This window comes from Tachypleus tridentatus, chromosome 13 (genome assembly GCF_004210375.1).
Source record: "Tachypleus tridentatus isolate NWPU-2018 chromosome 13, ASM421037v1, whole genome shotgun sequence".
Taxonomy (NCBI): Eukaryota; Metazoa; Arthropoda; class Merostomata; order Xiphosura; family Limulidae; genus Tachypleus; species Tachypleus tridentatus.
The window spans coordinates 30,406,635-30,547,736 of NC_134837.1; the positions used below are offsets into that span (position 1 = coordinate 30,406,635).

At 34.4% G+C, this 141,102-nt stretch overlaps 1 protein-coding gene and 1 long non-coding RNA gene across 5 annotated transcripts; one reads left to right on the top strand and one right to left on the bottom strand.

Moving 5' to 3' along the window:
- Positions 1 to 31,303: 31,303 nt before the first annotated feature.
- LOC143238624 (lachesin-like) lies at positions 31,304 to 115,315 on the top strand. Of its 3 annotated transcripts, none has more exons than XM_076479010.1 (10): positions 31,304 to 31,551; positions 76,843 to 76,949; positions 85,561 to 85,768; positions 87,768 to 87,938; positions 91,875 to 92,018; positions 101,365 to 101,652; positions 104,726 to 104,782; positions 106,647 to 106,724; positions 106,848 to 106,916; positions 110,414 to 115,315. In XM_076479010.1, exons 1-10 carry the CDS (start codon positions 31,452 to 31,454, stop codon positions 110,482 to 110,484), a joined length of 1,293 nt encoding a protein of 430 aa, XP_076335125.1. In that variant the 5' UTR covers positions 31,304 to 31,451; the 3' UTR covers positions 110,485 to 115,315. The 3 variants fall into 3 exon arrangements, with proteins under 3 accessions (XP_076335125.1, XP_076335126.1, XP_076335123.1); XM_076479011.1 differs by lacking the exon at positions 31,304 to 31,551 and adding an exon at positions 76,249 to 76,626 and having other exon boundaries at positions 91,890 to 92,018; XM_076479008.1 differs by lacking the exon at positions 31,304 to 31,551 and adding an exon at positions 76,250 to 76,626.
- Positions 59,201 to 119,256, bottom strand: LOC143238625 (uncharacterized). 2 transcript variants are annotated; one of them, XR_013020675.1, is made up of 3 exons: positions 119,109 to 119,256; positions 64,341 to 64,424; positions 59,201 to 60,084 (listed from the first exon to the last, which is right to left on the bottom strand). It is a non-coding gene; the product is annotated as an uncharacterized LOC143238625 (long non-coding RNA). The 2 variants fall into 2 exon arrangements; XR_013020674.1 differs by lacking the exon at positions 119,109 to 119,256 and adding an exon at positions 74,452 to 74,603.
- Positions 119,257 to 141,102: the final 21,846 nt, after the last annotated feature.

Sequence of the window (141,102 nt, forward strand, 5' to 3'; positions counted from 1 at the left end):
ACATACGGCCCCAAAGGATGGCGCACGTTCTTGTAGTACCAGGGTAGAAATTTCTAACTCTCGAGGTCACAGTCTGAACACTGTGCCAAAGTCACAATGATAAATACTTCCACATAAAAATCTAGAAACTAATTTGATTTTGCTTTTTACGTAGTCAAGAGTCCTTACTCCAATTCAACAGCACTATGTGTATATTTTCTCTTCGAGTCCACATACGTATATGAAAATATGACTTCGTATGAAACATAACTTTATTTCATAAAGGAGCAATGATATTCAGGTTTATAATAAAGGGAAAAAATCCCGTTTTTTAGACTCCTTTTTAGCGAATAATGCTATTTTCATATAATGTATGGTAATAGAATGGATGATACACGGTCTAGGATCATCAGATATGAAAAGTGGTCTCGTGATCTATTAGAGTGACTAGCAACTGATGAATCTGTAATTGGCAAATATGGATGCTCTCATTAAGCACGTGAAATCCATTAGGGCGCACACCTTCTCAGGAGGTGAAGCAGAAACTAGCAAGCTGACTTAAATATAGGTCGATAAAATTGCGCTTATTCAGGAAGTGTGGCCATTAATGGACGAGGGAACTAAACGAATAAGCTAGCGTGAGTTAAGCTGAGAAACAAGGTGACCCACCTAGACTTCTATTGTGCGTTATGGTCGGCTCATTACGAGATCTATTTTATACTATGAGTTGGATTATATCCCATATAGAGACTTAAATTAGAACATGCACGCGAAATTGAATAATCTAACGCATCTATTTGATTTCTGGGATGATTGAGATAAAGGAAAAAAAAACGAACGTGTGTTAAATGCCTATGGCAGCTTACATCCAGCATGGAAAGAAGAACAAAGACGCGATTAAACGAATTATCTGAAGTGCTTGACGCAAATCATAAATCAATATTTAATTGTGACACACTGTTCTACGTTTCTCAAGAACGATGTGATTGCGGTGTCGCACTGATTGCACATAGCGAAGTTAAAATCCTCATAAAGCTTACAAGCTTGAGTGTCGGATTGTAAATTCGAGGGTCCGACATTCGTGTCCCGTCGACGAGAAAGCTTATTATATCCCAATAATTTGTGATTAATACAGCTGACTAAATGCTTTCCTTCTAATCTATCAGTTTAAAATTAAGGACGGATATTTCCTAAGTAAATTTAAACGGGTGGTTAAAAAAACCGCTTGAGGTTTCTAGTGTAACAGAATCTAAGAGACAAGTCTTGGTAAGCATAATATATAGATTTCAAGTTTTAAGGGTGATAAACATGCCTCTATGAAGTTATGAACTGAGTTCTGGAATACCGTTACAGGTTCAAACTTATAAATCTTACGTGCACGGGTGGGTGTCAACGTATGCATACCCCGAACTTCCACAGAGTGTCTTTTAATGTGGTATTGTGTATCTGATGTTAAAGTTATTACCTCGAACTTCTACAGAGTATCTTTTAATGTGGTATTGTGTATCTACTGTTAAAGTTATTACTCCGAACTTCTACATGGTACCTTTTAATGTGGTATTGTGTACCTGATGTTAAAGTTATTACCTCGAACTTCTACAGAGTATCTTTTAATGTGGTATTGTGTATTTGCTGTTAAAGTTATTACTCCGAACTTCTATATGGTACCTTTTAATGTGGTATTGTGTATCTGCTGTTAAAGTTATTACTCCGAACTTCTACATGGTACCTTTTAATGTGGTATTGTGTATCTGCTGTTAAAGTTATTACTCCGAACTTCTACATGGTACCTTTTAATGTGGTATTGTGTATCTGCTGTTAAAGTTATTACTCCGAACTTCTATATGGTACCTTTTAATGTGGTATTGTGTATCTGATGTTAAAGTTATTACCTCGAACTTCTACAGAGTATCTTTTAATGTGGTATTGTGTATCTACTGTTAAAGTTATTACTTTCTAAATGTGGTATTGTGTATCTGATGTTAAAGTTATTACCTCGAACTTCTACAGAGTATCTTTTAATGTGGTATTGTGTATTTGCTGTTAAAGTTATTACTCCGAACTTCTATATGGTACCTTTTAATGTGGTATTGTGTATCTGCTGTTAAAGTTATTACTCCGAACTTCTACATGGTACCTTTTAATGTGGTATTGTGTATCTGCTGTTAAAGTTATTACTCCGAACTTCTACATGGTACCTTTTAATGTGGTATTGTGTATCTGCTGTTAAAGTTATTACTCCGAACTTCTATATGGTACCTTTTAATGTGGTATTGTGTATCTGATGTTACAGTTATTACCTCGAACTTCTACATGGTACCTTTTAATGTGGTATTGTGTATCTGATGTTAAAGTTATTACCTTTGTATTTAATATTTCAAAACAGTTTGTATTTTTGAGTTTTTGATGATAAGTGTAAAATAATTCCTGAAATAACTATTGTACAATATTGTGCAAGAATAATAGTTTATATTGGTAATCTTCTACACATTCACACACAACATGTAGAGAAAACATCCATTGAATATGCACGAGGTCGGTACATTTGACCTACCGTGTACTGGATAAGTAATGCTGAATGCAATTCCGAACTTATGAAGTATATTTTCACGAAATGTGGCAAGCATCCAGTCAACAGTGCAAGTCTGTTGAAATACTAGAGGTGTTAGTAAAGATTTTTGCACTAAAATATATATGTGTGAAATGCCGAATTACGTAACAATTACATTTCTATTTAATTCTTTTTGAGTGAAGAAGGAAGAGAAATCCATATCTTGAATAAATATTTTATATACAGAGTGTTGGTAACATTAGTTATAGACTTATTCATCCTGCAATAAATTTTCGTTTTGACAGTTATAGCTCGCTGTGATTAATAATAAAATGACTTTTTTTTCGTGTTAATTTGATTTGTAGAACTTACAACATTATTATACTTTAATATCTCTCGCTGATAAGCTTTGAATAGTACGAAGAATTGAAAACAAAATTCTCGTGAACTTTGTAATACAGCAGTAAGCAGTCTTGTACAAAGTTTCTGGTCTGGTTTCGAGTTATCAATCAATCTATGAGAAACTGTAAAGAAGGTGGCAACTGGATAAAATTAAGTAACACGGAAAGAGGCTTATAACTAAAAACTTGAATCGTGAACACGTGGGACTAAAAACGAACGTTGTTGTCCAACTATGTGCATGAAAGTTAAATAAAATATATTACAAAATCTGATAAGCTTCCCCTCTCCACTTTCAAGAAAGAAATTCTAATTTCTCTCATCATTTCGCGTGTAACAAGATATAAAGTCAGCTTTCATAAATTACTGACAAGTGAAGATTAGTTTCGTTAATTAAGGTATCTTTGTGTTACGTAGTGGTTAAGTTGATAAGGGCGTATTTAATACACGAGTGAGCGATTTGCCCTAGCAATTTAACAAAATAAAAATATAAAGTTCTCTGATTTAAATAATCTAAATATTTCAACTGGGTCACCCAGATGCAACGTTTACAAAATAAATCGGTTTTATTTTATTCAGATAATCTAAACATTAATAAGGAAGAAAGTCGCTAAACAATGGCTAGTTTTGTTTGTTTGTTACTAGGTCTATTGTTTACACATAGTTACAACTGTTGTTATATCGAATAGATTATATAAAAAGGCTACAGACCATTACAGTGTTTGTTGTATTCCAACAAATCTAAAGAGCACTGCATTGAGCGAAACGCGTTGCCACCAAATAGTATGACAAATGTAACGTAGTTTGAATTTTTTTGTTTTGAATTTCGCGAAAAGCTACTCAAAGGCTATCTGTGCTAGCCTTTCCTAATTTAGCAGTGTAAGACTAGAGGGAAGGCAACTAGTCATCACCACCCACCGCCAACTCTTCGGCTACTGTCACATTATACCGATGCAAAGGCTGAAAGGGCGAGCATGTTTTGTGTGACGGGAATTCGAATCCTCGGATTGCGAGTCGAGTACCTTAACCACCTGGCCATGCCAGGCCATGAATACTTGCTTTAAAAACTATTATTAATATTATAAGTTTAGCTACCACTTTGGCCACCAATTTTGACTTCATACCTCTAAGTTGTACAATTCATCCTTTTTAGACGCACATTTTTCACATTTATGGTGTTTTAGAAAAGATAAAAATTAATTGATGGCACACGTTTATTTTACCTTCAACTTTTTATGTATAATATTATTTACGCAATTTTCTATAAGGAATAACCTATATTTATTAAATATTTAAGGTAAAAATAAGGGAAGTTTTTCAAGAAAATAGCCTTTATTTACTATAGCTTTAAAATATGAAAAAACTCGGGAACTTTTTCAAAAATAACCATTATTTATTAAAGCTTTAAAGTATGAAAAACACAAAAAAGTTTTTCCCATTAATTAGGAAGTTTTTCAGAAAGTATATACTCTTGGACAATAGGAAACCATTATTTGTGGTTTTATGCTTTCATTCTATTTGCTGTGAATTATTTGTAATAATTAGTTTTACAATATTTTAAACAATCTAAATATGTTCACTGTGCTTAAAAGTAAGTTAGGCGACAACGAAAATAATCTAGAAAAGCTATAATACTTGTTGCAGATCTATTTGCGTCAACAGAAAATGTGATTTCCGTCTTGTATCTTCTGTTTTTTAGTTTTGTTCGAACTGCACCTTTAAGAGTGACTCTTAAAGGTTAATTAAGATTTCTTATTTATTTTATGTGTCGTTTTCAGGCACATTTGTAAATTGAATTTGAATCGCAGTAACTGAAGCGTAGATATTTAGTTGAATGATCTTATTACTGAAAAGTTTCGGCTAATGGATAAGTAAAGTGAAATTTTCCACCATCAAAACAAAATACGCTTGTCTGATAAAGTTCTAGCATCTTTAATAAATTACACTTCGCTGATATAGTTCCACCATCAAAACAAAATACATTTGTGTGATATAATTCTAGCATCTTTTGCTTAAACTCATCAAATTATATCTATTGATCACTGTTATAACTTCTTATTACGTTAAACAGATACTGTTTAAGACCTTTAAATATAAAAAAAAGTTCCTTATTAAATGTTTGTAAACACTTGTGAAGTAGAATTTGGGTAAAAGTTATCCTATGTAAAATTTAAACAATTATTTTCAATGAAACAGAGAAAGCATCTTATCTGGTTCAATTGCTATTTTTTTATTTCCAGTGAGCGTTTGGTGTAAAGTACTTCTGTTCCATGTTAATTACCAGGATGAATATTATCCTTTGTTTATTTATTTATTTAGGTCCTCCATTACCAGGTGGTTAGGGAGCTCGGCTCGTAGTCTGTCGGTCGTGGTTTCGAATCCCACTTTCCAAACATTGTCGCCCTTTCAGTTTTGAGGCGTTATAATGTTATGGTCAATCCCACTATTCGTTAGTGAAAGAGTAGCTCAAGAGTGGACGGGGGGGGTGATGTTGACCAGCTGCCTTATCTCTAGTCTTTCAGTGCTATATTAAGGGCGGCTGGTGTTGATAGCCCTCCCGTAGCTTTGCGCGAAATTTAAATTAAACAAATAAATTTTCAGGTCTCATTGAACTTTTCCCAGTCAACTTAAATAACTATCAAATCAACAACACAAAGGAATGCACAAAGTTAACAAACACAATTTCCTCACAAGAACTCATAGAAGGAATAAGTAACAAAAAAAAATAAATCTGCAGGAGAAGATGGTATACAAGTCATCATTCTTAAAAAAAGACACTCCGAAATTATTTGAACATCTCACAGCAATTTTTAATTTATCATTATACACTGGTTATATTCCAGTTTCTTGGAAGCACGTAAGTGTATTAATGTTCCATAAAGAAGGAAAGCCAGTTAATAACCCAAGCAGCTACCGACCAATCAGCCTGACCAGCTGTGTAGACAAAATTCTTGAGAGAATAATTAGTAACAGACTCTCCACATTCCTGGAGATAACATCAAAATTACCAGAAGAACAAAATGGATTCAGAAAATTCAGACAAACTACAGACTCTTTACTTAGATTAACCTAAGCAATTCTTTATAGTGTTAATAGACGAGAATGCACTGTCGCTTGCTTTCTCGATATTGAGAAGGCATTCGATACCGTTATGGCAAAACGGTCTCCGGTTCCGAATGCAAAAAATGGAACTACTGCGGGGAACTATTCGCTGGCTATCTAAGTTTCTGGAAAACAGAACATGTAGAGCTAATGTTGAAGGAACCTCAAGGAGTGGTGGTTAGCCCTATCCTATTCATTATGTACGTGAATAATATGCCTCTGAAAGACCTAATCCTGGATACTCCTCACAGTTCACAAACGATGTAGCACTCTGGAAAAGTTCACCAACACCAGCAATAGCAGCTACAAACATACAACCACAATTAAATAGAATAAGTGAATATTGTCAAAAATATAAAATCAAAATAAACACAACTGGTAGTATTCGCAAAGTTAACTGAACATAAAAAAGCACAACCTCAGATTTATATGAATGGAGAACTCCTTCAGACTGCTGCATCTGCAAAATTTCTAGGACTTACATTTGACTCAAAACTAACGTGAATAAACCACATATATAATATTATAACAAAAAATTTGACGAAGAACAAACTATGCTATGGGTCAAACTGGCAAAAATAGTGGAGCAACAGCAGATAACATCATAAAAATATATAAAACTTACATTAGACCCATCATTGACTATGCAGCCCCTGCATGGATAAACGCAAGTAAAAAACTACTTCAAACAAAACTACAAAAAATATAAAAAATACACTACTCACAATAACTTATAAAGTACCCAGAACAACACTATCAGAATTCATGCATAAATACGCACACATAGAAACAATAGCAGATAGACTCCAACATAGCACAATAAATTATTTTGACAAAAATTGGAGAAAAAATGAACTAGTAAGCGAACTTGACAGGTACTGTATACATGATGAGGACAGTCCTAAACCCATTTCCCCAGTGAATATATATTTTCTAAATAAATGAATTAAAAAAGGCCACCTATAAACTAGATTCCACATTGGTATAGAGGTTAATTACTTAACATTGAAAGGTTGTTTTTATGTAAATGTTTTATAATTAATACATAACTAACAAAAGTGCAAATAATTATGTAACTATCAAGAGAAATGATTTATGTGCACTAAGTGTATGTGTAGATAATGCATGGACATTTCCCTGAAAGGGGCCTGAGTAAGTGCGTGTTACTCTGGCCCTCGTGTGCAATATATAAATACACTTGACAGTTGCAAGACAACAATTTAAAAGAAGGAGGAAGAGGTCGACGAAACCTGACCCTCCTGGGTATATAAACATCAATACCCAAATACCCATAAAGAGAGAGAGAGAATCTCATTGAACTGGGTTTCTCATTTGTTGACTTAAAGATGTCTTCCAATAATAGGCGCTGGTTGGGTACCATTATTCTTTGATAGCTGTTGATTGGTTACTGTTATATGTTCATCAGTTAAAGTTTGATCATTCCTTTTTTAACGCCCCCTAGTAGCACAGCGGAATGTCGATGGACGCACATCTCCAGATATCCGTGGTGGTCAGAGCAAAGATAGCCCAATGTGTAGCTTTGTGCTTAATTATAAACAGTCAGTCATGTTTTAATAATTGTATTACCTATGAATATTTTAAAGTAAATTATTTTCGCCAAATTTAAGTTCTATATATGTTTAGAATATTAAAATATATTGTGCTGAGTTCGCAGAAATGATCAAATGCAATAAATTATCTTCTATACAACTTACTCATAACGTCTACGATTAAAGAATATATTTTTTTTACTTGCACTTTCTAGGATTGTAGTTAGATTTAATAATCTTGCAATACTTATAAACCTTCATTTAGTGTTTTTTTATTTTCGTTACATAAAAATACATTAAAAAGCATAATAAACAGGTACTTCTTCTGGTAATAAAACTACTTTAGTTTTTTATAACAAACTCCACAGTAATCATTGAAGGAAAGAATGAAATATTGTGCAATGTGTTATTTGTGTTTCATAATTTATGGTAATGTGGTTAGGGCGCTTAAACCACAGTCTGTAGTGCGCGGGTTTGAATCTCCGTCTTATCAGATATGCTTGCTGTTTCAGCCGTGGGAACGTTATTATATGACAGTTAATCCCACTATTCGTTGGTTAAAGAGTAGCCAAAGAATAGTTGTTGGGTGATGGCCACTAGTTGTTTTCCCTGCTAAATTAGGAACGGCTAACGCAGATAGTCCTCGTGTTGCTTTACACGAAATTCAAAACATACAAAGTTTCATAATTGTCCTTGTCTTGTGATTACAAGCTGGTTGTGGCCTAGTGATTAGCGTCCTTGGACTGTGAATGCGGAGGTTCGAAGGTCATGGACAGATTACACAAAAATGCATTGTACTTTGTGGGCGTGGGTGAGCTATAAGAATGTAATTCTTATATCAAATCCTGCTATTTAGTTAGAGAAGAATAGTCCAAAATTTAAAGATAGGTCCTATTGTGCATCAGTTAAATATCAGAGCCAATTATAAGAAAAAAAAATTGACCATACACAGGGAGGTCACGTAAGAAATTTAAAGAAAAAATAGTGTAAAGGACTTTAGAATGAGCCTGTAATAAAATCTGTATACATTTCCTACGTATGATAACTAATACTAACAAAACTGTTGTAGTTATATACGGTTTATAAGGTAATAATAATAAAGGAAATCCGTTACGCCTAATATTATATACTCCGAAATGTTGGTAATATAGAATACAAAATTATCTAAACTTTGAAAAAAAATTATTGATTTCTTACGTAATACACAGACCATTTCATCAGTAGTTATAACGTTAAAAACAGGACTCAGATACCAGTGGTGAGCACGACGCAGACAGCCGACTGTGTAGTTTCGTGTTTAACAGAGTCTACAGTAACATATATATACTAACTTATTACTTTTCTAATGGCTTAGTTTCCCTTAATCACGAATATATGAATTATAAATCTTATTTATAGAAAGTTGTCGGTAAAGTGTACCCTCGATTGCAGAAGTAATAGGATCACACATTATCAGTGGATGTTTGTCACTTGGATGTTCCAGAAAGAATGAGTAAAAGTGATGATGAAACGACCAGCGAATAACACGACTATTCAGTGCTATATCTGGTTCATCTAAATTCTTTGAGGCTATTGGAAAGGATGCTTCAGGAATCTACTATCTTCTTGAACATTTAACGATTTTCTTAATAATTCCGGTGTTTGTAGTGCAGCGACAATAGGAGGTAATCCAAGAATCCTGATGGGTGATTTACTTTCTACGAATGGGAAGAGAGCAACGGACTGCATGCGAGATAGAAGGTAAGCGCACGAAACAAATACTTGGTCTTCAATACACTTGACGGCATGAGCAGTTGTAATTGAACCAGGCATTTCTTGTATTACAACAAGAGGATTGGTGTTACTGTATAGCCTTCATTCAATGTGATTCATTATTCTGGTTAATAATATCTTTGTCTCACTGGTACGTTAGTGTAGAGATGTGGCTTTGGGAAGAAACAGGATATTATAAAAATTAGGTATTGGAGTCTAAATAAAATATTTTTCTGTCCCTCTGTTTTTAAAAACAGTTTATTAGTTTAAGTTGTATATTATTTCTTCAGGTTTAATCGGCTATCTGATGCATTGTTTTTAACCATGATGTTGCTTTTACCGTAGCCAATACAAATGTAATTGTGATTTAATTTGGTTTATTTTGAATTTCGTGCAAAGCTACACGAAAGCTATCTGTGCTAGCCGTCCCTAATTTAGTAGTCTAAGACTAGAGGGAAGGCAGCTAGTCATCACCACCCACCGCTAACTCTTGGGCTACTCTTTTACCAACGAATAGTGGGATTGGCCTTTACATTATAACGCCTCCACGGCTGAAAGAGCGAGCATGTTTGGTGTGACTGGTTTTAGAACCCGCGACCCTCGGATTACAAGTCGAGTGCCTTAACCACCTGACCATACCAGGGCCCATAATTGTGGACTTAAGAATAAGACAGTATATTATTGAGAATATAATAAAGATAAATATTCAGTGATGTCAAGAAAACCCACTTGTAGAAAAGATATATATGTAAAAACGAGCCGTTTTTAAAGATAAATAATGTATAAAATCTGATTAATGAATGCATTAAAATGTTTTTGATTACATTTAATAATTATATGTTAACGATATAATAGGTACACCTATCAAAATTAGTGGTATAATTAAAACGGTTAATAAAAGGTGTTATATTTCTAGCTGAATATATTGACAACTAACATTGATTTTATTGTTTAACTATTTTTAACACGTTAATTGCTAGTAATAGAAGATTGGTGTTGTTAGTCTTATATCGTATTCTACATAGATTTAAAGCCACTTCAACTTTTATTAAATCTTTAAGAGCTGGTTAAAAACAATAGAAAACAAACGGACTCTCTGTATTATGTCCCCGACGGAGTTCGAATCTGAAACTTCACATCCTCAAACTTACTGATGAATTATCTCGTGGGTGTAGGGGCACGTTTAATGAAGTAATTAAATTATACAAGATAATCATACTTAATATTTCCAAAGAAAAAGACACCAGGTTTCATTACCCGTGGTGTTCCGAGCTCAAATAAATCATTGTGTAGCTTTGAGCTTAATCTACAATCGCAAAGTCGATACTATATTTCTTGTATCATAGTTACTTGCATTAGCAAGATTTAAGTAAAAAATTCATCGTTTAATTTAACATTTTAATGGCGACTGCAAGCAACTCAAACGTGCACACAGATTCTTCAGGCCCAGGTGGGTTAAAGCGTTCGACTAGTAATCTGAGGGTCGTGGGTTTGAATCCCCGTCACACCAAACATACTCGCTCTTTCAGCCGTGGGGAGCGTCATAATGTGACGGTCAATCCCACTATTCGTTGGTAAAAGAGTAACCGAAGAGTTGGCGGTGGGTGGCGATGACTAGCTGCTTTCCCTCTAGTCTTACACTACTTAATTAGGGACGGCTAGCACAGATATAGCCCTCGTGTAGCTTTGCGCTAAATTCAAAAATAAATAAACAGATTCTTCAGGGCACAAACTGATCAAATATCGAAAAAAACACACTTTAAAATTTCTTGCCTGAAACAATAAGTCGTATTTATTGCTATCGGCCCCTAGTAAGAGAAATTACTCAAACGCGTTTTAATTAGTGGTAACTTGAATTAACACAGAAAAATACGCTATTAGAGTATGAAACGGTTCATTTAAACTGATTATAAATTGAATAAGTTTCGATTTTCAATATTTTGTACACGCTTAAGAATCTAAACTTTGACTAAGCTCTATTCATTTACTCTATAATTTTTAGAATAAATCTAACGGCCTAACCAACAACACATAGAACAGCATCAGACATCAGGGGACTGCTTGAGGCAAGTTTCTAGTTTTAATTATAACCTGTAGATTGGATCTAAAGCAATAATAGGGAATGGCCCTCATAGCTATTCCAGGATGCTAAGTAGTTTAAAAACATAAGATAGAGAAATAGAAATATACAGATAAAAGATATTTTACGAGTTGACATCGATACCAACTATAATAACCGAAAGGAATAATGTGATAAAATAGTTTAAGAATTAAATTAGTTTCTCTAGATAAAATATGATTGGACTTGTAACACTTAAAGGAATTTCTAATTGAAAGTTTTATTACGTTTTAACATAGTATATTCCAAAACACGAAACAAGAATAGAGTGTAAACTATTAAGGTATCAATCGTTCAGAGTTAATTTTCAACAGTTAAATAATGACTAAGTGTATGAAACTACGATATAATGTAAAAATGACACAGTGCTATGGATAAGGGTTATAAAACTCATTTAACTTCAATAGCACTTTATTAGGAGACTTATCTTTTTTGTTTATTTCGTGTTTTAACCACTTTTTTGTGGGATCAAAGAAGCTAAGCAATTATTTAGTCAGTGTAGAAAATTAGTCACAGATGTTTCCTTACAGAAGGCAGTCATCCACCTAACCACTATAGAAAACTAGCCACGAATGCTTGCTGACAGAAGGCAGACGTTTACCTAACCACTATAGAAAACTAGCCACGAATGCTTGCTGACAGAAGGCAGACGTTTACCTAACCACTATAGAAAACTTTTGTTTTATTTAACTAGAGAATGTCAAGAAGTCAAGCACTTACTTAACTAGTATAGAAAGCTGGTCACAAATAATTAGTTCAAAGAAGGAAAGTATCTACTTAATCAGTATAGAAAGTTCCAAATCGTATTTCATAATTTAATTAACGGAGATTCTCAAATTTGTGAACTTCGTTAAGCCACCAACTTCGACGTTTCTGGTAGCTCTTGTAGACATTCTGCTTTGATTAGTTTTACACATTCGTTTCAATGATGTTCCAGCAAACATATATCATAATAACTTGTGAGTTTCATAACGGAGGTCTCGAACACAGAACAGATTGGTACTGACCAAGTAACATGTGAGATAGTACCACCTGCGTGAAACGCGACGTTGTCTGTAGTACAACTGAATGTGCCCAAATCAGTTTGTGCTACGTAGTTCGTATGTGACCAATACAATGGTACACGTTTAAATAACTGGTCTCTTTAACATTCCAAACCTGAACCTCTACTTTCACGTAAGAAAGACAGGAATATTAATGTATCAGTTTTTATATCCAATAGTCTTCTTAAAGCAATGAACAATCAATAGACGAAGGGAAAAGTGAAATGGTCTTGGAAAACAACATCCTCCATTATTTAGTGATGGAAGACGCCATCCCGTGTAAATTAGCTAGAAAATTTCATCCCACGTAAGTTAGCTATAAAAGACGCCATCCTGCAAAACTTAACGATAGAAGATCCCATCTGGCGTAAATTATTAGTGACAGAAGATACCATTTCGCATAAGTTAACGACCGAAAATGTTATCCGGCGTAAATTAGCAACCGAAAATTCCATTTGGCGTAAGTTAGCTACAAAAGATGCTACACGGCATGCTTTAACAACTCTTGAATATTGAATTACCGAATGTGATAACTATGTGTTTATTTTAGAACTTATTAAACTTAAACTTCAGTCATTGAAGAGTTTTGATTTAAAACTATTTAATAAAAACAGTTTAAACTCCATAAAGAAGTGTGTATGTATATCAATATTAAGCAATTGATATTGTATAGTTTTATTACTGAAATTAGTCACTAGTTTACGTACATTCTTCCTACTGACATTATTCAATAGTTCAATTGTAACTAATATCAGTCAGTACTCGAAGAACATTTTACGATACGGCATAAATTCTTAAATCAGTCAGTATTTTAAATACTTTATACAGTACAGTATTAATTGTTAGATCAATCAGTAGTTTAAGCACATTGTATGGTACAGTACTGATGTTTAGATCTGTCAGTAGTTTAAACACCTTGTACAGAACAGTATTAATGTTTATATCAGTCAGTAGTTTGAACATCTTATACAGTGAAATAGTAATTCTTGGATCAGTCAGTTGTTTAAACATCTTTTACAGTAAAATAGTTATTCTTAGATTAATCAGTAGTTTAAACACCTTGTATAGTACAGTACTACTTCTTAGATCAGTCAGTTGTTTAAACACCTTGCATAGTACAGTACTAATTCTTGGATTAGTCAGTTGTTTCAACACTTTGTAACAGTAAAATAGTAATTTTTAGATCAGTCAGTAGTTTAAACACCTTGTAGAGCAAAATAGTAACTATTAGATGCGACAGTAGTTTAAATACCTTGTACAGTACAGTATTAATTGTTAGATCAGTCAGTATCTTAAGCACTTTGAACAATACAATATTAATTGCTAGATCAGTCAGTAAACACCTTGTACTGTATGGTATTAATTCTTAGATTAGACAGTAGTTTAAACACCTTGTATAGTACAGTATTAATGTTTAGATCTGTCAGTAGTTTAAACACCTTGTACAGAACAGTATTGATTCTTAGATCGGTCAGTAGTTTAGACACCTTGTACAGTAAAATAGTAATTCTTAGTCAGTCAGTAGTTTAGCCACCTTGTATAGTAAAATAGTAATTTTTAGTCAGTCAGTAGTTTAGACACCTTGTATAGTAAAATAGTAATTCTTAGATCAGTCAGTAGTTTAGACACCTTGTATAGTAAAATAGTAATTCTTAGTCAGTCAGTAGTTTAGACACCTTGTACAGTAAAATAGTAATTCTTAGTCAGTCAGTAGTTTAGACACCTTGTATAGTAAAATAGTAATTTTTAGATCAGTCAGTAGTTTAGACACCTTGTATAGTAAAGTAGTAATTCTTTTGTTTGTTTTGGAATTTCGCACAAAGCTACTCGAGGACTATCTGTGCTAGCCGTCCCTAATTTAGTAGTGTAAGACAAGAGGGAAGGCAGCTAGTCATCACCACCCACCGCCAACTCTTGGGCTACTCTTTTATCAACGAATAGTGGGATTGACCGTCACATTATACACCCCCACAGCTGGGAGGGCGAGCATGTTTAGCGACTCGGATTACGAGTCGCACGCCTTACGCGCTTGGCCATGCCAGGCCGGTAGTAATTCTTAGATCAGTCAGTAGTTTAGACATCTTGTACAGTAAAATAGTAATTCTTAGATCAGTCAGTAGTTTAATCACCTTTTTTGTTTTGAATTTTGCGCAAAGCTACACGAGAGCTATCTGCGTAAGCCGTCCATAACACTGTAACACAAAATTTGTTCCTGGATAATGTGTTGTTTCTTAATTGCTTATGTTGTAAGTGTACAGAAAATGGCCATTATTCCCTTCAAGTTTTGCTTTTGTGACGTGGATAATGAAATTTAGAAATTAACCTATTTTCTATGTAAAAACGGGCAAATTTACATATTTTCATCAACATAAGATCTGAATTAAACAACATATGAATCAAGATTTACATACATTTTACTGAAGTTATTAAAAAATGTCGATGACGCTACCTCTGACTTGCGACTTGCACACTTTCGTCTAACAAATCCCACTTTTCGATCCTAGATGTCAAAAGCTCGATATTCGACTTTGTTGGACCAAAATTTCTGATAAAGTCATTGAGGTTTCTTTGGTGGAGGTAGTATGGGTTTCTCTCACCAGCTGCATCTCTGAAACTGTAATCTGGATCTTCAACGCCTACCTTCTCTTCTGATTTGCTGCTCTCTTCTGAGAATAGCTGCTTTCTTTCTGGTGGAGTGGGTACAGGGAGCTCAGGGTAGTGTGGCACTGGGGTGATGGATGATGGAAGGTCTGGATACATGATAGCAGATGCATTCTTGCCAGCTCGACGTTTGGAAGGGTCCACCATGCAGAAGTAGCAATTGCTAGAGTGGTCAGTGGGTTCATGCCAAATTCTTGAAATAACGAACTTCATGGCTCTCTTTTCCCCTCTGTACCATCCTGCAGAAGAGCAAAATAAAATTGTTATTATGAAGAATAAATTTATTTCATCCACAGCTAATGGGTAAGAGGTTCATGCAAGACATTTTATATGTTATATTTTGTTTTTACTATTGGAAATTTAAAAAAAAAATAAGTTAAAAGATATTTAAATTTTAAAAAGTCTAAAATTTGTATAATATAAAATCTTACTATTGAAGCAAGCAAAAATCGTCCGTCTTACCTTCTAGAGTTTTTTTTCAGTGCCCGAAGGTAAAACGAGGTGCTCAGGGTTTGTCTTGATCCCCGATAAGCATGCCGAAATATGTCTTGTAGGTTTCACATATTTTAGAAGATGCTGTTACAGAGTACGTTTTCGCTCTTCTCTTGATAAAATGACCACATACATAGCAGAATGCGTTTGGAGAATGCTTGTAGCTTTTTGATGCCATCTCTGATAAAATTAGATAAGTCTATGTGTTCACTTAGGCAGTTAGAACTAAATTGAAGTGGTGAGTGGTGAGCCTCTGTATATATATATTACTATGGAAAGTTCTAGAAAATTCTTGTAAGTTCTAGAAAATTTTCTATCAGCTATTCAGCACTGAATCTAGCTGGAATGTTCTAGAAAATGGGTATATTTGAAAATTTCATTACCCAGGTCACAAAAGCAAAGTTTTGAGAGAAAAATATGTGTTTTCCATTTACTTTAGGCGTAAGCAATTGGGATATAACACTTTCTGTTTAGGAAGAAGAAAAAGTTAATATTTGTTACATAGTGTAATCTAGCAGTGTTAGATTAGAAGGAAGGCAGCTCGTCATCACTACCCACCGCCATCTCTTGGGCTAATCTTTTACCAACGAATAGTGGGATTGACCGCACATTATAATGTCCCCACTACTGAAAAAGGGCGAGCATGGTTGGTGTAACGGGGATTTGAACCCACGATCCTCAGATCACAAGTCAAGTGCATTAACCACCTGGCCATGTAGGGCGTAAACAGGTTGTTCCGTATAGTATTAATTCTTAGGGCAGCCACTAGTTTAAACACTTTATACAATAAAATAGCAATTATTTGTCAGCAGTTGATATGAGTACTTATAGGGTTTTATTAGAATAATAGTAGAAATATCATTCTGGCATTGCGGAGTTGTATCATATACAACTTTTATATTTTTTGCTGTTTTCGGTTAAAGAGCTTTTAACTGGCATTCAGTGAATTGTATATACGTAACTGTATGTGGGGGTATTATATCTCGAAGAACATTTTCAACTTTTACCGAATCTTTTGTCCCAAATTCCCCTTTACCTTAATATAAAAGATTAGATCTTTTCAAGTATACAGCAACTAGATGAAATTCACAATGAATTTATGAACAATCTCATTAACTGGCTCAACACACTCACTTCATATTATTCTCTGATTAAAATGTCAGCATGATAAAAGGATATGTTAATTTGTAGCGGAAAGCTAAACTTGAAAATGGATTTGAGGTAACATTTCATGAGCGAGTTAAAAAGCAGCTAAGAGCGATGTGACATTCCGCTAGTTTATTGATCTATTAAATCACACCGTTCCATGGAAGTCGACTTGAATCGTCCCAGTTCACAGAATCATTATCAGTTGTTTTACTGATATATCTTTATATAGAGCCCTGAACTATGGGGGTTACGCCTTTCCATTTGGCAAACCGCAAACTGAGTTACGATAGTTTCAACACAACTGAAATGAAAACTAGGGATCTTATAGAACGTAAAACCCGAAAGCCACCTGCACGTCAGATAATAGATGACTCTATTCCAATGTTTATGTCAAATAAAAACAATTTAGTCACCATTTTAGGATTATCTTTCACTAGTCTAGTAGCGAATACTTTATATACTTAATTTGGTTTTAAGTTCTATTACAACATCTTCTCAGACTTTACAGATCTGAATGAAGAAATGAGTAAGTCGAGCTCCTGATAGTTCAATATCCCATTTTAACCTTGTGTTTCACACGTCAACAACTTAACAAGAATTAGGTCTTTTCAGATATTTAGGTGTAATCTTATAAATTTGTGATAAATTGCGAAATGTAAGTTGTAGAAGAGAACTCACCGAAAAAAAAATCACTTGTTCCAAATTCTAGAAAAATAAAAGTTGAGCTGCATCTAATTTCAACTCTCAATCACATAATTTGTTTATGTCAAAGTGAATTACTTTTAAAACTATTTGTTGGAAGGAACCTACACTAAACCAGAAGTTTGACTTGTGAAGCCTGAATAATTATACTTGAATCCTAGTATGTTTATCTTCCAGTTATTAACTGGATGTCTTGAAATCATTAACAAACACGCGTTAATTTTTAAAACTCTTTACTACTAGTACAGAGTTATCGGCAAACCAGAGAACCGAACTACGAAAACAATTCTGCCAATTAGTTTTTTTTACCGAGGTTAATATATGTTTATAATGACACTTCTTATGGTTTCTCTAATTTAAAACGTCTGCTGCAGGTATAAAGGGTTGATTGAGTAGGTTATATTAAAACGACTTTTAATCAACACTTCTCACTTCATTACAGCCTATCTTGACACGTCTGGTAGTTCTCTGTCTAACGATTGTACTTCTCGACAGTGGTCCTGTTCCGTCGTTTCCATCGCGGAGTGTATCCGTCGTAAGCATGTCATGTTCAAAGCATATCATACTTTTCGTAATAAATTTAATATATGATAACGAGGGCTATCCAGCACTTGTTTCAAGAATTCTATCTCGAGGGGCACCTCACCTTCCGACTTGACCGGCATGTCTTCTTATGGTATACCATTATTATGAGGTTAGGTTAAAGTAACATGGGCTAAAGTTGATAGAGTGGGAATAAGAGGCCTGTCTTTGGTCAGTTACTATCACAATAATCTAAGTTATTATAAAATGATCTGGAATTAGCGGGTATAGCGAATAGCTTTACATCTTTAGCTGGTATGGCTATGAAAGGTTAATATCCAATATTCAGAAAACAAATGCAAGGTTAGATAGAAAAATGCCTTTTCGGCATGGGTTTCGAAAAGAGGACAAATAAACAGAGAGAGGCAGATAATTGGTTTGGTTTGTTTTAAATATCGCGCAAAGCTGAACGAGGGCTATCTGCACTAGTCGTCCCTAATTTTGCAGTTTTAGACTAGAGGGAAGACAACTAGCCATCACCACCAACCGCCAACTCTTGGGCTACTCTTTTACCAACGAATAGTGGGATTGATCGTAACATTATAACGCCCCCACGGCTGAAAGGGCGAGCATATTTGGTGTGACGAGGATTCGAAATCACAACCCTCGAATTACTAGTCGAGTACCTTAACCATCTGGCCATGCCGAACCAGAGGCGAATGAAGAAATTAATTCGCTGCCAGTAAGAAATAAACCTATCTATATGTTTGTGTAATAGATTACCAATAGTAAACAGCAGAGTTTATTGTGTTTACATTCATATTAGTCAATTCCATTTAGGAAAAAGTAAAATCTAAATAAAATTGATGAACATGCAGAGAAACGAAAAGTAGAATGGAATATGGCATGATCTTAACAAGTATGAATACTCATTTCATTTCTTTAGCTATGTTTGAATGCTATATCAAGGACAAACTTACGTAAATCTAACTTATGTTACTTTTCCAAACGTAAATCGTTTGTAATTATGTTTCGCGGGGTTGCCTGTACACGTGGATGGCATTTGCCACTGATAATTATGTTAGTAGATTATAATTTGTTATAAGGCATCACATTTTGTGTACCACAGCGGAGATACGTTTTGTTACAGGTCTGTTTATGGATGGTCCTGTTATCCCAAATTGATTCGTACATTTTAGCTTTCCAGTGCCATTAAATTCAAATAATACCTCCTGGCAAGCGTAGAGAAATTGTAATTGAAAAACTTAATAACTTGATAACAGCTCATGAGAAATGTAAATTTTCTGCAATTTTTTTAAATATGTGACATGTTCAGTCCTATTATGAGGAAGAAAAACTCCTTAAAAGAACTAGAGCCCAAGAAACCCGTACCCAAAATCTGAAAAAAACATGCAGATTGATCTGACTTAGTTACTTTCCAACAAAACCCAGCCTACTAAAAATTTCAACTTAACTCGATTTTACTCTGTACATAAACCATTTAGAATAACTGATAATGATCATTCGGTTTGTCACTGTTACCAAGGCAACTGTGACTGAAGATGGTGAGGTCAGTATGAACGAATATTTTCGGGCACAAATGCTGATGTTGTGCTGATGTTCACAAAAGAGTTGGAAACTTAAATACAAGACCATTTTTTGTTCCATGCACATTATGCGAAACTGTTGTTGAAGGATGAAGCAATTATTGCTACATGTCTTCCTATTAGCTGTAAAATCCTTGGCTGAAGGAAAATGGGCAAAGAGAATTGGTGCGCTTTGTGCACTCGAAACCAATTAGCACAAATCTATGATAACGTGGTTTCCATTCCAGAGAGCAAAATAATTGTTGGAAATAGTACAAGAAGCCGAAGTTCCAAAGCAAATTCTGTCACAATCACATTTCTGATATGTTCAGAGCTGTTTCACAACTTTAAAAAATATATAACATTCCTTCAATAAATCCTTTAATGGAGGGAGATTTTATAAAGGCATTGTTGGTTGTCATGGAACTTGCAGAACTTATTAGATTTCTTGCTAAGTCATGATTAACGGCACTTAATTCACAACAGAACTTCGTATCTAAAATGTAAATAAAACTGTTGATGAGGGCATTGAAGTCGTGAAAGGAGTGTTTCAGTTTCTATGGAGTGTTACTGGCTGGTTGAAACAGTGCATGAATATTAGGCTCGGATTGGCCAGGTGATTAAGGCAATCGACTTGCAATCTGAGGGTCGCGGGTTCGAATCCCTGTTACACCAAATATGTTTGCTCTTTTAGCCGTGGAAGCGTTATAATGTGACGGTCAATCTCACTATCGTTGGTAAAAGAGTAGCCCAAGAGTTGGCGGTGAGTGGTGATGATTAGCTGCCTTCCTCTAGTATTACACTGAAAAATTAGGAACGGCTAGCGCAGATAGCCCTCGAGTAGCTTTGCGCGAAATTCCAAACAAATAAACAAAGCATGAATATTATAACTTATCAAAATCAGATAGCAACTGATATCAGTGCAACAAAACTGTTTGTCAAGTTTCGGAACCACTACAAAAACTGCTTGCACAATCAGTGAAATCAACTAATGACTGTTTGATTTCACGACGTATCGTGTATGAAAGTTGGTTCTTCACAACAAATTATCGTTGTTTCATTTCATCCTTCAAAAATTGTCTTATTTCCTTCCACTGCTCTTCCAGAGTCACAACAATATGTCTACGGACATACAACGTTAGTATACGGATTTCGATACCCACGGTGTACATAGCACAGAAAGTCCATTGTGTTACTTTGTGTTTAAATTCAAACAAACCCAGCAGTGTAGATGGTCTCTTTTCTATTTTTAAAGAAAGTTAATTTGTCTTATTTAATATTTTCATGTTAACTTTAGTATTGTTTAGCTAATATGTAAACATTCTATACATTTATTAGTAAGTAAAATACATTAATTTCAAATTCATTTTTAGACAATCCATTTATTATTTTTAGACTATTTATTGTCCAAAGTATTGAGTCTACTTCTCGTTATTGTACCAGTTTATGTAACTCTTCACCCATGCGTTAATAGGATCACAAAACTATTCACCCATGCGTTAATAGGATCACAAACTCTAATTAGCTACGAATTCTCACTTAAAATTTGGCTGCAACTTAAATAAAAATATTCGAACCGTAGAGAAATAAATAATGACCACTGCCTGTATTTTCTATGTTCATCACTGATTAATTCCAGAACGGTTTTTCTAAATTTGATCCTTCTTCGCCCAATACAAAAAGTTTATCGCTGTTCTAATATGAAAACTACCAAGAGCTTTTGTTATGACGGATGTTTATTCTACCCTACGCTAATCGCTAAGATTAAATACGTCATTAATCCTTTACGAACAGAACGGAATGTTGCAGGTTAATTCTCAGTAAGAGATGAATAGTTCAATGAATTCGACGAAATCGCAATATTACACAATTTCAGTATGGACTGAAAGGGTCTTAAACGTTCTATCAAAATGTCTGACATTTTTCATACAAGTTAACAAGTTCCCCGGTGGGTCAGCGATAGGTTTACTGACTTACAACACTAAAATCTAGGGCTCGATTTCACGCGATGGATGGACGGCGCGTATTCGACTATGTAGTTTTGTGCTCACACACAACAACCGTTAATTACAAACATACTTTAATAACAAAATATAACACGAGTAAAGTGAATATGATAACTAGAACGTATCGTTAAGAAAAATTAAAGAAATACGCTTAGGAGAAATAAAACACGAAGAAATTTCCACTAAAAACAAATTACATTCCTACGTAACAGGAATCTCAGAAACTTCCCAGAGCTAAAGACTCCATGACAAATGACGAGATTTTTAGTCAGATATAAACATGCTCGCCCTTTCAGCTGTTTCGGCATTATAACGTTGCAGTTAATTCCACTATTCGTTGGTAAAAGAGTGGCCGAAAAATTGGCGGTGGATGATAATGACTACTTTTTCATTGCTAAATTAGAGACGGCTAGCGCAGATAGCCTTCGTTAGCTTTGCGCGAAATTTAAAACAAAGCAATCAAACGCTGTTCTGTAGGGAGAGATAACAGACAGGAAAAAAAACATAAAAATGGCTGAAAGATTTAGAGACAGTAAATGTGTTGCTAACTATGTTAGTTGTAGAGTTGTGTATGATAATTGGAGGTGCATACATACATACAAACTAGAAACGGAATTAATATTGCATACAAACTTACACAATTGTAAGTAACGAACGTGTAATTCAGGTACGTCATCTCAGAGGGTCGCGGGTTCGAGTCCCCATCACGCCAAACATGCTCGCCCCTTTCAGCCGTGAGGGCGTTATAATGTGACGGTCAATCCCACTATTCGTTGGTAAAAGAGTATCCCAAGAGTTGGCGGTGGGTGGTGATGACTAGCTGCCTTCCCTCTAGTCTTACACTGCTAAATTAGGGACGGCGCACAGATAGCCCTCGAGTAGCTTTGTGCGAAATTCCAAAATAAACAAGTAAACAAACATACGTCATCTCAGTGTTTTGTTTTCGAAGCACGTTTTTCAATATTGGTCGTTAGAGTTTTTATTGTACATTAAGTAGAAAAGAAAGATGAATGATACTGAAATACAAAATTTGATTTTAGCTGGAACTTTTACGATGTTTTGTTATGTTAAATGTTGTTCTAATAATATGAATTAGTTATCAATGTTATCTGTTCCCGGTCTCCATAGAACAGAGTAAAATTACAGAGATGTCATGTTTTGAAGTGTGTGTGAGTGATTCCATTACTTATGATTGTAATCAAACTCTACCGACCCAGTACGGCCAGGTGGTTAGAGCGCTCGTCTCCCAGTTTGAATGTCGCTGGTTTGAATGCCCGTCCCACCAAACATGCTTGCCCTTTCAGCTTTGTGAGCGTTATAATGTTACAGGTGATCCCACTATTCATTGGAAAAGTGCAGCTCAAGAACTGGCGGTGAGTAGTGATGACTAGCCACCTTGCCACTAGTCTTTGTCTGTTAAATTAGCTTTGCGCGAAATTCAAACCCAAATAATATAAACTCTTCTAAAATAACCACAGCTTGCCTTTCATGTTGAAATCGTAGAGCAGGCTAAAGCTATTTCTCAAATATCTCAGATATTTTACCTTTCTGCACTTACTGGTTAGAAATAACGTGGGGTAGCCGACATATAAACATTGAAATATTTGAGCCTATTCTGTTCGTATTAGTGAAGATAACTTATAAAATATATCTCCACCAGGCAGCGTTGATCATACTTGGCTCTTAAAAAATACGAAAACCTGTCTGTATGTCCACCGTTATTAACGGACACGTACTTTTTAGGCAGCACAATGAAGAATAATATTCTGCATAAGTCCACCAAAATTCACCAGATCCGATCATTTTTGACTGAGTTATAGATAAAAAAACAATATGAAAAATCGGACCCCAAATTAACAAATAGAAATTTGTCATTACCTTGTTGTGACTTTGGCCTTCGCGTCGACCCTCTGAAACTTATAACTTCTAAGTTGGGTCGTAGGCAAAATGTATACCAACATACCTCCACATTCATTCAGCCCTTTTCAAGAAATCTCATTGACAAACACACTCACATACATACAGGAGTGAAAACAATATCCTTTGTCCACCTTCAATAGGAAAGATAATAAACATGTTTCAGGTTACGTGCTGTCTTCTGAGCTACAGTAGAAGGTGGCGAGGCTAATCTTAGACCACAAACTTCCTAGTGACTCTCCTCTCCTATGTACTTGGATGTCAGTTTCCAGTACCACGTTTTAGCATACCAAAAGCAGAATTGTCTGTTGGAGCTGCAGTTATGTGGTCAAGTATGCTACTGTGATGTCAGTTTCTAGACCATCTTTTCCGTGAATATAAAGTTGATTTCGAAGTGTGATTGGAAACTTGTGGACGTTTGGTTTGTAAAGTTTCGTTATTTTCAAGTGCTTGTTTAATAGTTTGTTGTATGCCCAGAACCTTCATTGCAGGTCAAAGATTCGCAAGTTTGAACCGTGATATCAATAATCAAGCTCTAAACCTCCTTTCAGCTGTTAACACGTTAAGTGACAGTCAGTCCCAGTTTTCGGTTCAGTGAACTGTGTAAAGCTATTGTGGCGGCGGATACTTCTGACTCGCTTCCGTCATCTGTTCTTCGAAGCTAAGGAGGCAACACCTAAGCCTCAGGAACCTCAAAACTTGCCGCTCTGAAGAAGGTAAAAAAATTCAAATTAGATAATGTACGAACTTTTGTATTTCTCTGCACTCAGTTATTGATATTATAAGTAAAAACTGCTTCTTAGAAAAACACTAAACTTAAGGAAATATGACTGTTATGTTAACATGAACCTATTGATACTGATGTGTGCTTTCAATGACAAAATACTTGTAGGAACTAGGAAACCCTTTACTTTGATAAAATATATGAAAGTGCTTGAGCATCCGCAGAAATCAAACAAGTGTGAAATTGTGAATTAAATTAGAAATTCATATTCATAAGCTGAATGAGAAAGAACTGTGTTTCTAGTTTTCTAGCGAACGCCATACAAAAGTGACATAATGACATTCTTGAAACGTTTCTGGAGTTGAAAGGCACGCTGAGAAGTCCTTTCCCGTAACACATATATACAATGTAATGTAGAAGACTTTGTGATGGTTATTGAATATGTAAAACTCATTTTAATTTAAATGGCCTATTCGGTTTAGAACAATAATGTTGTATTGTTCAGTGGTGCTATGTTTTTTATAGTGTTTTCGTGCTCGTGGCACAACTTAGTCTTGTCGACTAATTCACTGATGATCTTACTGACTTGATGAAGCTATTCTAGTGTTAATACAGATATAAAACACTTTCTAAATGCTGTAATATGACATTCCATTCCACCGTCCCTAATAAATTCAAAGGAATTCTCGTATTATTCTCTTTAAATCATTATATGACTCAAAAGTCATGATACGTTACAAGAAATACTCATATTATTCTTTCTACATTATTATCTAACACAAAAATCATGATATATTACAAAAAATACACGTATTATTCTTTCTACACTACATTATTATCTAACACAAAAGTCATGATATATTACTAGAAATACTATTATTATTCTTTCTACACTACATTATTATCTAACACAAAAGTCATGATATATTACAAGAAATACACGTATTATTCTTTCTACATCATTATCTAACGCAAAAGTCATGATATATTACAAGAAATACTCGTATTATTCTTTCTACACTACATTATTATCTAACACAAAAGTCATGATATATTACTAGAAATACACGTATTATTCTTTCTACATTATTATCTAACACAAAAGTCATGATATATTACTAGAAATACACGTATTATTCTTTCTACATCATTATCTAACACAAAAGTCATGATATATTACAAGAAATACTCGTATTATTCTTTTTATATTATTATCTAACACAAAAGTCATGATATATTACTAGAAATACACGTATTATTCTTTCTACATCATTATCTAACGCAAAAGTCATGATATATTACTAGAAATACTCGTATTATTCTTTCTACACTACATTATTATCTAACACAAAAGTCATGATATATTACTAGAAATACACGTATTATTCTTTCTACACTACATTATTATCTAACACAAAAGTCATGATATATTACTAGAAATACACGTATTATTCTTTCTACATCATTATCTAACGCAAAAGTCATGATATATTACAAGAAATACACGTATTATTCTTTCTACATCATTATCTAACGCAAAAGTCATGATATATTACAAGAAATACACGTATTATTCTTTCTACATTATTATCTAACACAGAAGTCATGATATATTACTAGAAATACTCGTATTATTCTTTCTACACTACATTATTATCTAACACAAAAGTCATGATATATTACTAGAAATACACGTATTATTCTTTCTACACTACATTATTATCTAACGCAAAAGTCATGATATATTACTAGAAATACACGTATTATTCTTTCTACACTACATTATTATCTAACGCAAAAGTCATGATATATTACTAGAAATACTCGTATTATTCTTTCTACACTACATTATTATCTAACACAAAAGTCATGATATATTACTAGAAATACACGTATTATTCTTTCTACACTACATTATTATCTAACACAAAAGTCATGATATATTACTAGAAATACACGTATTATTCTTTCTACACTACATTATTATCTAACGCAAAAGTCATGATATATTACTAGAAATACTCGTATTATTCTTTTTATATTATTATCTAACACAAAAGTCATGATATATTACTAGAAATACACGTATTATTCTTTTTATATTATTATCTAACACAAAAGTCATGATATATTACTAGAAATACTCGTATTATTCTTTTACACTACATTATTATCTAACACAAAAGTCATGATATATTACTAGAAATACACGTATTATTCTTTCTACATTACATTATTATCTAACACAAAAGTCATGATATATTACTAGAAATACACGTATTATTCTTTTTATATTATTATCTAACACAAAAGTCATGATATATTACTAGAAATACACGTATTATTCTTTTTACATCATTATCTAACACAAAAGTCATGATATATTACTAGAAATACACGTATTATTCTTTCTACATTATTATCTAACACAGAAGTCATGATATATTACTAGAAATACTCGTATTATTCTTTCTACACTACATTATTATCTAACACAAAAGTCATGATATATTACTAGAAATACACGTATTATTCTTTCTACACTACATTATTATCTAACGCAAAAGTCATGATATATTACTAGAAATACTCGTATTATTCTTTCTATATTATTATCTAACACAAAAATCATGATATATTACTAGAAATACTCGTATTATTCTTTTTACATTATTATCTAACACAAAAGTCATGATATATTACAATAAATACTCGTATTATTCTTTTTACATTATTATCTAACACAAAAGTCATGATATATTACAATAAATACTCGTATTATTCTTTTTACATCATTATCTAACACAAAAGTCATGATATATTACAAGAAATACTCGTATTATTCTTTCTACATTATTATCTAACACAAAAGTCATGATATATTACAATAAATACTCGTATTATTCTTTTTACATCATTATGTAACACAAAAGTCATGATATATTACAATAAATACTCGTATTATTCTTTTTACATCATTATCTAACACAAAAGTCATGATATATTACAAGAAATACTCGTATTATTCTTTCTACATTATTATCTAACACAAAAGTCATGATATATTACAATAAATACTCGTATTATTCTTTTTACATCATTATGTAACACAAAAGTCATGATATATTACTAAAAATAGTGTTATTAATCTCTTTACATCATTGATTTCTAACTTGTAGAAATCATAAATCATTATTCACAATAAATCATCATGTGTCATTACGTACTACTGGAATAAAAATGTTATGATATAACGAGGTGGTTCTTAACCTGGAGTCGTTTGAAGTTTCTTGGGGTCACGGAAGGCTTGGGAATTATTGGGAAAATCACGGAGCAGTTTGTAGTTTTTGTAACTGCCCACCAATGAGAAACACGCTGAAGTGCGGCAGTTGAACCTCGTCGAGATGCTTGTTGCGCAACCACCTGTCTAATTTTGAGTAAAAATTTTCATATATTACAACGTTTTGAATTGCCTAAATTTTTTAACTATATAATATTAATACATCGAACTTAAAATTTAAATATCAAAGTTTTCATCGTATTTAGTATATTTTCTCATTATATATATCAACCTTCACACTGAGTGAATATGTTGGTTTTGTATGATGTTCAGTTATTCCATGGATTTTGTATTTGTTTAGCACTTGTAGCATTTCTCAAGGTCATTTATTTGTAACATTTTCAATAAATTAGGATCTTTATATGGTTTTGTTTTATTCTACCTTCACGCAAAGTTCATCATTACAAAATTATTATAGGGTTCACGGTAATACCCTGAAAAGTCTCAGTGGGTAAGACGATGAAAAAGGTTAAGAAACACTGAATTATAACGTATAGGCATTAGTAAAAGCTATATTGCCATTCTGAATGTTTTTAGTACAACATTTAATTATATATACAGAATAAACGTTACGTCCAGAACAACTGTTGTTATATAATACCCAAATTTCGATATTACCACGTAATAGTTTATTTGTTTCTTTCAGAGTAAAGCCACAGTCGGCCATCTGTTGTGTGTAAATCGCGAGAAATCGAACCACTCGGGCCGAAGCTATCGTTTAATACTCAGTAAGCACAAATTATTATCAGCTATTGACCATCTAAAAATCTATCATTTGTTTGTTGAATTTCGCACAAAGTTACGTGAGGGCTATCTGCACGAGGCGTTCCTAATTTAGGGGTAATAGGCTGAAGGGATTTGTTCGTTGTAGTTAAGCACAAATAGATAATCAGTGCTCTGCTTACCTTGGGTATCGAAACTCGGTTTGTAGCATTGTAAGTCCACAAATATATCACTGTGCCACTGATGGAGAGACTGAAAGGTAGGCAACTACTTCAGTACCATACAGCTGCAAGCTCTTGGGCTGCTCTTTACCAAAGAATTATACATATTATTAGACTAGTTGTTAAATACCATCTTTGGAGAATTTCATTCCTCATCAGTAACCCTGATGCTAACCAAAGATAGATAAACTGACCTATACCACAGTGTTGGTGTGAACGTGTTTTGTAGTCATTATGAGAAATACCCAATGAGGAATGGAATTCTCCCAAACTGGTATAATCCTATAACACACGTTGATCAAAGCGTAGATTGAACTGAACCTCTTTTGAAATTAGACTTCGAAGATAAAATATTTTTGAAATACTAAATTTAGTTATTATGTCTGCTATTATGCGGCGACGTAATGTGAAAAACTGAATCACTAGTGGCCAATGGTACGTTTTTTTTCACTTTGCCTGACCAATGTGTAAGCTTTTCTTATAGTGACTACAAAGTACGTTCGGACCAACAATATGTTTGATTGATTTAACCTGTTTATATTGACTGACAAATCATTATTCGGCACCTCAAGGTATCACAAATAACAAGCTTTGTTTTAAAGGCTGATCTTCTTTATATTATTAATAAAGTTGAGGATACACATAAAATGGGTGACGCAGTGAGACATGTAAGTTGAGTTTCTCACAATGTAAGAAATAAATCCTATAAATAGTTTTTTGCAGATGTTTTCAAGCAGTCTCACTTTTCAGTGATCTTATTAACCGAATAAATAATTTAAATTTGATATTGGAAACTATTTTCACAAACTATAAATCATTGTTAATTATGGTTTTAAGTCTGTAAGCCTAGAACAAAGGTTCAAATCTGTTAATTATAGTGGTAAGTTAGTAAGCCCAGAACAAAGGTTCAAATATGTTAATTATAGTGGTAAGTCAGTAAGTCCAAAACGATAAAATCAATTCTAATAGTTTAATAAAGAAAGATAGATGACTATTAATCATGGTTTGAAGTCAGAAAGCTCAAAACAGAAGGTTCAGTTCTAGTAATTTATATCCCATCATTCTCATGGAGCAGTAACATGGTGAGTCAGCGGTACGTTTATGTATAAAACGTAAATATCCAGGCTTTGATAATACACCTTATAGAGCACTCCAAGTCTCAAAGAGCAAGGACCGTTTTCATAACATGAACGGATTCACAGTCCGAACAAGAGAAAGTCAAAGTGTGATTCCTATTGCAAGAACTCTTAACGTAACAATGGTGCGATATTTTCGGTGCTAGAATGCGACCATTCTTACATTATAATTTATCAATATTTTCACTAAACTGTATTCCGCTAAAAATACAGTAGCCTATTAATAAAATGTTGAGGAAATCAACCTTATCTTATTTATGGAGAGCTTTCGAGCTTTTGTATCTTACTTTATAAGTGCGTTATAATTTATATATATTAGAGGATTTAACGTATCAGAAATAAATCTTACAACATTGATGGACAATACATTCATGAAACTTGAAGAATTAGTCTCTAACATGATTATTCACATTTTTTAGTCGAAAATTTGAAATATCCAGTTTTCTACAGATCTGAAACACATGCGATGTACGTACACACAGTTTTAAAGTTGTGTTTCATCTACATTATTATCACTGTTTCAAACCAGTCATGCCAAATACCTGACTCAATGATAGTTAATCTACACTTTGCACAATGACGTCAAGTCTGTCATGTCAGGTCGCTGATTGGTAGTTGATCTACATTTTGTATAATGTTCGTCAAATCTCTCACGTATTATCACTGATTGGAACTTCACAGGCACTGTGAATAATGTTCGAATAAACTGTCATGTCAGACCAATGTTTGATGATTCACTAACACTTTGGATAATGTTTGCCAAACTTGTCACATTAGATCACTGATTTGTGGTTCACCAACAGTGTGGATAATGTTTGTCGAACCTATCATATTAGATCACTGATTGGTGATTCACCGACAGTGTGGATAATGTTCGTCAAACCTGTCACGTCAGATTACTGATTGGAAGTTGATCTATATTTTGGATTATGTGCGTCAAACCTTTCATGTTTGATCACTAATTGGTGGCTCATTGACGTTTTGGGTAATGTTCGTCAAACCTGTCATGTCAGATTACTGAGTGATAGTTGATCTACATCTTGGATATTGTTCGTCAAATCTATCACGTATTATCATTTATTGGGATCTACCGACACTGTGGATGATGTTCGTCAAACGTGTCATGTCAGATCACTGATTGGTGGTTGAGTTACACTTTTGATAATGATGTCAAACTTATTATGTCAGTTCGATAACCAACAGACAACTTGATAAACAATGTCTAACTTGAAAAGTTAGGTCATTGGTTGGTATTTGAACAACACTTGGCCAATGGCATTAAATATGCCAAAGAGCCATTATTAATAAAATTATCATCAAAAGCAGCCAATCACATAGACCAGATTTAAAGAAGTTCCCAATAATTAATTATTTTAATTCTAAAAAAAAAAAGACTAAAAGGTACAAAATATCGTAACGAAAAGTCAAAACCCACATTTCCATAAAAATCTTCATTAGAATACAATCGTTGATTATGATTTGAAAGAATTTCTTTTGCAGAATGTCGTGTCACTTTGTTTCTCTTGGTTCGCTTCCTTCTCGCCAACCGTCTCTGCCAACTTCGATTATTTGATAGAGGGCACTATCGTTGCTGAACAACAAGCCAACATTCTAATATTTTATACGAGGACTCAGGTACTAACGTGCCAGTTTGTAAGCAACGTTTTACGTGAGTATGGTACTTCTACTGGCGTGTCGGTGATAACATTTTGAAAACATCCGTCGCGGTGTTGAAGCAGTTTTATTAAGTCTGTCCTTTTCGCCAGAATTAGAAAAAATGGGAAGGCGTTCACAACATACAGTGAATTTGATGCGAACTATTGTCCTTTCACTTACAATTGTAACGAATAGGGCGCTGGGCCAGAACTACCACTACGGTAAGCTTAATAGGAAACTTATATTGATGATTAACTTATTACGATGTTATATAATAACTCATTTGGAAAACTGAGTGGTTTAGCCTGGCATATAGTTTATTAGTGTTGCAAAATCTTAATATACAAACGATTTGGTTGCAGGTTTTTATGTACTGAATGTTTTAGTCTCACACAGTAATACCATTACTACAACGAACTCTTAATACACTATGGATTGGTCCTAAACTTTTATTTAATGAATTATTTTAGTCCCACATCAATATCGTTTGAACAATGATATTCTAACACACTATAGGAATTTATTCGCAAATGTGTTCTCTTCTGAATGTTTTAGTCCTATATTGATGCCATCCACTAGCACGGCGTTATGTCTGTCGACTCATTCCGTTAGAAACCGGGTTTCGATACCCCTGGTGGGCAGAGCACAGATAACCCATTGTGTAGCCTTGTGCTTAATTCAAAACAAACCTACACTGATGTCATATGCACATATGTTAAACAAAAACGTTTAAATGAAACTAGTTTATTTATAGAACTTTTAGTTGAAAATATGCATGTTTTTTTTTTTTTATATAGTTTACTGCTCAGCGATACCAGGTTCTGCACTGAAACATTAAAATTTGATTCAATATTTGTCGGTCTTAAATAATTTTATTTTAAAACTAGCTGGAGTACCCGTTCCCTCGACTGTAGTTATGTAAATTCATGGTTAATGAAAGGTTATCTTAGAACATGAACAGTCGCTTTCCTTATGAGTAATTGTAAAAAATAAAATTTTAAAAAATGCAAAAACGCCCTAAAACTGCAAAACACAAAATATGAAATAGCAAGTTTATATGTATCTCGGCATGGATCCAGCAAACTTTCATGCCAAATTTGGTAAACACCCATCAAAAAAAGCAAAGTAGTGGTAAAAAGCGCAAAATCCTCCCATAGAAAACTGCAGAACGCAAAAACGCGAGTTTGCAAGTCTTACGATATGGACCAAACAAACCTTCGTGCCAAATTTGTTGAAGATCAATCAAAAAGGGATAAATTAGTGGTAAAAAACTCTCATAAAAACAGCTGAACTCAAAATTTTATGTATCTCCCCATGTACTCAATAAATCTCCACACCAAATTTGGATCCATCTGTAGTAAAAAAGCCCTTCTGTAAAAAAAAAACGCAAAATACAAAACTGTAAACTTATATATATCCTCGCATGGACCTAATGAACTTTTATACCAATTTTGGCGAATAGCTCTCTACACCTTGTGTAATAGTTATATGGACATACAACAGACAATACTATTATATTTGTATGAACTGTTATGGTATGAATTAGTTATATAACATACAACAGACAGTACTGTTATATTTATACAGATCAATTACCGACTCTTTATTGTCAGATCTGAACAATATTATAGGAATTTGTAATTACACAGATAAATATTTTTATGAACCTTACTGCCAACATGAATAGTAACAATATAGTGTAGTAGATATACCTAATTCGATACTAAATAATTCGAAGAAAGTAAATAGTAAAGTTGTCCAACTCAACACATCATAGTTTGAGACAGAGATTTGGAAAACGAATTGAATATTGAGCTCAAGCAGATCTTCGTTTACCTTAACTTTTGTAATTCACACTTTAAGTCCACTATCAGTTGATCATAATGCGTCATGCTCCATATCATCGAGATCAAGGGGTTATTTTTTCTTTAGTCCGAAGATTAAATGATGCATTTGTACTGGGGACCAAAGAAGCAAAACTAAGCGTGCTGAATAAAATGAACTTTAAATACATTGCAAATAACTTTGTTCACTTAATTCAGTTGTAAACAAAATAAACTATATAACATTACGTCACTTAAAAAATGAAGCTTTTAACTGTAGAACACACAGTTTCGTCGAAAAATCTTAAATGAGAATTCAAGTGTTAAATTTGAAACAATATTAAATTTTAAATAGTGATTATATCTCTCAAAAATTTGAGGAGTTAAATTTTTTAACTCAAATTCAGAATTTTGTATTTTTATTAAATATTCCGATTACAGAAACATTTAAACTTAATTACTTTTTTATTACGACAATTTTTGTTGCTTTGTTAGCGCAAAGCTGTAAAATGCACCGCCTTCCATTGCGGGGATTCGAACCTTGAATTTTAACGTTTTTAGTGCGCAGATTTATCGCTAATGCATTGGTGGCTGTTATGAAATATTAATATTTTATTTTATTGACCAACAATTATAGATAAAGTTTCATTAACCAAAAATTACACAAGAAGCTGTTAATCATTTCTATACTAACATGTAATTATTCAACGCACCTGAATGAAAATAACCAGTGTTTTGTTGAATATATGGATTTAAAATACTAAGTTCTAGTATTCGATGAACAGCCCATGTGCTCGTGTGTACGCGCTTAGTAGTGTTTACGCGTTACATTGATTTAAAATGAGTTGGTTGTGAGACTAAAGTTTTATTAGCGCAATTCGTTAACGATTATTTTCTGCTCATTATTTGTTGCTTGTGAAGAACATAGAAGTCACATGTATATACGTTATCTCTTTGATTCGTATGATAAGAACTTGAATGCTAAAAACTTATTAAAATTATTGATACTAGCTGCATAAAAAAATCCCTTTTCGTCTTCTAATCTTCGGATACAATCATTAGTAAATGTGTTAACAGCGGTCGTAAACCTTTTGTTTGTATGACATGAAATTGGATGCTAACAAACTTATTCAAACTTAATAAGTTTAGCTGTATAGAAAACTCGTTTGGTCTTCACTCTTTCATCACAATCAGTAGTAAATATAGATTAAATGAGGTTGAAAAGTTTTGTAAAAAATTGTGACAAGGTTTTGATGGTGAGCTTTCTTGAAAAAATGAATAAAACGGACAACATTAAGACAAATTATTCTACGAACACACATCATTTACTTTTATATGTATTTCAAACACAACTCAATCAATAACATTTATATGTATCCCAAACACAAATTATTTGATTGAGTTTATATGTATTCCAAACATAAATCAATCAATCATCTCTGTATGTATTCCAAACGGAAATCATTTAATTAATTTTATTTGTATTCCAAACACAAATCAGTTATTAACTTTTATATGTATTCCAAACACAAGTCAGTTATTAACTTTTACATGTATTCCAAACACAAATTATTTATTTAATTAAGTTTATATGTATTCCAAACACAAATCAATCAGTTAGTTTCATATGTATTCCAAGCACAAAGCAATTAATAACTTTTATATGTACTCCAAACAGAAATCATTTAATCAGTTAGTTTCATATGTATTCCAAGCACAAAACAATTAATAACTTTTATATGTACTCCAAACAGTTAATAACTTTGTACTTTGTTTTTGTTTTGTTTTTTTTTTTTGAATTTCGCACAAAGCTACTCGAGGGCTATCTGTACTAGCCGTCCCTAATTTAGCACTGTAAGACTAGAGGGTAGGCAGCTAGTCATCACCACCCACCGCCAACTCTTGGGCTACACTTTTACCAACGAATAGTGGGATTGATCGTCACATTATAACGCCCCCACGGCTGAAAGGGCGAGCATGTTTGGCGTGACGCTCGGATTACGAGTCGCACACCTTACGCGCTAGGCCATGCCATGCCCCACTCCAAACAGAAATCATTTAATTAATTTTATATATATTCCAAACACATATCAATTAATTATTTTATATGTATTTCAAACACAAATCATTTAATTAATTTTATATGTATTCCAAACACTTATTAATTAATTAGTTTTATATGTTATGAATACACAATACTAGTTAACACAACTAATGTATTCGTATGAGTAGTAAAAACTTTATCAAAACTTATGACTGTTTTTACGCAAAACAACTATATGTTAATCGAAATAATTAATTGACAGGTTGTCCCGCAGTAGGACAGCGTTAAGTTTTCGTGTTTACAAGAGCTCGATTTCTCTAGGTGGACAGAGTAGACAGCTCAATGCAGTTTTGCTACAACAAAACACAAACAGAAGAATTACATTTGAACCTGCAGCTTTTATATTTGTCTAGAGTAGGCTCGATATGTATTTCAAATTACGTAGCCAGATAATCAGAATGCTCACTGTTACGTTAAATATGCCTTCCCAAAAAAAGTTGTTTTTGTAGTACGACTGCGAGGTTACGGAACAATAAAAGACAAAATAAATGCCTTTTATCTCGATTATAGCCATCCGTTCCCTGAAGAAGGTATAGAGACTAATCCAATATTAAAACAATATATAATATAAAGTCACGTCCCACCACACTTCAAAAGGTTTACTGCTGATGTCATGAAATAATGTTATTTACGTGCTCATTTTCGCCTCACATTTTGTAGATTTTTGTTTATGGTTAAGCACAAAACTACATCACGGTACCAAAAATCAGTTTCTAACGTTGTAAGTCTGCAGACATGCCGGTGTACCACTTGGGGCCACATTTTATAGAATTAGAGATAGTTTGTGGTGGAAATCGTTGTGTTTCTTTGTTTCAAGTTATTCAAATTATCTGTTAAACACCAACTGTTGAGAGCATTCCAAATATAAGCAGTAAAATAATATTAGACCAAGATGTCATGCAGAACCCCTTCCCCTACACACATACAACATGGAGACTTTCAATTGTTCCTGAATGGCTGAAACCATCTTAATTAATTATTGTAAAACCAGAAAAAAATAGAATTGAACTAAACATTGTTGAGTAGAATGATAGTAATGGCGGAAATTCGAATTGTCGTTTGCGTGTGCGATTTTTATCTGACTCTGTACAAACTGCTATTTGTACCTTACCATATATACCATATATACACACTTGTATCGACCCACAAGTCGTTCTAGACATTTGGTGATACGATCCTCACTTGATGGAATTGTGAGAAGTTTCCGGAACGTTTTTAACCGTCTTTACACACCGTTATGTATCAAACTAGACGGTCTCCCGCTGGTACAGCGGTAAGTCTACGGATTTACTAATGCTAAAATCAGGGATTCGATTCCCCTCGGTGGACTCAGCAGATAGCCCGATGTGGCTTTAGAATGAGAAAATACACACACAAACTAGACGACGAGCCATCTTTCGTGTGACATAATTACGTGAAGTCTACGGACATACAACGCTTAAATACGGAGTTCGATGCCCCGTGGTGGACATGGAAGATAGAAAGCCTTATGTTGCATTGCTGTAAAACAAACAAGATAAAAAAGATTTTTTTATTATAAACAGATATTTTGATTTCTTGAATTTTTCCCATATAAAAGCGAAATTTAATAAGAACTTGCAAACTTACTTGTATGGTGTCGACTGTCTTACTTGTGCGCATGTTTTATGGTTTGACGTGTTCTCTTATACAAGTTAAACACATATCTTTTATTATTGCTATTACTTATTGTACTCGTTATTGTGACTCGTATACCAAATATAAATACATTCTAATGACTCGGATATTGAACAGAAAAAATTCATAGTGGCTCATGCATCAAACAAAAACACGTTGTAATGACAGGTATACAATAAAGAAACACATTAGATTGACTCGTATACCAAATTGAAACCCATTATAGTGACCCGTACAATAAACAGAAACATGTTATAGTGATTGTACACATATAACAGGATAAAATGTTTATATTTGTTAAGTCTTAATCACCGACAGAAGTATATTATTGAAAATGGTTTAACGGGCTTAAATGCAGTGAAGAAAATAATAAAAATAATTAAAAATTGTACAGACGTTTCTTTAAACGAAGGATAACACATGATAACAGGTAATCTAGCAGATGCGTTTTTTCAGCTTTTCCATTAACGAGTCATTATTCATATCTTATTGGATCGTCATAAGGAAATTGTATTCTGTTTTGTAGCATGCGTTGTACCATTGCTGTCCTTTTCATGATAGGTAATAGAGTTGTATAGAATGTTACAGATTAATAAGATGATAACAGATACTTATTTTCTTTGTGCTTTTATGCTAAAGAAATGAACTTGATAATCCATGTTGCCACGATTATCTGTTTCTGTAGTCAGTTGTTTATATTGTTAATATATTAGCATTTTACCTGACTTATTGTGAAGTGTTATAACACGTGTTTCTCATCTACCCGGTTTATTAATTAAGTACTTTTTTTTTTGTAAACGTACATCTTACTTAAACGAACTCTACAGGCGGAGATTTCAGTCTCTGAAAAATCGTGTTCACAATGACAGAAATGTCCTAAAGTAAAGCTGTCGTTATATCTCGTGCACGAACATAATCATTTGAAACTGATTTAGTAATTACAATAATTGTGTTTCTGTAAACAGAGAATGATAGATACCCTGATAAACTAATGAACCGCACACGATTCAACCGGTCGAAGTGAAAATTAACTGTCAACATTAATTAAAACACTAATTAGCAGACTGATGAAACTACAGTATATAGAAGGTTGACAATGCTACTGGGTATAGCTCAAACTGATATACGTTAACTTTGTTGCGGGTAATGCGGAATTGTCTTATACGGTCTTTCAAGTTTAGCAAGATTTTTTTTATGTTTCCCTTATTTGTCATAAAAATAAAGTTTCGCCAGATAATTCTGCGCTGATTTTTTTTCAAAACTGTGTATGTTTATTTGTTTGTTTTTTTGGGCTCAAATATTTGGGAATTCTAAAGTTTGTTTATCGGATTTCGTGAAAAACTACTCGAAGACTATTTCTCTCTAATTTTGAAGTGACAGACTAGAAGGAACGTACATGAAAAATGCCATCCATGCCAAATGGTTTGACAGTCACTCTTATAACGCACCCACGGCTCCAAAGTGCAGAGTGCGTTTTTTATCATATTTTTTAGCGTTAACCCCAGAACCTCAGATTCACATTTCGGAACACTAATCACTAGGGAATTACAACAGAAAAATGTTTCTTCTGTTGTAACAAAGTTGTTAAAAGGTAATGAACTTATGGAGAATATTATTCCTCATTGTTCTACCAAAAACTATCCCTATTCGTTGATAATGACGGATATAGGACAAATTTTCATATTTTTTGAAAGCCAAATATGATCAACACTAGGTGGTTAAAGTATGCTCTCTACAAATATCCCTCTAGTTATCCCTAATTTACTTTTAGTAGGAATTAGCGATGATGTCGCTTGGTTAATTTTCCCATGTAATTATATCATTAGTTCTATATTATTTTCCAGAAAAATCACTGTTGATATTGTTTAAATAATTATCCCAAGTAGCTGTAGTTTATTTTCACTTTATACTGTTCAGTTGACCCAGCATGGTCCGATGGTTAGGGCGCTCGAGGATTGCGGTTTCGATTCCCCGTCACACAAAATTATTCAATCCCACTATTTGTTGGTAAAGGAGTCACCCAAGAATTGACGCTGAGTAGTGAAGACTAGCAACTTTCCCTCTAGTCTTTCTCAAACTTCGTGTAGCTTTGTGCGAAATTATACTCTTCAAAAAAAAAAAAAGAAACGCAAAAGGCAAAATTTGAGACATATTGTTAACAAGTTTATTCCGGGTAGTTCTGTATGACATGTGTGAAACTTTGCACATTCACTGCTGAACATCCAAAGTCTGCAAAGGCGAAGTCCACGCTCACTAGTTGAAGTTTAACGTCACTCAACGTCAATAACGAGTGTGCCCCCGTGAGCATCAATAACTGGTTGGCATCTCCTGCCCATGGAAGCGATGAGATGACGAATCACATCCTGTGGAATGGCTGTCCACTCAGCCTGCAAAGCTGCTGCAAGCTGAGGTAGAGTCTGCGGTTGATGTTGTCGCCGTCGCAGACGTCGGTCCAACTCGTCCCAAAGATGTTCGATGGGGTTTAAATCTGGTGATCTGGAGGGTCAGAGAAGAACGTTGATGCTGTGGTGTCTCAAGAAGACAGTGGTGAGTCGGGCTGTGTGAGGACGGGCGTTGTCATGTTGAAAAACGTCGTTGACGTTCACCATGGTGGGATGCACACGGGGTCTAAGAATCTCGTCGACGGTTGCGTACGGTCTGATCGGAAATCCTACGCAGCCCTGGTATGGTTGAGGAAGTAGACGTCGCAGTGGTGGTCCTATCCCGAAGGTGACGTAACCGGATGTAGCGATCTTGTGCGGGCGTGGTCACACGAGGTCTGCCAGATCGTGGACAGTCACGAGTTGATCCATGTTGTTGGTGACGATTCCATAGCCTTGTGACGGTGCTTGGGTGGACATTTACAGCTCTGGCAACATCTGATCGAGATTCGCTTGCTTCCAAGCGACCAATGGCGTGTTGCGTTGTGCTTCAGTCAGTCTTGGCGTAACTGTATTGCGAGTCGGTGGCTTAACACTGAGCTATGGAAACCGAGAACCCGTCACTTTTATAGGGATTTTGCACATGTTGCACTTGCAGAACATGCAGATCTCTCAAACAAATTTATTGGACACGAATGCGTTTTGGCGAAAAATCCGATGTTTTCCTCCGTTTTCAAAGTGCACAGTTTTTATTGTCATTTTGGTCTGACAATCAGTGCCTTAACACGTGTATCATCACATACTCTGAGCTTGTAACGTTATTACATATATTTCTCTTTAAAATAACAAAAATATCTCTTTTGCGTTTCTTTTTTTGAAGAGTATATAAACAAACAAACAATACTCTTCAGTTGTTGTTCCCCAGTTGTTATATATTTTAACTTATCTCATTACTCACAGGAAACATTTAAACATCAGAATTATATCTTTACTTGTTCAAATAACGACACATTATACTTATAACTAAAATACAAATGTTTGCTTAACAGTGAAAATCTTTGAAAAAGTCCATTTACCTCGTTTGACCTTCCTAAGTTATTTATAATTACCCCAGTGTTAACGAAGAAAATGTTTTTACTATTTTACAGAGGGCTAGAGTGCTTGGTGAGTACATCAATTTTGAATAAAGACATTTTTAAGACAAATGTAAATAGCCCCCCCTCCTAATGACACAGCGGTATGTTTGTACAATTACACCGATAGAAACCTGGTTCTTAGTACTCGTGTAGCTTTGTTCTTAACTACAAACAAACAATCACCTAAAACATAAAAACTCTGTACGAATGGTAAACAGATTAAATTATTTGCATTATTCCACGACAAGATATGAGAAATAATAAATTTGTTTACTCGTTGCTAAACTTTGACAAAAAACAATCATATAAAAACTATCTAACTGATTCAACATCTCTTAACTGATGATATAGTTAAGGTACAATAAATGTATAAAGCTCCAACTTATATGCAGAAAACTTTTTACTTTTTTACTTCTGTTAATGTAATTATCGCCATAAAACAGTCTTACAACTTTAAACTATTTTAGAACAAAGCGACATTTGATTATCTTCTGTGTCCGAGGAATCGAACCCCATATTTTAGCGCTGTAATTCCGTAAACTTATCGCTGTCCCACAGCGGGACAGAAAAGTTTAAAAACAAAAGTTGTGTTATGATTTACTATAATACTGCTACCAGTTATGTTTAACCTACTAAAATTTCAGCCTGACAAAAATGAGGTAAGATAACATGATAGACAGCTGAAATAATAATCGTTCATTAATCCATTAGCGCCATGTAAACGTAAAACTGGAAAACTAAAACTGTGTAGCATTTTGTGTCATTTATTCAACCATTAGAACTGTGTGAATGTATAATAAAAATTGTGTATCGTGTCGTTCATTAAACCGTCAGCACCATATAAGCATAAAACAAAAAAAAAAACTTAGTAAAGCTTTCATTGAGTAGTTGCTTCTGCTAAGCACAAAGACATAAACAACTCTACTTACTGTCATCAACGTGTAAGCGTAAAACCATTTATTGTATATGTTTAGATATGACACACAACAGTTCGTCAGTGTAAACAAATTAGCGCCAAACTACTGTACATAATTAGACAAAGCACTGACCATTAACAATTCGTCAATGTAATCAAAATAGCGCCAAACTACATGATTAGGATAACGGTCAAATATCGCTAGTTTTTCAGAGGAGAATGTACAAAGAGTTACCAAAAAATGCTATTCATTCACTATCTTTCCTCTAGCCTATATGTTGAAAATTAAGGTTTATTTGTTTATTTAAAATTTCGCGCAAAGCTACTCGAGGGCTATCTGCGCTAGTCGTCCCTAATTTAGCTGTGTAAGACTAGAGGGAAGGCAGCTTGTCATCACCACCCACCGCCGACTCTTGAGCTACTCTTTTACCAACAAATAGTGAGATTGACCGTAACATTATAACGCCCCCACGCCTGAAAGGGCAACTATGTTTGGGGCGACGAGATTCGAATCCGCGACCCTCGGATTACGAGTCGAACGTCTTAACCCATCTGGCCATGCCGGACCTGAAAATTAAGAACGGTGAGAGGCAGATTGTATAGCTTTGCGCAAAAGTTGTAAAAGAAAAAAGCGCGTATCTAAAGAAGGCTAACAATGACAACTGCCTCTCTTTGTTTTTTTTTTAGGAGGGGCGTAATATCACTGACATTATTTCGTCTGCTGCAACCTGCCTCGTAGCCACCTTTAGAAGAAGCAGCAAAAGCAATGTTGAATAAATCTGATCTGTTTGATTATTCCTCCACTCGGTTAATAAGTTTTGTATATGTTGATTTACGGATTTTAAAGGCTTATAGTGTGAAAATCAAAGGTTACAAGTTAATAACTAAATGAACCTGAGACGTTTAGGTGCCTGAAAAAGATGTGTCACTTCTCTGGGACAACATTTCAAATACTTGGATGTCTGTTATGTATCGTAAAATGTGCACATAAATCTGTCTGTTTAAAAGTTCTTTGTAATAAAGGTTAGAGCACATAATACTGATTATTACTGTCAAGTGTAACGTAAATACTATGGGTCAATAAACCTACTTTAAAAATAGCATAAAATATTATTTGGTATGCCTATTAAAATGAAATGCTTGGAAAACTTACTAGTATTGAGTTTATTAGATAAGTTTTAACGAGCTATAAAATTATGATTAATGGATATAATTTGAATAGAATTTGTTTTAGGCTTGGATAAGCTATTGATTTTGTTATCTTAATGTGCCCAAAGTACGTTAAGGAAGCATTAGTTCTCCACGATTACTGTTGAAATAGATGTATCGAAAGCTTTGCCGAAGACATGACAAAATTCTATCTTCCGCGCCGTATTCTGTATTCAGGAAAATCCCTAATGAGGCGGCTTTGTCTTTTACCTTGTAGAAGAATGGAATGAAATGACCATACAGTCTTGGATATACACTTTCTCTACTGGAGCGTGCAAACATAGTTTAGAGAACTTTTCGTTGGAGAGTTGTATTAGTGATTAAAGAAGGTTGTGTGTACCATAAGCTCAGTGGTTACTTTGATGTGAAATTTTACAGTAAACAATTGAAAGAAATGTTCTGAACTTTATACACGATTGAAGAAGAGGACTACCTTTATTAGTGTCCCTTTGAAAGTGGCTTTATTAGATACCGTCGTAAGGCGGATGCATTAGTCGCGCTATACGGAAATTTTTGTCTGATATAAAATACTCTAATTTTTTTTTCTTGGTTATGCATCGTCTTTGGCTGGTGAAATAAAAGTTTTGGAGGGGATTCGTCTGAACAGAAGAAAAACTTGAGTGATATCTGTATTACTTTAAATGAAAACTCATTGCGTTAGAGGCTAAATCATTATGAAACTATGTGCAATTATAGCTGAAGTGCAACAAAAGTATTATTAATTCCACCGGTCTGTGCTGGTGCATAAGAACAGATGTCTAAGATACTGAATGTGCACACGCCAGTGATCTAAACATAATAAATCCCCGCCACATCAAAGGGTGTGGGTAAATGGTTCACGTACTGCAACCCACTGGGGTGACTTCTTAACATATGCAACTTTAGCTGATTTTCTTTCATCAGTTTCTGTACGCATATCAGTAAAGCTACTAAGCTCTACGTCGGCATACAACAACGAAAGACAAAAGAAACAGCTTACAACAGCAGAAACATCAGAAAAAACGTCAGTGCATTTTGAAACTCCTGCCTGCGTGTTCGCCACATCCGTTCCACATTGGGAATTATAAAAGAACTGGATAAGCATAATTTACTACCATTTATAACTAAGTCATAGGACCTGCAATTGTTTTATGTAACTGTAGCAAAACCACTTACTCTATGACTTTCAGCTACCAGAACTCACATGACTGCTCGTGTGTAGCAAATCGATGGAACTCACTAGACACAAGTGCATGACAACATAGTACCAAAACAGCAGTTTTACATGTGACTTTAAATAACGTAAAATTCGAATAACTAGCTTTTTCGTCTCATTATTTAGAAAAATGAAACAACACAGAACCGGTTACAAGTAGATTTTTCTTATTATCATTTACTATTGTGTACGTATCAAATAAAAAATGTTTTCTTTGTTTCTATGAACTAAGCAAAATCTAACCACTTATGAGAGTACATCTACTCGATCGTAACTTTGTATTGAAGACTGCGTGACAGTTTAGGTTGATTATCTAACTGTTGTATTTGAAGGATAATACATAACATTTTTAAAACTCTTCATTTATTTAATTGTATATAACACACTGTTTATAGGATCTGCGAGGTAATAGCTAAAAGCTTATAATAGGGACGTGTAGACAAATATGCAAACAAACAATAGAGAAAGTTTATAATCTTGGCGAATTTCAAAAGAGCTTGATAGCTGGTACTTGTTTAGCAGAATCATTGTTAATAAAGATTGCTTTTTGTAATACAAAGTTCAAAACAATTGAGAGAAAATACGTCTTTCACAAGAGAATAGCTTTGCCTTAGGAAAAAGACACTTAGACAAGCTTCTAAAATATGGCATAAGTCGGATTATGAGCAGTTTGTGGGTTGCATCAACAATGGTCAGGATAGTACAATCTCAAACCGTATCATACACAGGCCATACAAAATGACGCAAGGCAGCCGTTAATTAGTCCAAAAACTGTCATATAGTAGCTGCCAATTAGTCCATAAACTGTAGTCAGGATTCTACAATCTCAAATTGTGCCATACAAACAACACTATAAAAAAAACTACAATATGATAGCTGTCAATTAGTCTATAAACTTCCTCTCTCAGAAGCCAACAACAGATACAGTTTATTGACTCTTTGAGGAGGAATTTGCGGAGAACTTGTTTTGTTCTGGTGTTCAAGCTGGTGGAAGTGGTTTAATTGGTGTGATGAACACCCTGCTAGCAGTAGTATGAATATTTTAATTCCTTCAGAAGAATAACTAGATCTGTAGTGTATCTTAACGTTGCTGCTAATAATGCTCGTCTTAAAAAGGTGGATTGCAAGTATGAATTCAGACGTTGTATTTGATACCGTAATCTTTTGCAAACACACATGTACCACTTGTAAATCATACTTCTCGACGACTAGGCTATAAAATAAAACGGGTCTGCCGTGGTCGAAAGCTCAGCGAGCCGGACTGTGGATCCTAGGATGTAAGATTAGGGTCCCGTTGGCAGAAATAAATCGCACTAATCACTTTGGTACATCATAAGAGTGAGAGTCAAATCTCGTTATTCGATTAGAAAAGCCCAAGAGTTGGTAGTAGATGTTGTTGAATCGCTGCATTAGTAACCGCTAGCGCAAATAGCTCTTGCGTAATTTTGCACGAATATTCAAAACAAACAAATACATAATCGAACACGCCACCTTCCGACATCTTGTGAAATCTATGCCAACTTTTACTTTTCAAGCCACTTTTACGAAATGTAATGCAACCTGATATTAAGTGTAGTTCTCAACCAGTGCATATTGCTAGTCTTGGCTGCTATGTATTCCAGTAATTTTTTTTTTATTTCTGCAGAGTGAATGGTTGTGGTAAGCACCGAAATAAAGCACAACTGAAGTTACACAAAAAATAATTGTTAATTTATTTTAACCCTGAAACAATAAGTATAAGATTATATACGTATGTAATATAATTAAAAATGTTCGTTTGTTCTATATATCAAATACTAAATCCATTTCGAATTTAATTTGCAGTATACACTATTTTAGAATGTATCATTTTGGTACTATGAGACGTCTCGTTGCTTTTCTAAACTGTCGTGGACCACTAAAACGCAAGTACAACGTGAATATTCTGTCAATTTTTGTTTGCTTTCATGAAATTCCACAAACCTGCAAACTGACTGTGACAAACCGATGGTTGAGAAACAATACCATAGTTAGGCCAGTATGCTAAAATACCTGAAATTGACAAAATTAAAAATTTGTGTTTTTTACTGGTTTGTTTTATCATCAAGCTCCACAATGACCTATCTGCCCTTTGTATCTAACTCCGAATTTTAGCTTTATAAACCCTTAAGATTACTTCTGAGCCACCCAAGGACAGTAATATCAGTTTGTTTGTTTTTGGAATTTCGCACAAAGCTAATCGAGGGCTATCTGTGCTAGCCGTCCCTAATTTAGCAGTGTAAGACTAGAGGGAAGGCAGCTAGTCATCACCACCCACCGCCGACTCTTGGGCTACTCTTTTACCAACGAATAGTGGGATTGATCGTCACATTATAACGCCCCCACGGCTGGGAGAGCGAGCATGTTTGGCGCGACTTAGGCGCGAACCCGCGACCCTCAGATTACGAAGCGCACGCCTTAACGCGCTAGGCCATGCCGGGCCAGTAATATCAAACATCTGTAGTCTCACAGTGAGTCATTAGTAAAAAGTGAAGGGACTATAATGTTACGATTTTTAGTTCGATATCCGTGGGTTACACAGTTCAGGTAGCTATTACGTAGCTCCTCAGTGAAAAATGGTCCGGAATGGCCATGTGGGTTAAGGCGTTCGAGTCGTATTCCGAGGGTCGCGGGTTCGAATCCCCGTCACACCAAAAATGCTCGCCCTTTCAGCCGTGGGGGCGTTATAATGTTACGGTCAATCCCACTATTCGTTGGTAAAAGAGTAGCCCAAGAGTCGGCGGTGGGTGGTGATGACTAGCTGTCTTCCCTGCTAAATTAGGGACGGCTAGCGTAGATAGCCCTCGATTAACTATGCGCGAACTTCAAAACAAACCAAAGAAACCAAACTTCAGTGAAAAACAAACTGATACGACTACGACTTTTAATTTAACTTTTTCTGTATAAACATCTTTTAACATCAAAACTAAGCTGTATTAAAACATTTTTGTAAATTGTCCTTCTAGTTGTGTTTTAAACTGAAAACTTGCGTGCAACTAAGTGAAGCAATACGTCGGCAGTGAAAGTCCATTAATGTGGTTTATAAATTACAGTAAATGTTGTAGTTTGTCTAATTAATGTGTAGCTTGGCATTTTGTACTAATTAACGAATATTTAAACGACGAGAATGTTTGTCGTACATTAGTGAGTAATTTACGCTTGTTTGTCAATTTCTTCTTTGATTTTACAAACATATTTAAAAGTTGTACTCATGTCATTAGGGTTAATGTTTCACTTGATTTTAAGGGAACTTATCGTTGGACTTAAAATATAATAGAGAACTGAAAATTAGGATACGTTATAAGAAGAGTGATTAAATCCCATTATTCTCTCAATTCAAAATTTAGAACGACTTGTATGGAGGGCTGAATTCTTTTGACGTAAACGTTCAGTTTGGTTTTACTTTACTGTTTTATTTCGATTTACATCTTAGATCTGATTTTATTTTCTATTTTATTTCGACTTATATAGTAAATATGGTTTTACTTTTCTATTTTATTTTGAATTACATGATAGAACTGATTTTACTTTCTATTTTATTTTGAATTACATGATAGAACTGATTTTACTTTCTATTTTATTTTGATTTACATGATAGAACTGATTTTACTTTCTATTTTATTTCGACTTATATTGTAAATATGGTTTTACTTTTCTATTTTATTTTGATTTACATGATAGAACTGATTTTATTTTCCATTTTGTTTTGATTTACATGATAGATCTGATTTTACTTTCTATTTTATTTCGACTTATATAGTAAATATGGTTTTACTTTTCTATTTTATTTGATTTACATATTAAATCTTATTTTAATTTTCTATTTTTTTTATCTTAATTTAATGCCCAATTTGATATTTACTGTTATATTTTCTTTTGTTTTCGAAATGTGAATCTTTAGTTAGTAAATACGAATGTATATAAAACTAACAACAAATATTGAAAACAAGAAAGTTTTCTTTTGTTGCGTATCAACTGTTTTTCAGTTTACTCCTCTGTGAGATTTCTGACTAGAAAACTACTGAATATTTGTTTGAATAACAAATTTATATGATCTTACTTTGTTACATATGCATTTATTCAAGTGAAATACACATTTACAAATAAGAATTTCTTACTATAATGGTTACAGCCCAGTACGGCCGGGTGAGCTAAGGCGTTCGGCTCCCCATCGCACCAAACATGCTCGCCCTTTCCTCCGTGGGAGCGTTATAAGGTGACGGTCAATCCCACTATTCGTTAGTAAAAGAGTAGCCCAAGAGTTGCGGTGAGTAGTAATGACTAGCTGCCTTCCCTGTAGTCTTACATTGCTAAATTAGGGACGGCCAGCGCAGGTAGTTCTCGTGTGGCTATAACAACAAACTATAATAGTTTAAAATATTTTTTCTGCTTTTTATTCGCCCCTTGTGGTGTAATATTAAGTCTGATTGCTAAACTCTGGGTTCAGTCTCTATGACTGATGCTGTGCAGTTAATCTATTTTACACATTTACACTTGAGCAATATAAGCACGTCAACAAATATTTGCGATACTTAAATATAAATGTTGAGTTTTGTAATCTGGTCACTACGAATGAGACACAATCAGGCAGTTCAGTATTAACTACATGCAGTATTTATTTCTGGGTTAATTTCACTTTAAAAAAGTTCAAATTCCATGAGCTAGTAGTGCGAAACTGTCTTTACAATATCGCTGGTAATAACTATTGTTACACTATCTTATTTTTCTTTTTTTAAATTTCATTTATTTTAGATAATTAATTATATTGTTTTTGTGTAATGATTGTGTTATTTTTAGTACATTTTTTCTTCAAAAATTTTATGTATATTCTTCTTTAAGTTGCAATGTTAATAAATAACCCCACAAAAATATGTGTTTTGCTGTGGTTTATTTCTACGATCTTTCAATACATACATTTTGTGGATTATTGTACTCGATTGTGTTCACTTACAAATTGTATGAACCTTGGAATCATAAAGTTTATCTGACTCCTGTTTCAAAGCTGTTTTTTTCACAAACAACGTGGAATCATGGAATGATCTAGCTCCTGTTTCAAGGTTGTTTCTTTGACAAAAACATGAACTCGTGGAATGGATCTGGTTTTTGTTTAAAGGCTTTTCTTTGACAAACAAGATTGAATCATCGACAGTTTCGATGTTGATTTAGAATGTCTGATTTACGTTCTAATGTTACACTATCTAGTACTTCTATCACAGTTTTTAAACGACAGCGTGTTTGAAGTGCATGCAATAGAACGAATATAGTGTCAAATCACACTCGACACACTGGTATTAATTTCCGTAATATATTGTTATTGTTCTTTGAAGTTATGCATGAAACTACACAATTGACCATCTATGTTCTGTTCAACACGGACATCGAAATTTGGTTTCTGGCTTCCGCAAACTAAATAAGAGTATTTAAAATTTTGCTTTTTTTGTCACCGCTGAAATGTTTCATATAGAAACAACCACAAACGAAAGTTTACAAACAGAAAGAATGAATCAGAGATGCTCAACAAAGTTCCAATTAACTAATTTATTCACTTCCCTGTAGGGCCTTGACATGGCCTGGTGGTTAGTGCACCTCACTAGCACTCAGGTCGCGGTTTTCAATCCCATTACCGAAAATATTAATCCTTTCAACAGTGAGAAAGATATAGTGCGACAGCCACTTCCAATATTCATTGGTAAAGAATACCATATAACTTGGTATGGCTGGTGTTGACTAGCTAACTTTTCTCCAGTCTACTGTTTCTAAATTAGAGACGGTTAGCATGAGATTCAACAAAACAAACAATACACAGAATAGATTGAAAACAAAATACCTTTTTCTTACAAATTGATCCCTCAAAACTTTCAAGCTTTAACTGCTTGTTTGTTTTTTGAATTTCGCACAAAGCTACTCGAGGGATATTTGTGCTAGCCGTCCCTAATTTAGCAGTGTAAGACTAGAGGGAAGGCATCACCACCCACAGTCAACTCTTGAGCTACTCTTTTATCAACGAATAGTGGGATTGACCGTCACATTATAACGCCCTTACGGCTGAAAGGGCGAGCATGTTTGGCGCGACGGGGATGCGAACCCGCGACCCTCAGATTACGAGTCGCACGCCTTAACACGCTTGGCCATGCCGGGCCACTTTAACTGCTAATACTGTGCAGATAAACCACAGGACTCGTTTTATTTACAGGCCTTACCACGCTTGACAGTTATTATTAAATGGAATACTAAAAACAACTCTAACTTGTGAAATTACCTTGTTTATTTTTTTTCTCGTTTAGTTAATCTTTTATTTGTCTTGTCTCTCGATTTTACAACCATGCATAAAGTTATTTTGTCTTTATATAAAATAATTTTATATATTAATTATATAGTTTTAACAGCAGTAAAAAACAGAACTTGTCAGTTTTGGCTATTAACTGATTATTCCTTTGTTTAAGAAGAGATTCAAATAAATTAATCCATTTATACTGAGCTCACACCTCGTTGGAACTTGTGGCAGAAAACTATCTGCTGATCAACTAACATCTATTAATTATCCAACAGCTATGATTTACAGGGTAACGCCCCTTTGTTCATATAAATAAGACTTTAATCATTTAGAGAATATATTAATTGGGTGTTCGGGGAGCAATCTGTGTGGTTGTTTAAAAGTACTTTTTTCGTGTAACCTTCGTTAGACAGAAATGATTTTTTTTCCTCTGAGAATTAACAGCTGTAGTTTCAATCTGTTTGTTTTTTGTTAAGCAAAACAAGTATTGAAACTCAGTTGTTAGCGTTACAAGGCTTCCGATTTACAACCGAGGCAAATGTTAAGTGAAATCTGGTTTATAGAACACAATTATGTTAGATAATGCCGCAAGGGGCGTGATTCCTTATGGTATTGACTTGTGTGATTCTACAATAACTACGTTTTAATATACATTTCAGTATATGTTTCTTTACGGATCTTCTTTTGTTGCGTATTAAGTAGTATTGTGAAGACTGTTTTTGTTATTTACACAAAGAGAACGAGTCTCTTTAACAAATTCTTTCTGGCGCCTACTTCCCTATTTCCTCCAACACACCATTGCTATTTTTCGTTCACTTTTTCCCTTGTCGTCTCTTTGTTTTGGTCTGTTTGTAACTGAGAACACCACGAAGAACAATTTTTCACCGCTGGCGCATGTCATTTTAGACAACTCGCTATGCTCAACAGGACTCCTACTTCCTCACTAAGAATATGTCCAAATGTCTAGGACTCATCACAATTCCCCACGAAACAAAAGCACAACGCGATCTTTACTTGAACCCCTTGGACAAATGAAGTTCCACGCTCTGTCTGTTCACGCTGTGCTCCGGTTCTCCACGTTATGTTGATTTCTTGTCAAAAGCACGTGACAATCATGTTGAACACCAGGGTGTTTCAATATAAACTATGATAGGGTTTAGTACCGCACAGTTTTTTGTTTAGTGACATAAAGTATTACAGTTGTTTTCTATCTACCTTGTATAGAACGCAAGTCACTCATTTGCAAGGTTAAACGAAGAAAGGCATGTATTAATAACAACGTATAACTAAAATGATCAGAAATTACAAAACGAGGAAAACAATTTTCGATATTAATTACTTTTGTGTCAAAGGATTTCTTTGTTTTAAATTTCGCCCAATGTTACACAAGAATTATCTCGTGATGATGAGAAACTCACTTGAAGTAAAAAATGTATTCTCAAGACCGCTGGTGTTGGTATTACAACTTTAATTAAAATAAAGTACAGAACAACGTTTCGACTTTCTTAGGTCATCTTCAAGTTAACAAAGATAGTTTGCAACTGACCCTTGCAGTTAAATGTTAGGTTATTAATTAATATAGGTATAAAGGTGTTCCTTTGTATAAGGACTAATTGAACCATTACAAAGGAACACCTTTATATCTGTATTAATTAATAACCTAACATGTAACTGCAACGCCTCCTACATTCTTGTAACTGTTTACACTCTCGTCCCTAAGACATGAGTCCAACAATGCTCAGCTGCAAACTCTCTTTGTTAAAATGAAGATGACCTAAGAAGGTCGAAACGTTGTTCTGTACTTTATTTTAATGAAAGTGTTAATACCCATACCAGCGGTCTTGAGAATATAAGGACTATCTGCGTTAGCCGTTCCTAATTTAGCAGTGAGAAACTAGAGGAAAGACAGCTAGTTATAACGAAAACCCGCCAACTCTTGGGCTTTTCTTTTATCTACAAATAGTAGGACTGAACATCATATCATAACACCTCTACGTCTGAAAGGGTGAACATATTTGATGAAAGCGGTTTGAACCCGCGATCCTCAGATTGCGAGTTGAGTTCCCTAACTACCAGGCCATGCGAGGCCAACCATGCACACTGTAGCAATATACTTAATAAAATAAAGTTAATAACATCCGTTCCTCACGCCACGCATCAGACAACTGACTATCTATAGTAACAGAAAACTTTCTCCAGATATTTTACCTTGAAGCTCCGTTCCAGAGTGCCCGTTCCATGATTCATACCATAATTTACAGCTGGATACATCCTCTTCACATAGAAAGTAAACCACACTAAATTTGAAAACAAAGTTTGAAATAAACTACATGAATAAATACGTATTTATTTTCCGTGTTATTAAAGTATTGGAGCCATAATATCTGTACTTGGCATCAGTAGTACACCTGGTAAAAAATAAATTGAACTGTAATGTAAAGAAGTTCTTTATTTATATTAATGTTTTTATTGTTCCTCGTTGCTCACATACTAGTTTCACATATTGTAAAACATTGTGAGGCATGATATTCTGAAAACTGTAAACAATCGTTTTAGTGCGGTTTCGTTTGAAATAATCAGTGGCGTCAGTAGGAACAAAATATCTTCACATTGGTTTGATAGACTAAATTAAACTATTTGTATACTTTTATATTCAACAGTATATTTATTTGTTGCTAACAGCACAGATATACAATGTCCTCTGCCCACCATTGATATTTCGAAACCTGACTTTTTAACATTATAACTCACCACACTTGTTATTGAGAAATCGGGAGAAGGAGGGGCTCTATAGTAGCGCGTATGTTTACTGTTAACACTGTGTCACTGTGGCAACCACGTTTCTCTCTCGCTGTAGTTAATGGTATAATATTTTCCTCCTAAGTTTTAATTGAAGCCCCGGACAGCTCTGATCGGTTGAAAATTTGAGTATCATTGTTTGTTAGTTTGTTTCTTAATTTCTTGCAAAGCTACACGAGGGGTATCTGCACTAGTCGTCCCTAATTGAGCAGTGTAAGACTAAGAAGGCAGCTAGTCATCACCACCCACCGCCAACTTTTGGGCTTCTCTTTTCCAAAGAATAATCTTTGTTAAAAGTAAACAAAGTATGGTAGTATTTCTGAAAAGAAAGAAGGTTGGATATCTATCGATTGCTTATCAGATGCGTGATCAATATATAATGGACATATTAACAAATATTTAATGAAGTAATTGTCGCATAGATATTTTTTCTTACTGGATGGTCAGCATGACCAGGTGGTATGAGCGCTCGACACATAATCTGAGGGTCGCGTGTTTGAATCTCCATCGCATCAAACATGCTCGCGTCTTCAGCCGTGGGAGGATTATAATGATGCGGTCAATCCTACTATTCGTTGGGCAGTGGGTAATGATAACTGGCTGTCTTCCCTACACACTGCTAAATGAGGGACGACTGGTATTTAGATGCATTCTTTGTAAGTGAATCTACTATAAAACTGAAAATATCGCTCTACAACTCTGAAATTCCTACGTGACTCATGAGTAAACGTGGGACCAAAAACAAAATTTTGGGAACATCTTTAAAGCATTTTGATACGTTGATTTACTGTTAAGCCTCTCTTACTGACAGCACCAGGTGTTGCTTTCTTCAGATAGTTGTATGACAAAGAAACGTACTTCTGCTGAGGTGTCCAGGTGGTTAAGACGGCCTGCTTGTAATCTGATGGTCACGGGTTCGAATCAATGTCACACCAAATATGTTCGCCCTTTCAGCCGTGGGGGCATCATAATGTGACGATCAATCCATTGACTATTCGTTGGTAAAAGAATAGCCCAAGGCTTGGCGGTGGGCGTTGATGATTAGCTGCCTTCTGTCTAGTCTTACACTGCTAAATTAGGGTGGGGGGATAGTGCAGGTAGCCCTCGTGTATCTTTACGTGAAATTAAAAAAAAACACACAAAGAAATCGCATTGGACTCGATCCTAAACTTAAGTCTAAATATCTTAAACTATAGCAAATTATTCTGTATTTTCAACAATCACCTTTTCCAAAATACCGAAACTGGAAAAGACACGTTTCATGTTATATGCTTGTGAATAATTAATATTTATATTTGAACTACTTAGTCAATCAGTCAATCGCTTAAATTGTTGGCTGGGCGTGACCTATGACGTTTTCAGCATTTTGAGCTATGGAAGCGTTATAAAAGTGGCAGTCGGTTTCTTCTGCTCGACTGCCTTCCCGTTTGTCAGTAGTTCGAAATGAGAGGCAACTACACCTAAATCCTTAAAACCTCTGATCGAATTAAAGTACAGTACAAGTTCGAAATTCCAAACTGGACCTGAAGTTTAAGATGTATCTTGTAGAACTTTAAATAACACTTCGGAATCAACAAACTGTTTACAAAGGTGTGACACCATTTTTGAGTTTGAACTTCAACAAAATATATTTAAGACTGTTTTTATTTGTTTGTAATTAAACACAAAACTATACAATGGGCTATCAAAACCCGGTTGTTAGCGATGTAAATGCAAAGACATTCTGCTGTGCCAAGGGGGGAGGGGTTAAAATAGTCCTTTGATTTTATCCAGAGAAAAAAAAAATAAGAGAGGAGGGCTCGCAGAACCTCAGTAATTAAAAACTTCTTGTCAGTAAATGCTAAATGGATTACCACTAAGTTAGGTTTCCTTCCACTCGTTTCGTTAAACGTGACGATGATTATGGGTTAAGATTCTCGAGTCCTACAATGTGTCAGTGGAAAGCCTACGAACAACATCGCTGAAACTCAAGGTTGGATAAACTGCTCCGGATATAGTGTAAACAGCTCATAATGTGTAGTCTTGCACTAGGAAGTTTGGTTTGAATTTCGCGCAAAGCTACTCAAGAACAATCTGCACTAGCCGTCCCTAATTTAGCAATGTAAGACTAGAGGGATGGCAGCTAATCAACTCCACCCACCGCCAACGCTTGAGCTACTCTTTTACCAATGAATAGTTGGATTGACCGTCACATAATAACGCCCCCACGGCTAAAAGGGCGAGCATGTTTGGTGCGACTGGGATTCGAACCCGCGATTCTCAGATTACGAGTCGAACCCCCTAGGAAGTCACAACAACAACAACATTTTCGAAATGTTACTTCAATTCTGTACAGTTAACTTTCTGTTTCATCATCCAGTTTACTGGTTTTGTTTTTTGAATAATTTATGAGACTGTATTGCTAGCAATACTGGACAATTTTCTTCGCATTATTTCAGTATTTAATGAACACGTTCGCTGAACAAACTCATTTACAAGGTTAAGCGTCGTGTCAGAAATATGTTTCATTCTTGTGACAACGCCCACAGTTGTCCTTCAGTGCTCTGATTGCTTAAGTTCATTATATGAAGTAAGGAGAGAACAAAATTATACTTGATATTCGAAGTATTCAGATTAGCAACACTTTTCGGTGGCTTGGTGGTAAACTTGAGGAATTATGAGGCGAAAATCCAGGTTTCGATCTCAACGATGAGCACAATGCACTCTGCCAATTGTGCAGCTTTGCACTTAAAATAAAAACAAGCAAATAAGCGAACAGCCACACCGAGCCAGAATTAATTATAAACAGGAACTATGAAATTAAAAAAAAAAACTCATTAGTCATATTCAGTTGAGAAACGTTCCAACAACATACGGCCTGATGTGCTTTGGTGATCAGGAAATTCGACTCTTAATGTGCAGATGCTCTCGGGTTTTAGTCCCGTCATTGAACATGCTCGTCCTTTCAGTAGTTGAGGCGATATAGAGTAATGATCAATCCCACTTTTTTTAGAAGAATAGCCGCAGATTTAGATGAGGATGGTGTTTACTAATTGCCTCTCTTTTGGTCTATCAAATCAAAATTATGGACGACTAGTGCAGCTCGACCCGGAGTAGCTTTACATGAAATTCAACAAAACACACAACTTACAAATATTTTATTGTATGTGTTTTTCTTATAGCGAAGCCACATTGGGCTATCTGCAGAGTCCACAGAGGGGAATCAAACCCCTGATTTTAGTGTTATAAATCAATTGACTTACCGCTGTACTAGAGGGGGGAATATTTTATTTTGGTTGATCCTGTACATCAGGATACCTTTACAAAACGCCACAAGACTTGTCTGGTGGAACACTGCGACATGGAGAATGTTTTCCATAATATTACGTAAATTCGATTTTGATTTATATGCCATCTCTGAGTGAAACCCTCTGAACGCATATATCATGTTTTGTCTCTTTCGTTTCTTTCTCTTGATTTCCTACACCTAATATGTTCATTTGTGTATTATATGACTTGTACGACTATATCCTTCTTTCCAACACAGCAGATAGATGGAAGTATCAATAATGCTCATGCTATGTTAAAATATAAAAGTCTTATGGAAAAACGAAACAACTAAAAGTACACATTTTGACTGTTTATTTTCTTTTAACAGAAAGTTCCCAAATAAACTACCCGAACAACATGTTCTGCAAATAAGGTTTAAAACATTTTACTGGATTCTATACAATGTGTTGTAAACCTAGGGTGTAAGATAGTTGAAAATATTTTACTTCATTATTGTAGTTCGATGTATTAGACTGTTTCTTAGTAGTTATTAGTTTTTAACGAACAGAGCGTTCACGTGCAGTTAGTAGTTATGATGAAGAGTCTGAGTTAAGATGACTCAAATAGGAAAATTTTCTCAATAAATATTAAATGTAAAAATATAATATAAAAATATTAAGTTATTATTTATATGTAGGGGAGGTTTTATATAGAAGTGAAAGTAAAATTAACAAGAATTTTGAGGACGTCAAATCTTATGTACGTGTACATATTTTTTAATCATCTGTCGCGTTCATGCAATGTGACTTCTCGTAGTTTTATTCTGTATAATCGTGTTTGTGGCATATATATATATATTGTACGATTTCTAGGAAACCTTTACCTTAGTGTCGTGTTTGGAGCTTTTACTACCTTTCTGTAACACTCAGAGAATTTAAGTCCTTAAGTCTTTTAGCAACACTATTGTTTTGAAATGGCCTAGCTTTTGGCAGAACAGTAGGTAACATTTTGAAGGACTTTTAATGATAATATCTTATGTAAAAAACGTAAATTATGGTAGAAATATTGAGAATAGTGTGACTGTTTAGAGCACTTAACGTTATTGTTGTGTTCAGTGAGTGCAGGTTTGAGCAGTGATATTGAGTAAGAGGGTATAATATTTCCGAGAATTTAACGTTACTGTTGTGTTCGGAGGGTGTGATTTCTTGATGTGTTCGGAGGGTATGATTTCTTGTTGTGTTCGGAGGGTGTGATTTCTTGTTGTGTTCGGAGGGTATGATTTCTTGATGTGTTCGGAGGGTATGATTTCTTGTTGTGTTCGGAGGGTATGATTTCTTGTTGTGTTCGGAGGGTATGATTTCTTGATGTGTTCGGAGGGTATGATTTTATGGAGCTTTTAATGGTAATATTATATTCAGAAATTTTCTAACGATACCATTACATTCAGATCACATGATTTGTTGGAGCTCTGTTTCCTTGCAGTTCCTTACTTAATAAAATTTCTCTGCCACAATAGTCTTACTGTGTTTGTGATCATTTGAATTTCCCGATCTGTCTAAAGTTTTGTAATTATAAATATCACTTATGAAATTTAAATTTCTTTTTGCAGACTCCTTGGTAGTGAAATTACGACTGTTTCTAGATGTGGTATATTTCGACGTAGTTCCAAGAACTTGTCAATTTACTTTTACAACTACAAACTTGTAAACAATATCTCACATTCATTGTTTATCTCACTTGCTTTGTCTCTTATGCACTTTTTTTAATGAAAAAATAGATGACTTTGATGTTCCTTGTAGAAGTGGTTAATAAGTGTGTTCTTGGTAGAATAGGAACCTATGAAGGTACTTTAATCTATAAAAGCCAATTTAAAAATTAAAATATGGCCAGTATGTTTAATTTTTATAACAATTGTATCCGTGTTTCAAGTGTGCATGCTTAAAATTTAATATACAAAGTTTGATTCTCCTCGGTGGACTTACCAGATAGCTCGATGTGGCTTTGCTATAAGAAAACACACACCATTAAAACACGTCCAGATCTGTGCATTTCTTTAGTATTTTTAGATACGTCACTGAAACGATAGTCATACATCTTATGGTAAAATCATGTAAAATGAATATATTACTACGAATTACTTTGTTTGTATAGAATTAAGCCCACAGTTATACAATGGACTACCTGTGCTCTGCCCACCACGGGTGTGAAAACCCGGTTTTTCACGGTGTGAGTCTGCAGATATACCGCTGTTCCAGTGGGGGAGACACGAATTACTTATTAAGTAAACCTACTTACCGTATTACTAGACTTAGATTAGACATATTAACCCTAACCTATCGTTACACTGTAAAGATCTGAGAGATATTTACCCTAATTTGTTGTTACTCTGTAAAGATTCGAGCTTCATCAAAACAATTTCATTCAGTGCCATATAGCTTATTTTATTTCTAATATTAAGTAGTACTAACTGAATGATTTTGTAAATCTGAATTGGGTGTGGACCAAGCATGGCCATATGGTTAGGGCGTTTGACTCGCAAACTGCGTGTCAAAGATTCGAAATCCCGTCACCGAACATATGTCCTTTCAGCCGTGATGGCGTTATAAAGTGACAGTCAGTCCAGCTATTAGTTGGTTAAAGATGAGCTCAAGAATTGGTGGTGGATGGTGATGACTAACTACCTTCTCTCTAGTCTTTCACTGCTAAATTAAGGAGAACTAGCGTAGATAACTCTCGTGTAGCTTTACCTGAAAATTAAAACAAACATAACTTGCTTATTATATAGACCTAGTGACACGTGGCCTGAAGGTCCGTATTTATGTCCTTGACACTTAAAATAAGCTACCATTTTCCAGGTTTTTACGGTTTGTTTGTGGTTTTTACAAGGAACTAAAATAATGTCCACGACATAAGTTGCCCATACACTTGATGGTGTAACAGAAGAAATAACATATTGTGACTTCGTATATTACTTCAATAAACTAAGATAAAAGTCCCAGCTGCTGATGTAAAGTTCTAAGTTTATCGAGAGCTAAATAACAATAATATGATATTATTCAATCACGTCTCATAAAAAAACATAACATTTGTTATAATTTACACATGGCTGAACTCGAATAAATACTGAAATCTTATACAAATGGTAAACATGGTTCTGAAGAGGTTCGTTTGTTCTAACAATGACAAATACCACGAATGTAGTAAACAATATAATCTCGTTACGTATTCTTCCAATGTATTTGTAACATTTATCTACTTATTACTTTTTGTCCTTACCAGGACTACTAAAGAAAAAGAGAGAAAAAAAAAGGTTTTTCTAAACATTTTACTAAGTACATTTTCTTCGGTTTATGTAGGTTCTGTATTTAAACATTGTTACATCAACAAAGTTTTTTTAATGGTTTAAAGATCATGTTGCGCAACTAAAACAAAGTTTTAATAACGGTTAAACTGTCTCTATTGGCTACAAGTTTGATGTTATTCTTTCTCATGGATAGTGTGAGCTTAATTACCATCTATACTTTCCGTTTGAGGGTAAAATAAAATGTAAGTACTTCCCTTTTTAGTAAGAGTTATTATCATGCAAGACACGTCACATTTTGTGACGTTGATTGGTGCTCGAAGCTTGGATCACTTCTCCACGTCTTGAATATTAAAATGAACTCTCATTCAAATCAACCACCTTTGGTACTCAAACACACGCTACAGATAATCGAGATTCTGGCCGTGACTGCTCAAGTATTGGAATACATCTTTGGCCCAATAATGTTTGCTGTATCTTCAGGTGGCAAATACACACTACGTGTTAGTAGTTAAATAACAGACATTACTCGTTGTAGTACAACATACTAGTCCGACTGTTGAATGTTGTGTTTACTCCCTTCTGTGTAGTTCCCCTGTGGGTTAGAGGTATGTTTACAGGCTTACAATGCAAGATCCAGGATTCATTACCCGAGGTGGACAGGGCACTGACAGTCTATTCGCTGGCTTTGTGCTAAAAAGACAAACAAAGAAACTTTCTGTGTAAGTTTGTCAATAGTAAATATTAGGGTGTCTGAAAATGAATATACCAAAATTAAAGTTGAACTACTTTATTGTTATTTGAGATAACAGCAAAAATTGATACAAGTAGCAGGTTTGTAAGTTTTGTTGTATCGATTTTCGTTTTGTTCTTTTTTCTTTGACGAACAAACTGTTACTGGAAATTCGTATCTACTCATGCTACAAGAGTTCTTTATTCGATGTTAATTTTAACTTTCTAATCAGCTTATTCATAGTTTTATTTCAAACTTCACGGAAAATATGGCAATGGTCAGTTATTTCAGGTAACTCTCAAGAAGACATCACAATTTCCAAAGAAGATAGTTTGGTAGGAAAAGACCTCTCTAATGTCTCTTTCATTAACTCGATTTAATCCTTTTAGATTTTCATCATTGAGGATTTTATGAAACAAATGTCTGCCATAACAGATCAAGAGACATTGAAAACTTAAACATCAGATTCCTGATGCTATCTTATGTATCCATACTGGTGTGTTGGAAAATGTATTCTCATGGTTTTAACGCAGAATTATATTAATTATAGCGAATGACGAAAAACATGTGGAAGTTTATTAATTATTAAAACTAAAACTTACAAGTCTACTACCTGTCCTTATATTTAATTTTTGTTGTTATCTCAAACAACAATAAAGTTAGTCAACTTTATATTATATATAATCATTTTCAAACACCTTTCATTTTGGTCAAACGTTTAAACGTAACGATCAATTTTTTCTTTTGAATTTTGTTTATATAGTAAGTAAGACTTATAACTAAAAGAAGTCTGGGATCATCCCCACAAAGAAACTTGTATCGATGTTAATTTTAACTTTTTAATCAGCTTATTCACAATTTTATTTCAAACTTCATAGAAAATATGGCAGTGGTCAGTTATTTCAGGTAACTCTCAAGAAGACATCACAATTTCCAAAGAAGTAAAATATTTTTCTACTATGAAGCTATAATTCCTGAAATTTTATATAAGTTTAAATGTAACTTCTAAAGTGACTGTAATACATGTAGCAACTGGTACGTTGAATTATGCCATCTTGTTCGAATACAATATAAATGATATTTAAACTTTACAGATGGTGTACTTTGTGATTAACTAGAACTACAGTATCTTATGCTTAGTATAACGTCCGCAAGTCAAAAGAATGTCCATCATGGTGCTGCACAGGTTTACACAACACTAAAAATTCATGAAATACCACTGGTCACGCCCTCGATCGCTCAGCTTTAAGTTTAAGGGGTTACAATGCAAAATAAAATATCAGATTTCAATACCCACGATGAGCACACTACAGAAAGCCCATTGTGTAGTTTTGTGCTTCATAACGAAGCAACGAACTACTTGTTATCTATGAAATGGATTGTTTTAGATTTATTTAATCAGAAACGATAGTGTTTGTAAATGATCTATCTGTAATGGTTCATCGTTAAACATTTTTGGCTTTTACCACTAGAAGGGGGGGGTCGATTCTTACGGTAGAAACAACATAAAACAACAATAAACACATTATTTGTTAAACTGATCTGGATTAAATAAGCAAAAATTCTAATGCCTTTATAAACACAAAAATAAATTCTATGTAAGACTTCAGTTATGCTGTGAGAAACAGGGAAAACAATATATAGAATTTTGAAAAAAGTGTTCATTTCTAGTAACATAAAATGTAGACCTTGATTGTATCAACGTAAGGAAAACTTAGTTTATGAAGAGATAAAACCATTGTAATGTATTGTACACTTATCTTTCTACGGGACGAAACAGTTACTTCTTACTACAGGTAAACTTAACCCATCTACAAAGAGTTAGTTGTCCATTCGTCAGTCTGATATCATCACAAGTTGTCGTGACGAACTGGCTGGAGCACTTTCAAACATATTCGGTAGAATAACTCGGGAAGAAGGTCGAAGTTAATTGGATAAGTAACCAGATTAATGATTCGACTTTGGAAATCATGTCTTTATACAGTGAAAGAGGACTCGAGTACGATCAGAAGTGAAATACGTGAAACCAACCCCCCATTCCAAACGACGTTTAATATTGAGCGTGGCACGAATACCTTTGCTTCGTATGTCATGGTTTAAAATAGTGAAAAGGGCCGTTTACTCCCATATTTTATAGCGTTATTATTTAAACTCGGCACTGAGTGGGACCTGTGCATATCTATGAGAGACAAAATAATTTATCATGAGCTATTCTAATCACGTGTCATGAATAGCTGGATTTAGGTTTACAAGTATAAATATTTTACTGGACTTATTATGTAAAAAACAAAAACAAATACATAGGCATCCGGTTACCTTCCTATGAATTAATTATTCTATATTCAATATATAAATCATATATCACTTCACCTGCTGGTGCCTAAGATGTGAACATATAAAAAAATATTAATTTTTCTATTGTGTCATACGTACAACAGGAAGAAGCTGACACAAGTTTAAATAAGTTTAGGGATGACATAAGGAACCCATCCTGACTTTGCTTGCATATGGATGATAGAAGGAACCCATTTGAACTGTGTTTGTATAGGGATGACAGAAGGAACCCACCTGGATTGTGCTTGTATGGAATAAGTCATGCAGATTGCTGATGTACTAAAAGCTACAGTCTGTAAGGTAATATCGGCATATATTGTAACTGGTGAAATGTAAAATAGGAAGAAAAGCAACGTCTTGGAACCGCTTTATAATGAAACGAATTATGTGAAACAAAGAGGACGTAGTCTCTCAAACAAAATACATTCAATTTCAATATCGACAATCAATGCCAGAGGAAACAGTACGACCCATGTTCATTCGTTTAGAATAGACACCTCAAACCCAATGATCTCAGGTAATTTATGTAAACGGCTGTAAATACAAGCCATTCATTACCATACGAAACGCACATTACACGTGGGATGTTGTACTGACTCAGGAACACATGTCCTGGATAGATAAATTAACATTCACCATTTTTCATGAAATTGACTTGTATATGTATTGCTACAGTCATGTACGTATGCGAATAACTCTGGTATGTTTACACTTCCGAAAACATGGCGCGAACTGCAACAGTAGTTACTGGTAAAGTGTAATTATTTATTAATTTAACTTGCATCACAAAACATTAGAATTGTAGATATAGTCAAAATTAATAATTAATCCACTAGGATTAGCAGTCAGTTTAAACTTTGTTTGCTTCGCTCAGAATAGTTGGTGTTTCTGATAGTCCATGGTTCGCATCTTGTTATCACAGAACCGCATTCTGCCCTTAAGAAACGAGACAAATGTTGTAAGAATAATGATACAATCCAATTGTTTAATCAGAATATCTCAAGACCTGGCAGAAGGTATTGTTGTTGCTGACTTTCTTTTCGCCTATTAGCTGGAAAATAAAAAGGACCACAACAGACAACTCTCGTATAGCTTTACTCAAATATCGATAAAAGCAAAAAAGAAGAAAATTATTCAAGGTTGGTCTTATAGTTTTTACTGGTTCCTTGTTAATGTACTTTAACCAGGTGATCTTTGGAAAGTGTTGCCCTTCATTAATAATGTCACAGAAAATTCGCAAGCAGAAGCTGCTGGAGCTTTCTTTGTATTTATAACGAATGATGAAGAAAGTGTTTTTATTTCCATTAAAGAGGAGGGTTTCTCTCTGTCCGAATTGTCACCCGCTAGTATAATGGTAAGCCTACGGATTTACAATGCTAAAATCGGAGGTTCGATTCCCCTCAATGGACTCAGCAGATATCCTGATGTGGCTGTGCTATAAGTAAACACATACACACACTGTTTGAATTTTTAAAGAATGATAGATATGTTTAAATAATGATCTATAAAATTCAACAATATTCAAATATGTTTAAATAATGATGTATAAGATTCAACAATAAATATATCTGAACAAAGTTGTATAAAACTCAACAATAAATATATCTGAACAAAGTTGTATAAAATTCAATAAAACACACATTTCAATCCACGACATGCCTCGTTATATAAATCATAGCTGGTTTTTTTTTCATTTTTATCTTGTAAATTAAATATATTTATGACGTTCACCATATTATTTGTTTGTACTTCAAACGTAATGATTTTAAACAATACTGAATGATATTCAATAAAACGTGCATTTCCACAAGTCATGGCAACTTGCGCTATTAATATAAAAAACATTAGTAAATTGTTGTTCACGTGGTTTAAAAGTACTTACATATAGACCTTCTGTTTGTTTTAGCGCAAAGTTACACAATACGCTATCTCCGCTCTGTCCACCATAGAGAATCGAACTCCTGATCTGTAAATATACCAAACCCAACAAATGTTATTCCTCGTAGGCCATATTGTCTAACGGCTTAAATATTTTCGTTGTAAAGGTGTAAGACAACAAAATGTATGAATATACTTTCTTTTTGGTTTTACACCAATAAACCAGTTTTATGAAACTCTCGAATAATGGCACGAACATGTTTTTTTTTGTCAAGCTGTTGAATCAAATGTTACAGTCACCGATGAAGGACAAAGCTTGTATAATACAAAACTCGTATTTTAATTAATTAGCACATCTGTCCATCACATAAACATGATGTTTGAACATTTTTTTCCATTTGCTTATTTGTTTAAGAACAGTTGGTTTTTCTGAATCATGAGAACTGCAGGGAACGAACTCCGATTTATTTTGTGTTAAGCCATCAAGTTTACCACTGAAGGACATTTCTTTAAGTCTCAGTTTCCACTCTTCAGAGAACTTGCAATAACTATTTACTACTTAGGCAAAACTTAACCTCTGCTCGTCTTAATAAGTGAATGGATTATGAAACAGAAAGATCGGTTTGATAACTTATCGATCTTGCTAACTTTGTTCTCGATGAACAAAATGAAATTTTGTAAAATAGAGAAGTAAAGACATGGGTCAATTCCAGTCAGATTTCAGATCTCACTTTTTCTAATGAAATTATAAAAAAAAAATTAAACGGTTTGGCAATTCATCCCAGAATGAAATGATATGAACATTGTATTATTTATAGTTATTCAGAGATGAAATTGTACATAGGTTCTTATTGGGTGGCTATAACTTTATAAACATCATTAAAAGATATCAAATCGAGCATGTGGTTGGTTGTAACTATAACACGTTTTAAATCATCGGTTTCTGTTTGACGTGAAATATAACCAATTTGTAAATGTTTCTGTCTCCCAAATCATGAGATGTAGTTCTATTTAAACTCTTAGCTAGCGAAGGTGTTTAATGATTCGCTATTCAGTCACCATGGCTACACTACAAGCATCGAGTGAATCTTGCCACTTGCTTCGGATTAAACTGCCACATTAGAAGATAGTAAGTTCTACACAAAAGCTTTATGAATTAATCTTACAAACAAAGTTTAAGTATCCTTAAGCGTTAGCACATACTTGCCCATCATTAGCACAAATCTCCTCAGAGAAAGTCTTATGATTAATTTAGTTTTCGTTGTAATTAGCATAGTAAAAAGTTACAACCTTGCCACAGAACTTAAATACGTGACTTTGTCACAATAGCGATTATGACGTCACACCAAATAAGTCTATTTACTTATAGTTTGTTTGTTTTGAATTTCGCGCAAAGCTACACGAAGACTATTTGCGATAGCCGTCTCTAATTTAGAAGTGTGAGACTAGAGAGAAGGCAGCTAGTCACCACCACCCGCCGCCAACTATTGGGTTACTCTTTTACCAACGAATAGTGGGATTGACCGTCACATTTTAACACTCCCATGGCTGTAAGGGCTACCATGTTTGGTGTGACAGAAATCCGAATCCACGACCCTCGGATTACGAGTCGAGTGCCTTAATAACCAGGCTATGCCGGGCCTTTTACTTATGGTACAAACGGAACTTAATAGTACCGTTCTCCCTGACGTAGTGTGTAGGTTGTCTTAATCATTCAATCAATATTTGAATTAGGTTCTAGAGAAACTGGTTTAATATAGTAACGTTTACTTGAGTAGCTAGAAAGTCACATTAATAACTGTTAATTAACAATATAAATATTAGGAAACACACGTCTGAAAATATTCCCACAGAAATTAATTATGAAAAATAACTCTGTCATAAGTGCAAATTATTTTGAGGGGGGAGAACAATCATAACCATCTTTATTAAGAATAACAGAGAATTATTGAAAAATGTGCTTTTATCTGCTTGTTAAAATGGCTAAGAAAAGAAATGCTTATATAACTTAGAAATGAATAACATTTGGTCAAAATATCAGGATGAATCGGTTTTCGGTGGCAAGATTTCAAAAATCAAGATTTTTTTCCAATATCAGGAGCATAGCCTCCTGGTAGTTAAGGGTCTAATTTTGTAGCCTGCGGTTCGTGATTTCGAATCTCGTCACCAAACATGCTCGCCCTTTCAGTCGTGAAAGTGTTCTAATGTAGCTCTCAATACTACTTTTCATTGGTAAAGAGTAGCGCAAGAGTTGGCGAATGGTGCTGTTTATTACTTGCACTCCCTTTAGATTATCACTTCGAAATTAGAGACAGGTAGCGGAGATGGCCCTCATGTAGTTTTGCCTGAAATGTATTAAAAAAACAAACGACTACAACACGAAATTCGTACCAATAATCAATTGACTTTACTTCTGTTATTTAAGTTCTTTGCCAACTAAATCGCCTCCTAGTGGTTCAACGGTTTGCCTGCGGACTTAGGGCGCTAAAAATCAGGTTTATACAGTCGTGCGGGCACAGCACAGATGGCCCATTGAGTAGCTTTGTTCTTAATTACAAACAAACAGCAACATCAAAGAAACCTAACGTTTCCACTCTGAATATTTAACATTTCTTATAATCACTTTCTCACAGAGACAAAAATTGTTTGTATGATGAATACTAAACCCTTTAGGTATCCTTGTTACTTCACACGTGTATTGTGTGAAAACTCTTTCAAACCATATTCCACAGTTTAACCGTTTTTACTGATTGGAATACCCGACGTAGTAAGGTGTACTGCACCTTCACTTTCATTTTCGTCTCCTATTACCTATGTAGGTTATATAAGGTGTATAAGTATACCCTAATTACATTAATAATATGCAGAAAGCACTTTGGTTATCGAGTTTCTGTAATTGCGATTTTTATAATATTTTATCGTTTGTGATATCTAAGTGTAATTGATGTAAAGAGTATCTCGTGTAAGCCTCCAGAGAAGCATGGAAGTTATCAACACTGTGCAGCCACCTATGTTGTAATGGTACGATTAGATGGATTCCACTTAAGTTTTATGTTGTAGTATTAGGACTGCAATGGAATTCAATTATGTTTATTCCACCATTTATTGTAAAGAAAGTGGATTCTGGTTAAAGCTGTAAACACAGATTACATGGTTACCATCCTAGTTAGTTTAGTTCTGAGTTCCTGTTATTGAAAACCAGATCTGATTGCCACCTAATAAAAAAAGTAAAATACCCATACAAGCTTCATAAAAATACCTATAATAAAATTCGAAAAGAAACAATAAACAGAATAATCTAACAGCCATTAGTTTTCCAGAGTGATAAGAGATGCAGAGATGTTAAAACGATATGGTTAACAAAAACAGATGTTTAACTAGTTCAAATAATAAAAAACAGCTTAAAATAACACAACGACATGGTTCATGAAATTAACAACTTTTTCACTTATTTGTTAATATATGTTGTTAATTTTTAATTCACCAAAATCAATTTTTCGTTAAATAAAATAATTAATGTACGCTATTCATGAAGCATTTATTGAAATCTTCATTGTACTAACGTTATTCAGATTCGTGTGTATTTCCCCCCAAATTATGGTTTATTATGTAGCATAAAAATTAATAACAGAATGTAATTATATATCCTCTGTTCTTTTAAATTTAGGTATCGTAACAATAACTGAATCATTAATGTAAGACTACTAGTAATTTGGAATGCAGCTATGCACTCTGTGAATTTACAGAATTGAATTTGAATCGTCACGACAGTAGGCGTTTCACTAAATCCTCAAATCCACCGTTCACGTTCGAGAAAAACCTAGATATATTTATATAAAGATGGGTGACATAACTATATATCTATGATAATTCCTGTGAATCCATCTTTAATATTTTAGTGTGTTGAAGAATTCTTACCCTAAGGAATAATTTATTATAAAAATCCCTACTGAAACTAAGTACCGAGCGTCGGAAACACAAATCTATCCGAGTTCCATGGAAAACGTTGTTTCAAATTTTATTTAATTTTTAAAGTACTAGATAATCAAATACTAAATCTACTGAATAATGTTGATTATCACTTTTAATAGACCAATCTCGATGTGTCATTTCTGGATAGTATTTTTTTCTTTTCAATGTTATTTTTTCGTTGCTATTGTAATAAGAGGTTATATAAGTAACCTATATTCTGTTATACTTGTAATCAATTTTTGTTCATTTTATGTAAGTAAAGAGTTTAGCTTCCCTTTCGGTAAAAAATCCTTATTTAGTAGAAAAAAATGAATATTATTTTCAAAATCTGCGTAGCTGCATTATGGAAAATCCGTTATTAAAACAAAAAAAAAACTTTATGTAGTTACATTTGCAAGCCTGTGTAATCGTATTAGTAAAGTAGATATATATATATAATTTTATATGAAAAAATTCAACAACCACCGCACGTGCGACGTGCAATAACTGATAGTTCAAAAACTATTGAAAAATGCCCGGCATGGCCAAGTGTGTTAAGGCGTTTGACTGGTAATTCGAGGGTCGCGGGTTCGAATCCCGGTCGCATCAAACATGCTCGCTCTCCGAGCCGTGGGAGCGTTATAATGTGACGGTCAATCTCACTATTCGTTGGTAAAAGATGAGCCCAAGAGCTGGCCGTGAGTGGTGATAACTAGCTGCCTTCCTTCTAGTCTTACATTGCTAAATTAGAGACAGATAGCCCTCGAGTAGCTTTGCGCGAAATTCAAACCAAACCGAGTAAGAACGTGACCAAACGCAGTATAAAACAAAGTGAAAAACTTTTTATCATTTCCACCACAGATCAAGGTAGACGAATGGATAAAACCTCCTGATAGACATCTGTAGGAAAGCTCTATAACCAGAAGATCTTTAGGAAAACCTGTTTCTGGCTGAGATAGTACAATAATAACTAAATAGGATGCACTTTCCACATAATTAGACATCCCATAAGTAAAAATATTGAAGACATCCTCCAGGCATTCTTTAATCTCTATAGAACTGACTTCTAGTGTCTAAACAACAGCCCCCCGCTAGTACAGCGGTATGTCTCCGGATTTACAACTCTAAAATCAGGGATTCGATTCCCCTCGGTGGGCTGAGCAGATAGCCCGATGTGGTTTTGCTATAAATAAAAACACAAACACACACAAGTCTAAACAACGTAAGCTTACAAAAATTAGCGACCCATGACAATGTGTAACTAGAGTACTAGTGTGAAAGCAATATTGCACAATCAGTGCCTCTGCTACAAAACTTGTATTTAAACATTTCTTAATAAAAACAAGATTTAAAGCCGTTAATACAAAAAGTATTTGGAGAGTTATTTAATGTGGTTAATCAACTCAGTGTGGCTCATTTCAGATATTCGGAAAAAAACATGAACAATTGTGCGTACAAATCTAACAGACTGTTAGCTACAGTTTCTATACATTTAATTAATGATATTTTAAGCAGGAAATTATACCATGAATGTAAATCAAGAAACAAATAGTCAGTTTGTCAGCAAAACGAAACCCGGATTTCAGGGTTTGAAACTCCGCAAACATAACGCTGTACCCATTGTGGGTCCACTAAATAGTAACTTCAGTGAGGTCGACACATGAGCTGTTATTGAATTAATTCGAAGACGTTTCTTACAAAGGTACCAACTTATTTATTTCTACTGAAGCAAGTTATTCTCCAGATTATACAAAATCTGTTAAATCATCTTAAATTATTTTAAGATATTTTATAATTAATTCTTCAAATAATTCTAGTGATATGTAGGACTAAGCGTAAGTATAAGTTGGCTCTTTAGTCCTTAAATACGTAAACAACAATGTAATATCTTATTTTCTCGTTGCCTAATCTGTGAATTGTGGCGAGAAAAAAATGAGGTCGAATTTATCTTTGGATTTACAGGTTGTCTGTTACTTTAAAATTAGGGACGGTTTAGTTTGTTTGATTTTTGTTTATAATGGGCTTTTGTGCACCGGTATCTAACAGTGCGCGTCCGCAAACATACCGCTGTGCTACTGAGGGACAATTGGGAGTCATTAGAATCTCTGTCCAAAATGATCGATGACGACTTAGCCTTAGGAAAAATGTATTGCAGCATTAATACTAAACTATGACCGATACCAAGCTTAAGTCTTAGGAAAAATGTATTGTAGCATTAATACTAAATTATGACCGATACCAAGCTTAAGTCTTAGAAAAAATGTATTGTAGCATTAATACTAAACTATGACCAATACCAAGCTTAAGTCTTAGGAAAAATGTATTGTAGCATTAATACTAAACTATGACCGATACCAAGCTTAAGTCTTAGAAAAAATGTATTGTAGCATTAATACTAAACTATGACCAATACCAAGCTTAAGTCTTAGGAAAAATGTATTGTAGCATTAATACTAAACTATGACCGATACCAAGCTTAAGTCTTAGAAAAAATGTATTGTAGCATTAATACTAAACTATGACCAATACCAAGCTTAAGTCTTAGGAAAAATGTATTGTAGCATTAATACTAAACTATGACCGATACCAAGCTTAAGTCTTAGGAAAAATGTATTGTAGCATTAATACTAAACTATGACCGATACCAAGCTTAAGTCTTAGAAAAAATGTATTGTAGCATTAATACTAAACTGTGACCGATACCAAGCTTAAGTCTTAGGAAAAATGTATTGTAACATTAATACTAAATTACGACCGATACCAACTTAAGTCTTAGGAAAAATGTATTGTAGCATTAATACTAAATTATGACCGATACTAACTTAGGCTTAGGAAAAATGTATTCTAGCAGAACAACTTGATAATTCTGAGCTCAGTGTGTGAGAACCATGCTTACTGGTGATTTTGAGTACAACGCGTTTATTCTGTGACTTAAGTAAACAGTGAAAAAAAAGATACCAAAGTCTTACGGTCATGAGTTGGTAAACAAACCGATACGTTTAAAAACATCTATGTCTAGAATTAAACAAACAGTCGAGTTTAATCGCTTAATCTCAAAATATTATTCGGTCAATAACAAAAGCATATCGCTTTTGAAAAATGAGCCAATCAAATGTCATTTAAACCTGACACTAACGGTCAGCATAACGGTAACTTTTTACTGTGGGTTTTTCTTCTTCGTTGTCTTCCGAAACTCAGAAAAGCCAGTCGAAGCTACAATAATGCGGGAAGCCTATTTCAGGTGGGAATACTCTAGACTGTTACAGAAAAGCGCTTTTTTATTTGTAAATATTTAGCCTGACTCCGGGAATTTGCCTGAAAGCTGCTGTTCAAAGATTAGGACTCTCACGTGGTAACGTATAATTTTAATGCAAAGTTATCCTCGTGTATGAGAGCTCACAGCTCACACAGTTGATCCCACATAATAACATAGAACTTGTCTGTTGGAAGATTTGTGTTTACATTTGGGCGACTAGTTACGAAACAAACAAGCTAGAGATAATCGAGCTTACCGCGAGAGGTCTCTATTGACTTTGGATTATTTTATTCCACTTACGGTCGAGATCAATAAGCTAGCCCTCTTGCGGCTCTATTTAGATAATTGAACAAAGTTTTAAGTGAACTTTGTCAAAACAGATTCTAAACAACAAGAACATCGAGTGCTTTAGCTTAAAACCTTTGTTGTACAATACACAGCAAGCTGGGGATATATATATATATTTAACAAGGCATAAAATATTTAATATTGTGAGTACTAATGTTGTTTTTTCACGTAATTGTTAAACATATATGTACCTCGTGTTGGATTGGAATTATTAGGTATTATTTTACTGGTTACTTTAAATTTATGTATCTTGATGAAGACAACATATGGACACGCGTACATTTAACTTGCAATAAAACTGTGAAAAGAATTACAGTTAACATAAAAGCTAACATAATGGATTATATTGCAAAGCCACCAATATACATAGGTAAAACTGATCTCAATAAAAACTCATTACATTTTAAACTAGTTGTTTGTTTATGTTTATATGCGAATAACTTTTAAAAATAAAATATATGTACTTAAAAGAGTTTAATTGTTAATGAACTGATGAAATATAAAAGGAAATTTTTTGTTTAAAAACCTTTAAGTTGGTTTAAGTTGTGCAGTGAAAGTATTTATAATTAGTTTTAGATAACAAGAAGACATTATTATGCAGTAAGAAAATATGGAAGGATAACAATAAGTCAGACCCAGTTTCTTCGTATGGATTTCATGTCCAAAGCACATACTTCCTCCTGACCACCTCAGGTACGAGGACAGTGTTTTATCCAATAGATGTTTCAACAACGCGAACGTACAGAAATCTACAGCAACTTGACTAGAATGTGTGCTATTTGCATTCTCTAGCTGCTTAAGGTATACAACGATTGAACGGTTATATTATGGAAGCAACTTGTGTATAAGTGACTTGTGTCATTTTTATAGGCAGAGATCTTTTGTCATTATGTTAGGAGGACAAGTTTTTCCACTGACAATTATGTTCTTGTATTGTCGCCTGTTACAAAATTCCACACGACTGGAGTACAAATGTTTTGTGAGTTTCTTTATGAGCGGTCCTCCCCAAGATGATCCATATTCCTCTGTTTTCTTATCTCTTTAGTACGACGATTATACCTGATTTGGAACATCTAACTCTTGGGTCCAAACACATCTCAATGATCTAAGTGGATCGACATTTTTCGTTTGAAAGGACTGTTATATACCTTTCCAAAAGGTGACAAATACTAGCGCCAAACACTATCAAAATATAACTCTGATACAAGCCATACCATTATGGCCTTATACCAGCATGGTTCTCACGTGACTCACATATTTAAAATAATTTTATCATAAGTGTACTCAACCATCTGTAAAAGGTAATGCCCACACTACCACAGTAATTACAAATCACTGGCTCACACAACAGAAGCATTTATTTTAGCTCATCATAACAAATCACATTAAGAAACAAACCTTTTTAAAAACAAAGTTTATTTATACTTTCTCGATAATATCTTTCTTGCTTTGTGTATCGCAACATTTTGTAAGTAAAGACAAATATTCGTCGATTCCGTGACTTTCGGTTTGGTAGTGTCCAAACAAGTTCGTGTAACTTAAATAGAAGTTTTCTGAAGGATTTATTTTACAATGGTAAGGTAAGGCTATGAAACTGTTATTGGTAAGTGCATCTGCTAAGATATTTGCAGTTGTTTCCCCAAACACCTTTACGTGCTTCCACCTGAAGTTTAAACCATATAGTTCTAGCTCTTTAATTTTTTGATCTTCGTTTAATATGAACCCAAAGTTTATTTAAACAGTTGAAAGTATTTAAGCGTTTTCTGACATATTAAGCTTTTCGTTTGCAGACTTTGATTAAACTATTTTGTAATACACTTTTATCACATAAAAATGTGAGGACTTGTTGGGAATTAAACAAAAAGCTACACAATGTCAACCACGGGTATCGAAACTTGGTTTCTGGGATTGCAAATTCGCAGACATACCGCTGTGTTACTGGATGGGGGTGGAAGGGGTCAAAATGTAAGGTAAAGTATTGGTTAAAGCACATCGTGAATTTGATTTTGACCATGTCGAAACTTACTTTTTGAGTGGTAGCAAAATATATACATTTATATGGGTGTTTAGTTGTTTTGCTAAACATTCTTCTGCAATAGATGTCTGGCTTGTTGAAGGTAAATTAAAAAAATATAAACGAACAGCACTCACTTGTTTTCAAAATAATATGTTTATATATATATATATATATATATATATACCTGAAACTAGTTAAACCTATGTACGACAAATTATTTACAATATAGATTAGCATAGGTGTATCATAAACATTATAGAGTTCTCTTTTTCTTGTCAAAAGTCCATATAGGCCTATTTATTTGCTTGAGAATTTCAGTTGACAAGCCAAACTATTTTTCTTTATTGCTACTGCCAAACTATCAAACATAGTTCATTATTACGTTTTGACGAGTTACCACTGTTGTATCTTATATTTTTAAAACTGTCTGCTCCTTTTTGTCATTTACGGCTACTTCCAATAAACGTCCATTTTTTTAACGTTCACAAAGACAGGTTCGATGACTTTAGAACTCGCTTTGATGAAATAAACTTTTCTACTGACCTCTTTCAACACCATTAGTCTCACTGTAATATATATCAGCCGTTAGGCCTATATTAATCGTTAGGCCTTCCTTCTCTGTCTGCACGTCTATTTCACGTTACTTTGTTTTTTATCTGCTCTGTCTGTCTGCTGTAAAAGTGCTGTTTTCCGTTCATCTCATACTGTTTGTTTGTTTATTATCAGTTGTTTGCCGCTATATATCCTCGACATCAATAAATTTCACGTGACGTTCTATAGTCTCCACATCGATGAGTTATAAACACAATTTTCACCGAGTTACGTAACTAAAAATTTAATTTAACGCTCCTAACGCCGCCTTTGTTATGAAGAAAACTAGACTATCATAAAATATTCACTCATAAAATAAACAACTTAGTAATAAACTAAACAGTCTCTTATATCATGATAAAGCAGCTATAAGTTCGTGAAAAACGACACCAGTAGATACGGTTTGTGACACTCTAGAATCAAACAAGACACCAAAAAGTACAATTCGTGGCACATTAGAGAGAGAAAAAAAAGACACCAAAAATACTAGACTTAATTTGGAAATATATGGAAAGTTCTTAGTTTTAAAGTATTTCTAATATTGCTAGTTTGGTTATGTTCCCAACGGTTTTAACAAACTTTTTCTGCAATTAATTTTTGTGTATTCGCTGACATTATTCTTCAAAACAGTGCAGTGCTCGTATCCTAGCTTATATTCTCAGTAGCTGTAATTAATAACTTTGATTTATTTATTGAAGTAAGTAAACGACTTAGGACTTATGCTTACGATTTGGTGGCTGTAATCGTAGTTTAATGTATTAGTGCAGTGTTTCTTAACCTACAGCAGATGTAATCAGACTAAGCACTGCTCACAGAAAGAGTTCTTGAAACTAAAGGACGAAAACAAAACAAAGAAAAAAGGATTGCTTCTTTGTTTTGTGCGCAGAGCTACACGAGGACCATCTGCGCTAGCCGTCCCTACTTTAGCAGTGAAAGACTAGTGTGTATGTTTTCTTATAGCAAAGCCACATCCGTCTATCTGCTGAGCCTCACCGAGGGAATCAAACCCCTGACTTTAGCGTTTTAAGTCCGTAGACTTACTGCTGTACTAGCGGGGATCGTGTGTAAGACTAGAGAGAAGGCAGCTAGTCATCACCACCGACCACCAATTCTTGGGCTATTCTTTTACCAAGGAATAGTGGGATTGACCGTAACATTATAACGCCCCCACGGCTGAGAGGGCGATCATGTTTGGTGCAACGGAGATTCGAACCTGCAACCCTCAGATTACAAGTCGAGCACCCTAACCACCTGGCCATGGCGGGGCTACGAAAAGAAGGAAGACACGTTAGTGTTTGTCATTCAAAAACAATAATTTCTTTGTTTCTTGTTAAACACAAAACTATACAAGGAACTAATGGCAAAATAATTACTAAGATAACATTGTATGTTTATTTATTTCCTTTTCAGAATCCAGGGATTACGCTAACATATACGACATTTAAAAACGGGTACGGCAGTTAAAACAGTTGAAAATAGCTTAATTAGAGTAAGTTACGATTATTACCCGAAATTTCTGGTTTGAAAAATCAGGTGATATACTTTAGTCTTCATATCAACGGCTAATTTTTTTGTCTGAGTTTCCTAATGAGTATCAATCTCTCGAACACGTGTGATTATTCTGTTTTTTCCCAAGGTCATTCGATTACAAGACTGACAAGTGTAGATTTCTTTGTTGTTTTCGCCTTATTAAAGTGCTTATCAAAACAGTAGTTTAGAACTGATTATATTGTATATACCTCATGATTCTACATTACATGTGCTGCGAAGAAATTTTAGCTTCTTTTGTTTGTTTAGAATTTCGCGCAAAGCTACTCGAGGGCTATCTGTGCTAGCTGTCCCTAATTTAGCAGTGTAAGACTAGAGAGGCAACTAGCTAGTCATCACCACCCACCAACGAATAGTGGGATTGACCATAACTTTATAACGCCCCACGGCTGGGAGGGCGAGCATGTTTGGCGCGACGCGGGCACGAACCCGCGACCCTCGGATTACGAGTCGCGCGCCTTACGCGCTAGGCCATGCCAGGCCGTTTTAGTTTCTTTACAAAGATCGTTAAACTTAAGCTAATCAAAATTGTTTCACATAATTCGACCAGTTACTACATCTTTGTGGACTTGAATAGAAGTAATAAATTCGTCTTTTTATTGTCTCAAACCAATAAACTGACCAAGAATGACCTTTACCTTTGTGTATTAATTACTTTAAATTCTGTAATAATTAATAAATAAATACGTAATGTCGATACTTAGGATTTGTATTTTTTTTCACACAAAAGTACAAAAGTGTTTCTTTTTTTTCGTTACAAAAGTTGGTGTAATAACTGTCGTTCTTTGCATGTAGGCTACGACAAAGAGCCGGAGTTCGCCGAACCTGTCCACAATGTGACAGTCGCCGTAGGACGCACAGCACAACTACTGTGTGTCGTGGATAACTTGAGTACATACAGGGTAAGTTCATTGATTTCATAGATTCAATTTGTTTAGTTCTTTTTTGAACCTTCTGATTCTTTGTAAGGTTTAATTAAAAGCTAGATTCTGTGTAGTTTCTCTCCGTTTGTCCGTACAGCTTAGTTGTCATATTCTTGTTTCTCCATTTTTGTAATGATCATATATATGTATATCGATTCGATGTCTTGCTACAACTCCCGAGAAACTATTTGCACGTGGACGATGCTGTTTTTCCTCATAAGCCAGCAGAAATATAGTTTGCTTACGAAGTGTTTACCGATTTTCAATATTATCAATACGTGTCGTAGCTGTGTGAGTGACAGACACTGACCAACTTAACGTATCTTAAGAGATAACATCGATATTCCCTTGAGTATATTTGATAAAAACTAGACTTTATAATGTCTTACAATGATTTCGTAGTGGGACATCACATAAGACTTTTATACTTTAAACAGCTCTTTGTGGAGGCAACATGATACATGTTGATCTTGTTTTAATTTATATGTGTTGCTCTTGATTTAATTTCTAACAACCTTCCGCATCACTTTATTCTGTGATCATTCTACATATTTTCTGATATCTTTTTATAAATAACAATTTAAGTAATTCATTGAGTTTTATATTTTATATGATCCTTAAGTCTTGTTTGGCTATACGTTTCAAAGAAACTTATTTTTGTCATAAGTACATCATTGCTATATGTGTGTGTGTGTGTACACTAGCCGGAGAGCCCTTTTCTCGGAAGGGAGTTACATACATGAAAAGTTGTTTTCCTTTGATATAATTGTAAAAGTCTCTCGCTGGTACAGCGACGAATTTAGAACGCTAAAATCAGGAGTTCGATTCCCCTCGGTAGACTCAGCAGATAGCTCAATGTGGTTTTGCTATGAGAAACACAAACACACATAATTGTAAAAACGCCCCTAACAACTGCAAAACACAAAATGTGAAACCTGAAGTTAGCATGTATCTCTGCATGGATCCAACATACCTTCATGAAGAATGTGGTAAAGTTCCGTCAAGAGGGGGCGAAAATAGTAGCAAGGAACGCGAAAACGCCCGTAAAATCGCAAAACGCTGAATGCAAAACTGAAAATTTGTATATATCCCAAATAAACCTCCATACCAATTTTAGTGAAGATCCATCCATACCCTGCGAAGTAATTGTATGGACGTACAACAGACAGTACTATTATATTTCTATAGATTCCTAAGTTAAGTGGTGACTACAACATAAAAATTGGTTCATTACATGACTTTATAGCGCCACCTGTCTTACAATATAAATGAATTTCTGCCTGATTGTACGAGCTGTTGATGTAGCAAGATTAGTAATTAGTTCAAGGGTACATGAATACTTGTATAATAATTATAAATGTGCAGGATCACAATTTGATTATGTCATGCAGCATTTTCAATGTGTTTCGGCTAAATCATCAAACACGTTGATTCATTTGTGGAAAACTTTGAGTTACTGCAAAGCGTCATCAATGATTACTTTTATCAAGATATGAGTTAAAGCTGCACCAACCTACAACGATAATTACAAACAAATTGTTTACTGAATGTGTTTCGTAGTATTGGAAAGTTTAATTCGCTTTTAAATGCCTCTCCTGTCTTTTTTTTTTTTTTTACAGAATTTCGTTTGTATTCTGGTTCGTAAGATAAACAGTGACAATAATTTATGCCTTCTATAATTATGTAAATATGTATGTTTTTTTTCAATAATTATTTTGATTTTCTCAATTATTGTAATTTTTTTTCGTATTATTTTATTATTCACTGGGATTTTAGGGTAGTTTTTTTTTCTATATTAAAAAAAAAATCTCGTATCTTCTATTTCATTCATAGTGTAGGTTTAGGTGTTTGTGACCTGAAGTTTTGATTAAAATTCTTTCTCTTGGGTACTCCTTAGATAAGCACTGAGTCCCATTGGATGATCCAGTAATCAATCTTGCTACTTCGAAATGTGTTTTTTTTTATCCTGAAGAAGAAAAGGTTAATAGGCAAGAACACAAGTTTTGAACAAACAAGGAAATTCGATTCTGACAAATAATCGGTTTGTGCTCACAATAACAGAGCTATATACATGTTTGTATTGAGTTTTCGGTGAAGTCAGTGTTAGATTTGATATGTGGAAAAAAATTAAAAAGTCGTTATGATTGAAGTTTTTCGAAGTTACTCGCGAAGTGATAGGAATAATAATTCCTCGCATCAAGAAACAAACAAACACACAAAAAAAAGCATTGTGCCTTTTTTTATTCAATCTATTGCCCTGTCCTTACAATAAAAGTATAAATTAAAAAAAAAAACTATCGTACGTGACCGTGAAATGCACTGTGAGAGGTTCATGAAAGTTGATTATTTGTTTTTTCCGAAATATGCCAATAGCAATAGAAAGATTGAAAGTGCACAATAAATTATTCATTTCCACTGCGGTTCATAATTTAAGGAACATTTTTTTTCTACGTTATTTTCTTACCAAGCAGTAAGTAACAATATCTCACTTAATATATCTTGGAAGTTTGTTTAAACAACATTTGAAAAATAAATACCTCAAATATGGGATTTGGAAATGAATTACAACTGCAGAATTAATACTTTACCGCTTATTAAAATAAAAGAGGTAATTTTGTTTTCATCCTAATTATGTCAGTAATGACAACTTGGACCCTAGTGCCCACCCTCACATGATGATTGATCTATATTTCTCCAGCACTAGGAGCTATGGAACACGTGCAATTTTAAATTAAAAATAACTTCTTGACACATTCTTAGATATCAACCCATTGATACACATCCCCAGCAATCAATTAGCAATCCTTATAGAATTCACTACCACCAAAACTAACTTTATGTTCAATAACCGAACCTACCCATAAATAAATGGCCTAAGTATGAGGAATCCCGTGTCACCAGTTTTATCCAACATTTTTATGACACAAATTGAATCTCAAGCAGTCAATTCATCCTTACACTCACCACTATATACTGGTACAAGTATGTTGATGATACAACTGCTGGATTCATATCTACAGAGCACACACTTAGTTTTTTCAACCACGTTAGCTCCCCACACCCCAACAGTAAGTTCACCTGTAAACAGAAAAACTAACCAAATAGCATTTCTCAACTTCATTATCGCAATAACCGATACACAATTGAAAACAAAAATCCACAAAAAAATCACCCATACAAGAAACAAAACAAAAACTCAACATATTAAGAAACCAAATAAACACAGCCACAAAACTATGTTCACCTGATAAAATTAATGAAGAAATCAACAAAATAAAACAACACTTCAACAAAAGCAACAAATTTCCTCCAAAAACCGCTGAAAAATATACGCACACACCTAGGTCAACAACAAACAAACAATAATAAATCCCAAGATACGACAAACTATAAATCTTTACACTGCTGTATACCATATGTTCCCGACGTCAGCGAAAAAATAACCAACATTAGGAAAAAACAAACAAACTTATTGCAAAACATAACTTTCCAGAAAATACCAAATTTATTATTCAAAAACTAGGTACAAAACTAAAAGTCCATACTATGTAAAACCTACACTGACAAACACAACACCAACATACAATGCAACAACTACCACGACTTCTATATTGGAAAAACAAGCAGAAAAATGGAAACTAGATTCAAAGAACACAAACACACAACAACAAATACCACACGTTTTGCAAATCAAATAAACACAACGTAACCCAACTACTAAGTAGGGAAACAAATATAAACGAGTTCAAAATCAAAGAAGCCCTACTTATACAACGACTAATACCAAAATTAAACCAATATAAAGGAACACTTTCATACCTGTACTAATTAATAACCTAACATCCGAATTCAACGCCCCCTACAATCCCGTATCCATTTATACTCTCTTCTCTAAGGCATGTGTCCAGCAACGATCAGTTGCAAACTCTCTCGTTGTTAACCTGAAGATGAAGTAGAAAGGTCAAAACGTTGTTTTTTGCTTTATTAGGAAGACTTCTAAATGTGACAGTCAATTCCAATTGAAAGTAGTTGCATGGGTGGATGGTGCTAATAAATAGTTATCCAACTTCTAGTCAGTATTTCTAAGTGTGGGCCTGAGCCTTAGAGATTCTCCGGCCTTATCACTTATCCTATGTGCCTTTGGTGTTAGGTTTGAATTTACCGTTATATTTATAAGTGTCGTTGTTATCTGTCTGAAAATAATCATTCAACCCCAAAACGATATCACACGCAAATCTCCACTCTATAACTAACATAGTTAGCAACACATTCGCAGTCTCTAAATGTTTCTGCCATTTTATGTGTTGTTCCAGCATGTTATCTAATCCAACAGAACAGCGTTTGACTGGTTTGAATTTCGCGCAAAGCGACACGAGGGTTATCTGCACTAGCCATTCCTAATTTAGCATTGTAAGACTACAAGGAAAACAGCTGCCCATACCGGAGTAATGGCGTTTGGTTGCAACCGTAAATGATGGAATTTCTCACAGGGGTTTCAAAACATGACATCTCTATAATTTTACTCGATTCTATAGTGACCGAGAACAGATACCATTGATAACTAATTCCTATTATTAAAACAACATTTAGCATAACAAAACATCGTAAAAGTTCCAGCTAAAATCAAATTTTGTATTTCAGTATCATTCATCTTTCTTTTCTACTTAAAATGTACAATAAAAACTCTAACGACCAATATTGAAACACGTGCTTTGAAAACAAAACACTGAGATGACGTATCTGAATAAAATGCACTTGTTGTTGTTTTTTAAATATGAAGACTTTGAATTAAACGTCCGTTACTTACAATTGCGTAAGTTTGTATGCAATATTAATTCGGCTTCTAGTTTTGTATGTGTATGCATTTCCAGCTGGCTCCTTCCAGCTGGCTCCTTCAACAGTTCTTTAACTAGCAGGACCAAAATGTTATGATCTGAAGTTAACATTCAAAATATAAACGTTTAGGTGTTTTTGTTAACCCACCACAACTTACATAACACAAACAGGCAAACAAACAATTGTGGCAGTGGAAGGTATTTAGTTTTTAAAGGAAATATTAAACTTTTCCTAAACTGGAGTGTTCAATGATACTAATATGCCCTTTTGTTCCGGTCGCGATCGTGCGGTTAAAAAAATTCAGAGATGATTCGTATTTCCTGGTTGACTGGTATAGGCAGAACTCCGAGAGGCAGAAAGAAGACCAAGGCTGGTGACGACGACAATGCCCGACAGAGTATATCTCAATAAACGTCCTGTAAACAAAACTATCTAGTGGCTGAGATCTGTAAATTATGTCATGGCTGGGATCAGAGAATCAAAGGGTGCTAAGGAATTCGTTGTGAGGGAAAACGGGAGATCTCGAATAATCTACTGGAGTCTGTAAAGTTACATTTTTCAACAGTTTAACTTTTATTGTAAAATATATTACTGATACTATGAATTCCATCAACTTATTTCAATACAACATAGTCTTTATCCAATCAAATATTTGTTTGTTTTTGGAATTTGGCTCAAAAATACACGAAGGCTATCTGCGGCAGCCGTTCCCAGTTTTGCACTCTAAGACTAGAGAGAAGGCTGCTAGTCATCATCACACATCGCCAACTCTTGGGCTATTCTTTTACCAACGAATAGTGAGATTGACCGTCACATTATAACGCCCGCACGGCTGAAAGGGCGAGCAAGTTTGGCGCGACCTTCAGATTACGAGTCGAGTATCTTGATCACCTGGCCATGCTGGGCCACAAGAGAAGAAAATGTCCGAGACCGACTTAGCTGTTTGTTGACAGCGAGAACACAGGTTTAATCATACAACCGTAAGGTGAAAAAATCACACCAATAAAAGATATGACGCAGAAACAGGTGTGATGAAAATAAACAGAACATCTCCTGTTCTAGCAGGTCTGACGTACAGAAATAATTTTTGGCACTGTTTTGATCGGTGCGTTTAATTAAGATAAGTAATTATTGAAACACCAATAATTATACAAAGATCAAATATTACGAGTTTCATTTCATCAAAAATATAATTAAAAACATTTTTATTTTACACATGACTCGGCATGGCCAGATGGTTAAGGCACTCGACTCGTAATCTGAGGGTCACGGGTTCGAATCCCAGTGACATCAAACATGCTCGCTCTTTCAGCCGTGGGGCGTTATAATGTGACAGTCAATTCCATTATTCGTTGGTAAATGAGTAGCCCCTCCCAAGAGTTGGCGATGGGTGGTGAGGACTAGCTGCTTTCCCTCTAGTCTTATTAGGGACTGCTAGCGCAGATAGTCCTCGTGTAGCTTTTCGCGAAATTTAAATCATTTTACTAATATTTCTATGTGTTTTTCATTAGCTGTATTATACGTCATTGAATTAGGTTACGTAATGTATAACATTTAACAAATTAATTAAATATGAGCAGAAAATTCATAAGTAAAAAAAAAAAAAGTTGAGAAAATTCTTCAAGGAATCTTGAGAATGCTTATAACGACATCTCGAGAACACTGCTTTATTTCAATAATGAGCTTCGATTTTACGTACACGTTTAAATCAACCTCTAAATCATTCTACTGCAAAGAATTTCTGAAATACTGCCAGGATTATGAACGAACACCAAACCTTCGAAAACCTGTTTTTTTTTTTTATTTTCATGACGGCTCGCATTAATACAACAGTTGGTAGATATAAACCTAGATACTTTGTTTGGTTTTGAATTTCGCGCAAAGCTACACGATGGCTATCTGCGCTATCCGTCCGTAATTTAAGGGTGAAAGACTAGAGCGAAGGCAGCTAGTCATCGCCACCAGCCGCTAACTCTAGGGCTACTCTTTTACCAACGACTTGACCGTCACATCATAACGTCCCCATGGCTGAAATGGCGAGTATGCTTGGTGGGACGGGAATTCGAACCCGCGACCCTCACATTGGAAGTCGAGTTCCCTAACCACCGGGCCATGTCAGGCCAATACTTTGTTATCTACTTTGAGAAATTTGGACATACTAAACTGAGGTTACCCTGTTACCCTTTTATTGTGTATAGTAACATGTACGAGCTTATAGCTGAGTTCCACTCAGTAAATGTACCTTTCTTTATATGTTTTTTATAATTATTGTATATTTGAACATTTATTTTTAAATTTTTATACACCCATTGCTGCCGCTATTATGAACGATAATAATTGAATCTATGTTAGGTTTTTCCTGGTAACTTATATTATAAGTTGTATGTAAATTACTTTCTGTCGTCGGTTGTTGTTGTTGTTCTTGAATAAAGCACAAAGCTACACATGGGCTATCTGTGCTCTGCCCACCATGGGTATCGAAACCCGGATTTTAGCGTTGTAAGTCCGCAGAAATACCGCTGAGCCACTGAGGGGCGTTCCGTGGTCGGTTTCTCTGTTTGTTGAATTTTGCATAAAGCTACTCGAAGGCTATTTGCGCTGGCCGTCTCTAATATACAAGTGATAGATTGGAAAGAAAATTGGTAATGTACACCACTCACCATCAACTCTTAGGCTACACTTTATCAATGAAAAATGGAATTGACAAAAACATTATAACATCCTCATGGCTGAGAGGACGAGCATGTTAGGTGACAGAATTCGAGCTCAAGACCTGTAGATTGTTCATCGGGCACTCTAGCCACTGCTCCCTTCTCCAGTGGCACAGTGGTATGTCTGCGGTCTTACAACTACAACTCTAGAATCCGGATTTCGATACCCTTGGTGAACAGAACACAGATAGCCCACTATTTTGCTTTGTGCCTAACTTCAACCAACCAAACCAAACTCTAATCATTAAGTCATATCAAGCCTAGGTTTTAAAGAAAGAAAAAAATTGTAACATATTTCTGACAAAAATCAGAAGGCCAGCAAGGATGGATCCAAAACATAAGCCTACGTCATCAACAAGCTCTCCATCATCACACACACACTCAAAAACATATGCAGTCTTTCGACTTTCGAGAATAAGTAATAGTTATTTGAGCCAGCTATTAAAAATATTTCAGTACAATCTTAACTGGTTCAAGAGAGTAAAAGTATCGTGATTTAAAACCCAGCATGGACAAGTGGTTAGGGAGCTCGACTCTTAATCTGAGCGTCCAGGGTTCGAGTCCCCATCACACCAAATCATCTCGCCCTTTCAGTTGTGAAGGCGTTATAATGTGACTGTCAATCCAACTATTCGTTGGTAAAAGAGTAGCCCAATGGATGGCGGTGGGTGGTGATGTCTGACTGCCTTCACTCTAGTCTTACGCTGTTAAATTAGGGACGGCTAGCGCAGATAGCCCTCTTGTAGTTTTGCAAGAAATTAAGAAAAAAAGAAAGATAATTTAAACTTCCAAAAATATCATGTATGACCTCCTAAACCATTAAATGGTACAAATTTGAACTAGATACTGAAAAAAAGGTAAAATGTTAACTGTTTTAAGTATGATATTTAAAAAACAATTTTAACACATTTAGTGCACTGGAAAAGTAATGTATATATACCTATGTTAGCAACCTCTTAAATATATCGTATGGTTTACAGCTTAAACTGTTTTCTTTTCCTTTATTGGTTAAATGTCGTAACGTTTTAAATGACGTAACTTAGGTAGCCTGGTTAAGGGTTGAGAGTAAGACCATACTGACCATCCATCATAACGTGATCACAAGAAACTACAGGGTCAGCCTGAGCCATAATGATCACAGAAACTGGGTTCTACACATTCGAGAAGTTCAGGAGTCCGACAGAGGGGGCTATATGTGTCAGATTAACACCGTTCCCATGAAGAGTCAGGTCGGCTTTCTGGATGTAGTTGGTAAGTTTCATTATTTAAGTAAGTCTTATGGACATTAATTCCTTAAGGCTTAGCTAGCTTCTTTGTGAGATATACTCTGATAACAACATAATACTGACGCTATGTCTTTTATTGAACTTGAAAAAAACTAGTGAAAATCACTTGACCTTTAGTCAGTCTTTACTAGTGTATATACTGAAATATTCTCGTTCTAAACAAGATAGTTTAATTAAGTAAGAAGTCATTAAAACTTATTATAAAATATCCTTTTATATTTGCTCTGTTCACAAAACCTCGTTGTTTCATCATAAAAAATACATTAATTTATTGGTTTAACCACACACAGTTTCCTAGTGCGACTCGTATATAAACATGAAAAATTCAGCTATAAAGGCTAAATTAACACATCTAGATGAAAACATTATTTCATGAAACCGTTTCAACGATTAACGGAGCTCGTGGGGTATATAATGTAGATCTGAAATGCTACTTTTACAACACTCTGCGTTTTAATCCAAGATAGTTTTAACATATCGCTTAACGGTCGTTGAAAAGAGCACAGAATAAATTAAGATTAGAACGTAAGTTATCATATAAATATATTGAAGAAATAAAACTGACGTTTAACAGTACACAATAGATATTTAAAAATCATATTGACACCTGTTTTACATCTGAATATTTATCAATGGATTTATTTCTTTAATACATCTGTGTTCGATCAAAAAAGATGAAAACTGAAAATAAAGTTTAATATTATAAAACACCTGTTATGTTACGTCATGACTTAGACCTCAACAAATAAACCAGGTCAAGAGTAAGTCCGTTATAATTTAGAACTCTGCAGACGGACCACAGCGAGTAAAAGCCATCATAATTTAGACCTCTACAGATGAACCACAACAAGTGTATGGACATCATAATTTAGCCCTTCGAGAGATGAACCACAGCGAGAGTAAGACCATAATAATTTAGACTTCCACAGATAAACTGCAGCGAGAATAAGACCATAATAATTTAAACCTCCACAGATGACCCACAACAAGTGTATGGCCATCATAATTTAGACCTTCACAGATGAACCACAGTGAGAGTGAGACCACCATAATTTAAGCTTCCAAAAATGTAATGTGTAACTTCCTAAACTATTCAATACAAAGCCACGTAAGTTGCATCGTGGAATGAGGTGTTTTGTTTGGTTTTAAACAAATCGACTGTTGAATTACGATTTGTAAGATACAACATTAATATTATTAAAACATAGAAAAAATTATAAGTAGGTGTTTCTAATAATTTCTCTTTATCGATAAAACACGAACATTATCAAAATCTATAGGTAACAAAACAGTCTTAAATTTCAAGCAACACCACAAATTCCTAAGCTATAGGTTCTCATTTGTTAATAAATGTTTAAAAATCAGTGATGAGTTGAAAATTGTGAAACCTTAATTGAATTATCAAGTGATAAAAATGTCAAACTTTCAAAACTAATTCACAAAAACACGTTCATTTGCAAAATAAATTTCATTTCACTCTAAAGTTCTGATCTTTATGAACAATGAAAATAAATATTAATGCAGTGAGTAGAAGACCTGTTAACTACATCAATGTTCTGCTTAACATGTTTAGTTCTTGTTTATATAAAATGTTTATTTTAATTATGTAAACTTAATCACAGTAAAACTACATTGACGTAAAATTAAGTGTACGTGGTCCTCTTTAGTCATACCTACCAAAACATTTTCTTTATTTTGTCTGTGTGTATGTATGTGAGAGAGAGAGATAAAGTATCTTTGTTTCAGCAACCTGTCTTCCTTGAGCCGGTTAAGCCTTTTGTAATAATAAATTATTTCCAGATTAATGATTTACTCATACTGTTGTGGACAAATTCGCCTCGTTTTCTATCTTCCGCAATATGACCGTGCAATCCTTTACCGAAGAACCCCATCTTTAATTCTTAAAGGTTTCAGCCACGAACGTAATCCATATCGACTAATTCCACGATTCTCTTACTCTCCAGTGCCCCCGGAGATTCTTGGAGCCGAGAGTAGTTCCGATGTTTTGGTACGCGAGGGCTTTAACGTAACGCTCACGTGCAAAACAAAGGGATACCCTACCCCTAAAATCACTTGGAGGCGCGAAGATGGCGAGCCTCTAGCCATTGGAAATTGGCAGAACAACATGATTCAAGGTAACTAGTTATCTAAATATGTTTCATACTTCGAAACCTAAAGACCAACAATGTAACAGCCAATCAAGAACCGCATCAGGACTTTATGTCACATACGATATTTTTAATTTTATTTTTGGTAGAAACTAAAAGAAGTCTCTAATATGTACGACAATAAAACGATCTCAAAAAAGTAAAATAGAGATGGCATATCCAAAATGTTAATTTTATAATTCTAAATACAACCTTTACAATGTATAATCCAAATACATAACTGTCAAAAGCAACAAAAGTAGGCTTCTGGTCTAGCGTTAACAAAGTATGATGAATTATCAAGTATAAAAACTTTTACTTTGAACTGAAAACGTTTAATCCATTAGCTTCTTTAAAACCTCTCAGAAAAACAAAGAGACACAACTTTACCATACTATCCAACCTAACTGTAAACAACCTTCCATTTCAAGTAGCTTCTCTATCTCGTAATATTTCTGACTTCTGTCGCTAACATTTGTTCAATAACTTCTTATAATTGTCTTAACCATCACTAGAAATATTCATCGCAAAATTCCTTTTGTTGGGTAACCGTTGAATGATTAAGTAAAGTATTATCCAAACTCGTGCGAGCAATAGAAAATAGCAGAGGGTGTTTTCAGTAATATAAACTTATTGTGTAATTAATATTAATATACCAACTTTCTTTAATCATCTGTGTATTATATATTATGTTCTTTTGTCACCAAGCATTAAAAGGCTACAGTGAAATATCTTATTTAAAATAATTAAAATAATTTTTTTTAAATATTCTACCTGTGACCGGACATGACTACTATTTATTAAATATTTAATGTCAGTAATATCCCTTAGTTTAATTTTATGAAAAACACTTGGCAGGTGACTAGTTATGTTATATGATATGTATGTTTCATTTATATATAAATATGAACGAAACTAAATGTCTCAGTCGCCATTTCGGACATCTTTGTCGTGGTCAGGACAATAGATTAGCTATGAGTTATATCTCATGGAGTGTCAGTTCCATGACATTACCGCTTTTTGATCACTAATGCAGTTACTTGATTGAAGACCTTATAAAGATACACCATTGTTAATAGCCCCGCAATATAAACATTGATGGGTAATATATGTTCGAAGCAACTAATGTACCATAGGTCCCCTACTGAATAAACAGTTTTTAGCAGCAATAAACAATAAATCAGCACGGAAAAACAGGTTCCATGAGGATTAACATTTATGCCAGACGACTTATAGCATGGTTCCTTTATCTAACTGCAAGATCACAAACAGGTTAATTGATGATTAGGCATAATACCAGATGACCAAAGTATAGTTTCTCTATCTAATTACAATATCATAAACAGGTTTCTTAAGGATTAGCCTTTATGCCAGTTTGTTTGTTTCAAATTTCGCGCAAAGCTACACGAGGGCTATCTGCGTTAGCAGTCCCTAATTTGGCAGTGTAAGACTAGACAGAAGGCAGCTAGTCATCACCACCCACCGCCAACTCTTGGACTATTCTTTTACCAACGAATAGTCAACGGAATGATCGTCACATTATGATACCCCTACGGCTGAAAGAGCGAGCATATTTGGTGTGACAGTGATTCGAACCCGCGACCCTCATATTACGAGATGAGCGTCCTCACCACTTGAATACTTAAGAAGAGGTACGTTGTGGGGTATAAACATTTCTTTGTTATACAACTACCTGATGCAAATGATACCTGGCACTTGCAGTAAGAGAGGCTTAACTGGCACTCTTAAATCAAGATCTTAAAAAGCTTTAAAGGTGTTCCAAAATATTCGTTTTTGGTCCCACGTTTACGCAAGAGTCATGTAGGAATTTCAGAACTGTAGAGCGATATTTTCAGCTTTATAGTAGATTCACTAACAAGATAACATCGAGAACAAGATTTATATCCAAAACATTTGAAATAAAACATGCATTAAACCAACAATTAAAATCATGATTTGGAATCAAATTACAACAGCGATGACTTAAACCTGTTTAAGGTCAGTAGATTCTCAGACTGTAAAAAAAATCGAAATACTATTCACGTAGTTTAATATTTTAAAGTTGTGCTCATGATGAGTTTTATTAATAAACATCCTGAAATTTAAATTTTGAATGCGATTTTTGTCTTAATAAAAAAGGTGCTATTTTTATGGGTGCTATTTTGTCCAAAAGTAATTTTGGTTTTATAGAGATATAACATCAATTTTCTTCTGCGTGAAGGTAAAGTGCTATTTTTGGAAACAAGTTTTTTTATGTGCCAGTAGCATAACAGACATACAACACTAGAAGTCATTTTTCGTTACGACTGGGCAGAGCACACTAAACTACACAATGGGTCAAACAAAGCTAATGTTGAATGTTATTTTTGAAGGCATAAAGTTGTAGGAAAAAATATTAGTTTATCTTCACGCAGAAGTGTTGTAAGTCCGAAGATTTGCCTTTGTACCACTAGGAGACAGCCAGCATCAAGAACTCCCTTTATACAACAACATTAGTCCATTAATGTTATTACGTCATAAAACCCATTACGATTGTTTGTTGTTGTTGGTTTTATAAATTCTTAACAAACAGAAACACTGAGAACTCCCCAGTGGCACAATGGTATGTTTTCAGACTCATACAGCTAGAAATATGGTTTCGATACCTGTGGTGGGCAAAACACAGATAGCCTATTGTGTAGCTTTGTGTTTAATTCAAACACAAATACCGAAATTGAATTAGGGAGCTATTATACCCAATCACTGGACGTAAGGCACAACAAATTGATTTTGAATGTATTTTATGTAACTTTAGGTCCAGTTATAGACAACTGGGTATAATATATTCCAATTTGTTTCAACATTTGACAATAATAAGCAATTAAACCTCAAAATCTAAAAGTATTTATGAATATTCTCAAAAGTTTTCTAGATTCAAGATTTACTCTTTGTCGTGCACATTTCGAGATTTTCTACTCGAAATTCAATATTATCGACCTCGAGCCAACACCACAAAGTACCTTTCCTGAAATCTGAGGGTAGGAGCAGTTAAAAAGGAAGGAAATGTTACAGATTAGACTGCTGGATTATCTGTTTTCAGTGGATTAGTCAAATGAGACGTGGCAGTACCTTACTTGTATAAAAAGTCACGCTTTACAGTTTGGTGTGAGTTATGTGGACATTTGGAAAGTGTTCGGGATCGGGTTTAACTTTAAATTCAAGTAGGAAAGACCTGCACCTAGCGATAGTATGATATTGGTTTCAGTAGGAACCAGCATTGATAACTACATTAACTTTTATTTACTACGATACGGCATAATGAATATCAGTCGGGTGCGTTCTTACAACTAGTTCTGTTGGTATATGCTGGTTAAATTGTTAGGGACTTTCTTCTAATGAATTATGATTCATTAACATGCACCCAACCGTGCTCAACTGTTTAGCAATTTCCTGTAAGAAGAGGATAAGGAGCACGATCTCCAGAGTTGAACCTAATTACAAGCTTAAGACGCCACAGAAAATTCCTTGCCAACCCGTAATTCGCATTCAAGTAGTTATTGAACCTGTTAGAATAACGAAATCCATTACTTCAGCAACTCATTGATGCACTCGTTTTTAGTTTTCCATGTCGACGTGCGACTTCCCTTAATATCCGATGTGGCCTTATTTAACAAACACTTTCTGATGATTTCACGGGCTGCGAAGTCTATAGCACCAAGTGTATAAAGAATTCAACGGTATACATTTTCATATCAAACCACGTGACTTGTCACCTGAGATTTACTTTTCACAAAAATAAAGGTTACAATGTCGTAGATGTTATTTAATAATAGTAGTTGTGTCTTGTCATAGCTGAAATATGGATAGCATTGCTTATTCCTCAAGCGACCAGTGTAGTTATTTTAAATTTATGTTTTTATTTTACAGTTTCTAATGTTCCAAAAGATCTTTCTCTTTCAGAGAAAATCCACAAGGGGGCGCATTTGAACATCACGAAAGTAAGTCGTCTGCACATGGGAGCCTATTTGTGCATTGCTTCGAATGGAGTGCCACCCTCAGTGAGCCATAGGATCATACTCCAAGTCCACTGTGAGTATATCTTCAAGGGATTCTTATAAGATTACTTAAATTAAACACGAGATTTAAATACCTTCAAAACTCCCTATAGATAATTGAAGGTAACTTTGTCTATGGCGATTCTTCTTCTACCTAGACATAGTATTTTTATAGCTTGAACAAGAACTGTTTGCTCTGCATTGCTTATTAACGTAAGATATGGCCTGAACTATTCCCGTTAAACACTCACTCATACATGAACACAGTGACGTATTATTAGATAAGCATTCTGATAATCCTTTATCAGTTTATGATCGAATAACGTGTTATTTTGGTGGAAATATATAAATATATACGATGATTACGAACATGCTTTGTGACTGCTGTAATAACCAATATCACATAACGTGTAAAACATATGGTGAGATTAATCAACAGAAAGACTGATAGCACGAGGTTGAGCAACCAGAAGTGAATGGGTTTACAAGCTGTTTAACAATTGATGTATGCTTTGTTTACAAAACAATACCCACGTGGATTACATATTGGAGGAAAGTGGTCCCTTGCCGTTTTTTATCGTTGGGAGTGTTATAATTGCGCAAACATTCTATAACAAATTATGCCTATTGCAGTGTACAGCCCACGTGACTTCTCTGTCCAGTAACTCTACAGCATTATGTATACCATTGTCTATAATTATGGGAGCCGTCAATGTGAATTTTTCCTTTCATTATTGTATTTAGTGTAACTGTCATCACAAACCAATTGTTGATGATCAACTGACTCAAAATATATTTTTAGATCTAATAGTTATTAACTGAATAAACATATTTTGTTACACGTTACAGCTTTTTAAGGTATATAAAAATTGTTTATTAAACAAGAAAGGCTATGCGGTTGCTAATATCGCTTTCTTTTGAATTTTGCGCAAAGATACACAAGGTTTGGTTGATTTTAATTTCGCGCAAAGCTACACAAGGGCTATCTGCGTTAGCCGTCCCAATTTTGCAGTGTAAAATTGGAAAGAAGGAAACCAGTCATCACCACCCACTGCCAACTCTTGGGCTACTCTTTTACCAACGAATAGTGGGATTGACCGTACATTGTAACGCCCCCACGGCTGAAAGGGCGAGCATGTTTGGTGTAACAGGGATTCGAACCCACGACTCTCAGATTATGAGTCGAGTGCCTTAGCCATCTGGCCATACCGGGTTTGGAATTATCATCTATATCAAGTTTTTCTGGGGTTGCGATTTTTTACAGTAGGTGTCTGTGACATGTTGACGATAAATTTCAACAATAAAAGAACAGCACACTTATTTTAAAACAATTTTAAGTGCAGTAGTACTTCATAGTAAAACTTGGCTAGGATTCTAAGTAATTCACACATTAAAAGAAAAACCACCCTATCGAATTCCTAAGCAAAAAACAGATCACTAAAAGCATTGGTTACAATATATTATGCGCATAAGCACCAATATATGCGCGTACTTCATTATCTTTTCAAACCAACAATTGCGCTATATGTCGATGGATAGACACGTGAAAATTTATAAAGGTAAAGCATATATATTATACAAGTATAACATAAAAAGTAAAGAAAGAAGAGTATTAAAAATATGAATTTTAAAATGAAGTAGGGATCCTGCTATAAAAAGTAATGAAGCAGGAGTTAAAACGACTTTATAAAATTTGATGCCTACTTTGACAGCTGTATGCATTTATATGTAGGCCAAAGTAAGGATTAAATTTTAATAAATTTGTGATTGTTGTTTTAATTATTGTTTGATTACTTTTGTAGCAGGATCCCTTCTTCATCATAAAATTCATAATTTTATAATACTATTGTATATTCAAAACAAGTCAAACATTATAAACATATGTTCATTACACAGTTAATTACCAAAGAAGATTTAAATAATTCTCTTTTACGTGAAAAGTCCACACGAACTGGTTTATTTACTTTGAAACCCAACTGAAGAGACGAATTTTTGATATTTACGTTTTTTTATAGTGAAATCTGCAATATAAGTGTTGTTTTCCACGGTTGAATCCAGGTCTTTAAATAATTGTCGCTTTTTCTTTAAAGTCTAGACAAGTAGGTTCAGTTACCTTAGAATATCCTCTGACAACAGATTATTCCTCTCTATCTCTGTTATTGCAATTCAAGTTGTGAAACTCACTTTAGGAATCGCCCGTTACGGCTGAATTCACAAGCAGTCTAACTTGACCTTTACTTTCATTTTTCTTTCTTTCACTAACATGATCATCCATACACATAACGTTCGAATGAAGCCAAGAACTTTCTATAAGACTACAAAATACTAATTTAAGACAGCGAGAACAATTCAGAAGATTTAAGTAATGTGATGTCAATTCACAACAATTGAACAACACAACAAATGATTCAGAGAGTTACGTAAGCAAACCTGCGATAAATTATCGCTTCTAAACATTTACTAAACTTAACTCTCCGGCTATATCACTATCTCATATTAAATTTAAATGAAGTGGTCGTGAATATCCAACACTCCATAAGTATGAAAATCAATGTATTATATTACATAAAAAATTCATGGCTATTTCATTAAATTTCATTACATCGTAGATTTATTTTCTGGCAGTTTTGTGTGCAAGTATTAGAAATGCATTAACTTCATTGTATTTGTTTGTTTGTAGTTAAGTACAAACTTCATTGTATTTGTTTGTTTGTAGTTAAGTACAAAGCTACACAATGAGTTATCTGTGCTCTTTCCACCACAAGTATCGAAAGCCTGTTCCTAGCGTTGTAACCGCAGATCATTGTATTCGGGGGTAATATGGTATATAATAGTCACAATGATAATATTATTCGTGATGTATAACTTTCTGGTCAATAAATAACTATTTTTATGGAATAATAAGGAATATAATTGCAGAATGTTAACCCAAACCTTATTCTTCAAGAAGTTACTCTAATAGAAAAAATATTTCCTGAACTTTATCTTAGCTAGCGTTGTTATACGGATATCAAAGTGGCAAAATTTAACATAAACTTAAACTATTTGTTTACTAACACAAACGTAGAGATAGACTGTTAACACAATAATTAATAAGCTCATTCATACCACCTCATTTGAAATGAATCACTATATTCTTAATAAAGAATATTGGCGTATACACAATGAAGCACCCCCAGTGACAAAACCGAAAGTCTGCTTGCGGATTTACAATGATAGAAATTGAGTTTCGATACCTTTGATGTGCACAATACATACTTCATTTCTTTTAGTTTCATGCTTCACTACAAGCTCCCTGACTAATTAAGTGAAGCTACTTTTAATTCAAACACTTTTGGTTAGTTTATAACTGATTGTTTAGCGTAAGACATATTTCAATGATATTACAGCTTTCCTAGAATATAACCTCTTTGTTTTGGTACCAATGTATTCAAGGCATAACTTTCCCACACAACCTTATGACTGCTAGCAAAAACCTATATGTTCAGATACCTCATAACCAGACTCTCCAAATTCTATCTTGACTTTCATGATGTCCATCATTTTCTGTGGACAGTCTGGAGACAACTACGCAACAAAACAGGTTTGAACCGACTGCTCCAACCGATACTGCATTCTTTTATCAGTAATAGTATTATTGCTGTTGTATTTTATGGCTACCAAAATCCTGTCATTAATTATCAAGCAATTTCACTGAAACCATTGGACACGATTTCATTTTAATGAAGGACAATATTCGGCTTCACCGGATACTAATCATCAATCACCGAGATCACGAAACTGTTCTAATAGTGACCTGGCCAGCATGATCTCAACCCCACAACAGCTGGGACCAGCTGTTTCAAGGCTGTCTTTCATGTCTATACTATATCAACAACCTGATACAATGGTCGAACTGAGAAACGAATGGCAAAGAAGTGCCGAGTCATGGTATGTGACATCTAGGATTCTAGGGCTGTATTGGCTGTCTGGAGATATCAATTCACTATTAAGTGTATATAATAATTATGATAACTTTAATGTTTAACACAGTTAAATCATGGTGTTACTACAGTTACTCCCAAGCTATGAGATGTGGCATCTCAGCATTTATATCTTCCCACCTGTCTTAAGAAAACACTAGACTTCACTTTCGTTAAGAGTCTGTTATCTAATATTTAGGAACCTTTATAACATATCTTAATGACATTGTGATTCCCAATCTATTTTGTTCAGCGTGTAATGGAAAAATAAATATAACATAGGTATTACACAGAGCAGCGAATGAGCTGTTTCGAACGAACGGTTCTTTCTGAAAATACCGATCTTTGCTTTGTCATGTGGTAAAGCCATAAACTTCCTATTGGCGGTAGTTTTCTGAAGATATAATAGAATCGTTACCTCTTACTCTTGGCTGAACTAATTAAAAGCACAGAACCGAAGAAATAAAGCAAATTTTATTACGGGCAAGAAAGCGATACACAAAAATGGTAGTTCTTCATATTTAAACATAGGGCGGAGATTAATGGAGAGAGGACCAGAACAGTTATTTCAGTTTCACGGTGAGGAAAGATATTTCGTCGCCGTGTAAAAAATAAACAAGAAATATTTAGTATCCGTTAGCTTCGTACAAGTACAGCAAAGTATTCCCTCGAGAAGATGATCAAAATAAGCACCAGCTTTCAGAAGGACATCAAACTAGATGTAATTACCGACCAGAGGAACTCCGTAATTACTAAAACGAATCAGTAGTCGTGGATGTTCACTGCGATCACATCCTCTGGTTCCAAGTTGAATCAACTAAGTTGGGGTTATAATGCGTGCTGACTTCTCGCTTTTCAATTCCAGCATTATTAGATTAGAATGTTCCACTTAATCAATAATAAATGTAAATCTTGGGAAAATGCGTAATTTTCGTGACGTGGTTTAGGAAGTGGTTTTTATTTTGTTTCAAAATTTCACGCAATGATACACAAGAGATTTCTGCCCACAGCCGTCCCTAATTTATGTACATTAGATGGGAGGTAGCTAGTCGACAGGACTAACCGCCAATTCTTAGAACACTCTAATTGAACGAATATTAGGATCTGTCCGCCACTTTTGCTAAGCACCCAATCCATAACTCTAAAGTGCGGATGGCATTTTTGCGGCAACGAGTTGTGAACTATTAACCCGAGGATTCACACCTGGGTGCGCTAACTACCTAGAAAATTAACTCATCGACTTTTAAAGTTTATTTTTACTAACCCATGTTAAACATTTTAAATTTGAATTATCTGAATGTTGACAACATTTGCAAAAACTTAATATTGCAACATTATCACATCTTATATTCTACAAGCTGACAGCACACGATAGTTTACAAAACTGACATGTTCTATACTCGCTTACTTTAGCGTAGTCATGTACGAACGTGTTTAATTTAGTGTTATAAGACGTCAGAAAGCCTAAAATCTACAGGTGTTACGCAGTTTGCACATGAAAGCTTGTTTTCACTCTGTATGTATAATGGAAACGTTTACAGCTCAGTCACATAAATGTTACGGCCCTAGTATGTGTTAGAGTACACTGTATTTAAACTTATTATTTTAAATACCAGGTCAAAATATCAAATCTCTCCTATGCTGAGATGATATATAGGATCAGGTTCTGAATCCCAGCTTAATTAACACAAGCAGGTGACGACAGTACCATCGATATATTTTCATCCGAGTATTTTGTTTGTTTGTTTTGAATTTCGCGCAAAGCTACTCGAGGGCTATCTGTGCTAGATGTCCCTAATTTAGCAGTGTAAGACTAGAGAGAAGGCAGCTAGCTAGTCATCACCACCCACCGCCAACTCTTGAGCTACTCTTTTACCAACGAATAGTGGGATTGACCATAACATTATAACACCCTTACGGCTAAAAGGGTGAGCATGTTTGGTGTGACCGGGATTCGAATCCGCGACCCTCAGATTATGAGTCGAGTGCCTCAACACGCTTGGCCATGCCGGGCCTCATCCGAGCATCGAGGTTGTTTATTTTGCACAAATCAGTATATAAAGACTTATATTTATATACTCAAGGCATACGCATGATAAATTATGTTGTAAAAAAGTTTTGTGACACAAAAGTTATCATGAAATCTAACGCTTTTTTTACATTAGCAAATATTTCGAATGTCTGCAATTAATATGTCTTCAGTACCTACTTTTCAAACTTAAAAACAGTTTATTTGACAACTTGAAGCTAATTAAACTAATCTCAGTGGCAATTTTAAAAAAAAAGTAAGTTACTTGTCACGACTTTAGAATATTTTCGAAATGTTGAGTGTAGAGTTTCATGAACAAGATATTATATGTGCCTGTGTTATAGCAAAGCCACATCGGGCCATGTACTTTGTCCACTGAGGGGAACCGAGGCCCTTAGTAGCGCTATGCACATAGGGATCGTAGCAGAAAGGCGTGAAGCTAAAAATATTAATTTTTTTTCTAAGGAGATACAAAAAAAGAATAATAAATATCACGTATTGTGGATTCATATCTGCGTAATAAGTGTTTAATCCACTAGCTAACATATTATTGTTTGAATTATGTATTTTGCATAACGCTACTCAAGGGCTGTCTGCACTAGTTATCCTTAATTTGGAAGCGATAGACTAGAGGGAAGATAGCTAGCTAGTCATCACAGTCCACCGCCAACCCATGGACTACTTTTTAGCAAGGAATAGCGGGATTGATCATCGTCTTTTTAATGTCCCCATGAGTGAAAGGGTGAGGGTGTTCGAGATTCGAACACGCAACCCCCACATTGCATGTTGAAAGTTCTAATCACCAGAACAACCTACTCATTTTGTGTGAGTTGGAGAGTTATGAACTAATATCTCAAACCACGAGTAATGTAATTGTTAGTTCATTTGGTTTATTATTCATCTAATATCGCTTAGTTTGCATATATATATCGTCTTTTAATTAATCACATGAATTTTTGCAAGGCATGGACTAGTTGTAAGAGTGTCGAACTGGATTTATCCCGTTCCTGGGGTAGTGGATGCGTCGTAAAAATGACGTCAAACCAAAATATGGGATTAAAGTAGTCCTATAGTTAACCTTGAGTGCTGTTGAGTAGCTGTGTTACCTTTAGTTTACCAGCTCAAAATAAAGAATAGTTAGAACAGGTAACTTTTGTAGCGCATCATTAAATCACAATGCTACTCATTAGGCTATCTGTGCAGTGCCCACCGCTGTTATCGAAACTCGATTTTTATCGTTAAAAGTCATCAAACTTACTGATGAGCCATCGGAAGGGGAGAGCCCGTAATTACTCCTTGGATGGTTGTGCTCGAATAACCAGAGCACACAAACCATCGTGAATCTTCAAGTTTGTTAAGTCTCATCTTTCAGTTTTATTCTGTTGTTGTTTGTTGTTGTTTTTTGCTACACAAATGTGTACTTCCTTTCTGCTATTTTATTATCCAACATTTGTTAATTTCGTTTGGTCATCAAAGAAGATATTCCTTCTCCCCCGGTGGGTTAGTTGTAAGTATCCGGGCTTATAACACTAAAATTCGAGTTTACATACCTGTGGTAAGCAGGATACAAATAGCCCACTGCGTGTGTATTTCATAAAGTTGATTAACTCATTAAACAGTTGTGCTTTACTAATTAGATGGTTTCGTCTTTCTGACGCACATTAAGAGTCATAATAGTCATACTTTACGAGTTTATTGAGTCAAAAATATTTGAGTTTCAGTCTTTACCTAGTCTGTTCATAACATCGATAAAAATAACAAGTTTCCTTTTATCACATTTAAACATAAATATGTTTCACATTATATATTTTTAAATGAGAAAATTGTAAAAAAATAGCTGATCCGACAGCCAGCACGTTCCTGATTTGTTTCCCTAAACTCCAATCAGCTGCATGTTCTTCTTCTATTAAGTGAGAATTTTTACCATAAGTTGGGTTAAGTATGTTATTGATATCAGGTTAAGTATGTTATCAGGTTCAAAAGGGTTACAAGTTATTATTGTTTAATTTGAACAGTTTTTACAAAATGAATCACAGTCTTGATTCGCCTGAGTAGACACGATGACTGGTGATAAGATGGTTGATCATTGAAGACCATCTAAGTGGAGTCTTCTTTACTTCTAAATGATTTATCTCCCAATGAAATCAAATATTTCACTTAAAACAATATTTATTATGGCTTTCACTTGGATGAGGAAATGCATACTAGTGAAAAATCGTATCTGTGTGAGTTCCCTTATCCTAGTGAAAACCGTAAAAAAAGAAAGATATTGTTTTGAATCTAGTTTCAGGATAACTACAATTTTTAATTAAAAAATACTGTTTTTAAATAGTTTCGGGATATCTATTGCATTTAATTTCAAAAACTGTTTAAAACAGTGTCAGCAGCACACGTATCACTTGAAATTAAAAAAAAATGTTTTAAATAGTGTCTGTGTGCTCATCATATTTAATTAAAACAATATTGTTTAAGTATTGTACGATTATTTTTAATGAAAAAAATTTTATGTTGAGTGTTGTATCACTTTTTAATTAAAACAATATTGTTTAAGTATTGTACGATTATTTTTAATGAAAAAAATTTTATGTTGAGTGTTGTATCACTTTTTAATTAAAACAATATTGTTTAAGTAATGTTAGATCATTTTTAATTTAAAATATTGTTTAAACAGAGCGTAGGATCTTTACTAATGAACAAAATATTGTTTAAGTAGAGTAGTATCGGATCATTTATACTTTATAAATATTGTTTAAGTAGAGTAGTGTCGGGTCATTTATACTTTATAAATATTGTTTAAATAGAGTAGTGTCGGATCATTTATACTTTATATAAATATTGTTTAAGTAGAGTAGTATCGGATCATTTATACTTTATAAATATTGTTTAAGTAGAGTAGTGTCGGGTCATTTATACTTTATAAATATTGTTTAAGTAGAGTAGTGTCGGATCATTTATACTTTATAAATATTGTTTAAGTAGAGTAGTGTCGGATCATTTATACTTTATATAAATATTGTTTAAGTAGAGTAGTATCGGATTATTTATACTTTATAAATATTGTTTAAGTAGAGTAGTGTCGGATCATTTATACTTTATAAATATTGTTTAAGTAGAGTAGTGTCGGATCATTTATACTTTATAAATATTGTTTAAGTAGAGTAGTGTCGGATCATTTATACTTTATAAATATTGTTTAAGTAGAGTAGTATCGGATCATTTATACTTTATAAATATTGTTTAAGTAGAGTATCAGAATCCATATCCCTTTTCATTTCAAAGTTCGTATATTATTATATAGAGGCCATTTTTTATTTGTTTCATTTGACAAGCTTTCGCCTCGGCACTTTGATCCAGACTTCGTTGTAATAAAATTATACTATTTTGGTCAGTTCCACCGCTCATCTGGATCCCTCACCAACTGGTCGGAGGGTTACTTGGAAGTGACGTTATGCTGGAATGTCACACAGAAGCATTTCCCATGCCCGTGAACTACTGGACAAAAGATGATGGAGCTATGATCGTAACAAACAACAAATATCTGTGTGACACCAGAGAAGAAACTTACAAGGTTTACATGAAACTTACCATAAGGAACGTTGAACCTGTTGACTACGGAAAGTACCGATGTTTCGCCAAAAACTCACTAGGAGAAACCGAAGGGTCAATTCGTCTTTACGGTAAGAAATATTTATGTTGTTTTTATTTTCAACCGACGCTACAACTTCTACGATTTCATTTGCATCAAGCCATAATTGTAAGACAATAAATGGCTTAGATACTTACTGCAAAAACGTTAACTTCACACGATCAGTATATTTCGGAAAGTAATATTCAACAGGCTGTCTGCACTTTTTCCATTGCGGGATGTAGTGTTGTAAGTCTGCAAGCTTACTGCTGACCCACTGGGGCGTACTTTAATTACACTGTAACGCTAAAATTACTCAGGACAATATTTCCGCTGAAGTAGCCTGCAATGCTGTAAAACTAGTTGGAAGAAGATATTAAGTTTTATAACATACACCTATCTTGAACTGTAGTTTACATACAAATTTATATATTTTTCCTTATTTTTATTTTCATTTTATTTATTTATTTATTATGTTTATCTTTTTTCTTATTCTTATATTAACTTGGGAGAGCAGCCACCTTCCCACAACTGTATGCAGGCAGTGAAGGGTGATATAGATGTGAAACGTTGTGGGCTTGAGCACCCACATCTCGCTCTCCTAATTGCTAAATTTTTAATCTTATGTGAGCCTAGCAAACTGGAGGTTAAGACTGATAGACGATGTATCCCCACAGCAATGTGGGTCCTACTTCCACAGTCACCTACAAAACCTAGGATACATTTTGTAACTTGTACACTAGGATCTTTTTTATTAACATGCGTCATATTTTGTTTAATTTTAATGTTTTGTTTATGGCTTAAAAATTTATTGTTATAATATATATAGGATATCTATGTGCGTGCTTGTTTGTTTGTAATTAAGCATAAAACTACACAATAAACAACGTGTGCTTTGTCCACCACGGCTATCGAAACTTGATTTCAAGCGTAGTTAGTCCGACGACCTACCACTGTGCCATTTGTGTGTGGGAGGTGGGTGAGAATGTGTGTGTTTTTATTGAAGACAAACGTGTTTCACTTTAGTGGCATAGAAAAAGTGAGAATTCACTAAACATTGAACTTAATACAAAACTTTACTTTTCGCTACAATTAAGTCTAATGGCCTTTGTTAGGCTTAGCTGTTGAACACAACGAAAGGTAACAAATAGTAATAAAGTGACAAAAGTTTCGTAGTAACGCATGTGAAGTGAATTTCTAATTTTTACTTTATTTTTTGCTTTCTGCTACTATTTTTCCATCTCTTACACGATATCTTATGTGTCCTCCGAGGGGAATTGAACCCCTGATTTTAGCGTTGTAAATCCGTAGACTTACGACTGTACCAGATGGGGACTTCATGTAGTGCCCATCTCGTTTATTGCCATAACACAGTCGTAACAACTTTTTAAAAAAAATAATATCCTTTGATTATTAGTCAGTGGCCTAACTCTTGACAGTTTGATTGGTTAATTTCATATTAGATTCAACTACAGATGGCTGTGTCTTCAAAGAAAGGTTTTTATCCAATCATTCGATGCATTTAGTTTGCTGTTTTAAATAAATGCCTAACTCATATATTTCACACCCATGCTTTTTTTGTCGTTGTTGTAGTCTATTTGGTTTCTATTTAGTGCAAAGTTACTCATCAGGCTACGGCATTCTGTTCACCACGGGGAATCGGGCCACAGTTATAAGTGCTAAAAAGTTATTACCGCTGACCCAATGGAGGACCAAGCATTTAAGAAAAATATTTTTTTTTGAACAGTATGCCAACATATTGTAAAAGGTCATTAAAAGATGTAAGGAGCGAGAAGTTACAAATATACAAGTACTCTTCTGATACTTACAGTGCTTTACAATGATCGTTTATAGCTACACGTGTGAGATATAACTTCTGAGCCCATCCTCACAAAAATGGCCCGACATGGCCAAGTGTGTTAAGGCGTTCGACTCGTAATCTGAAGGTCGCGGGTTCGAATTCTGGTCGCACTACACATGCTCGCCCTTTCAGCCGTGGGGGCGTTATAATGTTACAGTCAATCCCACTATTCGTTGGTAAAAGAGTAGCCCAAGAGTTGGCGGTGGGTGGTGATGACTAGTTGTCTTCCCTCTAGTCTTACACTGCTAAATTAGGAACGGCTAGCGCAGATAGCCTTCGAGTAGCTTTTTACGAAATTCAAAAACAATTAAATCTCAAAAGTATATAACCTTTCTAAGGATTTACAAAATAATAAAATATAATCTTATATACTTGCATTAACTAAACAATATACATTAAAATCATACTCGCATATCATTACATATTGGTTAATCTGTGCCAACCTATTGTCTCCTTCTACCAGTCGACGCGCGCACGAACCTTGGTACGGCTCTGCTTACTGTGTTATATAATACAATAAACATTCTATGCGACATATTAAGAGGACTCTCCTCGTGAAACACGTGCCAAAGTAAGTGATATAATATACCCGTTGTTTTCAAAAAACATAAATTATTCACCTTCCACCCACTTCCTTCCCAGTGGTACAGTGATGTATGTGTCTGCGGACTTACAAAGTTAGAAAACGGGATCCGTACCCACTGTAGGCAGAGCACCGATAGCCCATTGTGTAGCCTTGTGTACATTTCAAACATAACTTATTCAGGCAAAAAATTCGAAGGACAGAAATAAGTAACATCTAATAGAACTTTTCGGCAATGGATAAAAACTGTTATAACATTAGTAAAAGCATATTATGTAACTAATTTTTATCGCAGATAGGCTAACCTTTGTTTTACCTCTTCTTTACAGTATAACAGACGTGAATTATGTCTAAACACAGAAACTTAAATTCTTCTCTATGCTAACTGGAGTCTTACGTGATTAAAGAATTTGAGAAGTTTTTGGTTGCACTGTAATTTTCAAACAAAATAATAAACAAACAAAACAGATGATGTATACGTCTTCTTTTTGTAATATATTGATTTATGAAGCGAAAGGTTATACGGCTTAATAGCACTGTTACACTTGTTAGTTTGTGCTACTTAGTTCAGATTTCGGTTTTCTGAAATCCACTATGCTTCTTTCAAAACAGCAGAAACAAAGATGAATGTTAAGATAGTTATATCCATATAACCTTCTTTTATCAATTTATTTTCCATAGAAATCCACATCTCCTCTTCAGATGAAGAAGAAATGTCAACATCCTTGACACAAAATGGTGAGTTACTTATGTACAGGCCCGGCATGGCCAAGCGTGCGACTCGTAATCTGAGGGTTGTGGGTTCGCATTCCCATCGTGCCAAACATGCTCGTCCTTTCAGCAGTGGGGCGTTATAATGTGACGGTCAATCCCACTATTCGTTGGTAAAAGAGTACCCCAAGAGGTGGCGGTGGGTGGTGATGACTAGCTGCCTTCCCTCTAGTCTTACACTGCTAAATTAGGGACGGCTAGCACAGATAGTCCTCGAGTAGTATGTGCGAAATTCAAAAAACAAAACAAAACATACTTTAGTACAAAGTTTAGGTGGCGAATACCGCGAGTCGTACAAAACTAGCTGGTGAAAAACAAAATAATGTAAGTTTACAAATTCTGCAAATGACTTGATGGAAAGTTAGAAGTGAGAACTTACCATATTACTGAGTAGAAATTACAATGGTGAACTGTGTGAATAGCATAGTTAGAAACGGTTATTGCAAATATAACATAAAATAAATGGAATAAATGGTTTATATGACACACACACATGTTGATTCACTTCGTAAAGAGCTAAGATTTTATATTCATTTATTTCGTAAAGAGCGAAAATCTGAATGTATGTTAAAGTATGGAAACATATCGTGAATCGTATGTTAAATTAATAAAGTGGATAATGGTAGACTTCGTGTTTATCACATTGATGAGTAGAGTATAATGGTGGTTTATGTTAACAACGCGTGTGCTACATTAGCTAGTAGTAAGTGTAATATGTTTGTTTGTTTTCAAATTTTGCGCAAAGCTACACGAGGACTATCTACGCCAGCCGTCCCTAATTTAACAGTGTAAGACTAGAGGAAAGGCAGCTAGTCATCACCACCCACCGCCAACTCTTGGGCTACTCTTTTACCAGCGAATGGTAGGATTGACCGTCACATTATAACGCCCCTAGGCCTGAAAGGGCCAGCATGTTTGGTGTGACGGGGATTCGAACCCACAACCCTCAGATTACGAGTCGAGTGCCTTAAACACCTGGCCATGCCGGGCCTAGTGTAATGTGACATGTGCTAACTACTGGTTTGTTGCATTAGTTAGTACGGAATATAAAAGCAGACTATGTGAATAGCCTGTTTGTTACATCACCTATTAGGCAGAATAATGAAATTGTTTAATTATTACTTTATGTATATATATATACATGTATTAGATAATGAAATGAAAGTTCATGCTTGTGTTGCATCTTAATTATGTAGGACCACATCCACTTTTTGATCTGATAAATCCGTATCCGATATCAGACCGACACTATTATTTGTGCCTAAGCGCTTAAATGTTGGTAAACAAAATATAATGGTAACCGAAACTACTTTTAATAGTCTTCAGAGTATATGTGCTAAGATATATATTTAACAGAACATATCATCTGCAAAGATTTACATGGTTTAGACCTAAACTTGAAAACTAACCTATAGTTCATAACACTGACTGCGTAGGAACGATTTTTAAATGAACTCTTGGTGAAAAGTATATTCACTTAATGCTACAAAAAAATGTTTCCTCTATTGACTTTGTTGGTACAGAGTTTGAAACATAGATGTATCATAGCTATAAATAAAAGATCGTTTAATTTGTTTGTCGTAAAGCGCAACGTTACACAACTGGCTTTGCTGTGCCCACCACAAGTATCGTAGCCCAGTTTTTAGCATTATTGGCCGTCAAACTTATCACTGGGGTACAATACATTCAAATATATTATAAGTATATACTATATCTTGTTGTTTATAGTTTCAAATGCGTACGCTAGATAGAAAGAACCCTTTTGAGAATTACCCGAAAATGCAGAAAAACGACAACATAAACAATAAGCATGTTGTTATCTTTATCACAGGGAAGAAGCAATGGTCCCAGAACTTCGCAGAAGGTAAACAAAAGACTTCTTTCGACGACGAAAAGGACAACAAACTAGGTTAAGTTTAAATAACTATTTCTTGTTATTTTTTTACTACCATAGTGATATTCGATTACGCATTTTTTTTTTCGTTTTTCTGTCTGAGCTATGTACTTACTTAGGTTCTAATCTTTCTACTAGGTGGTGAAATTAGCAATGATTATACCAAGCAGGCAGACAGAACTGGTTACAGCACTTCCAGTACCTCAGGTATTATTAGTAATACTTCCTTTATTTCATCGTGTGTTTTCATGTATAAATTGATTTAATAAAGTAACTGAGTTAAAGTTTAAAAACCTTGCTAAGCCTAAAATGAACATACCAAGCAGGCATACGGAACTGCCTACAGCGCTTCCAGTACCTCAGGTATTATTCCTTTCATCTCGTTGTAAGCTGGATGTATAAGTTGGTGTAATAGGTTTATTGGGTTGAAATTTAAAATCTTTGCTAAGCCTAATAAAAAAACTAGTAAATCTGGTGAAACAACGCTGAATAACTTTGAACTCCTCTTGTACAGGCGGAAGGATTTAGTGATCAATAACTACTTTCTTTAGGGATTTGATATAAATACCTACACATTTAGTAATTGTGTGTTATTTGTTTAGGAAATTAGTTCAATGCTTCAATGGTAGAAATGTTGCAACGGTTGTTGTGTATTTAAAATAAAATCATTAAACAAAGTAAATCGAGCAAACCCATGTTTCTGTTCTTTAAAGAAATCCCTCAATTTTTAACGAAATAAAAGGTACTTGCCCTTTACATATTTTACTAAATGGTACCCGAATTTTCCTTCTGTAATATCACATACAGTATGGTATATTGCTACCAGCTCATTTCTTTAGATGCAACTCTTAATGGATGGGAATATTGTACAACACTGTCTCTCGCATCCAGTACAAAATAACTTCCAAATGACTAGAAATTCATACAATTAAAATTTCTCCTACTTTATAATCTAATTTTGTTTTTCCTTTAACGTATAGAAACATCATTGAAATATTGAAAACAAAAATGTTCATCTTTATAAACAAGTAAAATATTAATTACAATTGGTTTTTTTTGCAATTTGCTATTGATAAAAAAAGAAGTCGAATTTATTAGTAAACTATTACGTCAGTAACGATTTGTATATTTGAGACTTTATCATAAAACTGAATGTTTTTACTGTATGTTGTGTATTTACGTATATATATACATAATTTTATCAAACACCACATAATAATTAGAGTCCTCCTGCTGTGTTGTGTCATATTAACTATTCCTTTTACATGACAACCATGTGGGTAACCATTCTGGATCTAAACCAGTTAATTAAATCAGTACCTACTTTACCAAACTTTGTTTGCATATCTTTCGTACCGAACTATAGCTTCAAACAGAACAACCGGTAATCAGAGGAAATACTGTGATAAAGGAATGAAGAAAGCGTTAGACCATTGTAACTTATAGAAAAGCATGTATGCCTCAGAATAGCTTGTCAACGACTATAGTTTAGCAACTTATTCTAATGCAAATTATGTAACTTCATGACCAGAAACAAAAGTCTTTCGATAAAATAGCATGTTATCACAAGATAAGAAGGTAATATATTACGACCATAAATCAAACATTAGCTAGGAACTTATAATAACATTAATTAGAGATTGTTTGTGTGTGAAACAGGAGGAGACAGGACTCTGATAGCTTAAAACTGATTCTGCATCTTTTTTATATATAAAGAGGATTGTAATTAGAAATCTATATGATAATATTACTAATACGTTATCTACTGTTTTAAAATTTAAAAGATTCCACAACGTGTGTATACATGTTGTATCTAGTTTTCTGTGAAAATAAACGATAATTATTTTTTCTCCGCTGTTATGGTTATTGATACGTGTTTTGACGTCAGAATCATTAATTTTAATTAACAAGAACTGCTTGGTGTATTCGACATTTTTTTTTTCGTAGGTAAAAATTTGCTTACTTTCAACGTATGAGAAATGTCTCGTGCAGTTGATGTCTTTTCCTACTTTTAGCGCGTAGGAACTGTCTCATGTAGTTGATGTATTTTGTTAATTTTAATGTGTAAAAACTGTCTCGTGAGGATGAAGTCCTGTTAGTTTGAATTTTTTGGCAGTTGTAAAATGTATTGGCACAATTTATTGTGGTTGTGATGTTTTCTTACTTTTAACGTGTAAGAAAAAAGCCTACTTGGTAGATGTTGTTTCTTACATTTATTATGTGGAGACATCTTCCTGTAGTTTGTGTTGTTTATAACGTGTAGTATATAGGGAAAGCCTCCTATACATTATAAGTACTTTGAGTAAGTAATATGAAGTTCAACGTCAAGATGGTCTGTCATTATTTTAAAATAACTTTACACTGCCCGCTTCAGTTTTCTTCCTACTTTCAGTATAAAGAGGATCAGCTTGGTGCAGGTGGCCAGGTGGATAAGGCACTCGATTCGTACTTTGAGGGTAGCGGATTCATATCCCAGTCATACCAAACATACTTGCCCTTTCAGCCGTGTGGGCGTTAGAATGTGATAATAAATCTCAGTATTCGTGGGTAAAAGAATAGTCCAAGCGTTGTCGGTGGGTGGTGATGACTAGCTTTCTTCCCTCTAGTCTTACACTGCTAAATTAGGGACGGCTAGCACACATAGCCCTCGTGTAGCTTGCGCGAAATTTAAAACAAACACATACTTAGTATATTTAATTTTTTTTTTGTTTTTACTTTTCGAAAAGATTGTTTTTGCTTTGTTTTTCTTAATCTACAGATTAGGAACTGTCTTTTGAATACAGTTAGTATTTCTGCTAAAGTTACTACGTTGAGTCTGAAACCTGCAATCACATTCCTTATTAATTTTGAGTATTTCAGGCTTGTCCCGTAGTTAATGTTTAAAGTGCGTTTATTCAGTAGACTAACGTTCAACTGTTGGTGTTTGTTGTTTAGTGTTGAAGTTGATTCATTCGCCATTACCAAGGAAATCAGAATCAGACTGACACAGTTAATAATTACCTCTCAGTATAGCCAGGTGGTTAGGGAGATTGACTCACAATCTGAGGGGCGTGGATTCGAATCCCCGTCGCACTGAACATGCTCGCCTTCTCAGCCGTAGGGAAGTTATACCGTGATGGTCAATCCCGCTATGTGTTGTTAAAATAGTAGACCAAGAGTTGGCGGTGAGTGGTGATGACTAGCTGCCCTCCCTCTAGTCTTACACTCCTAAATTAGGGACGACTAGCGCAGATAGCCCTCGATAGCTTTGCGCGAATGTCACACCAAACCGTTTCTTTACAGGGCAGAGGCCACTTTTACCAAATATACTGTTATTTGTGCTACAGACTACCACCTGTCGGGAGTTCATGGGGTAATTTACAATCTGTATCTATCTGTTCCTTTTCATTGTTTCTTTGGATAAGTATATCTTCCATTCTTCAGTTGACATTTGTTGTTACTAAAGTGTGTCTTGTATTCAATAGTTTTCGTTGCCTCAGATGAAAGTTAAGTTATTATCGACGTCATATTGTGTATTTTATATTTGTTGTTAGTTCAGATGGGTAAGAATTGTGTTGTTTTACGTTTTGCATTATTCAAACTGTCTACAGTTATTCTATATGATAGAAGATGTTCCTAATGGTGATAAATTTAAAAGCCACTGAACAATATTTTAAAGCTTTATACAAGTCGACGCCATTTTAACTCACTCATTTTTTATCCAGCTTTGGGAGTATTCAGAAAAGACCTCTTCTGCCTAACATCATTTTCTGGCTGTTCTTACTACTCCAGTTGAGGCCTCTTACCGCTAGATGGACAAACAGATGATACCAAAGTTAATCAACTGGACTCTAGATGACAGGTGGATCGATCACAGAAGGTTATGGGATTGGGGCCAATGACTCTGGATATTTTAAACCAAATAAAGAGGTGTTCTTTTTCGCAAAATGCACGTCGAATCAAATTTGCTTTTAAAATATCAAAACCGAATGTCAGTATCAAAATTTTAATTCCTTCTAGAAAAATATAATTTGACTTCATAGATCTAAACCAGATTGTGGAAAAGAAAGTTGGGTATACGATTTTTTGACAAATTCTATATTATATACTCGTATCAGAAATGCTTTAAGCAAAAAAGTGTATAGTATTGTGGTTCCTTTTAGAATGGAAGTTAAATAAGATAAAGTTAAGTGTAGTTTTTAAGAATGCCTAGTTGGTTTTAAAAGGATTTTTATCAAACAACCAGCAGTGTAAACTAGAACCAATCTCATTTTAAAAAATCCAGTTATCAAGTACTATAATATTTAGATATTTTATTGTGGTAATGACGGTCATTACTACAGTTTATACTTTATTTTATGTTTTATATTTTTGGTTAATTAAATAATGTTCTACTGGTCGTTTTATCAATAAGATATTGTAAAAGAACATCTACTAATAGACCTTTCCAATTTACGTGATTTAGGAGAAGCGCCACATTGAACACTGACATCCGTCATTTTGTGGGCATCAAGCCATTTAGTGCTTTGTGACTTACCAAATATAAATAATTAATAAACAGTTTAATACTTATATAATACTTAGTGACAAAGATGAAGTTTATACAAATATTACTTAACATATCTATTTTAATGTCTTTCACAAAATATGCACTGCTGATACGGGAATACTGTGAAGATAGCAATTACTGTCTGATAACTGCATTAACCCATACTGATTTTTTCTGGGGGGGATCAATCTTTAAAACGATATACCCACTTCTGAACCCCCTCTACTGTTAAAGCCAAAAGCACAACGGTGGAAAGAAGTATTTAAGTATTTTATTTTCACTACTTGAATATGCACGCGGTGACATCCAATATGGCAGACACAAAAAGAACAAGATCACGTGATGTTATGACATCACATGGGAAGGTGTGTTGCTTATTATTTATACGAAGTACAGATTAATTTTGGCCATTTCATATCCAGTTAGCCATGATTATCCACATAATTTACGACAGCTTGTTTTGTTTCATTTAATGGATAAATACATGCTAATTATAAAGTTGTACAAGTTTTAACTCGCTTACTGAACATTATTTTTTCAACCACTAGATAAAGAACATCTGTAAGCTTCGAAATTTAGTATTTCATAATTTGAGAGTATTAGATGTCTGGTTAAGATGAATCTAATATACGTTATGTGATTAATTAAAATCATATCACTGAAATAAACATCAGTGTAAGTAGATTGTGATAAATGTGATGTTCAAAATTATCTAAATATTATTAAACACTTCCTAAATAAAACTATTTAAACTTCATATCAAAGAAACCTTTCCTGACAATTACCGTGTCTTGCAAAAATGATTTAGCTAATTTTCACTTGTCAAGGATTTGGTGTTTTATTGTCCTAGCTAGAGAACAAGTCTTTACTGTGGAATTAGCCTTTCTGGAAACAGCAACAGTTGTTTAATATCCTTGCAATGAACTCTAAGATCAAACACTAATGATGCGCAATACAAGACAATAAACTTACCTATAACACTAAAAAAACAGGGGTTCGATACTTGCAGTAAGCACAAGTCCGACTGCCTGTTATGTAGCTTAGCGTTTAACTTAAACAAACAAACAAAAACATTTAATAAAAGAAGCAAAAAGGCAAAACAGCATTGAGTAACCTGAGTACAGCTAGATACTTTCATTTATAAAACGACACTGAATGTATAGTAAAGCCAATGGGATTTACTAACATTCCTTTGTAACAATGGCTTCCATGTCATGTCACTTAGCTACAGAAGTATGTTTTAATATCGCTGTGCATAACACTCAATAGGTGATGCAAGGAATGACGCAATTTGATAATCGATGAATATTATGTTTGATTCCAATGTTTTCCATATGTAATAATAAGTTTTTATTTTATGTAGTTTTCCTTATTTGCTTACTAGAATAGGTTTTAAAAATCTTCCTCATTTGAAATAATGCTTTAGTAAGAACAAAATATACAGTTTTCATGGATACGTTATTACTGTGCTAGTAATTAAACAAACTAAGTTTCCCGAAGTTAGGCTTAAACAATTTTATACTTATTAATTTCACAGCGATAATTTTACTTTAAATATCTTTGATATGGAACTTGAGGAACGTTTTGCGAACAGGTATCAGCAAGTTTGTTCAGTCTAGCAAAAAATGGATTTCTTCTCTTGTCGATTTTACTGGAAAATCTACTCGTTCTTAATGCTGACGCTGAAGTTGTTGTTGTTGTTGTTGTTGTTTTTTCAAGATTAAACCACAAATAAATTCTAGAATTAATTGAAATAAGAACATAAAAACAAATGAACAACTGCTTGACTTTAGTATTTAACAATAATTTTAATACAAGGAAACTCGTAGTCTGAGAGTTGCAGAATCGAATCCCTATCACACCAAACATGATCGCCCTCTCAGCCGTGAGGGTATTAAAATGTGACGGTCAATCCCACTATTCGTTGGTAAAAGAGTAGCCCGAGAGTTGGCGGTGTGTGATGATGACTAGCTGCCTTCCTTCTAGTCTTACACTGCAAAATTAGGGACGGTTAGCGCAGATAGCTCTCGTGCAGCTTTGCGCGAAATTCAAAACAAACCAAACCAATACGAGGAAAATGTGTTATGAATTCCAATCATTTTCATTTAACGCATTATCCCAATTAGTGACCTCAATTCCAGACTTCAAACAACAAGGGGTGGACCTCATTATCTCAGATATGATCTACTTATAATCATTATAATGCAAGAATACTAACTTGTCATTAATCAATATTTAATATATATATACTCTGATTAAAAACTGCGAGTTGTATACTTCTGTGTTATATTTGCCATGATTTACAAACCTTTTCTTTTTTTTACAATAAGTTATTCTCTTTAACCTCGCAAGGGTGTCTGGGAGAATTTCTGTTTGACTTTTTTTTTTTAATGAACAGTGCACGTTTCAAATAGTTGTACGTGTAGGAAATTGAAACATTATGGTGATAAGCAACGTTTGCTAAAGCCTGTGTTATTTATTTATATTTTATACTCCCGTATATATTCAGAGAGAGAGAGAGAGAAAGAGACCTGCTTCAAGTAACGTATCTGGGGTCAGCTGTAAGACTTATGGACTTACAATGTTAAAACGAGGGATGCTATTCTCTGTGGCGAACAGGGTGTACGTTTTGTTTGTTTGTTTGGAATTAAGCACAAAGCTACACAATGGGCTATCTCTGCTCTGCTCACAATGGGTATCGAAACGCGGTTTCTAGCGGTGCGAGTCCGCAGACATACAGTTGTGTCACCGGGGAGGCCAGAGTGTAGGTACTTAATTGAGTAACTTTTGTACTAAGATAGTAGTAACCAAGTAAAATAACATACGTGTTATGTCAGACCTCCAACCATTCTCACCTATTCTCGATTTACAAACTAAATATTAAAGACATACAATCTCTAGACAGGTATATAATTATTGAATTCTCTTAAATGAAAAAACAACAACAACAACAGTGCTTCCTCCCCATATGAGACATTTTTTGCTACCTCAACAACTGTATTTAGTGACTCCGGGCCACAGGTTAGGAGCCTCTGAAGTGTAAAATATTCAATGAAATGAAGATAAAAAAACCAGCATACTTTTAAAATGCTGCTTTCAAATTGTCATTCAGGTACGATAAACTTGATATATTTCCATCAGTTCCTGGTAAACATTTATAGTACTAATATACTAGTCACCATATGTCCCATGACCCTTACCTCGTAAAAATTTACTGTACTCGCATAACAGTCACCATCAGTCCTATGTCCTTTCCCTGGTAAACATTTACAGTACTAATATAATAGTCACCATCAGTCCTATGCCCTTTCCCTGGTAAACATTTACAGTACTAATATAATAGTCACCATCAGTCCTATGTCCTTTCCCTGGTAAACATTTACAGTACTAATATAATAGTCACCATCAGTCCTATGTCCTTTCCCTGGTAAACATTTACAGTACTAATATAATAGTCACCATCAGTCCTATGTCCTTTCCCTGGTAAACATTTACAGTACTAATATAATAGTCACCATCAGTCTTATGTCCTTTCCCTGGTAAACATTTACAGTACTAATATAATAGTCACCATCAGTCTCATGACCCTTCTCATTAATCAAATCAGTATGATCTGACATACTTAGAGGTCAGTGAAGGTGTAGTTTGGTAGATGAAAACAATGTATAAACTAGTTCTTCAATATTTTTCTCCAACATTCGTTAATTTTCTTTGTTTTGTCTTCTCTCTCGATTGTTGTTATTTTCTTAAGTATATTAATGATAATAGTTCTGGTTATGCAAAAAGAAAATGTCACTTGCGACATTACGTCACTCTGTTCTAAAAAAGGAAATAACTAGGTGTATCTTGATGTGTGCTGTATAATTCATTTTACTGTTCCACACAGAAATCAGTTCATGTTATCACCTAGTGCTTCCTTACAGTCCACGATAACAGATCTTTCTGTTCAGTGTGTATCCAGTGGATCATACCTTACAATGAATGTGAAGTAGATACCCGTATTTAATGAGGTATAGTTATTCTAACTACTTTAAAAGTGACTGTTATAATGTAATGTGTAACAAGAGTAAATAAAAGATTTTTTACAACAACCCCATATTTTACTAGAGTCTTAGCTAAATTAAACTTTGGAGAAAAAATAATAAGAAATGTATTTACAGTTACCAAAAGTGAAAGAACGTTTCCAAGAATTATCACATAAACTACCAAGAACTTTCACAAAAATATTTCTGGAAAAAGAAAGAAAGAAAGACTGATCTGCTGTCCAAAGTGTTACTCAACAAAAGTATTTCAAGAAGAGCAGCGAACATGTTTAGAACAAGCTGGTGACGATGCAAGGCTTAGCTTCGTAAGTGTATTATAAAAACGACTAGTATGGGTTTCATAATTTTAATTAAAATAAAGTACAGAACAACGTTTTGATATTCTTAGATCTTCTTCAGGTGAACAAAAAGAGTTTGCAACTGACCGTTGTGGGGCTCATGTTTTAGGTATGAGAGTGTAAACAGATACGAGATTGTAGGGGGCGTTGCAGTTAGATGTTGGGTTATTAATTAATACGGGTATAAAGGTGTTCCTTTGTATAAGAACTAATTGAACCAATACAAAGGAACATCTTTATACCTTTACTAATTCATAACCTAACATTTAACTGCAACGTCCTTTACATTCTCCTACCCGTCCATACTCTCGTTCCTAAGACATGTTCGCAACAACGGTCAGTTGCAAACTCTCTTTGTCAACCTGACGATAACTTAAGAAAGTCGAAAAGCTGTTCTGTACTTTATTTTAATCAAAGTTTTAATACCTATTTCAACCGCCTTTATTTTTACTTCAAGTGGGTTTCTCGTCATCATGAATTAGCTACCCAAGGCTGAACACATATTTGTACATTTAGCAAGTTTTACTGACCAATCAACTTCTCAAAATATCATCTACTCACCTTCAAAAATTAGTACTGTTCGGAAAACTTCGGAAGGTACTTTATTTTGTAAACTGTGGAGACGACGTTCCACAGTTCGCATTCCTGTTACCACCACACCATCAAAAATCTCCCATTATTTGGGTTTGACAAAAGTAGCCCACGAATTGACAATGGTTAGGGTTAACTAGTAGAATTTCGTTTATTCTATTACTTCAAAATTAAAGACAATTAGCACAGACAACCTTCGTGTAGCTTGGCGCGAAATCCATCAAACAATCAATTTTGTAAAAAAAAAATATTGTTCGCGTTCTTACGAGAGAAACAACACGTATACAAGGTGGAGAATAAATATTGTAAACGTTCCGAAGTTAATGATTATTTGAAACGAAAATGACATTTATTTTTGTAAACTTGGCAGAGAGTAATGAAAATTAGCTTTATGTTGCACGCCATTTTTTTCGAATAAATATTAGCTGACATTATTTTGTTTAACATAGTAGCATCATATTTATGTTGATTTCAGTTCAACAAGTCTCAGTAACGGTTTAACAACTTCAAACTGGAATCAAATAAACTATTACATGACAGTACCTTTGATTAGACATCAATACACTACCTTTGATTAGACATCAATGAAGGAAATCTCAAGTTGGAGGTCAATGAAGAATTCGGAAGATGCAACTTACAAATGGAAGATTAGCGAGGACAAACTGGATCTGGAAGTCAAAATATTGTAAACATCGTGAAACTTCAGTTACGAACAAAGGATTCGTGTAAACCATGTGAACGATTAATTGCGAAACGGCACGCGACTAAATCATTCAGAAATATACTGATTCTTTTTAAGTGTCCCAAATCTCCAGTTCACGTCTTAAAAAAATCAGAATTTAAAACTGTATTCGATATCATATTGAAAAACCGAAAATTTCCGTGCTTTTGATCCCGAGTCCCTAATCCTTTAAGCACCTGGCGACAAGTCGAGTGCCCTAAGCATCAGACCAGGCTAGGCCTAATTCTCAGCGGTATCTAACATAGTTATAAAGTTAGTATTATAGTGCGTTTAAACGTAATATAGGTAATCAGATTTAAATTTTATCAAATATACCGTTATTTAGTAAATCTGATGTTTTATTTATTCTACACTCAATCAATAACTTTAAAAAACGTATAATAATATACCGCTTGTGAAACTGATCAGATTAAATGTTAAACTTATAAATAACTCAAATAAAATAGTAGTTCTACACTATATTTCTATCGAATACCAATGATCTTTATCAACCACGTTGTTCAATGTCTCAAATGTAAAATTCCAATCCACTATATATATAGATGCTCAATTACACCTGTGTTTTTTATGTTTAGTTGAATTTATAACTTTTCTAAAAATTATGACATAAGGATTCAAATTCAGCGTATAGGTGCTTGACCTACACGTGCATAAATATATTAAAATGTCGTAATGGTCTCCAAGGATGATGGATCAGTGAAATAATGGAGGTCTCTCGTGTTTGATTGAAACGATTTACTTGGAAATTGTCAGAAACATTTGAAAATAGTAATCAAACTCAAAGTTTGGAAATTTTAAAACTGGAACACCTATATACTGGTTAATAAAAAGAGTTTTGGAGATTTTTGAAGCTAAATTCACTGATTTACAATTTTGTCCACACACACACACACAACCCCACCCCTCACAAACACGAGAATAAAGGAGGTCTTGTTTGGGTATAAAGATTTAAATGAATGCTAACAAGAAAGTGTATCGGTCGATCAAAATGAGGTGTGGAACTGTTTTCACTTAAAGTTTTTCGAATAATTTATCAATTAACCAAGAAATTATAACAGTATATTTCCTCCTATCAAATCAAACTTCTAAATTCTATGTTGTCATTTTCATATGCGAGAGTTAATTTTAGATCACGTTATTAAATAAATTTAACTGAAATAAGTCAGCGGTAGAAATAACGGAAGGTCTTACGGTTGTAGCATTTTTTTTTTTTAGGTTTCTAAAAAGACAAAATAATTTTCCCTCACGACATTTTCTTGTTAGTTCTGTCAACTTAACATTGGTTAAACAATCATCCCACCCAAAACACTCTATACATTTTAAGGTATTTTTAGGTTGTTTCAAACTAATCACGTTAAGTGGAAAGATTTGTAGTCTAGCTCGTTTATAAAAGTTAATCCTGAATTCTAATAAAATAACCTACAAATCAAAAGCTAGGTTACGTGACTGCGACGAGAGAGAAGCGCTTTGTAGTCATTAAAACTTTTCTAATTCCACTGATAAGTCCGTATTTCCAGCGGAAAAATAATAATAATAAAAGATTATTAAGCGATATTTACTGTCATAATAGTTGTCCGAATTTTTATATTATTTCATCACAGCTCTCGAATATAAACTTAACAAGAAAATCATCAAATTTATCCATTTAGAAACAATTATCATGAAAAGCATAGCTTTTACCTTTTTTGGTTTACAAGCAGTTAAACTAGTAACTTGGGCTACAATAGAAGTAACTTGTTATAAAATTGAAAGAAAGATCTCGGCTGCAACTATCGCGAAATTAAGGCATTAGAAGTTGACTTTCACTCTGCCGTACATTGTGTGACCTTCGAAGCATTTTAAATGTAATTAGTTAAGTGGTTTTCAAACAACACCTGTCACGCATCATGATAATTTTATAGTCGTTACTATTGGAAACTTTATCAATAAGTGGCAACAAAACTATATTTTGTCCTGTTTTTCACTAAATAATAAAATAAATTTAATGTGACGAGATCTGTATATAAAGAAAACTATCGTAACTAATCTCAAAGGATTCAAGAAACTGAAACTGTATCACCTGACACTACATTGAAGGTTATTAGTATACCACGTAAGGTGATCACGTCAGGTGATGTCAAGTTTAAAGGAAGAAAGGGATGACCTTTAACAACTTACCATTTGGTAGAATATTTAAAAATTTGCAGGGTTACTTTTTGGATCTGTATATGGTGAATTCTAAAGTAACTTTCGAAAAGACGATTTAGTGCAACAGTTATTCCTAATTTCTAGCTTCTGACTAGAGGGAGAGCAACCAGTCAGTTGCACCCGCCGCCTACTTAGCTACTTTTTAACGGAATAAATTAATTGACTCTTACAGTTTTGACGCTTTACATCTGAGAGTGCGCAGTATGTTCAAAGTCATACTTAGGCTCAAACTTTAAACTTTCCGATCCAGAACTCACTTCCTCATACTGGAAATTTATTTTATTACTTATAGAAACACTATTATTTTTTTATATGAAGATGTTAATTGTACGTTATAATAATGCAGTGATATGTCTCCATAGATGCAAGTTGGGTGCTACAACTAAAAACGTAGTACCTGTATATTATTATTTTCATAGCAAATGCCTCGTCATTGGTCAGTGCAATCGTGACACTGATAGACTTATGACTGGAGAAATATGTCTTAGCTCTTTCCAGAAGGATGTTCGAATCGCGAGGTTTCAAGTTGAAGGATGTAAAGCTAGAAAACTGAATATTTTGATGAATGGAGCCTTTAATATCTTTAATAAAAGTAACAAGACTTACACAACAGATGTTTAAAACAGTAAGAGGATCTGACATCACGTACCATGCAAATAGAGTTCCTCATCCTCAAAGTGAAAACTACGGTTATGAAAAACAACCACAAAAACTAACTGTGGTCGGCATAACTACTAGTACCACTAACAAAATCACAAGCAAGGATTTGAAAAAGACAAAAACTTATAATTCGGTAGTTCATAAGGTGCGTGAATTTCGAAATTCAAAGCCGAAGAACCTCAGTTTCACCATATACCTGTATCACCCACCAATACAGCTTCAATAAACTTTGTTGTTTTGGTAATGTGATCTTGGAAGCTAATACCTTCCCGCAGAAGAGGTCCTATGAAAATTTTATCAAAATTTTGTAATCCAAGACTGACCTTATTTACAGAAGCTGTAGAATGATGTGTATTCCTGGTCATAAAACAAAGCAGGATTTATGATAAAGACATCAGTTGAAACAGTAGTATGAGACCTATAACATTTTTTGTAAGAAGAGATTTTCAAACATTCATAAAAGACTAAGTTCCTAACCTCATGTCCAACCCCTAAACTGGAGGACCAGGGTACTATGATTCACCATCCTATACTCTTTACTCTCTCGGTCTTGGAAGACCCTGCCAGGAGTACAAGACTTCCTCCAGCATAGCTATCAGGGTGTAATATTTTTCGCTTTAATTTTATCCATTCTTAAATGGTTTTATGTGGTGAATTATGTATCAATCTATCGATTTCTTTAAAACTATAATCATATGTGTATGTGCTTGCGCACGCACACATGTATTTGTATGCGTGTATATATCTGAATGTATCTGTGTATACATACATATAGGTAGAGATATGTGTATATATGTACAATTTTTAATTGTTTTAAGTGTTTGCAAGTATTGTTATGCACGTTCATTTGTTACGTTGTCACGTGACCTTCGATTATATATTTTGTCGTTGACGAATTTATTGTTCAGTTAGTGATACCTGAAGAAGGAAACTACCCGAAACGTTGTATCGACAATAGTATATATATATATGTATACAACAACAATTTTATTTTATTTCTTTCATTAACCACTACGCATAAATTCCTACACATGCTTATAAGGTTGACTGATGGTTTGTCGCGCTGGTTATAAGGTAGGTTGATCGTTTGTCGTGTTGGTTATAAAGTTGGTTGATGGTGTAACCTGTTGGTTATAAGGTTGGTTGATGGTATGTCATGTTGGTTATAAGGCTGGTTGATGGTATGTCATGTTGGTTATAAAGTTGGTTGATGGTGTAACCTGTTGGTTATAAGGTTGGTTGATGGTATGTCATGTTGGTTATAAGGCTGGTTGATGGTATCTCATGTTGGTTATAAAGTTGGTTGGTGGTGTGACCTGTTGGTTATAAGGTTGGTTGATGGTATGTCATGTTGGTTATAAGGTTGGTTGATGTTTTGTCATGTTGGTTATAAAGTTGGTTGGTGGTGTGACCTGTTGGTTATAAGGTTGGTTGATGGTATGTCATGTTGGTTATAAGGTTGGTTGATGGTATGTCATGTTGGTTATAAGGTTGGTTAATGGTATGACCTGTTGATTATAAAATTAGTTGGTGGTATGTAGTATTGGTTGTAAGGTTGGTTGATGGTTTGTCAAGTTGACATCTTACAGCTGTTGACGTCTTAGCTGGCCAAGATTTTTTGTTACGCGGGATTTTTTAAATTTCAGTGCTGTTGATTTGGTTGATATTGCGTTGTATGAGTCCATACATTTTTAACTTAAAGCAGCAGGCTAGTTCATGGTTAACATTCATTTTCTGTGTTTGAAGGTCATTCAGTTATTTTCGTATAGAGGTTCAATGTATTCCTCAGTTGTTTTGTTTTACTGTCAGGTGTGGGTAATGTTTGTAATATGATTAAGATGTTAAAGTAGTTTTGTTTCCACAAAATTAGTGAAAAATCATTCACTACAGCATTGTCTAATAAAGGAAGGGATATTTCTTCTATTGGTAATATTGTGCTTTAAGCTATGTACTTTTATAAACAAATCGCTTAATGTTGAACCATATCAAAGTCTACACAGTACATAAAGAAACTTTACATATATTTGTCATCGAAACCAGTAATACACGAAACATTTGTGAAACGTATAATTCTTTTTTCTTTTCTCTTGCACTTATGAATTTTCGCCAAGTACCGATGGTCTCAAGTAGTAATAACACAAGCTGTCAATAAATACTGACAAGTATTACTAGTAGTAACAGACTTTTAATATAAAATTATATAAGTAAATTAATCCACTTTTATATTGTATCTTCAAATGAATTAATAAGAATATTATTTAAGCCTTCTGGGGGAGGGAGAGCTCAACGGTAAGTCTTACAATTTACAACGCTAAAATTCAGGTTTGGATCCCAGCGATGATCAAAGCACAGATATCTAGCTATCTAATGTTGTTCTTAATAACATAAAACTAAACATTCTCAAGCACCACACGACGCGTCTCATCTCTTGCCTTCAATAAACCTTCGTTTCAGTGATGAAAACACGCATGGTCCAGTTTAATTAATAAACTGTTACACGATGGTGTGTAACAAATACACCGTGTCGATGCTGTTTAACTAATACGCTGGGACCATTGTGTTTAACTAATACGCTGGGACCATTGTGTTTAACTAATACACTGTGACCATTGTGTTTAACTAATACGCTGGGACCATTGTGTTTAACTAATACACCGTGTCGATGTTGTTTAACTAATACGCTGGGACCATTGTGTTTAACTAATACACTGTGACCATTGTGTTTAACTAATACACTGTGACCATTGTGTTTAACTAATACGCTGGGACCATGCTGTAAGACTAATATATAAAAATTAAACAGAAATCACGTGTTTGTTAAGCTTTATTAATTAATATATCGCTAATAAATATTAATTAACTTAAGACTAAATAACATTTCTTTAAATTTTAAGAATCCTTACTATGACGGCGAGCTTGAAAACTGCTAACTCGAAAGTCGGAATTCGTTTGTTTGTTTAAAGTTAAGCACAAGGCTACACAATGAGTTATCTGTGCTCTCCCCAACACGGGTATCAAAACCAGAATTCTAGGGTTGTAACTCCGTAGTCATACTGCTGTGTCACTGGTGGGCTCGAAATTCATTCTGTAAGGCAGTTGTAGCGACGATACCACATTGTTTAGCTTAACGCTTAAAACAAAAACAATCGTTTTTTACAGTTAGTAACTTTTATAAGTTGTTTAAAGAAAAAAACGATTTCGTTATTTCTCATTGAGTCAGAAACAAGTTTACAGACTTATTATTAAAATTTAGGGTTTAATTCCCTTTAATGGAGAATGCGCAGTAAACTGAATGTGTGGCTATGCGCTAAAACAAACAAATTTCGTTTCTTTTCACGTTGAGAACAGTCAGTAGCGTTTACAGATATTAAATTAATAATTCAATATTTATTAGCGTTAGTCGAATAGCGTTTATGGTAAGTTATATTGTGATATTCTTGAATTATAATTTATACCATTTAAACCATCCGAACTAAACGCGATACATTCAGTCAGACGTTTGAAAGTTTAGTTACGTCTTATTTTTATTTTTCGTACTGCTTCTGCGTTTTTATCGTTTGCTTTCTTTTGGTCTGCTAGAATAAACCAACAAACGTCGCTGATATAAATTATTTCTAAGTACTGTTAACATTAACTTACAAAAAACTACCTTATCTTTTAGGCTTAGAGTAAATCACCAAAGCCAGGTTGTGATATTTCAGTTTGAAGTGACAAGAAGATTGAGAACGAAAAAAAAAAAACTGAAACAAAGAAACTCCTGGGTAATAAAGGTGAACATCCATTAAGCGAACACGAGGGGTCCATTTTCTATATTTGGATTGATAGGTTGTTTCATCAGAGATCCTTACACTGGGGCAGAAAATATAATGATTATCCCCCAGGGGCTAGCAAAGCAGGGTCAAGAATTAGTCTAAAAGCTTTCCAACTGAAGTTTGTAAAAGCTTCTTAGATTATTAGTAAAAAAAAAATTCAGTGTCTCGGTCCCGTAGCCTATGATAGCAAACATTGATGTTTAGAAGCTGAAGAAATAAAAGATTGTTATTGTTTCTATTATTGTTACACTAACAATAAATATTAGAGTGGATACTATAGTTTCCTTTCACATATTTCGGCACATAAGTTGTATAATACACTTATATATTTCACTGGAATTGCCATTGTAACGTACGTTCAATGGGGCCCGGCATGGACAGGTGGTTAAGGCACTCGACTCATAATCCAAGGTCTTGGTTTCGAATCCCCGTCACATCAAACATGCTCGCCCTTTCAGCCGTGGGGGCGTTATAATGTTACGGTCAACTCACTATTTGTTGGTAAAAGATTAGCCCAAGAGTTGACGGTGGGTGGTGATGACTAGCTGCCTTTCCTCTAGTCTTACACTACAAAATTAGGAACGGCTAGCGCAGATAGCCCTCGTGTAACTTTGCGCAAATTTCAAAACAAACCAAACCAAACAAGGCGTAAGTTAAAAAAAAACATTAATAACATAATAGAGTGCTATATGTTGTGTAATTTATGTGTGAAGGATGTTATAAATCATGAACAAAACCTTATCGTTGGTAAATCTGAAATAGATTTTACATTAAAAACCACGTAAAACATCAGTTTTAAACTAAAATACAATGCAGCGTTATAATCAGTATTGTCGCTTTCTTCCGACGCCCAAACTAATTATTGCACCTACGAGCGTGGTTAATACCATGCGCGCGCGCACACGCATACGTACACACACACACACACACACACACGCACGAGGAATTAGCCTCGGCTAGTTTCGAAACTCCAATGAGGACATTAAACGTGGCGGGTGTTTTGGGAGTGGTGACACATTATGATATTGTTTAAATATTTATACCATCAAATAGGTGCTTTTCACATATCACGACCATTACTGCCTTTTTCTAAAATTATTAAAAGCGTTATGGTTATATATACTCAGGCTTACAAGTTTATTAGATTCATGGTATACAGTTCACATGAAAATAAATATTTAGGCTTAGTTGTGGGTTCTAACATTACGATAAACGTCCCGATCAGTATCAAGTTTAATTGAATGGCAGCGACTAATTTTTATACATATATATATAAGAACACTATAAATCAGAATCAATCCTAAAAAGATCATGGATTAGTTCTTTAAATTTAATTTCACTTCAGTTTTAAGTACGAGGCGGCGTTCTCACAATCCTGAAAGTGACGCGCAACTCTGTAGTGAACCGTTGTTAACGAAAGAGTAACTCTCGAAAATTTTCAGTCTGGTATATGCACCACTGTACGTTTTGTATCTTTAATTCTATGTAAAGAGTTTTGAGGGATGATAAACAGAACCATAAGTAATGTTGTTGTTGAATTTCGCGCAAAGCTACAAGGGCTATCTGCGCTAACCGTCCTTAATTTAGTAGTGTAAACCTAGAGGGAAGGCAGATAGTCATCACTACCCACTTTTCGGCTACTCTTTTACCAAAAAAAAGTAGGATTCATTGTAACATTGCAATGCCCACACGACTTAGAGTGCGATCATGAGTGGTGTGACGGGGATTCGATCATGCGACCGTCAGATTACGAGTCGAACGCCCTAACTACCTGGCCATGCCGGGCCAGCACTAATAACCTCGGAGCATGTTCTAAAACTGCAATTCTATTTTTTTCTAATACAATCATATCTATTGTTTATTCCAATACTTTCACTTAATGTAAAATGAGATATAAAAATAGTCTTTTCGTTAGATTAGGATATATACATATGACAAATATAACAATAGAACTAAAATCAAAGTTATTTTCTATGTATAATGGAAACCACTGTTTAATTTTTTGCTATATTGTAATGTTTATTTTACGTTCATCATTGTTTTATAGTGTTTATTTAATAGCTTAATGACAATTATTATAACTAACAATATAATAACCATTACATACACATATGTATACACACACACACAAGGTTTTCTCCGGGTGGGACAACAATAAGTGTAGGTACTTACAACGTTAAAAGTCAAAGTTCTTTTCCCGTAGATACTCCAAAGTAGCTTTGCTCTTAAACATAGTAACTGTGTACAAGCTACAAGGTTTTTAGTTGTGTCATTACATAACAAAATCACCCAAGAAATCGCTTGAAATAAAAACGTTTCTGCAAATTCACAATTAATGTACAATTACATGAAATAAATAAAATTAATAAACAACCATTGAATTTTTAACCACTTTACTGACCTCTACCTGACAATTTAAGAAACGTTTTATCTATAATAACAGAATTTTCTAACTATTTGAATTTATAATATTTTCCTGTTAAAAGGTTTCATATCCAACAGTTTTCCTACTTTTCTCTCAATGCTTCAGAAAATTTACAGAATTTATCCAAATACAGTTGTTTGTGGTTATGTCTGTCTTTTATCTTAAGGGTTGACCATATTCATCCCTCTTCGGTTTTGTACGAATACGTTACAGCCTGTCCGTAGCGTTGAACGTATCTATTGTCGATTTTATTTGCCAAATCTGGGTTACTTTTATTTCATGTCTTACTTAATAATTTTGTTCATCTGATACCTTAACTTTGTTCACTTTCAATACATGTGCATGTTTCTGTGTTTGTTTTAAAATTAAAGTAAAACTTGTGTTATACATAATCATGTGGCAAACCAGAGTATTTTGTTACCTGAAATATCTACGTTTGACAAGTATGCTACAAATTGTAGAATATTGTTAGCATTTGGTATAATTGAACCTCGGGTTTTTTGTGTTGTTAGTGGTAAGCTTACCATTGAATCCCCCAGGAGATAGTGTTAGTAAGAGGATATTTAAAAAAAGAAAAGAAAAAACATGTTCCGCCTTACAGTATCGAGACGTTTGATTTGTGTGAATTTTGATAGCAACAACAAGACTTAGGCCTAAGTAATTGTTCACTACATTATTTAAAGTAAATATTTCTCTTTAATGAATGTAAAGTATTCCACATAAAGTTTTTGGTAGTGGAATTTCGCGCAAAGCTACTCGAGGTACTGAGTGTCCCCAAATTTGAAGTGAAAGACTAGAGGTAAGGCAGGTAGCTAGTCATCACCACACATCACCAACTTTTGGGGTACTTTTTTTTTACAACGAATAGTGGGAATGACCGTAACTCTATAATGTCCACACGGCTGAAAAGGCTGGTGTGTGCGGAGATGGGATTCGAACCCGTGACTCACAGAATGCGAGTCGAGGGCGTTCACCGCCAGATCATGCCAGGCCTTCAATGTAAATACAACAAATTGTGATAAACCCAACATATTTTAGTAACAATTTGAGTATGCTGTTGGTTCTCTAACCCTTATTCTGATATATCGGATCAAGAACATCGTTTTCCATACCAGAATATTCTAATAGCAAACTTTGAAACTTCCGGATAACTCAAGTTGATGCGAAAGGTTTGGTGCTATTAACAGACATTCTAACAATAGAGAGGATGCGCACGGCGACATTCTTGTCTAGCTGAGTATGAGAGCCGGAAGATCAGCGCCACACGCGCTCCCACCCACTCACCCATTGTTTTACAGAAAAATACGAGTAAAAGCTTTTAGTCGGACGTTGTCACACTGACTTCGGAAACAATCTCGGTCTGTTCTGTTCAGTCAACACGACGTTGCACGCGATCTCTCGTGGATACCGAAATTTCCGTTAAGGTGCATATTGGAGTCCACGTGTTCCATCAGTCACGAAAATGATTAGAGACCGCGAACATTTAATGGAACATTAGGCAAACTTTCATGGGACGTGGTAATAAAGTACCATTCTCTCCTCCCACGGGCAATCTCAGGGAGGTCAATAATATAGTTTGTGGCATCATTTTCTATTATTCTCTAACCACGTCTGGTGCTTTATACAGTCGTTTCAGGAAAATGAATAGATAGTTAGTTCTTCTATGTTACCTACAGAGGTCGTTTCAAACAGTGTCACTAAGTAACATTCAGTAAAGTTACATATCTGTAGAACGTACTTTCTCATCTTAAGTTCACTTGATAATTTTATTACACTTCGTTTTTACCACTTTCATTTACAATATTTCATCTTCCTGACTTCCCTAAGTTTAATAAAAAATATGAGACGTGACAATGTTGCGTTTTTTATATAAAGACTTCTTTCTGTCAAGCATGGTATGATTTAACGCAATGGCTTCTTTCTGTCAAGCATGTTATGATTTAATCCAATGACTTCTTTCTGTCAAGCATGTTATGATTTAATCCAATGACTTCTTTCTGTCAAGCATGTTATGAGTTAATCCAATGACTTCTTTCTGTCAAGCATGTTATGATTTAATCCAATGACTTCTTTCTGTCAAGCATGTTGTGATTTAATGCAATGACTTCTTTCTGTCAAGCATGTTATGATTTAATGCTTTGACTTCTTTATGTCAAGCGTGGTATGATTTAATGCAATGACTTCTTTCTGCCAAGCATGTTATGATTTAATCCAATGACTTCTTTCTGTCAAGCGTGGTATGATTTAATGCAATGACTTCTTTCTGCCAAGCATGTTATGATTTAATCCAATGACTTCTTTCTGTCAAGCGTGGTATGATTTAATGCAATGACTTCTTTCTGTCAAGCATGTTATGATTTAATCCAATGACTTTTTTCTGTCAAGCATGGTATGATTTAATGCAATGGCTTCTTTCTGCCAAGCATGTTATGATTTAATCCAATGACTTCTTTCTGTCAAGCATGTTGTGATTTAATGCAATGACTTCTTTCTGTCAAGCATGTTATGATTTAATGCTTTGACTTCTTTATGTCAAGCGTGGTATGATTTAATGCAATGACTTCTTTCTGTCAAGCATGTTATGATTTAATCCAATGACTTCTTTCTGTCAAGCATGTTATGATTTAATCCAATGACTTCTTTCTGTCAAGCATGTTATGAGTTAATCCAATGACTTCTTTCTGTCAAGCATGTTATGATTTAATCCAATGACTTCTTTCTGTCAAGCATGGTATGATTTAATGCAATGGCTTCTTTCTGTCAAGCATGTTATGATTTAATCCAATGACTTCTTTCTGTCAAGCATGTTATGATTTAATCCAATGACTTCTTTCTGTCAAGCATGTTATGAGTTTAACCAATGACTTCTTTCTGTCAAGCATGGTATGATTTAATGCAATGACTTCTTTCTGCCAAGCATGTTATGATTTAATGCAATGACTTCTTTCTGTCAAGCATGTTATGATTTAATCCAATGACTTCTTTCTGTCAAGCATGTTATGATTTAATGCAATGACTTCTTTCTGCCAAGCATGTTATGAGTTAATCCAATGACTTCTTTCTGTCAAGCATGTTATGATTTAATCCAATGACTTCTTTCTGTCAAGCATGTTATGAGTTAATCCAATGACTTCTTTCTGTCAAGCATGTTATGAGTTAATCCAATGACTTCTTTCTGTCAAGCATGTTATGATTTAATCCAATGACTTCTTTCTGTCAAGCATGTTGTGATTTAATGCAATGACTTCTTTCTGTCAAGCATGTTATGATTTAATGCTTTGACTTCTTTATGTCAAGCGTGGTATGATTTAATGCAATGACTTCTTTCTGTCAAGCATGTTATGATTTAATCCAATGACTTTTTTCTGTCAAGCGTGGTATGATTTAATGCAATGACTTCTTTCTGTCAAGCATGTTATGATTTAATCCAATGACTTCTTTCTGTCAAGCATGTTATGAGTTAATCCAATGACTTCTTTCTGTCAAGCATGGTATGATTTAATGCAATGACTTCTTTCTGCCAAGCATGTTATGATTTAATGCAATGACTTCTTTCTGTCAAGCATGTTATGATTTAATCCAATGACTTCTTTCTGTCAAGCATGTTATGATTTAATGCAATGACTTCTTTCTGCCAAGCATGTTATGAGTTAATCCAATGACTTCTTTCTGTCAAGCATGTTATGATTTAATCCAATGACTTCTTTCTGTCAAGCATGTTATGATTTAATGCAATGACTTCTTTCTGTCAAGCATGTTATGATTTAATGCAATGACTTCTTTCTGTCAAGCATGTTATGATTTAATGCAATGACTTCTTTCTGCCAAGCATGTTATGATTTAATGCAATGACTTCTTTCTGTCAAGCATGTTATGATTTAATCCAATGACTTCTTTCTGTCAAGCATGTTATGATTTAATGCAATGACTTCTTTCTGCCAAGCATGTTATGAGTTAATCCAATGACTTCTTTCTGTCAAGCATGTTATGATTTAATCCAATGACTTCTTTCTGTCAAGCATGTTATGATTTAATGCAATGACTTCTTTCTGCCAAGCATGGTATGATTTAATGCAATGACTTCTTTCTGTCAAGCATGTTATGATTTAATCCAATGACTTCTTTCTGTCAAGCATGTTATGATTTAATCCAATGACTTCTTTCTGCCAAGCATGGTATGATTTAATGCAATGACTTCTTTCTGTCAAGCATGTTGTGATTTAATGCAATGACTTCTTTCTGTCAAGCATGTTATGATTTAATGCAATGACTTCTTTCTGTCAAGCATGTTATGATTTAATCCAATGACTTCTTTCTGTCAAGCATGGTATGATTTAATGCAATGACTTCTTTCTGTCAAGCATGGTATGATTTAATCCAATGACTTCTTTCTGTCAAGCATGTTATGATTTAATCCAATGACTTCTTTCTGTCAAGCATGTTATGATTTAATCCAATGACTTCTTTCTGTCAAGCATGGTATGATTTAATGCAATGACTTCTTTCTGTCAAGCATGTTATGATTTAATGCAATGACTTCTTTCTGCCAAGCATGTTATGATTTAATCCAATGACTTCTTTCTGTCAAGCATGGTATGATTTAATGCAATGGCTTCTTTCTGTCAAGCATGTTATGATTTAATCCAATGACTTCTTTCTGTCAAGCATGGTATGATTTAATGCAATGACTTCTTTCTGTCAAGCATGTTGTGATTTAATGCAATGACTTCTTTCTGTCAAGCATGGCATGATTCTTCTATTATTTTCTTCTTTTTGTCTAGTTTAATATAATTTCATACACTGGCATCTTTCTACCAAGTACGAAATGGAAACATATGTTAACCATATTTCATATTCCTGTATATTAGCTAGCTACGCATACCTGTAGAGTTTGTTAAGTCATACTTTAACGATCGAAAAGCTGGGCACGTGTTCCACGTGTTTTGTACTTCTCAAGCTGGGCACGTGTTCCACGTGTTTTGTACCTCTCATCTAGTGCCATTTTAGGAACCTCAATCAGTTTACTTACTCCATCTGCTCGTATACAAAGTAATTGAATAAAACTCAATTCAGTAACCGTTACGGTTAAACGAGAGGAAATGCATGTATTCGATAGTAACCACTGCCAATTCTTGGACTCCAAATTGTGGAACATATTTTCATGACAACGTGATGTGAGGCACGAACCGTCAGATTCGGAGTCTAAGCACTACAATAATTCAGCACGCTCGGCCCGAAAGCTTGAGAAATAATGTCATAAACAACGAGTCAGACAGATCAGTGACGAATTTCATTGAACTTCTAATTTGTTTCCACATATTTAGATTTATTGTGTGAGAATTACAAATAAAACTATAATAAAATATTGTATAGTAATTAGTAGGTAGATGCACGCTGTTCATATTTTAAATTTTTAAAACAAAGTCTATTTTCCGCTGTTAAATATATATATATAAATATACATATAATAAAAATGTAATAATATATTGTAAATTTTGAAAAGAAATGCTCAGTATCTTTCTGTATTATAAACTAAGTGAATCCCTTCTTTATTAACATATAATTCTTCAGATTACGTGTGATTTTGCTGGTTTAACATGGAATAAACAACAGTAAAGAACCAAAATGGCTCGTTTCGAATTTGGGTGAAAATCTGTACGAAAAAGAGTGAGAGGTATTGTAATTACATTTAAAATGTGAAGCCATTTCCGTGTCATAGCTTCCAAGATAAATTGACTTAAATATATTGGTCAGAGTTTAAATCCTATGTTAATTATTACTAAAGTAGTTGTAGAAAAAATGATTCATCTTTTTTTGTCAACAAATCCGCTACATTAATGACCTTAGTAATAAATGCAAACACAAATTTCTTATATTTTGATATGACATTTTATACCTAAAATAAACAAACTGAAGATTTGGACTTGGGGATTAGGGTTCTCCACTTGCATCCTGGAGGTTCAGGATTTGAAAGTCATCATCCAACGTGCTCGCCTTTTCAGCCATATGGGACGTTATAACGTGACTGTCAATCACACGGACTGCCTTCCTTCCAGTCTGTTACTTTTAAATTAGAGACGTCTAGTGCAGATAACCCGCGAGCGCTTTGGCGCAAAATTCAACAACCAACAACAAGCAACCAGTGATGTCAGTTACTGGTTCACTGTCATGACAACTAGCAAGTGCTCTAGGCATTAACAAGTGGAAAATTCAAAAGCGTAAACTAACGACCGCTTACCTTTTTCTAAGGAAAATAATATACGTTTTACCATTAACGTTAAGTTGGCATAGCTACTTCTGTGTAGTTTGAGATGTATAGTTTCCGATAACTTAGGTTTTAAAGTAACTACCTATCAATTGGAAGAACACAGATTTAAATTCCACACATGGTCTCGGTTTATCACTTCCCAGGAAACTTTAAAGTACTTAGAGACGGAATTATGTTTTAAAAAAGTGTTTAAAAGGAAAGGCATGATGGTTGTTTTCAGTTTCAAAAAAATTCTGGTAAAAAAAAATAACAACCATGAGAAAATTAAGTGAAATTATTCAGTCCTCTACACTCGTAAACATTTGGGGTCTTCAGAGAAATTTCATGTACAGAATAACTGGCGCATAATTTACAGTTCTAATATCACTCGCATATTAAAACTATTTATGCTTCCAAATCGAAACAGGTTTGTACCCCATTATGTGTACTTTCTCGATTATCAACCTATTTCCTATTATTTGAATTATTTGTCTGGGTATGTGACATATCAGTAACAGCCCACGTGACATAGCATTGACATTTAAACATTAACGGAGTTATGTTTTTGGTAAACTAACAATATTGTACATACGTTTTTTCGAAGAAACTTTAATATTGTTTCTCTGAAAATTTAGGTTTCATAACAATTGTTGGTACTCCCACAATAAAACCTAAAGAAATCTATCAGTTTTAATGCAACCGTTAGTACTGATAAAATAACTTGCTGGCTCTACTTAGTTGTGTAGGGAAGGGTTGTATAGTGGGGGTACTTGGATGGACATTCAAATTTTACAATGAGGAATTGAAAGTATAAGCAGCTGCTAAAATCAGTTTCCATGCTGCTAAGGACAGCTCAACCTAGGAAGGTATATTTGTTTGTTTGTTGTTTAACTTCGCGCAAAGCTATACGCGGGCTATCTGCGCTAGCCGTTCCTAATTTAGCAGTGTAAGGCTAATAGGAAGGCAGCCAGTCATCATCACCTACCATCAACTCTTTGGTTACTCTTTTACCAACGGGTAGTGGGATTGACCGTAGCGTTATAACGCCCCCACAGCTGAAAGGGCGTGCATGTTTGGTGTGACAGAGATTACTTTTGTTTTTCTTATAGCAGAGCCACAAAGGGCTATCTGCTCAGCCCACCGAGGGGAATCGAACCCCTGATTGTAGCGTTGTAAATCCGGAGACATACCGCTGTACTAGCGGGGGGGCGACAGGGATTAGAACCCGCGACCCTCAGATTACGAGTCGAACGCCTTAACCATCTGGCCATGCCGGGCCCAGGAAGGTGTAAAGACATGCTCCCCAGAAAATTAATATAACAATATAATTTACAGTTGCTATATAAGACAAATATATAAAACTGGTGTGACATAACACCCTTCTTTCAAAGCCTGTGTCTAAACTAACGTCCACAGTCAAGCAGATATTCCAAACTTTTTCCATTTCAGAATTTTCCATTACTTCAAAATAGAATGACTAAAGAAATGTAGATGTAAAGGCCGTGCAAATTCGAGCTAAAACAAAGAAACTCACAGAAGCAAAAAATAAAACACGTAGGTTGTTAAAAGGTGTTTACAGCAGAATATGAAACAGTACAAAACTAAATTATTACAAACAAAGCAAATATAAAGCTGTAATGAAGACAAACTTAGCTATAGATGAAGAAACATTTAAATGCGTGCTCACAAAGTGATACGCATATGGTTTAGAACGAGATACGTATGCGTATTTCAGACTTAAATAAGTCAAAAAAGGCCATAGAAAATCTAATTTGTGTAATGTTGTGATTTTGTTTCCTCGGGGAGGGAGGGGAAAGAATCACGCGTTGGTAAAGTGTTGTTTGTGTGGAAAAAAAATTACAAACAAGAAAAACTGAAGTTTAAATCAAAGCCAATTGTCACGTGATGACAACATCATCGTGCTATTGTGTATCAAACTAGTTTCACTGGAAAGTTTGACTGAGTAAAAACAGGCAAAGTTATTCTAAATTGAAAAACCAATATGCAATCCAGACTTCTCGAACAAAGGGCTCTCTAACGATATGAGGTTTGTAAATATATATTTATATTATTTATATGGATACATTGAGATGAGGTGAGGTGATTAAAGCACTCGACTCGTAATCTGAGGGTCGCGGGTTCAAATCCCCGTCCCACCAAATATGTTTGCTCTTTTAGCCGTGGAAGCGTTATAATGTGACGATCAATCACCTTATCTGTTGGTAAAAGAGTAGCTCAAAAGTTAGTGGTGATTGGTGATAACTAGCTGCTTTCCCTCTAGTCTTACACTCCTAAATTAGGGACGGCTAACGCAGACAACTCTCGTGTAACTTTGCGCGAAATTCAAAACAAACTAAATAATTCAGATGATGTCAAAAGGAATTCAAACATTTTCACTTTCTTGCAACGTGTCTGTTATACGAAACTATATTGCTTTTGAAATTTGCCAGGTTTCGAATATTTCATGAAAATAAATTGATATAAATGCATCCAGGTACAGTTCTTCAGTGTATAGAAACATCGTAAGAAATTTTAGTCAACTGTCCACCCTTACTGATGTATGGAAGAGAAAAATGGAATTGACTTGCTTTGTTCTTTTCACAAAACACTGTCTTATTTGCGAACCGTGTAGGTACGGAAATCAATCCTTTAAAACGAACTGAGAGCCACAATCTTTTGTGAATTTACGTTCAATTTCCTTTTTTAATTTTTCCACTTTCAGTTATATTTGTAGCAAAATAATTCGATAATTCTCTACATCAGACAATCGATATTTTATTAATTTTTCACCATTAAAGTTGCTTCACATGATTAGTTATACGGTTACTAAACCCTTTTGCAAAACTTTACGCTAGATGTTTGTAACGGTTGTTTTTATCTTCACTTCCTCGAATAAATTTAGACGTATTTTGTTTTATATAATATTTCTAATGTTTATTTTACTTTTTTGTGATATAATTTTATTGTATTCAAAGTTAAACTGTGTATAAGGGTGGAAAAAACAACAACACATTAAGTCTAAAGTTCCCCTAGATTCACTGAGACCATTTCGGGAAACACCACAATCATCTTCATTATTACAACTTGCTGTTTTCTGTTCAGATGTGGCGAGCTGCACTCCATTAACACAGTGGTATTTCTGCGAACTTATCCTACTAGAACTCGTATTTTGATACCCGTTGTGGGCAGAGCACAAATAGCACTTTTTGTATTTTTGTACAAAACAAACAAGCGTTGAGAAAACAATTGTTTTATATCTTCTATTTGTTCATTCTTATTCTTCAGATACTTAAAATAAATATTAGTTGATTGTGATGAACACATTCAGAAGCCATATTCACATTAATTAATTAATTAATAAAACTAAAACACATTCAAAAGCCATATTCACATTAATTTCCTATAATGTGTAAAAAGAAAGTCTCACTTAATGAAAGTTAAAGGTGTCTTCCAAGTTGTTGGTTTTGGTTTTTTTTCATGTTGCTGCATTGAACTTTCATATATTTTCCGCTAGGTGTCTCTTATAAAACATTCCCTAAAATGTGTAGCAATAAACTTTCGCTTATTTTTTCCTATATCTGTTTAAGACGTCTGACAGAAAATGCTTTTTCTGTAAATAAGGAGTTTGTAGCTTTGAAACAGACAAATTTGGAGATGATTTATTGGCGTTTGCAAATTGTTAAGAAATGACAGAACCTTCGAGGTTTTTGTTTGTTTGTTTTCAAAACATCAAAATAACCGTGGAGTATCGTTTCCATTTTGCCGTTTGATAACATAATATTGGAATATTTATTTGCACTACATCTATTCTATTCTTTAAAATGAGTTTTATTCTCTTACTTCGAATTCTAATTAATCTTTATGAAATCTTGAAACTTTATAAGTTTGTGTAATATATTTACCATGATTAATATAGCTTGCCGAAGATGGAATATATACGTTCTGGACCGTTCAAATATTAATAGTCTGTTTCTTGGATTACACGTCGAGTGCCTCAACCACCTGGCTATGCTGGGTCACGTCTGTTGCCGTCTCATGAATGTCATATGTTTATTGCTATTGCCGTGGTACTTTTTTAAAATCATTCCTATTCAATAATTGCGTTTATCACATTTATATAAGTAATATATACATATATATTATAAGAGCATCATCAGTAATTGAACACTATCACATATATTACCCTAAAATGTCATAAATAAAATTATTTTTTACAGTAACATTCGTGAAATATTATGTGTTTGAGAATCAACTGTTAAACTATAAAGCTAATCAATAGATTAATTTTTAAGATTACTTAAATGTATATAAAAAATTGTGTCTATCACGACCGATCACGAATACTTAGCCTAATGCTTACGGTGACTATTGACACATATATTATTACAACATGACCACTTTTGTGACGTTTGGTATTCTTTCCATTTTTCGAATCCCGGTCGCTCCAATCATGCTCGCCCTTTCAGCCGTGGGAGCGTTATACTGTGACGGTCAATCCCACTATTCGTTGGTAAAAGAGTAGCCCAAGAGTTAGCTAAATTAGGGACGGCTAGCACAGATAGCCCTCGAGTAGCTTTGCGCGAAATTCAAAACAAACAAACAAAGTTTCCATTTTTATATTATTTGGAAAAACATGAACAATTCACTTACGATGAAAATTATTAAGGATAAAATTCGCAATAAAAATTTCTAAACAGTAAAGAACATGGTGTACCCCTGGTACAAAAATCTGTCAAGTACATATTTTTACATGTCATTACCATTTTCGGCAGTATTATTTTTTAATGATCAATTTTGTTATATGCTGCCATCTGTGAAGAAAAATTAAAACTTCAAATATAATGATCTTTTGAAAGACATCAGGAATCCAAGTAACTTAGCGTCAAGTCTGAAAACTTGAACACCAGAAACAAGGTTTCAATACCCGTGGTGGGAACTGCACAAGAAAGGCATTGTGTAGCTTAATAACAAACAAACAATCAAATTAAACGTGATGCGAGAAGAATCACTAAAGTTTACCAAAAGTCAGAATTATTTCCTAGAGTCTGGTTTGTTTTAAATTTCCTAGAGACATCCATTCGTGGAAAACGAAACAATTTTCGTTTGTGTGTTTTACAATTTGAGACAGAGAATTTTCATTATCTTTATTTTAGTATTTCTGAGCTCAAGGAGAGCTTTTCCTTTTTCTTTGTCCTCCGCTGGGACAGCAGGAAGTCTACGGATTTACAAAATTAAAATAAGGGATTCAATTTTCTTCGGTGGACACAGCAAGTAGCCCGATGTAGCTTTGCTATAAGGAAACACACACTTCTTCTTTTTACCATTCAACAAATCATTATATATGAGTTTCCATGCATATTACATTCATATTTACTAAAACCTGTTAATAAATAGATCTTTTTTTTTAATTTTGTGCAAAGCTACACGAAAGCTATCTGCGCCAGACGTCCCTAATTTAGGAGTGTGAGACTAGAGGAAAGGCAACTAGTCATCACCATTCACCGCCGACTCTTAAGCTACTCTTTCACCAACGAATAGTGGGATTGACCGCCACATTATAACGCCCCCACGACTGAAAGGGCGAATCGAATGCCTTAACCTACATGGCTATGCCGGGCCTTAATAGATAAAAAGTTGTTATTTTATTTTTTAATATAATTTTAAAAATCTATGAAAACATAACAACAAATCAATACCTTTTGTGATAACAGTTACAAAACCATAAATCGCTTTGAAAATCTAGCCACCATTTGCCTTCTTATTTTAAAACTTAATTTTAATGCGAAAACTAAAACTGTTACATTACAAAACTCGGCGCTCTCTTTTCATTGTAAACCCAATCAAAGTAACTCACTTTCCATTATGTTTAGATAAATGTGAAATAAAAATGTTAAGCGAGGAAACACAGCAAGATTTTGATATGAATTAGTGTTTACCGATTTTGACAAAACTAGTTGTAAAATTGAAAACTTAATCTTCAAGATGGACAAAAAAAATTCTTGTTATATTATTCTTTGTTTTTACACAAATATAAATAAAGATAAAATAATATAAAAATTCTACATATCTCTTGGAGTTAGCACACCATTACTTGAAAATAGTTCTCTGTTCTATTACTAACTTTATTTTGTAAGTTCAATGTTATTCAATACCAGTAAACGTTCGTTAGTTCCAGTTCTACAATGTTTTACACTTTGAGCCATGTAAATTGTAAGAAACAGGCCGTTTAGTAAACTATGTTCTTTTCTTTAAATCACTCGGGAATGCCATTACTTCAGCGCGGCATATTTTTTGTTTACAAGGAAAACGTGCCACACGAAAGTTATTATTTCGAAGTTTGCCGTATTTCTAAATTATCCTCTTCAAACAAAATATTTCAAATACTTGTTGTGTTTTTTTATTTTGTTTTTCTTTTTTTCATGTGTTAAGAAACCTGGATATTTCTTAAAATGAAAATTTTGGTAAAACAATTTCTAGTATTGTTTTCGCTTCTTTTTGTTACAGCTTCAAATTTTCAGTTTTAATTTTATTTTCTATGTCTTTCAGTACTTGCAATCGTAATGTCTGTCAGTGGGTCAGCGCCAAATTTACGGACGTAAAACGCTAAAATATTTGGATCGATTGCCTGTGGTGGAGCAGAGCACAAATGGTCTATTGAGCAGTTTTGCACTGAAAAAGGTAATTATGACAATAGGAGAAAAAGTTTAAGAACCAAATAAGGAAACGAAAGTATTTGTTCATAATATTCTTGTAAAATCTTATAGTCCAAATGATCTTGATAGATTTTATGTGAAAGTAGTGATAGATTTTAACCGCTAATAGCTTTAATAAAATACTAAAACGTGTCCAAAGATCAACTGTTAACTGTTAGTTAACCGTTGTATGTTTTATATTTAACATTGATTTTTATTCTAAAAGTTTGATGCCTACTTTTATTTTTTCGTTTGTTGTATTACTGTCCTGTCGCAATCGCCTATCTGACAAGTCCTGCCATCTATTGCCTAAATGTAGAACCGAATACATCATTTTCATGAACAGCCACATATATACTGTAATGGTAAACATCCTTCTTATTTTACCTCTTGCCCTAAATTGGTAGAAGAAAAAGTACAACGTCTCAAGACAATTAACAATCTATATCATTAGAAGTAAATCACTTACATAATTAACATTTTAGGTGAAAATATGCGCATGTAATTTTTTCAACAGGTGTTAGTTATAAATAACCAGTGTTTTGTAATTCGTATTTGGGAATTAAATGCCATATTTGGGGAAATACATTGTGATTTAGCATTTTGTGTTTTCCAGTTTTTATGTTTTCTTATAGTTACATACGAGGGAAGCAACTTTTCATGTCCTAAGATAGCCTTTCATTAATCATAAATTTACATAACTTCCGTCCAGCAGACGGACACTCCATCTGGCCCGGCATGGCCAGGTGGGTTAAGGCGTTCGACTCGTAAGCTGAGGGTCGCAGGTTCGAATCCCCATCGCACCAAACATGCTCGCCCTTTCAGCCGTGGGGGCGTATAATGTGATAGTCAATCCCACTATTCGTTGGTAAGAGTAGCCCAAGAGTTGGCGGCGGGTAATGATAACTAGCTGTCTTCCCTCTAGTCTTACACTGCTAAATTAGGGACGGCTAGGGCAGATAGCTCTCGTATAGCTTTGCGCGAAGTTCAAAAAACAAAACAAACAAACACTCCACCTAGTTATTAATATAATTTATTTATTCTTAGTCGATTTAAGGTATAGTACACATTCAGGTTTTAGAATACATTTTAATTCAATATGAACATAATTTGTTTTATATATACGAGGTCTGATCAAAAAAATTTAACACTTCTTCTGTTACAAGTACCAGTGCAGAAGCAGTGAGGTTCACTGAGGTGTGTACAAAGTAGAAATAATGATCTACACCACGAGCAAGCCATTTCTCCAGACCTTATACCCATGTTACGAAAAACGTGATTAAAGACAGACGTATGTGTTGCCCCTGTCGTATAAAAATGGACAGAAAAGAAGAGCAAGGTGTTTACATCAAGTTTTGTGTGACAAATGGTAAAGGAGGAACAGGAATCCTCAAAAATGTTAAGAACTGCCTTTGGTGATGACTTTCGTTTATCAGTGGATAAAAGGCTTCCAAGATGGCCGGGAATTGGTCAAAGATGATCCACGTTCTGAGCGACCGTCGACATCGTCAACTGACGAAACAATCATTAAGGTGAAAGAAAAAAATCCGAAGTGATCGACGATTAACTAACCGCGAAACTGCTGATGAACGAGACGTTTCCTTTGGATCGTGTCAGGAGAATTTAACTGGAAAACTCCGCATGCGTCGAGTGGCTGCTGTGTCTGTTCAAGAATTTTTGACAGAAAAAACATCTCTATGATACCACACCCCAGGTATTCTCCCCATCTTACCCCCTGTGATTTTTTTCCCCAAAAATGAAAATTAAGTTGAAAGGAAAGAGATTTAATGACATTCCAACCATCCATAATAATGTGAAAACAGAAGTTAGTCCCAGGTATTCTCCCCATTTTACCCCCTGTACTTTTTTCCTGTTCCCAAAAAACAAAATTCATTAAATCTCTTTCTTTTTAACTTACATTCCAACCATGCATTATAATGTGAACGTTGGAACATGACTGTTGAATACTTCCAGCATTGCTTCCGAAAATGGCAGGAACGTTGGAACACGTGTGTATCAGCTGGGGGAGATTACTCTGATTACTGATGTATGTACATTATTCTTCGGAATAAAAGTGAAGTCTTAGAACTTTCTGATCACATTTCGTATATGCATATATATATATACA

What these genes read in the sequence shown, in the direction of transcription:
- LOC143238624 (XM_076479008.1), top strand. Translation starts at nt 76,521, where the DNA reads ATGCCAGGCCGTTTTAGTTTCTTTACAAAGATCGTTAAACTTAAGCTA. An exon ending in CTTTGTGGACTTGAATAGAA is followed by an intron (nt 76,627 to 76,842) that starts GTAATAAATTCG and finishes CTTTGCATGTAG; the next exon opens with GCTACGACAAAGAGCCGGAG. An exon ending in CAGCACTTCCAGTACCTCAG is followed by an intron (nt 106,917 to 110,413) that starts GTATTATTAGTA and finishes TTTTTTATCCAG; the next exon opens with CTTTGGGAGTATTCAGAAAA.